The 124,354-nt window shown below is 42.6% G+C and overlaps 3 protein-coding genes across 5 annotated transcripts; all 3 read right to left on the bottom strand.

Moving 5' to 3' along the window:
* Nucleotides 1-29,745: 29,745 nt before the first annotated feature.
* On the bottom strand, nt 29,746-69,562 carry LOC120054589 (afadin- and alpha-actinin-binding protein-like). 2 transcript variants are annotated; one of them, XM_039002046.1, is made up of 14 exons: nt 69,459-69,562; nt 61,079-61,217; nt 48,120-48,292; nt 47,759-47,962; nt 47,426-47,536; nt 47,168-47,303; nt 46,951-47,026; nt 42,452-42,632; nt 36,248-36,392; nt 35,616-35,746; nt 31,331-31,504; nt 31,084-31,201; nt 30,715-30,865; nt 29,746-30,438 (listed from the first exon to the last, which is right to left on the bottom strand). In XM_039002046.1, exons 2-14 carry the CDS (start codon nt 61,095-61,097, stop codon nt 30,303-30,305), a joined length of 1,755 nt encoding a protein of 584 aa, XP_038857974.1. In that variant the 5' UTR covers nt 61,098-61,217; nt 69,459-69,562; the 3' UTR covers nt 29,746-30,302. The 2 variants fall into 2 exon arrangements, with proteins under 2 accessions (XP_038857974.1, XP_038857975.1); XM_039002047.1 differs by having other exon boundaries at nt 31,331-31,501.
* A 942-nt stretch (nt 69,563-70,504) lies between these two features.
* LOC120054588 (atrial natriuretic peptide receptor 2-like) lies at nt 70,505-98,725 on the bottom strand. Its single transcript, XM_039002045.1, has 23 exons — nt 98,568-98,725; nt 97,704-97,794; nt 97,103-97,235; nt 96,496-96,619; nt 95,161-95,265; nt 94,795-94,897; nt 94,172-94,317; nt 93,946-94,018; nt 92,067-92,211; nt 91,601-91,687; nt 82,196-82,339; nt 81,856-81,977; nt 79,406-79,550; nt 78,912-78,960; nt 78,715-78,822; nt 78,325-78,444; nt 75,752-75,845; nt 74,323-74,410; nt 73,930-74,069; nt 73,604-73,756; nt 72,766-72,864; nt 72,109-72,200; nt 70,505-71,236 (listed from the first exon to the last, which is right to left on the bottom strand). The coding sequence occupies exons 1-23, from the start codon at nt 98,604-98,606 to the stop codon at nt 71,126-71,128; spliced, it is 2,511 nt and encodes an 836-aa protein (XP_038857973.1). The 5' UTR covers nt 98,607-98,725; the 3' UTR covers nt 70,505-71,125.
* Nucleotides 98,726-102,778: 4,053 nt separating this feature from the next.
* On the bottom strand, nt 102,779-121,488 carry lpar3 (lysophosphatidic acid receptor 3). Of its 2 annotated transcripts, none has more exons than XM_039002043.1 (3): nt 121,129-121,488; nt 119,501-120,258; nt 102,779-104,361 (listed from the first exon to the last, which is right to left on the bottom strand). In XM_039002043.1, exons 2-3 carry the CDS (start codon nt 120,240-120,242, stop codon nt 104,021-104,023), a joined length of 1,083 nt encoding a protein of 360 aa, XP_038857971.1. In that variant the 5' UTR covers nt 120,243-120,258; nt 121,129-121,488; the 3' UTR covers nt 102,779-104,020. The 2 variants fall into 2 exon arrangements, with proteins under 2 accessions (XP_038857971.1, XP_038857970.1); XM_039002042.1 differs by having other exon boundaries at nt 119,501-120,255; nt 121,129-121,486.
* Between the last annotated feature and the right edge of the window lie 2,866 nt (nt 121,489-124,354).

The raw sequence follows: 124,354 nt of genomic DNA, 5'->3' as shown, positions 1-124,354 counted from the left end.
GGATTGTGCGTTCCTGGTGTAACTCGGGCAGTTGTTGTTGCCATCCTGTACCTGTCCTGCAGGTGTAATGTTCGGATGTACCGATCCTGTGCAGGTGTTGTTACACGTGGTCTGCCACTGCGAGGACGATCAGCTGTCCGTCCTGTCTCCCTGTAACTCTCTCTTAGGCGTCACAGTACGGACATGGCAATTTATTGCCCTGGCCACGTCTGCAGTCCTCATGCCTTCTTGTAGCATGCCTAAGGCACGTTCACGCAGATGACCAGGGACCCTGGGCATCTTTCTTTTGGTGCTTTTCAAAGTCAGTAGAAAGGCCTCTTTAGTGTCCTAAGTTTTCATAACTGTGACCTTAATTGCCTACCGTCTTTAAGCTGTTAGTGTCTTAATGACCGTTCCACAGGTGCATGTTCATTAATTGTTTATGGTTCATTGAACAAGCATGGGAAACAGTGTTTAAACCCTTTACAATGAAGATCTGTGAAGTTATTTGGATTTTTACGAATTATCTTTGAAAGACAGGGTCCTGAAAATGGGATCAGTTTACAACTGATGAACCTCTTCATGGGGTCCAGTAGAATTAAGGCAGTTATACATTTAAAAAAAACATTACAATACATTCTGTAACGGCAGCCTTCCTTCTCTTCAAGAGAAGAGAGGGTGTAACAGGGATCGGACCAACACGCAGCGTAGCCAGTGCTCAACATGTTTAATATAACGATAAACAGTGAACACTTACAACGAATACAAAATAACAAATGTGGCAAACCGATACAGCCCTATCTGGTGCAGAGAAAACACAAAGACAGGAAACAGCCACCCACAAATCCCCAACACAAAACAAGCCACCTATATATGATTCCCAATCAGGGACAACGAATGACAGCTGCCTCTGATTGAGAACCATATTAGGCCGAACACAGAAACAGACAAACTAGACACACAACATAGAATGCCCACCCAGCTCACGTCCTGACCAACACTAAAACAAGCAAAACACACAAGAACATTGGTCAGAACGTGACAGTACCCCCCTCCTGAGGTGCGGACTCCGAACGCACCCCCTAAAACTCAAGGGGAGGGTCTGGGTGGGCATCTGTCCGCGGTGGCGGCTCCGGCGCAGGACGAGGCCACCACTCCACCATTGTCTTTGTCCCCCTCCTTAGCGTCCTTTGAGTGGCGACCCTCGCCCTCGCCCCCGACCTTGGCCTAGGAATCTTCACCAAGGTCCCCACTAGATTGAGGAGACAGCTCAGGACAGAGAGGTAGCTCAGGACAGAGAGGTAGCTCAGGACAGAGAGGTAGCTCTGGACAGAGGGGCAGCTCAGGACAGAGGGGCAGCTCAGGACAGAGGGGCAGCTCCGGACTGAGGGGCAGCTCTGGACTGAGGGGCAGCTCTAGCGGCTCCTGACTGACGGACGGCTCTAATGGCTCGGGACAGACGGGCGGCTCTAATGGCTCGGGACAGACGGGCGGCTCAGACGGCGCTGGGCAGACGGGCGGCTCAGACGGCGCTGGGCAGACGGATGGCTCAGATGGCGCTGGGCAGACGGATGGCGCTGGGCAGACGGATGGCTCAGATGGCGCTGGGCAGACGGATGGCTCAGACGGCGCTGGGCAGGCAGGCAGCTCAGACGGCGCTGGGCAGGCAGGCAGCTCAGACGGCGCTGGGCAGGCAGGCAGCTCAGACGGCGCTGGGCAGGCAGGCAGCTCAGACGGCGCTGGGCAGGCGGGCAGCTCAGACGGCGCTGGGCAGGCGGGCAGTGCAGACGGCGCTGGGCAGGCGGGCAGTGCAGGCGGCGTTGGACAGACGGCCGACTCTGACCTGCTGAAGCGCACAGTAGGCCTGGTGCGTGGTACCGGAACTGGTGGTACCGGACTGGAGACACGCACCTCAAGGCTAGTGCGGGGAGCAGGAACAGGGCACACTGGACTCTCGAGGCGCACTATAGGCCTGGTACGTGGTACCGGAACTAGAGGTACTGGGCTGGAGACACGCACCACAGGGAGAGTGCGTGGAGGAGGAACAGGGCTCTGGAGACGCACTGGAAGCCTGGTGCGTGGTGTAGGCACTGGTGGTACTGGGCTGGGGCGGGGAGGTGGCGCCGGATAGACCGGACCGTGCAGGCGTACTGGCTACCTTGAGCACCGAGCCTGCCCAACCTTACCTGGTTGAATGCTCCCCGTAGCCCGACCAGTGCGGGGAGGTGGAATAACCCGCACTGGGCTGTGTTGGCGAACCGGGGACACCATGCGTAAGGCTGGTGCCATGTACACCGGCCCGAGGAGACGTACTGGAGGCCAGATATGTAGAGCCGGCTTCATGGCACTTGGCTCAATGCTCACTCTAGCCCGCCCAGTGCGGGGAGGTGGAATAACCCGCACTGGGCTATGCACCCGTACAGGAGACACCGTGCGCTCTTCCGCATAACACGGTGTCTGCCCGTACTCCCGCTCTCCACGGTAAGCATGGGAAGTGGGCGCAGGTTTCCTACCTGACCTCGCCACATTACCCTTTAGCCCCCCCCCCCCCCCAAGAAATTTTTGGGTGAGCCTCTCGGGCTTCCGTGCTAGACGTGTCCCCTCATAACGCCGGTTCCTCTCTCCGGTTTCCTCCGCTCTCCGAGCTGCCTCCAGCTGTTCCCATGGGAGGCGATCCTTTCCAGCCAGGATCTCCTCCCATGTGTAGCAACCCTTGCCGTCCAAAACATCCTCCCATGTCCATTCCTCCTTCGTGCGCTGTCTCTCTCTCCCGTTACACCGCTGCTTGATCCTTTGTTGGTGGGTGATTCTGTAACGTTAGTCTTGTGGTGCATGAACGGACCAAGGCGCAGCGGGTGATGAATACATACTGAATTTATTTACAACAAGACGAAAACACTAACGAACACTAGAACAAACTACAAAACAATAAACGAAGTCAACAGACTTGAAACAAATGAACTTACATATAGACGAAGAACGCACGAACAGGAACAGACTACCTAAAACGAACGAACAAACGAAACAGTCCCATGTGGTATACACTGACACAGGAACAATCACCCACAAACAAACAGTGAGAACAACCTACCTTAATATGGCTCTCAATCAGAGGAAACGTAAAACACCTGACCTCTAATTGAGAACCATACCAGGCAAACCATTAACCCAACATAGAAAACACATAACATAGACTACCCACCCCAACTCACGCCCTGACCAACTAAACACATACCAAACAACAGAAAACAGGTCAGGAACGTGACAGAGTGGGAATCCCTAATAAATACAAATACAAATGATGATGTATATACTGTACACTGAGAATACAAAACTTTAAGAACATCTGCACTTTACATGACATAGTCTGACCATGTGAAGTCTATGATCCCTTACTGAGGTCACTTGTTAAATCCACTTCAATCAGTGTAGATGAAGGGGAGGAGACAGGTTAAAAAAATATTTGTAAGCTTTCAGACAATTGAGACATGGATTGTGTATGTGTGCCATTCAATGTGAAATGTACTTATTCAGGTCACAGATGGAGTGCTAAGGTCTAGAGGGTCTACACCAGAAGTTAAGGGTTATAGGAGGAAGGTATGTAGTCTGTGCAACTAAGCTTGGAATGTGTTGAGTGTAGGAAAGCGATTACATGTGGCAGACATTGATAACGGGAGACGGGGTGGAGATCTTAGAACCTAACAATGTCACTGAGGGAGAGGGGGGAATGTATAACGTTTACATGATGTCAGCATATGTTATTGTTAGCCATCAGGGATCCTCTGAGAGGAGAAGAGACACCGTCTGGTATCAATAACCATGACAGCCTTGAGTTGGGGAGGAGTGAGCACTTTGGGGTAGAGGTCAGGTTAGCTGAAGTGAGGAAGAACAGATATAACTACGGTTCTGTCTAGCAACAGGGATGCATTGGCTGTTCAAATGTGGAGGAGGAGACTCGGCCTAGGAGAAAGGGTTAAATATCAGTGCTTGTGTGACATGTCGTTTCTCTGAATCACAGCTGTATCAACCCTTTGGGAAGAATTAAACTTGGTTAAGCTTCTCTAGTGTCCGTTAGTTATTTACTACGAAAATTAGAACCTAACACTTTGAACAGGGTATGGTAGTAGGTGCCAGGCGCACTGGTTGGTGTCAAGAACTGCAACGCTGCTGGGTTTTTCATGCTCAACAGCCCTGTGTATCAAGAATAGTCCACCACCCAAAGGACATCCAGCCAACTTGACAACTGTTTGAAGCATTGGAGTCAACATGGGCCAGCATCCCTGTCGAACGCTTTCGACACCTTGTAGAGTCCATGCCCCGGTGAATTGAGGCTGTTCTGAGGGCAACTCAATATTAGGAATGTGTTCCTAATGTTTGGTATACTCAGTGTATAAGTTGACCCTCAATAATCAAATGGATAGGTGTAAGCAATTATGTCCAGCTTCCCTTAGCTAGGTGTCTTAGCTAGACAGGGAGAGAGAGAGACAGAGAGAGACAGATAGAGACATAGAGAGAGAGGGAGAAAGTGAGAGAGGTAGAAAGTGAAAGAAAGAGGAATAAAGTGAGAGAGAGGGGGTGGAAGAGAGTGAATTAGAGAGATAGTTGGAGAGAGAGAGAAAGGCAGATGTGAAAAGAGAGAGAAAGATAGCGGTGTAGATTTACTGTATTAAGAAAATGTAAACTGTCTGTTTGAAAACCAACCAGCTAATTGTGAGTTTGAGCAACTGAGGAAGACGTGAACCATGGAACACTGACTGACACTTGCTTGCTATTGTTTTTTAAAATATTTGTATTTATTTAACCTTTATTTAACCAGGTAGGCCAGTTGAGAACAAGTTGTCATTTACAACTGCGACCTGGCCAAGATAAAGCAAAGCAGTTCGACACATATAACAACACAGAGTTACACATGGAGTAAAACAAACATACAGTCAATAATACAGTAGAAAAATAAGTCTATATACAAGGTGAGCAAATGAGGTGAGATAAGGCAATAAAAAGGCCATGGTGGCGAAGTAAATACAATATAGCAATTAAAACACTGGAATGGTAGATTTGACAGTAGATGAGTGTGCAAAGTAGAAATACTGGGGTGCAAAGGAGCCAAATAAAAAAAATATTTAAAAAATACAGTAGGGGAAGAGGTAGTTGTTTGGGCTATTTATAGATGGGCTATGTACAGGTGCAGTGATCTGTGAGCTGCTCTGACAGCTGGTGCTTAAAGCTAGTGAGGGAGATAAGTGTTTCCAGTTTCAGAGATTTTTGTAGTTCGTTCCAGTCATTGGCAGCAGAGACCTGGAAGTAGAGGCGGCCAAAGGAGGAATTGGCTTTGGGAGTGACAAGTGAGATATACCTGCTGGAACGCGTGCTACGGGTGGGTGCAGCTATGGTGACCAGCGAGCAGAGATAAGGCGGTACTTTACCTAGCAGGGTCTTGTAGATGACCTGGAGCCAATGGGTTTGGCGACGAGTATGAAGTGAGGACCAGCCAACGAGAGTGTACAGGTCGCAGGGGTGGGTAGTATATGGGGCTTTGGTGACAAAACGGATGGCACTGTGATAGACTGCATCCAATTTGTTGAGTAGGGTGTTGGAGGCTATTTTGTAAATGACATCGCCAAAGTCGAGGATCGGTAAGATGATCAGTTTTACGAGGGTATGTTTGGCAGCATGAGTGAAGTATGCTTTGTTGCGAAATAGGAAGCTAATTCTAGATTTAACTTTGGATTGCAGATGTTTTATGTGAGTCTGGAAGGAGAGTTTACAGTTTAACCAGACACCTAGGTATTTGTAGTTGTCCACATATTTTAAGTCAGATCCGTCCAGAGTAGTGATGCCGGACGGGCGGGCAGGTGCAGGCAGTGATCAGTTGAAGAGCATGCATTTAGTTTTACTTGTATTTAAGAGCAGTTGGAGGCCACGGAAGGAGAGTTGTACACATTGAAGCTCGTCTGGAGGGTTGTTAACACAGTGTCCAAAGAAGGGCCAGAAGTATACAGAATGGTGTTGTCTGCGTAGAGGTGGATCAGAGACTCACCAGCAGCAAGAGCGACATTATTGATATATACAGAGAAGAGTCGGCCCAAGAATTGAACCCTGTGGCACCCCCATAGAGACGGCCAGGGGCCCGGACAACAGGCCCTCCGATTTGACACACTGAACTCTGTCGGAGAAGTACTTGGTGAACCAGGCGAGGCAATCATTTGAGAATCCAAGGCTGTTGAGTCTGCCGATAAGTATGTGGTGATTGACAGAGTCGAAAGCATTGGCCAGGTCAATGAATACGGCTGCACAGTATTGTTTCTTATCGATGGCGGTTAAGATATCGTTTAGAACCTTGAGCGTGGCTGAGGTGCACTCATTACCAGCTCTGAAACTAGATTGCATAGCGGAGAAGGTACGGTGGGATTCGAAATGGTCGGTGATCTGTTTGTTAACTTGGCTTTCGAAGTCCTTAGAAAGGCAGGGTAGGATAGATATACTGTAGGTCTGTAACAGTTTGGGTCTAGAGTGTCTCCCCCTTTGAAGAGGGGGATGACCGCAGCTGCTTTCCAATCTTGAAAAAGCCTTGGCTTTTCTAACTGCCTGTGTATATTGGTTTCTAACTTCCCTAAGAAGTTGCATTTCGCAGGGCTGTTCGATGCTAATGCAGAACGCCACAGGATGTTTTTGTGTTGGTTAAGGGCAGTCAGGTCTGGAGAGAACCAAGGGCTATATCTGTTCCTGGTTCTACATTTCTTGAATGGGGCATGCTTATTTAAGATGGTGAGGAAGGCATTTAAAAAAAATAACCAGGCATCCTCTACTGACGGGATGAGGTCGATATCCTTCCAGGATACCCGGGCATGGTCGATTAGAAAGGCCTGCTCGCTGAAGTGTTTCAGGGGGCGTTTGATAGTGATGAGTGGAGGTCGTTTGACCACTGACCCATTACGGATGCAGGCCATGAGGCAGTGATCGCTGAGATCTTGGTTGAAAACAGCAGAGGTGTATTTAGAGGGCAAGTTGGTTAGGATGATATCTATGAGGGTGCCCGTGTTTACGGCTTTGGGGTTGTACCTGGTAGGTTCATTGATAATTTGTGTGAGATTGAGGGCATCAAGCTTAGATTGAGGATGGTCGGGGTGTTAAACATGTCACAGTTTAGGTCACCTAGCAGCACGAGCTCTGAAGATAGATGGGGGGCAATCAGTTCACATATGGTATCCAGAGCACAGCTGGGGGCAGAGGGTGGTCTATAGCAGGCGGCAACGGTGAGAGACTTGTTTTTAGAGAGGTGGATTTTTAAAAGTAGAAGTTCAAATTGTTTGGTTACAGACGTGGATAGTAGGACAGAACTCTGCAGGCTATCTCTGCAGTAGATTGCAACACCGCCCCCTTTGTCCGTTCTATCTTGTCTGATGTTATGCTCAACAGGAAGAAGGTAACCAGATACTAAACCCTGATTACTCCCTTAAGGGGAACTGACCTCACCTCCTGACCTCAACCGTTACTTCCCCTAGTCCACAGATGTCCGTCTGTCTCCCCTATCTCAACCGTTGCTCTACTCCCTTCCCCCAAGACATTGTCTGAATTTATAGTAAGTACAGCGTCATATGATACATTGCATTTATGTATGTGCTATACATGACAAAAGTGGTCTGACTTTAACTTTTAGGGAGTTGCAGCAATGAGACAAGATCGTAATCACGAAATTGGGGAGAAAAAGGGGGTGAAATGTACTTTAAAACAATAACAACAACAATAATACATGGGTTGATGGATGTGCAAAGTTTGCATTTGTGTGTGTCAGAACCAAGATTATTTGGAGTAGTCCAACCTGTGACATCCGCACCAGCTATTCCTCTTCTGTCCCCATGATGGGGACAAAGACCTGACTGGGCCAAGCACCGTGCTTGTTTTTGTTGTGTGCATGTTTGCGTACTGAGGAACATGTAACTTGGTTCCAGAAGAAATACACTTTCAATGTCTTTAGGTTGGGGGCTTTCATCAAGGTAAGTGTTTCTGTAGGTTGGGGGCTTTCATCAAGGTTAGTGTTTCTTTAGGTTGGGGGCTTTCATCAAGGTAAGTGTTTCTGTAGGTTGGGGGCTTTCATCAAGGTTAGTGTTTCTGTAGGTTGGGGGCTTTCATCAAGGTTAGTGTTTCTACAGGTTGCGGGCTTTCATCAAGGTTAGTGTTTCTGTAGGTTGGGGGGCTTTCATCAAGGTTAGTGTTTCTGTAGGTTGGGGCTTTCATCAAGGTTAGTGTTTCTGTAGGTTGGGGGCTTTCATCAAGGTTAGTGTTTCTACAGGTTGGGGGCTTTCATCAAGGTTAGTGTTTCTGTAGGTTGGGGGGCTTTCATCAAGGTTAGTGTTTCTGTAGGTTGGGGCTTTCATCAAGGTTAGTGTTTCTGTAGGTTGGGGGCTTTCATCAAGGTTAGTGTTTCTGTAGGTTGGGGGCTTTCATCAAGGTAAGTGTTTCTGTAGGTTGGGGGCTTTCATCAAGGTTAGTGTTTCTTTAGGTTGGGGGCTTTCATCAAGGTAAGTGTTTCTGTAGGTTGGGGGCTTTCATCAAGGTTAGTGTTTCTTTAGGTTGGGGGCTTTCATCAATGTAAGTGTTTCTTTAGGTTGGGGGCTTTCATCAAGGTTAGTGTTTCTGTAGGTTGGGGGCTTTCATCAAGGTAAGTGTTTCTTTAGGTTGGGGGCTTTCATCAAGGTTAGTGTTTCTGTAGGTTGGGGGCTTTCATCAAGGTTAGTGTTTCTGTAGGTTGGGGGCTTTCATCAAGGTTAGTGTTTCTGTAGGTTGGGGGCTTTACAGCATATTCCAATCCTTCAACCCAACTAGCACCCGTTATAAAACCCATGTTTAGATCATATTAGACTGTGCTTTATGTCACATTTGACATTGGTGATTGTCACACAGTTATGCCACATTTAAAAACCCTTTATAAAACCTGACATACGGTTATAGATGCTTTGTAAAACATTTATGTTGTGCTTATGAAGGCATTATGAAGGCTTTATGAAGCCTTTTGTTTATTAATGTGTTATCACTGTGCTTCTTCTAATAGCTGAACCAAATGACCTGGATTGAAGTTGAGATTACATAATAATTACATGGTGCAAATGCTCAATGCCATTCAAGATTCTGTGTAGATTATTACAGTAATTGTGAAAATATGCACAGACCTACGACGACCTACGCATCCTATCTTGAACATCTTGCACGCGTTATATGATTACATAAGAAGAAATGTATAGTTACAATTACCTGAAAATGTGGCCATGGATGTGTTACTCATTTTAAGGTTGAATGTTATCTTCTTATGGCTGCAATCCCGTTAACGGGATCGATATGACAACAGCCAGTGAAAGTGCAGGGCGCCAAATTCAAACAACAGAAATCTCATAATTAGAATTCCTCAAACATACATGTATTTTATACCATTTTAAAGGTAATCTTGTTGTTAATCCCACCAGCGTCCGATTTCAAATAGGCTGTACAGCGAACGCACCACAAACGATTATGTTAGGTCACCACCAACTCACAGAAAAATTCTGCCATTTTTCCAGCCAAAGACAGGAGTCACAAAAAGCACAAATAGAGATAAAATTAATCACTAACCTTTGATGATCTTCATCAGATGACACTCATAGGACTTCATGTTACACAATACATATATGTCTTGTTCGATTAAGTTCATATTTATATCCAAAAACCTCAGTTTACATTAGCGCCATGTTCAGAAATGCCTCCAAAATATCAGGAGAAATTGCAGAGAGCCACGTCAAATAACATAAATACTCATCATAAACTTTGATGAAAGATACACGTTTTACTTAGAATTAAAGATACACTTGTTCTTAATGCAACCGCTGTGTCAGAATTCAAAAAGCTTTACGGCAAAACACAATATTCAATCATCTGAAAACAGCGTTCAGCCACAAAAGCAAGCCAACAAAACTCATAAAAAGCATTATAAATCTTCACTTACCTTTGCTGATCTTCGTCGGAATGCACTCCCAGGACTCCCACTTCCACAAGAAATGTTCGTTTGGTTCGGTAATGTCCATCATTTATGTACAAATAGCTATTTTCATTAGCGTGTTTGGTAAACAAATCCAACGTCAGGAAGCAGTTGGTACAGTCAGTAGTTGTTATTTCCCAAGAGTGGTGGAACATTGCGTACCATCCTGGACTTGTGTGTTTTAAACAAACACCTCAATGTTGAAAATTGAAAATGCTCCCACTTCTTTTGCAGTTGGTGCATCCCAGCGATTGGTTCACCTCCATAGATCTGAAGGATGCATGTGCTATTACACACAACAATTGTCTGGAGGCAATATGAATTGCTTCTATCAAATCCCATTTAAACATCCTCCCCATCTTCCTATCGCCCTGCAACTTTTCTATGGTGGTGGAGGTGGCTTTGGCACCGGTGCGGTGCCAGGGGATCAGAGATTGGCCTATCTGGACGATTGGCTGGTCGTAGCGGAGTTGAGGGAACATGTAGAGCTCCACGCAACTATGCTGGTTTACTATATTCAGTCGCTGGGATTCACAATGAATCACAAAAAAAGTTATTTGACTCTGGCTCGGTGTATTCAGTTTCTGGGTCTCGTTCTGGACTCGGTTTTGAATCATGCGTTTTCTGGCTCTGTCTGGCACGGTTTCAGCTGGGGCACTCAGTGCCTTTTCACTTGTGCCTGCGGTTATTGGGTCTTATGGCCTCTATGATAGCTGTGGTAACTCTGGGACTTCTGTTGATGTCTGTTTCAGCACTGGGTGATTGCTACGTGTCTGGACGAACTGAGCCACTGCCATTGGTTGCTCAAGTTATCCCCGTCGTGCCCAAGGGCATTGACTCCTTCAAGAGAACCGCGACTGCTGTTGCAAGGGGTTGTCATGGGCCGGGTTGTGTCTTGCAGGGTGATCATGGCAGACACATCCTTACTGGGATAGGGAGCGCTATGTGTGGGCTACTCAGAAAGAAAAAGGGGGAGGATTTGGTCAACAGAGCAAAGGCTGCTGCATGTGTTGGTAAGGTGTGGTGGAATTATTGTAATCAAAAGGAGAGACTTTTAGTACAGCAATCAAACTTTATTATTTATTAGTGCAGTAATGGAGCTGGTCCGTAATCACCCCTGGAGGTGATCACTGAGAACTCAACCAGCTGGTTTGAGACACAGCATTTTATAGCAAAGTCCATCCTCTTGGATGTTCATGACAACCAACTGCCATTGGGTCACAAGGTTAAGATTTGTATGAAAGATACTTATAATTCACATCAGACAGTATCTCATGGTGCAGAGACCAGGGTCTCTCCCTGTTGCTCAAGGTGACATATATTTTTAGATCTCTCAAAGTGGGTGCGGATCTATCAATCAATCAATCAAATGCATTTATAAAGCAATTTTTACATCAGCCAATGTCACAAAGTGCTATGCAAAAACCCAGCCTACAACACCAAACAGCAAGCAATGTTGTTTACATGCTGCTGTGCATTTTGTTGCTCACCTTACTTTGCTACCTGACAACTTTATCGTTTTTACTTATTAATTACCGTTTATATTTTTTGTTTTTCCCTCACTGAACTTTTTTTCATTCAACTTTTTCACTCCGGACGCTTTATCTGGATGTGGTTCGTCAGGACCTCCAACAGCCGAAGCTAAGTAGTAACATTAACATGATGCATTCTAATTGCCGTCGCTGTACTCATAATATACAGGAGAACGATCGCCTTACGGCGAGGATAGCTGTGCTGCAAGCCCAGCTTCAGACGCAATCGTTAGGCAAGGGTAATTTCAGTGTAGGAAAGGATAAAACAGTGTCTGTGCCACCAGTAAGTACAGATAGTAGTATAACTCCCCTCGCACAGTCCCCGCAGCCAGACAACTTTCTCATGGATTCTGGAGGGAAATGCTGTAGGAATACTCAACCGGTGTCGCTCATTCAGCCGACAGAAACTTTCAACCGGTTCTCCCCATTAAGCAGAGAGGAGTCAGAGGCCGAGCCTTCTCTGGTCTCCACTCCTCCCGTTACGGGGTCTGAGACGCCGAAACCTCCCACCATTAGCTCTGACAAATTGAAAACCCTAGTCATTGGTGACTCCATTACCCGCAGTATTAGACTTGAAATGAATCATCCAGCGATCATACACTGTTTACCAGGGGGCAGGGCTACCGACGTTAAGGCTAATCTGAAGATGGTGCTGCCTTAAGCTAAAACTGGTGAGTGTAGGGATATTGTTATCCACGTCGGCACCGATGATGTTAGAATGAAACAGTCAGAGGTCACCAAGCGCAACATAGCTTCAGCGTGTAAATTAGCTAGAAAGATGTGTCGGCATCGAGTAATTGTCTCTGGCCCCCTCCCAATTCGGGGGAGTGATGCGCTCTACAGCAGAGTCTCACAACTCAATCTCTGGTTGAAAACTGTTTTCTGCCCCTCCCAAAATATAGAATTTGTAGATAATTGGCCCTCTTTCTGGGACTCACCCACAAACAGGACCAAGCCTGGTCTGTTGAGGAGTGATGGACCATCCTAGCTGGAGGGGTGCTCTCATCTTATCTATGAACATAGACAGGGCTCTAACTCCCCTAGCTCCACAATGAAATAAAGTGCAGGCCAGGCAGCAGGCTGTTAGCCAGCCTGCCAGCTTAGTGGAGTCTGCCACTAGCACAGTCAGTGTAGTCAGCTCAGCTATCCCCATTGAGACCATGTCTGTACCTCGACCTAGGTGTGGCAAAACTAAACATGGCGGTGTTCACCTGAGCATTCTCACTAGAATAAAGACCTCCTCCATTCCTGCCATTATTGAAAGAGATTGTGATACCTCACATCTCAAAATATGGCTACTTAATGTTAGATCCCTCACTTCCAAGGCAGTTATAGTCAATGAACTAATCACTGATCATAATCTTGATGTGATTGGCCTGACTGAAACATGGCTTAAGCCTGATGAATTTACTGTGTTAAATGAGGCCTCACCTCCTGGTTACACTAGTGACCATATCCCCCGCGCATCCCGCAAAGGCGGAGGTGTTGCTAACATTTACGATAGCAGATTTCAATTTACAAAAAACCCCAGACGTTTTCGTCTTTTGAGCTTCTAGCCATGAAATCTATGCAGCCTACTCAATCACTTTATATAGCTACGTCCTTGGGTAGGCAGAGGGAGTCTGGAAGGGCATCAAGGAATCTTTGGCTTGTCTGAGAATTTATAGCACGACTTTTGATGATCCTTGGTTGGGGTCTGAGCAGATTATTTGTTGCGATTGCAAACGTAATAAAATGGTGGTCCGATAGTCCAGGATTATGAGGAAAAACATTAAGATCCAGGCCTCCTGGGCCATATACAGCGTTCCTCACCGAGTTCCCTGAATTCCTATCGGACCTTGTAGTCACAGCAGACAATATTACATTTTTTGGTGACTTTAATATTCACATGGAAAAGTCCACAGACCCACTCCAAAAGGCTTTCGGAGCCATCATAGACTCAGTGGGTTTTGTCCAACATGTCTCCGGACCTACTCACTGCCAGTCATACTCTGGATCTAGTTTTGTCCCATGGAATAAATGTTGTGGATCCTAATGTTTTTCCTCATAATCCTGGACTATCGGACCACCATTTTATTACGTTTGAAGATATCCCTCTAGTGGTGTGGGGGCTGTGCTTTGGCAAAGTGGGTGGGGTTATATCCTGCCTGTTTGGCCCTGTCCGGGGGATCATCGGATGGGGCCAAGTGTCTCCTGACCCCTCCTGTCTCAGCCTCCAGTATTTATGCTGCAGTAGTTTATGTATCAGGGGGCTAGGGTCAGTCTGTTATATCTGGAGTATTTCTCCTGTCTTATCCGGTGTCCTAATTCTCTTTCTTTCTCTCTCTCGGAGGACCTGAGCCCTAGGACCATGCCTCAGGACTACCTGGCATGATGACTCCTTGCTGTCCCCAGTCCACCTGGCCGTACTGCTGCTCCAGTTTCAACTGTTCTGCCTGCGGCTATGGAACCCTGACCTGTTCACCGGACGTGCTACCTGTCCCAGACCTGCTGTTTTCAACTCACTAGAAACAGCAGGAGCGGTAGAGATACTCTCAATGATCGGCTATGAAAAGCCAACTGACATTTACTCCTGAGGTGCTGACCTGTTGCACCCTGGACAACTACTGTGAATATTATTACTTGACCATGCTGGTCATTTATGAACATTTGAACATCTTGCCCATGTTCTGTTATAATTCCAATACCATTGACTTTGCTGTCCCTTAATACCCATCCCGGATTCGGGAGCATCCTCATCAAAAAAGCTGACTAGCATAGCCTAGCCTAACGGGACAGGGATATCATATAACATAATTTTCATGAAATCACAAGTCCAATACAGCAAATGAAAGATAAACATCTTGTGAATCCAGCCATCATTTCCGATTTTTAAAATGTTTTACAGCGAAAACACAATATGTATTTATATTAGCTAACCACAATAGCCAAACACACAACGGCATATTTTCACCATGTTTCCACAGCATAGGTAGCTTTCACAAAACCCACAAATAGAGATATAATTAATCACTAACCTTGAACAACTTCATCAGATGACAGTCTTATAACATCATGTTATACAATACATTTATGTTTTGTTCGAAAATGTGCATATTTAGAGCTGCAAATCGTGGTATTTTGGACAGTCACCTAATCTAATCAAAGAACTCATCATAAACTTTACTAAAAAATACATGTTGTACAGCAAATGAAAGATACACTGGTTCTTAATGCAACCGCTGTGTTAGATTTTTAAAAATAACTTTACTACAACATACAAAATGCATTATTGTGAGACAGCGCTCACCTATTCTCCGCCGAGTTGGAGTCAACATATTACACAGAAATACGAAATAACATCATAAATTGTGTCTTACTTTTGCTGAGCTTCCATCAGAATGTTGTGCAAGGAGTCCTATTTCCAGAATAAATCGTTGTTTGGTTTTAGAATGTCCATTTCTTCTGTCGAATTAGCAACCTTGGCTAGCCATGTGGCGCGAACATGCCCATCATCTCTTGGCGCAAAGAACGGAAAATTCCAAAAGTCCCAATAAACGTTGAATAAACTGATCAAACTCGGTTGAAAAATCCTACTTTGATGTTTTTCTCATATGTATCAAATAAAATCAGAGCCGGAGCAATTCGCCGTGTATACCGAACGCTTTTCAGAAGACAATGTCGAGGTCCCCGGCGCGCCGTCGAAAACAAACAAAATACCGGACCTGTCACTCCAAAAGCTTTTATTCGGCCTCAGATCAAGCTAGACACCCCATTCAACCTTCTACTGCCTGTTGACATCTAGTGGAAGGCGTATGAAGTGCATACATATCGATAAATAAAAGCCAGTTGAATAGGCAGGCCCTGAAACAGAGCCTCGTTTTCAGATTTTTCACTTCCTGTATGGAAGTTTGCTGCCAAATGAGTTCTGTTTTACTCACAGATATAATTCAAACAGTTTTAGAAACTTCTGAGTGGTTTCTATCCAATAGTAATAATACTATGCATATTGTATGATCTAGAACAGAGTACGAGATCATTTAATTTGGGCACGATTTCTTCCAAAGTGAAAACAGCGCCCCCCTATTCACAAGAAGTTTTAAGCCATTTTGCCACAACTTTGGAAGTATGCTTGGGGTCATTGTCCATTTGGAAGACCCATTTGCGGCCAAGCTTTAACTTCCTGACTTATGTCTTGAGATGTTGCTTCAATATATTCACATACTTTCCCTTCCTCATGATGCCATCTATTTTGTGAAGTGCACCAGTCCCTCCTGCAGCAAAGCACGCCCACAACATGATGCTGCCACCCCCATGCTTCATGGTTGGGATGGTGTTCTTCGGCTTGCAAGCCTCCCCCCTTTTTCCTCCAAACATAACGATGGTCATTATGGCCAAACAGTTCTATTTTTGTTTCATCAGACCAGAGGACATTTCTCCAAAAAGTACGATCTTTGTCCCCATGTGCAGTTGCACACTGTAGTCTGGCTTTTTTATGGCGGTTTTTGAGCAGTGGCTTCTCCCTTGCTGAGCGGCCTCTCAGGTTACGTCGATATAGGACTCGTTTTACTGTGGATATAGATACTTTTGTACCTATTTCCTCCAGCATCTTCACAAGGTCCATTGCTGTTGTTCTGGGATTGATTTGCACTTTTCGCACCAAAGTACGTTAATCTCTAGGAGACAGAACGCGTCTCCTTCCTGAGCGGTATGACGGCTGTGTAGTCCCATGGTGTTTATACTTGCGTACTATTGTTTGTACAGATGGACGTGGTACCATCAGGTGTTTGGAAATTGCTCCCAAGGATGAACCAGACTTGTGGAGGTCTACACTTGTTTTTCTGAGGTCTTGGCTGATTTCTTTTGATTTCTGATATCTTTTTTTCCATGATGTCAAGCAAAGAGGCACTGAGTTTGAAGGTAGGCCTTGAAATACATCCACAGGTACACCTTCAATTACCTCAATTTTGTCAATTAGCCTATCAGAAGCTTCTAAAGCCATGACATAATTTTCTGGAATGTTCCAAGCTGTTTAAAGGCAGTCAACTCAGTGTATGTAAACTTCTAATTATAAGTGAAATAATCTGTCTGTAAACAATTGTTGGAAAAATGACTTGTGTCATGGACAAAGTAGATGTCCTAACCAACTTGCCAAAACTATAGTTTAACTAGAAATTTGTGGTGGTTGAAAAACGAGTTTTAATGACTCTAACCTTTAGTGTATGTAAACTTCCGACTTCAACTGTAGCAAAGTTATCGTTATTCCCTGTGTTATTATTTTTCTATACTTTGACCTCTCCATTGTTGGAAAGTAAGAAAGCATTTCACTGTAAGGCTACACCTTACAAGCATGTGACAAATACAATGTGGACTGAATTGATTTGTCAGTACATATTTCATCCGACGTACTTTACTCCTATAAAAAGGCTGGATGGAAACCTGGTTACAGAGTCACTAAATTAGCCCAGTTAAAATGTTTTTAAATTGTTAAGTTAGTCTATCCAGCTATCAAAGTTTGTAGTAATCATAGCCGAATGAACGACCGGGCACGTGCCAAGGGGCCCTGACTTCCAGGGGGCCCCCATTGATTTTGTTAGTCACTCTCACTCAGATATCATTTACATGGCATAAATCATGGATACATTTTTAGAATTGCAGGGATTTAGATGTAAAACTAAAACATCTCCGCCCCACGGCAAAATGGGTTAGAATTGCAGGAAATTCACTTTAAAACTAGGTGAAGTGCCCCCCAACCAAATGTCACCAAAAGGCTAGGGCTTTTAAAGGGTACTAAAACATAAGCTAGAGAAGTTTTAAATCACATGATTTTGGCACTCAGTTTCAAGTCGTGGACTTGATGAAGGGACATCATGTACCTCTCAATCCCAGAATGTCACATGAATCCTGAGTCTGAAGCTGGAGAAGCAGGTGATTGTTGATGGCAAGGAGTCCAAATGCTTCTGTTAAGCCTGTCCTGCACTGTCTGCCTCCCAGTGAGGACCACCTACACAATTCCACTGCCTGCCAGTCAGTGAATCTAGAATGGACAACTGTTTTACTGAAGACACCATACTGTAAGTCATGTATTCAATAAATACTGATTTCTTACTTTCTTTCCTTCCTATTACAGATTCCAACCTGAACCGCTCTGAGCAGCATCTATGATGAGTGTGGACCTGAGGGAGAAGGCAGAAGCCCATGTGGCCTGTTGCTCCTCTGAGCAGTGTGCTTAGAGCTCTGGTGGAGCAGATACTATGTAACCTTTCGAACAGAAAATACATAATTTCACATCACTGAGATCTTGACCATTCAAATTGTAATAAATCCAACTGTGCATCCAAAGATGGTCTCTGATACATTATAGCCCTCTAACAACAGCAATTTAATGGCAATCACTTTTCATGGTGAATTGTAAAATAAGAAATCAATGCAGAAAACACTTTCACTTGACACTTGATATTTGCAGTTATAAAGTGCATCCGCCTCGCTGTGACTGTTCCGTGCGCTGCATCTACAACAATAAACACAATAGCCTTGAGCAATATTGTTTTGTCATCGTCACAATCACTTCAAGGGGAAAGACACAGTTTAAATGTATTTATGAAATTGACAGAACTAATATATCTTATTGCCTTTGGTGTATCAGCAGCATCGAAATAAAAGTACATTCTAAGATGCTATCAAATATTTAAGGGGGAAACAATGTTGACCATGATAAATACATTACTCTGTCTGACAGAGTGCCTACGTATAAACATTCAACTTTATAAAACTACAAGACCTTAACAAAATGCTAATGCAGAACGCCACAGGATGTTTTTGTGTTGGTTAAGGGCAGTCAGGTCTGGAGAGAACCAAGGGCTATATCTGTTCCTGGTTCTACATTTCTTGAATGGGGCATGCTTATTTAAGATGGTGAGGAAGGCATTTAAAAAAAATAACCAGGCATCCTCTACTGACGGGATGAGGTCGATATCCTTCCAGGATACCCGGGCATGGTCGATTAGAAAGGCCTGCTCGCTGAAGTGTTTCAGGGGGCGTTTGATAGTGATGAGTGGAGGTCGTTTGACCACTGACCCATTACGGATGCAGGCCATGAGGCAGTGATCGCTGAGATCTTGGTTGAAAACAGCAGAGGTGTATTTAGAGGGCAAGTTGGTTAGGATGATATCTATGAGGGTGCCCGTGTTTACGGCTTTGGGGTTGTACCTGGTAGGTTCATTGATAATTTGTGTGAGATTGAGGGCATCAAGCTTAGATTGAGGATGGTCGGGGTGTTAAACATGTCACAGTTTAGGTCACCTAGCAGCACGAGCTCTGAAGATAGATGGGGGGCAATCAGTTCACATATGGTATCCAGAGCACAGCTGGGGGCAGAGGGTGGTCTATAGCAGGCGGCAACGGTGAGAGACTTGTTTTTAGAGAGGTGGATTTTTAAAAGTAGAAGTTCAAATTGTTTGGTTACAGACGTGGATAGTAGGACAGAACTCTGCAGGCTATCTCTGCAGTAGATTGCAACACCGCCCCCTTTGTCCGTTCTATCTTGTCTGATGTTATGCTCAACAGGAAGAAGGTAACCAGATACTAAACCCTGATTACTCCCTTAAGGGGAACTGACCTCACCTCCTGACCTCAACCGTTACTTCCCCTAGTCCACAGATGTCCGTCTGTCTCCCCTATCTCAACCGTTGCTCTACTCCCTTCCCCCAAGACATTGTCTGAATTTATAGTAAGTACAGCGTCATATGATACATTGCATTTATGTATGTGCTATACATGACAAAAGTGGTCTGACTTTAACTTTTAGGGAGTTGCAGCAATGAGACAAGATCGTAATCACGAAATTGGGGAGAAAAAGGGGGTGAAATGTACTTTAAAACAATAACAACAACAATAATACATGGGTTGATGGATGTGCAAAGTTTGCATTTGTGTGTGTCAGAACCAAGATTATTTGGAGTAGTCCAACCTGTGACATCCGCACCAGCTATTCCTCTTCTGTCCCCATGATGGGGACAAAGACCTGACTGGGCCAAGCACCGTGCTTGTTTTTGTTGTGTGCATGTTTGCGTACTGAGGAACATGTAACTTGGTTCCAGAAGAAATACACTTTCAATGTCTTTAGGTTGGGGGCTTTCATCAAGGTAAGTGTTTCTGTAGGTTGGGGGCTTTCATCAAGGTTAGTGTTTCTTTAGGTTGGGGGCTTTCATCAAGGTAAGTGTTTCTGTAGGTTGGGGGCTTTCATCAAGGTTAGTGTTTCTGTAGGTTGGGGGCTTTCATCAAGGTTAGTGTTTCTACAGGTTGCGGGCTTTCATCAAGGTTAGTGTTTCTGTAGGTTGGGGGGCTTTCATCAAGGTTAGTGTTTCTGTAGGTTGGGGCTTTCATCAAGGTTAGTGTTTCTGTAGGTTGGGGGCTTTCATCAAGGTTAGTGTTTCTACAGGTTGGGGGCTTTCATCAAGGTTAGTGTTTCTGTAGGTTGGGGGGCTTTCATCAAGGTTAGTGTTTCTGTAGGTTGGGGCTTTCATCAAGGTTAGTGTTTCTGTAGGTTGGGGGCTTTCATCAAGGTTAGTGTTTCTGTAGGTTGGGGGCTTTCATCAAGGTAAGTGTTTCTGTAGGTTGGGGGCTTTCATCAAGGTTAGTGTTTCTTTAGGTTGGGGGCTTTCATCAAGGTAAGTGTTTCTGTAGGTTGGGGGCTTTCATCAAGGTTAGTGTTTCTTTAGGTTGGGGGCTTTCATCAATGTAAGTGTTTCTTTAGGTTGGGGGCTTTCATCAAGGTTAGTGTTTCTGTAGGTTGGGGGCTTTCATCAAGGTAAGTGTTTCTTTAGGTTGGGGGCTTTCATCAAGGTTAGTGTTTCTGTAGGTTGGGGGCTTTCATCAAGGTTAGTGTTTCTGTAGGTTGGGGGCTTTCATCAAGGTTAGTGTTTCTGTAGGTTGGGGGCTTTACAGCATATTCCAATCCTTCAACCCAACTAGCACCCGTTATAAAACCCATGTTTAGATCATATTAGACTGTGCTTTATGTCACATTTGACATTGGTGATTGTCACACAGTTATGCCACATTTAAAAACCCTTTATAAAACCTGACATACGGTTATAGATGCTTTGTAAAACATTTATGTTGTGCTTATGAAGGCATTATGAAGGCTTTATGAAGCCTTTTGTTTATTAATGTGTTATCACTGTGCTTCTTCTAATAGCTGAACCAAATGACCTGGATTGAAGTTGAGATTACATAATAATTACATGGTGCAAATGCTCAATGCCATTCAAGATTCTGTGTAGATTATTACAGTAATTGTGAAAATATGCACAGACCTACGACGACCTACGCATCCTATCTTGAACATCTTGCACGCGTTATATGATTACATAAGAAGAAATGTATAGTTACAATTACCTGAAAATGTGGCCATGGATGTGTTACTCATTTTAAGGTTGAATGTTATCTTCTTATGGCTGCAATCCCGTTAACGGGATCGATATGACAACAGCCAGTGAAAGTGCAGGGCGCCAAATTCAAACAACAGAAATCTCATAATTAGAATTCCTCAAACATACATGTATTTTATACCATTTTAAAGGTAATCTTGTTGTTAATCCCACCAGCGTCCGATTTCAAATAGGCTGTACAGCGAACGCACCACAAACGATTATGTTAGGTCACCACCAACTCACAGAAAAATTCTGCCATTTTTCCAGCCAAAGACAGGAGTCACAAAAAGCACAAATAGAGATAAAATTAATCACTAACCTTTGATGATCTTCATCAGATGACACTCATAGGACTTCATGTTACACAATACATATATGTCTTGTTCGATTAAGTTCATATTTATATCCAAAAACCTCAGTTTACATTAGCGCCATGTTCAGAAATGCCTCCAAAATATCAGGAGAAATTGCAGAGAGCCACGTCAAATAACATAAATACTCATCATAAACTTTGATGAAAGATACACGTTTTACTTAGAATTAAAGATACACTTGTTCTTAATGCAACCGCTGTGTCAGAATTCAAAAAGCTTTACGGCAAAACACAATATTCAATCATCTGAAAACAGCGTTCAGCCACAAAAGCAAGCCAACAAAACTCATAAAAAGCATTATAAATCTTCACTTACCTTTGCTGATCTTCGTCGGAATGCACTCCCAGGACTCCCACTTCCACAAGAAATGTTCGTTTGGTTCGGTAATGTCCATCATTTATGTACAAATAGCTATTTTCATTAGCGTGTTTGGTAAACAAATCCAACGTCAGGAAGCAGTTGGTACAGTCAGTAGTTGTTATTTCCCAAGAGTGGTGGAACATTGCGTACCATCCTGGACTTGTGTGTTTTAAACAAACACCTCAATGTTGAAAATTGAAAATGCTCCCACTTCTTTTGCAGTTGGTGCATCCCAGCGATTGGTTCACCTCCATAGATCTGAAGGATGCATGTGCTATTACACACAACAATTGTCTGGAGGCAATATGAATTGCTTCTATCAAATCCCATTTAAACATCCTCCCCATCTTCCTATCGCCCTGCAACTTTTCTATGGTGGTGGAGGTGGCTTTGGCACCGGTGCGGTGCCAGGGGATCAGAGATTGGCCTATCTGGACGATTGGCTGGTCGTAGCGGAGTTGAGGGAACATGTAGAGCTCCACGCAACTATGCTGGTTTACTATATTCAGTCGCTGGGATTCACAATGAATCACAAAAAAAGTTATTTGACTCTGGCTCGGTGTATTCAGTTTCTGGGTCTCGTTCTGGACTCGGTTTTGAATCATGCGTTTTCTGGCTCTGTCTGGCACGGTTTCAGCTGGGGCACTCAGTGCCTTTTCACTTGTGCCTGCGGTTATTGGGTCTTATGGCCTCTATGATAGCTGTGGTAACTCTGGGACTTCTGTTGATGTCTGTTTCAGCACTGGGTGATTGCTACGTGTCTGGACGAACTGAGCCACTGCCATTGGTTGCTCAAGTTATCCCCGTCGTGCCCAAGGGCATTGACTCCTTCAAGAGAACCGCGACTGCTGTTGCAAGGGGTTGTCATGGGCCGGGTTGTGTCTTGCAGGGTGATCATGGCAGACACATCCTTACTGGGATAGGGAGCGCTATGTGTGGGCTACTCAGAAAGAAAAAGGGGGAGGATTTGGTCAACAGAGCAAAGGCTGCTGCATGTGTTGGTAAGGTGTGGTGGAATTATTGTAATCAAAAGGAGAGACTTTTAGTACAGCAATCAAACTTTATTATTTATTAGTGCAGTAATGGAGCTGGTCCGTAATCACCCCTGGAGGTGATCACTGAGAACTCAACCAGCTGGTTTGAGACACAGCATTTTATAGCAAAGTCCATCCTCTTGGATGTTCATGACAACCAACTGCCATTGGGTCACAAGGTTAAGATTTGTATGAAAGATACTTATAATTCACATCAGACAGTATCTCATGGTGCAGAGACCAGGGTCTCTCCCTGTTGCTCAAGGTGACATATATTTTTAGATCTCTCAAAGTGGGTGCGGATCTATCAATCAATCAATCAAATGCATTTATAAAGCAATTTTTACATCAGCCAATGTCACAAAGTGCTATGCAAAAACCCAGCCTACAACACCAAACAGCAAGCAATGTTGTTTACATGCTGCTGTGCATTTTGTTGCTCACCTTACTTTGCTACCTGACAACTTTATCGTTTTTACTTATTAATTACCGTTTATATTTTTTGTTTTTCCCTCACTGAACTTTTTTTCATTCAACTTTTTCACTCCGGACGCTTTATCTGGATGTGGTTCGTCAGGACCTCCAACAGCCGAAGCTAAGTAGTAACATTAACATGATGCATTCTAATTGCCGTCGCTGTACTCATAATATACAGGAGAACGATCGCCTTACGGCGAGGATAGCTGTGCTGCAAGCCCAGCTTCAGACGCAATCGTTAGGCAAGGGTAATTTCAGTGTAGGAAAGGATAAAACAGTGTCTGTGCCACCAGTAAGTACAGATAGTAGTATAACTCCCCTCGCACAGTCCCCGCAGCCAGACAACTTTCTCATGGATTCTGGAGGGAAATGCTGTAGGAATACTCAACCGGTGTCGCTCATTCAGCCGACAGAAACTTTCAACCGGTTCTCCCCATTAAGCAGAGAGGAGTCAGAGGCCGAGCCTTCTCTGGTCTCCACTCCTCCCGTTACGGGGTCTGAGACGCCGAAACCTCCCACCATTAGCTCTGACAAATTGAAAACCCTAGTCATTGGTGACTCCATTACCCGCAGTATTAGACTTGAAATGAATCATCCAGCGATCATACACTGTTTACCAGGGGGCAGGGCTACCGACGTTAAGGCTAATCTGAAGATGGTGCTGCCTTAAGCTAAAACTGGTGAGTGTAGGGATATTGTTATCCACGTCGGCACCGATGATGTTAGAATGAAACAGTCAGAGGTCACCAAGCGCAACATAGCTTCAGCGTGTAAATTAGCTAGAAAGATGTGTCGGCATCGAGTAATTGTCTCTGGCCCCCTCCCAATTCGGGGGAGTGATGCGCTCTACAGCAGAGTCTCACAACTCAATCTCTGGTTGAAAACTGTTTTCTGCCCCTCCCAAAATATAGAATTTGTAGATAATTGGCCCTCTTTCTGGGACTCACCCACAAACAGGACCAAGCCTGGTCTGTTGAGGAGTGATGGACCATCCTAGCTGGAGGGGTGCTCTCATCTTATCTATGAACATAGACAGGGCTCTAACTCCCCTAGCTCCACAATGAAATAAAGTGCAGGCCAGGCAGCAGGCTGTTAGCCAGCCTGCCAGCTTAGTGGAGTCTGCCACTAGCACAGTCAGTGTAGTCAGCTCAGCTATCCCCATTGAGACCATGTCTGTACCTCGACCTAGGTGTGGCAAAACTAAACATGGCGGTGTTCACCTGAGCATTCTCACTAGAATAAAGACCTCCTCCATTCCTGCCATTATTGAAAGAGATTGTGATACCTCACATCTCAAAATATGGCTACTTAATGTTAGATCCCTCACTTCCAAGGCAGTTATAGTCAATGAACTAATCACTGATCATAATCTTGATGTGATTGGCCTGACTGAAACATGGCTTAAGCCTGATGAATTTACTGTGTTAAATGAGGCCTCACCTCCTGGTTACACTAGTGACCATATCCCCCGCGCATCCCGCAAAGGCGGAGGTGTTGCTAACATTTACGATAGCAGATTTCAATTTACAAAAAACCCCAGACGTTTTCGTCTTTTGAGCTTCTAGCCATGAAATCTATGCAGCCTACTCAATCACTTTATATAGCTACGTCCTTGGGTAGGCAGAGGGAGTCTGGAAGGGCATCAAGGAATCTTTGGCTTGTCTGAGAATTTATAGCACGACTTTTGATGATCCTTGGTTGGGGTCTGAGCAGATTATTTGTTGCGATTGCAAACGTAATAAAATGGTGGTCCGATAGTCCAGGATTATGAGGAAAAACATTAAGATCCAGGCCTCCTGGGCCATATACAGCGTTCCTCACCGAGTTCCCTGAATTCCTATCGGACCTTGTAGTCACAGCAGACAATATTACATTTTTTGGTGACTTTAATATTCACATGGAAAAGTCCACAGACCCACTCCAAAAGGCTTTCGGAGCCATCATAGACTCAGTGGGTTTTGTCCAACATGTCTCCGGACCTACTCACTGCCAGTCATACTCTGGATCTAGTTTTGTCCCATGGAATAAATGTTGTGGATCCTAATGTTTTTCCTCATAATCCTGGACTATCGGACCACCATTTTATTACGTTTGAAGATATCCCTCTAGTGGTGTGGGGGCTGTGCTTTGGCAAAGTGGGTGGGGTTATATCCTGCCTGTTTGGCCCTGTCCGGGGGATCATCGGATGGGGCCAAGTGTCTCCTGACCCCTCCTGTCTCAGCCTCCAGTATTTATGCTGCAGTAGTTTATGTATCAGGGGGCTAGGGTCAGTCTGTTATATCTGGAGTATTTCTCCTGTCTTATCCGGTGTCCTAATTCTCTTTCTTTCTCTCTCTCGGAGGACCTGAGCCCTAGGACCATGCCTCAGGACTACCTGGCATGATGACTCCTTGCTGTCCCCAGTCCACCTGGCCGTACTGCTGCTCCAGTTTCAACTGTTCTGCCTGCGGCTATGGAACCCTGACCTGTTCACCGGACGTGCTACCTGTCCCAGACCTGCTGTTTTCAACTCACTAGAAACAGCAGGAGCGGTAGAGATACTCTCAATGATCGGCTATGAAAAGCCAACTGACATTTACTCCTGAGGTGCTGACCTGTTGCACCCTGGACAACTACTGTGAATATTATTACTTGACCATGCTGGTCATTTATGAACATTTGAACATCTTGCCCATGTTCTGTTATAATTCCAATACCATTGACTTTGCTGTCCCTTAATACCCATCCCGGATTCGGGAGCATCCTCATCAAAAAAGCTGACTAGCATAGCCTAGCCTAACGGGACAGGGATATCATATAACATAATTTTCATGAAATCACAAGTCCAATACAGCAAATGAAAGATAAACATCTTGTGAATCCAGCCATCATTTCCGATTTTTAAAATGTTTTACAGCGAAAACACAATATGTATTTATATTAGCTAACCACAATAGCCAAACACACAACGGCATATTTTCACCATGTTTCCACAGCATAGGTAGCTTTCACAAAACCCACAAATAGAGATATAATTAATCACTAACCTTGAACAACTTCATCAGATGACAGTCTTATAACATCATGTTATACAATACATTTATGTTTTGTTCGAAAATGTGCATATTTAGAGCTGCAAATCGTGGTATTTTGGACAGTCACCTAATCTAATCAAAGAACTCATCATAAACTTTACTAAAAAATACATGTTGTACAGCAAATGAAAGATACACTGGTTCTTAATGCAACCGCTGTGTTAGATTTTTAAAAATAACTTTACTACAACATACAAAATGCATTATTGTGAGACAGCGCTCACCTATTCTCCGCCGAGTTGGAGTCAACATATTACACAGAAATACGAAATAACATCATAAATTGTGTCTTACTTTTGCTGAGCTTCCATCAGAATGTTGTGCAAGGAGTCCTATTTCCAGAATAAATCGTTGTTTGGTTTTAGAATGTCCATTTCTTCTGTCGAATTAGCAACCTTGGCTAGCCATGTGGCGCGAACATGCCCATCATCTCTTGGCGCAAAGAACGGAAAATTCCAAAAGTCCCAATAAACGTTGAATAAACTGATCAAACTCGGTTGAAAAATCCTACTTTGATGTTTTTCTCATATGTATCAAATAAAATCAGAGCCGGAGCAATTCGCCGTGTATACCGAACGCTTTTCAGAAGACAATGTCGAGGTCCCCGGCGCGCCGTCGAAAACAAACAAAATACCGGACCTGTCACTCCAAAAGCTTTTATTCGGCCTCAGATCAAGCTAGACACCCCATTCAACCTTCTACTGCCTGTTGACATCTAGTGGAAGGCGTATGAAGTGCATACATATCGATAAATAAAAGCCAGTTGAATAGGCAGGCCCTGAAACAGAGCCTCGTTTTCAGATTTTTCACTTCCTGTATGGAAGTTTGCTGCCAAATGAGTTCTGTTTTACTCACAGATATAATTCAAACAGTTTTAGAAACTTCTGAGTGGTTTCTATCCAATAGTAATAATACTATGCATATTGTATGATCTAGAACAGAGTACGAGATCATTTAATTTGGGCACGATTTCTTCCAAAGTGAAAACAGCGCCCCCCTATTCACAAGAAGTTTTAAGCCATTTTGCCACAACTTTGGAAGTATGCTTGGGGTCATTGTCCATTTGGAAGACCCATTTGCGGCCAAGCTTTAACTTCCTGACTTATGTCTTGAGATGTTGCTTCAATATATTCACATACTTTCCCTTCCTCATGATGCCATCTATTTTGTGAAGTGCACCAGTCCCTCCTGCAGCAAAGCACGCCCACAACATGATGCTGCCACCCCCATGCTTCATGGTTGGGATGGTGTTCTTCGGCTTGCAAGCCTCCCCCCTTTTTCCTCCAAACATAACGATGGTCATTATGGCCAAACAGTTCTATTTTTGTTTCATCAGACCAGAGGACATTTCTCCAAAAAGTACGATCTTTGTCCCCATGTGCAGTTGCACACTGTAGTCTGGCTTTTTTATGGCGGTTTTTGAGCAGTGGCTTCTCCCTTGCTGAGCGGCCTCTCAGGTTACGTCGATATAGGACTCGTTTTACTGTGGATATAGATACTTTTGTACCTATTTCCTCCAGCATCTTCACAAGGTCCATTGCTGTTGTTCTGGGATTGATTTGCACTTTTCGCACCAAAGTACGTTAATCTCTAGGAGACAGAACGCGTCTCCTTCCTGAGCGGTATGACGGCTGTGTAGTCCCATGGTGTTTATACTTGCGTACTATTGTTTGTACAGATGGACGTGGTACCATCAGGTGTTTGGAAATTGCTCCCAAGGATGAACCAGACTTGTGGAGGTCTACACTTGTTTTTCTGAGGTCTTGGCTGATTTCTTTTGATTTCTGATATCTTTTTTTCCATGATGTCAAGCAAAGAGGCACTGAGTTTGAAGGTAGGCCTTGAAATACATCCACAGGTACACCTTCAATTACCTCAATTTTGTCAATTAGCCTATCAGAAGCTTCTAAAGCCATGACATAATTTTCTGGAATGTTCCAAGCTGTTTAAAGGCAGTCAACTCAGTGTATGTAAACTTCTAATTATAAGTGAAATAATCTGTCTGTAAACAATTGTTGGAAAAATGACTTGTGTCATGGACAAAGTAGATGTCCTAACCAACTTGCCAAAACTATAGTTTAACTAGAAATTTGTGGTGGTTGAAAAACGAGTTTTAATGACTCTAACCTTTAGTGTATGTAAACTTCCGACTTCAACTGTAGCAAAGTTATCGTTATTCCCTGTGTTATTATTTTTCTATACTTTGACCTCTCCATTGTTGGAAAGTAAGAAAGCATTTCACTGTAAGGCTACACCTTACAAGCATGTGACAAATACAATGTGGACTGAATTGATTTGTCAGTACATATTTCATCCGACGTACTTTACTCCTATAAAAAGGCTGGATGGAAACCTGGTTACAGAGTCACTAAATTAGCCCAGTTAAAATGTTTTTAAATTGTTAAGTTAGTCTATCCAGCTATCAAAGTTTGTAGTAATCATAGCCGAATGAACGACCGGGCACGTGCCAAGGGGCCCTGACTTCCAGGGGGCCCCCATTGATTTTGTTAGTCACTCTCACTCAGATATCATTTACATGGCATAAATCATGGATACATTTTTAGAATTGCAGGGATTTAGATGTAAAACTAAAACATCTCCGCCCCACGGCAAAATGGGTTAGAATTGCAGGAAATTCACTTTAAAACTAGGTGAAGTGCCCCCCAACCAAATGTCACCAAAAGGCTAGGGCTTTTAAAGGGTACTAAAACATAAGCTAGAGAAGTTTTAAATCACATGATTTTGGCACTCAGTTTCAAGTCGTGGACTTGATGAAGGGACATCATGTACCTCTCAATCCCAGAATGTCACATGAATCCTGAGTCTGAAGCTGGAGAAGCAGGTGATTGTTGATGGCAAGGAGTCCAAATGCTTCTGTTAAGCCTGTCCTGCACTGTCTGCCTCCCAGTGAGGACCACCTACACAATTCCACTGCCTGCCAGTCAGTGAATCTAGAATGGACAACTGTTTTACTGAAGACACCATACTGTAAGTCATGTATTCAATAAATACTGATTTCTTACTTTCTTTCCTTCCTATTACAGATTCCAACCTGAACCGCTCTGAGCAGCATCTATGATGAGTGTGGACCTGAGGGAGAAGGCAGAAGCCCATGTGGCCTGTTGCTCCTCTGAGCAGTGTGCTTAGAGCTCTGGTGGAGCAGATACTATGTAACCTTTCGAACAGAAAATACATAATTTCACATCACTGAGATCTTGACCATTCAAATTGTAATAAATCCAACTGTGCATCCAAAGATGGTCTCTGATACATTATAGCCCTCTAACAACAGCAATTTAATGGCAATCACTTTTCATGGTGAATTGTAAAATAAGAAATCAATGCAGAAAACACTTTCACTTGACACTTGATATTTGCAGTTATAAAGTGCATCCGCCTCGCTGTGACTGTTCCGTGCGCTGCATCTACAACAATAAACACAATAGCCTTGAGCAATATTGTTTTGTCATCGTCACAATCACTTCAAGGGGAAAGACACAGTTTAAATGTATTTATGAAATTGACAGAACTAATATATCTTATTGCCTTTGGTGTATCAGCAGCATCGAAATAAAAGTACATTCTAAGATGCTATCAAATATTTAAGGGGGAAACAATGTTGACCATGATAAATACATTACTCTGTCTGACAGAGTGCCTACGTATAAACATTCAACTTTATAAAACTACAAGACCTTAACAAAAAGGTAATACAACAAAGACATTTGACATGAAATATATACAAAACGACATCTACAAACACCAACATTACATTAAAAACCAGACTAATTTGTCCCTGTCATTTACAATGAGCCACTCAGCAGCAAAAATATTACGGCTCTATCAAAACACAGACAGGGGCCTCGTCTGTCCGGGTCCTTTTTGTCTGGTTAAATTATATATTTTTATTTTATTAAGTTCTACAAACAAGAACTAAATATGTTTGGCGTTTCCATTTAAGTGTGTCTGACTACCTTTGATACTACACTTGATATTGAATGGTTTAAGAGCATGGATTGTCATGGGAAAAGACCAAGGTGTCTATCCCTGTGTTTAAATGGAGCCGTTTCTATCTCCCGTGAATGTGTATGCTCTGCGATTTGCTCCTCCATTCGCGTGTCGGAGCTGGGCAGGAACGTCACCATTGCGAAGGATGCTGGAGTCCTGCTTTGGGTGGATTGTGCTCGGGCTGGAAAGAACATTTTACACAGCATTACAGCTTCATCCCCATCGAGAGCAAAGTCTTGAATTCTTGACATTATAGTTGTGTAGCTAGCAGTTTCTCTAAACAAGAGCAACAAACAGTCAAGTGCATACAGAGGACATCTATCTACATACGTACGAGACGGTTCCTTCAATTGATTTAAGCTCTGCTTTGTTAGTTTTCCTTTTGGTTTTACAATTGTGTTGAGTGCTGCACTGTATTGTGTACCTGTTGTGAATATCTATATCATGTGTAGGGTACCTTTTTTCTGGGATAAGGCGGTGTGTGCGATACAGATCTGCCGTGGGTGGCGTCTTCGCTGGGGAGGCTCTGGATGTGGAGAAAGCCGTGTGGGATAGTGATTTATTTAACTTGGCTGGAGTCGACACAGGCCTAACCTCTGACTCAGCCCCTGGCAAAAGATATTAAATGAGTCATGATGTGTCAACAACCATACACAACACAGTTTTCACCAATTCCACCAACGTGCCCTACGGTAGACTTTCTCTTTTGGTAGGTCGCTTTATGAAGTGTTCAGAGACAAATGCTTTCTATTTGATTTGACTGATATGAAGGAAGAGCCATGTCCTCCAGCTTAGTGCTGGTATTCAGGAGGAGCAAATTACTTACATACTGATAAGGCACTTTGAGACTTTGACATCTGTGGTTTCATTTGGTCTCCAAATGGAGTCAAGTTTAAAAACTGATGTTTGAGCCATGTGGCGCGGTCCTCCTCAAATGCTTTTCTCTGCAGGACAAAGGTTTGAATATTAGCCTGAATAATTCACTTTGAAATTAAATAATTAATGAAATTGCAAGTCATCAAATTTCCAAGTTATCTGCCCTCTTGTACACTCTCTGAACAGACTCTCTGTACCTCGTGGCTCAGTCTTATGGCTGCCTCTGTGAAGTTCCTCCTTTCCGCCTCAAAGTTCTTCCGTTTTTCTTCGAAGGACTTCCAATCCTCCTTGAGGCGCTCCTTCTCCTTCTGCATGTAGCAGTCGTTGAGCAGCGAGGCTGTCTCATCGTCACATGGGAAGTTCAGCTGCTGCTGTGAGAACAGAACACACAGAGCAGTGGAGACTGAGGATTAGGAGGGAGAATTACTGACAACTGATTATTACTGACAACTGAGGTAGCAGTTCGTGACCTTGGGACTATAATGTTCTATCGGTGCAAAGCATAGTTCTGAGATATTAAAGCATCAATGTTTTCACATCCCAGATCTGTTTTGTAGTGGATTCTTCTTTCATAACCCATAAAGGTCCTAAAGTTGCAGAGTATAAAAATCCTGAGATATTTGTAAATTCCAGACTCACATTAAGCATCTCCAATCCAAAATTAAATCTAGAATCAGCTTCCTATTTCGCAACACGCCTCCTTCACTTACGCTGATAAACATACCCTCGTAAAACTGACTATCCGACCGATCCTTGACTTCGGCGATGCCATTTACAAAACAGCCTCCAACACTACTCAGAAAATTGGATGTAGTCTATCACAGTGCCATCCGTTTTGTCACCAAAGTCCCATATACTACCCACCACTGCGACCTGTATGCTCTCGTTGGCTGGCCCTTGCTTCATATTTGTCGCCAAACACACTGGCTCCAGGTCATCTATAAGTCTTTGCTAGGTAAAGCCCCGCCTTATCTCAGCTCACTGGTCACCATAGCAACACCCACCCGTAGCACGCGCACCAGCAGGTACATTTCACTGGTCATCCCCAAAGCCAACTCCTCTTTGGCCGCCTTTCCTTCCAGTTCTCTGCTGCCAATGACTGGAACGAATTACAAAAATCACTGAAGCTAGAGACTTATATCTCCCTCACTAACTTGAAGCATCAGCTGTCAGAGCAGCTTACCGATCATTGCACCCGTACACAGCCCATCTGTAAATAGCCCACCCAACTACCTCATCCCCATATTGTTATTTATTTTTGCTCTTTTGCACCCCAGTATCTCTACTTAACCTCTCTTGGGTAGGGGGCAGTATTTTCACGTCCGTATCAAAAGTGTGCCCAAAGTAAACTGCCTGTTACTCAGGCCCAGAAGCTAGGATATGCATATAATTAGTAGATTTGGATAGAAAACACACTAAAGTTTCTAAAACTGTTAAAATAATGTCTGTGAGTATAACATAACTGATATGGCAGGCGAAACCCCGAGGACAAACCATCCACCCCCCACAAAAATTCAGCCTACCACTATTTTCAATGGCTGTCACTTTTATTATAAGGCGAAGTCCTCCCAGATTACAGTTCCTAGGGCTTCCACTAGATGTCAACAGTCTTTAGAAAGAGTTTCAGGCTGGTTTTTGGAAAAATGAGCCAGAAATTGTAGTTTTTCTAGGTGGCTCCCATTTTGGCTGTAGTGTTTCCAAGCGTGTAAATGAGAGCGCGTTCTTTGGCATTTTCCTCCGGTAAAGACAATAATGTTTCTCCGCCTTAAAGTTGATTGACGTATTAGGGTACCTGAGGTTTGATTATAAACATTGTTTGACTTCTTTGGAAAAGTTTCAGTAACGTTTGTGATTCCTTTTGTATGCATTTTGATGGAGGAAAACTAAGTGAATAACTGACTGAGTTTTTATAGATATAATGGACATTATCGGATAAAAGGACCATTTGTGATGTAACTGGGACCTTTTGGAGTGCCAACAGAAGAAGATCATCAAAAGGTGAGGCATTTATTATATCGCTGTTTCTGACTTTCGTTTTGCACCTGCCTGGTTGAAATATGTTTTTCATGGTTTTGTATGCGGGGCGCTGTCCTCAGATGATCGCATGGTGTGCTTTCGCCGTAAAGCCTTATTGAAATCTGACACAGCGGCTGGATTAACAAGAAGTTAAGCTTTATTTTGATGTATTACACTTGTGATTTTATGAAAGTTAAATATGTATATTTCTGTACCGTCCCACCTGCCCATAAGAAGTTAAACATCATCATCTGCACATCTATCACTCCAGTGTTAATGCTAATTGTAATTATTTCGCCACTATGGCCTATTTATTGCCTTACCTCCCTAATCTTATTACATTTGCACACACTGTATATAGATTTTTTCTATTGTGTTATTGACTGTACGTTTGTTTATCCAATGTGTAACTTTGTGTTGTTTTTGTCGCACTGCTTTGCTTTATCTTGGCCAGGTCGCAGTTGTAAATGAGAACTTGTTCTCAACTGGCCTACCTGGTTATGGATAGGGGGCAGCATTTTCACGTTTGGATGAAAAGCGTGCCCAGAGTAAACGGCCTGCTACTCAGTCCCAGTTGCTAATATATGCATATTATAGTAGATTTGGATAGAAAACACTCTGACGTTCCTAAAACTGTTTGAATAATGTCTGTGAGTATAACAGAACTCATATCGCAGGCAAAAACCTGAGACAAAATCCAGGTTTGTAGTTTTTCAACTCAGCCCCTATTGAATATACAGTGGGATATGGATCATTTTGCACTTCCTAAGGCTTCCACTAGATGTCAACAGTCTTTACAACCTTGTCTGATGCCTCTACTGTGAGGTGGGGCCGAACGAGAGGGGTATGAGTCAGAGGTCTGCCAGCAGCCACGAGCTGACCATGCGCGTTCCCATGAGAGGTAGCTCCCGTTCCATTTGCTTTTCTGAAGACAAAGGAATTCTCCGGTTGGAACATTATTGAAGATTTATGATAAAAACATCCTAAAGATTGATTCTATACATCGTTTGATTTGATTCTACGACCAGTAATATAACTTTTTGGAATTTTCATCCGACATTTCCGCTGGACTTGCCCGCGCCTCGTGAGTTTCGATTTGTTTACTAAACGCCCTAACGAAAGGAGGAATTTGGACATAAATTATGGACTTTATGGAACAAATCAAACATTTATTGTGGAACTGGGATTCCTGGGAGTGCATTCTGATGAAGATCATCAAAGGTAAGTGAATATTTATAATGCTATTTCTGACTTATGTTGACTCCAACATGGCGGATATATTCTTGGGTTGTGAATGTCTCTGAGCGCCATACTCAGATTATTGCATGGTTTGCTTTTTCCATAATAAAAAAAAAAAATCTGACACAGCGGTTGCATTAAGGAGAAGTATATCTTTAAATCTGTGAATAACACTTGTTTCTTTTATTAATGTTTATTATGAGTATTTCTGTGATTTGACGTGGCTCTGTGCAAATTCACGGGATGTTTTGGAGGCAAAGCCAAATGTAAACTGAGGTTTTTGGATATAAATATGAACTTGATCGAACAAAACATACATGTATTGTGTGACATGTTGTCCCGGGAGTGTCATCTGATGAAGAATATCAAAGGTTAGTGATTCATTTTATCAATATTTCTGCTTTTTGTGACTCCTCTCTTTGCTTGGAAAATCGCTGTATGCTTTCTGTGACTAGTTGCTGACCTAACATAATGATATGTTCTGCTTTCGCCGAAAAGCTTTTTTGAAATCGGACAATGTGGTTGGATTAACGAGAATTGTATCTTTAAAATGGTGCCTAATACTTGTATGTTTGAGAAAATTAAATTATGAGATTTCTGTTGATTGAATTTGGCGCCCTGCAATTTCATTGGCTGTTGGCGAGGGGTTCCGCTAGAGGGAACGGGGTTCCGAACAACATCATTTACTTTAAGATTTCTGACAAGTGTTTTTTTGTTTGTTTTCCGTGCCATTATTACTGACTAGACACGACCATAATAGAAGGAGATTGCAAAGACGTGTTCTGATTGGTCCGTTTGTATTTGTTCAGGCTTGTGATTGGATTGCAGACAGAACCTCATAGCGCTAAGTTCAAATGGGTTTATGCAGATAGAACTTTCTAGTTTATAATTTTTTTCCACTTAAAATGCACTCTTTCTAAAATCTAACTTCACAGACATATGAACACATCTAAAAGATCAATTATATGTGAACTCATTTTTGACAAAAATGTCAAATAGAACCTTATAGTCCCAAGATCTCGAGTTGTTAATAAGTATTTTCCATTTACTTTAATGTCTATGCTGATAGATCAATCTATTGAGGCAATAGGTAGACAGATTTACAGGTCTGCTAGAAAGAGGTAGATAAGACACTGTAGGTGTAATAACCAGATGAATTCAAAACAAACAAGGCTGAATAAGTATTGAACTGAAGCAGCATCATAGAGAAGAGAGTTCGGCGTATACCTGCAGGAGCTGCTGCTGCGTGTGGATGAAGTCTTTATACTGCTGGATCTCCAGTTTCAGCCTGTCCATCTCCTCTTCATGGACCTCTTTGGGGATGGCGCTCATGTTGGCTCTCTCCCCCACCAAGGACGCTGGACAGGAATCACGTCACAACATCACCAGTGATTCTGAGATGGTTTATTGTTTATGATTATGGTAATAATAGGTTTAACTAATGGATTTAAAAAAAATGAAGGTCTGGGTTTGAAAAATATAGAAATAAAAAACAGCTTCTCCCCAAAGAACCAGTAGAGGTGTCTGTTGGTTCGTGTTTCACAGACAGTGGCTACCACTTTTATTTGACTCTTTTCCATTTGATTTGGCTGATAACAGAGTAAAGTGACCACCCATCAACTGACATTACTTATAGCAAGTGATTTGTTTCACTGTTCAGTTGAGCTTTAAGTGGACATTTAATCAACTCAAAGTCCGGTAGTCGTTCATGTTATTTATAACAAAACTATAATACCACAGACAATAAAACTGAGCATCCTGAGTGACCTCTTTCTCCGGTGGTAAGCAAACGAGGCTAACAAAACCTCACAAGTGGCTGCCCTTTAGAGATGATGCGAGTAGTATGTGACAAAGAATACCTTGGCTGTCCAGTCTCTCCACGTGGCTCTTTAGTCTCCTCCACTGCTGGCGAATGCTATTGGTGAGCTGTTCCCTTGCATGCTCACAGGACAGCTCCAGGCTCTCTCTACTTGAGTCACACACCTCATCCTCCTCTGAACTGGCCTGTTGCAGAGAGATGTCGTGACAACAGGCATAGACCATTAATTGGTTAATTTAATTAATTAAGCAGTCACCTTTATATAGTATGCTATTTTTGTGTGCAGATGGTTTTAAAACTATGCCGGAGTAATTTCAGTTGTAAACTAAGCAATATTGTTTTATTCCCAGCATTACAAATAGAGGCAACATAGCGCTTATTCATTTGACCTCAGTCAAAGGAAGACTAGTTCTGATGGATACATAGATTGACAAACCACATACAGGGCATTCGGAAAGTATTCAGACCCCTTTTTTATGTTACAGCATGATTCTAAAATTGAAAAAATAGTTTTCCTCATCATTTACATAAGTATTCAGACCCTTTGCTATGATACTCGAAATTGAGCTCAGTTGCATCTAGGGTTGCAAAGGGTAAGAAACTTTCCGGTAAATTTCCAGAATTTTTCGGGAAATTTTCCATGGGAAGTTAAGCCCCGGAATTTGGGGAATTTTGCTTAAATTCATCAAAAAGTTAGCTTATAACAGTGAACCTTTTTTGTGGGATACACATAACACGGAACCTAAACCGGCTGCGCGCGCGTGCGCTATCGTGCATAAATGTATTTTGGTCCCCCACACCAAACGTGATCACGACACGCAGGTTAAAATATCAAAACGAACTCTGAACCAATTACATTAATTTGGGGACAGGTCGAAAAGCATTAAACATGTATGGCAATTTAGCTAGTTAGTTGCACTTGCTAGCTAACGTAATTTGTCCTATTTAGCTAGCTTGCTGTAGCTAACTAATTTGTCCTGGTATATAAACATTGAGTTGTTATTTTACCTGAAATGCACAAGGACCTCTACTCCGACAATTAATCCACACATAAAACAGCCAACCGAAATGTTTCTTGTCATCTCTCCTCCTTCCAGGCTTTTTCATCTTTGAACTTATATGGTGATCGCATCTAAACTTTCATTGTATTACCACAACAACCGGCAACAAAGTTCGTCTTTCAATCACCCACATGGGTATAACCAATGAGGAGATGGCACGTGGGTACCTGCTTCTATAAACCAATGAGGAGATGGGAGAGGCAGGACTTTCAGCGCGATCTGCGTCAGAAATAGGAATTACTTCTATTTTAGCCCTTGGCGTCGCAGATGCTCGTTGGCGTGCGTGAGCAGTGTGGGTGCAATAATTGAAGAACATGGATTTCTAAATTTATTTTGCGACGCTCACGCACGCGACGTGTCCGGTCTGGTCAGCATGTAAGGCAATTCTAGGTCTTGTGGCATATTTTGGTTAAACTATCCCCAATTCAATGGAATTGCAACCCTCTCCATGCACAGTGCATTCTTCCATCACATGTGCAGTGTACTCTTCCATCACATGTACAGCTGATTACTATACTGGGTGGTGTGAATATATTTTATATGACATACATTATTTTTTGTTAACTGGTAAATAGTAGCCTACAGCAAAGTGTGTTTAAATCATTTCTAATTTCCGATAGTTCATTTTTGCTACCATGTGGGTTTTAGCTTGCTTGAGCCTATTAACTGAGGAGTGTTAATTCACCTGTTTCCATACATGTTTCATTTGAAAACATTTCTCTTACAAAGGAGTTGTTTAATCTAACTGCTTAACTATTTATCTGTGCATGGAATTGTATTTGATGAAATGAAATACATTTCATTGCAGCTAATGTATAAGGAAAAGCTGTATACAATAGCAAATACTGTGCCGAATCATATGTGAAGAATGCAACAAAGATGCAGAATCATCTGGCCAAGTGCATAAAGTTCCCTCAGCGCTCACAACAAGCAATCTAGAATAGAAGTAGAGGGACTATTGTCAGAGGTGAAAATTATGAATCAGACACCTTATCGATAGCAACAGCTCATGGTCCTCCTGGAATCAGAAGTTTTTTTGACTCAATGGAGGAACGTATTCAGAGAAATGCTGATGAATGTCTTGCTTGAGCTATTCACCTGGTTCACCTCTGATGCTCACAGGCAATGTGTATTGGAAGAGATTTCTGAATGTTCTTCCCCCAGCACACACCACTCCAACCAGACATGCTTTATCTACTCATATGCTGGATGCAGAGCTCAACAGATTTCAAGTGAAGGTCAAGCAAATCAAACCATCTCTGATGGGTGGTAAACTGTTCGTGGGCAAGGATTAATTAACTACATCTCCACCCCTCAACCAGTATTCTACAAGAGCACAGACACAAGGGACAACAGACACACCGGTCTCTACATTGCAGACCACAGAAGGTATTTGCACTGGTGACAGACAATGCGGCGAACATGAAGGCTGATTGGTCTAAAGTGGAGGAGTCCTACCCTCACATCACACCCATTGGCTGTGCTGCTCATACATTGAATCTGCTCCTCAAGGACATCATGGCACTGAAAACAGTGGATACTCTCTACAAAAGAGACAAGGAAATGGTTAGGTAGGTGAAGGGTCATCAAGTTATAGCAGCAATCTACCTAACCAAGCAAAGTGAGAAGAATAAGAGCACCACATTGAAGCTGCCCAGCAACACCCATGGGGGGGGGGGGGGGGGGGGGGGGGGGGGGGGTTGTCATCATGTTTGACAGTCTCCTGTAGGGGAAGGAGTCTCTCCAAGAAATGGCCATATCACAGTCTGCCGATATGGACAGCCCCACCAAGAGGATCCTCCTGGATGATGTATGTTGGGAGAGAGTGGTAAGCAGCCTGAAACTCCTGAAACCTAGAGCAGTAGCCATTGCACGGATTGAGGGAGACAATGCCATCCTGTCTGATGTTCAGACTCTGCTTGCAGATGTAAGAGAATAAATCTGTACTGTACTTCCCTGCCACTTCCCTGTTGCTCACTGCTGAGGCTGCAGGGTAGCCTCGTGGATAGAGCGTTGGACTAATAACCGAAAGTTGCAAGATCGAATCCCCGAGCTGACAAGGTAAAAATCTGTCGTTCTGACCCTGAACAAGGCAGTTAACCCACTGTTCCTAGGCCGTCATTGAAAATAAGAATTTGTTCTTATCTGACTTGCCTAGTTAAATAAAATTAAAAATTTAAAAAGCAGAGGAAACTGCAGTTCTAAAATACATCAAAAAGCATGAAGATTTCTGCCTGAAGCCCATACACGCCACAGAGTACATGTTGGACCCCAAGTATGCTGGCAAGAGCATCCTGTCTGGTGCAGAGATCAATGGTGTCATCACTACTGTGTCTTGCCAACTTGGCCTGGATGAGGCCAAGGTTCTTGGCAGTCTGGTGAGGGCTTTGGGATGGAAATGCAATATGGCAGTCGTGCCAACATATCTCATCAGCCACCTGGTGGAAGGGACTTTGTGGATCTGAGGCTCTGTTGCCTCAATCATCCTCCAAATCCCGGCAACATCAGCCACCTCAGAGTGCAACTCGTCCTTGTTTGGGAACACACACAAAAGCACGCAACAGGTTGACCAATACAAGGGTTGAAAAATTGGTGGCCATCTGGGCAAATTTTAGCCTTTTTGAACCTGACAACGAGCCATCCTCAACAAGGTTGGAAAGTGACAGTGAAGATGAGGCCTCAGAGTCTGATGTTCAAGAGGTGGACATTGAGGAGGTCCAAGGAGAAGACATGGAGGCCTGAGAGGAAGACAACCAAAGCTTAAGTTTCTAGACTATCATTTTACAGATGTATGTTGAAAATGTTTTTGGGAGATGCGATGGATCATTGGGGATCAATTAATATTCCCTTTCTTTTGTTGTTCAGTGAAATCATCCCTTGCAAAGAGTCAACTCATTTAATTCAATTTCAAGTTCAATTCGTAACAATTATTATTTATTTTTTTCTATTGGAAGGATTTAATAATTTGCAATTATGTCTACTTATGATACGGTAAAAGGTTTATGTTTCTGTCTCCATATGATATGGTAAAAATATCCAATGCAAAAAAATCTACATTTAAATGGTATTAATATAAATTTGCATATATTCCTGTTAATTCCCATATATTCCCGTTAATTCCCACGTAAAGTTTCCACCCCTGAATATTCCCCAAAATGTGCATTGGTCATCCTTGAGATGTTTCTACAATTTGATTGTAGTCCATCTGTGGTAATTTCAATTCATTGGACATGATTTGGAAAGGCACACACCTGTCTATATAAGGTCCCACAGTATGACAGTGCATGTTAGATAAAAAACCAAGCCATGAGGTCGAAGGAATTGTCCGTAAAGCTCTAAGACAGGATTGTGTCGAGGCACAGTTCTGGGGAAGGGTACCAAAGTATTTCTGCAGCATTGAAGGTCCCCAAGAACACAGTGGCCTCCATCATTCTTAAATGGATGAATTTTGGAACCACCAAGACTCTTCCTAGCGCGGACCACCCATCCAAACCCGAGCAATCAGGGGAGAAGGGCCTTGGTCAGGGAGGTGACCAAGAACCCGATGGTCACTCTGACAGAGCGCCAGAGTTCCTCTGTGGAGATGGGAGAACCTTCCAAATCTCTGCAGCACTCCACCAATCAGGCCTTTACGATAATGGCCAGATGGAAGCCACTCCTCTGTAAAAGGCACATGACAGCCCGCTTGGAGTTTGCCAAAAGGCACCTAAAGGACTCTCAGACCATGAGAAACAAGATTCTCTGGTCTGATGAAACCAAGATTGAACACTTTGGCCTGAATGCCAAACGTGGAGTCTGGAGGAAACCAGGTACCGCTCATCACGTGGCCAATACCATCCCTACGGGGAAGCATGGTGGTGGCAGCATCATGCTGTGGGGATGTTTTTCAGAGGCAGGGACTGGGAGACTAGTCAGGGAAAGATGAACGGAGCAAAGTACAGAGAGATCCTTGATGAAAACCTCCTCCAGAGCGCTCAGGACCTCAGACTGGGGTGAAGGTTCACCTTCCAACAGGACAACAACCCTAAGCCCACAGCCAAGACAATGCAGGAGTGGTTTCAGAACAAGTCTCTGAATGTCCTTAAGTGGCCAAGCCAGAGTCCAGACTTGAACATCTCTGGAGAAACCTGAAAATAGCTGTGCAGCGACACTCCCATCCAATCTGACGAAGCTTGAGAGCATCTGCAGAGAGGAATGGGAGAAACTCCCCAAATACAGGTGTGAAAAGCTTATAGCGTCATACCCAAGAAGACTCAAGGTTGTAATCGCTGCCAAAGGTGCTTCAACAAAGTACTGAGTAAAGGGTCTGAATACTTACGTAAATGTGATATTTCAATCTTGTATTTGTAATAAATTTGCAAAAATGTCTAAAAAACTATTTTTGCTTTGTCATTATGGGATATTGTGTGTAGATTGATGAGGGGAAAACACATTTAATCAATTTTAGAATAAAGCTGTAATGTAACAAAATGTGGAAAAAGTCAAGGGGTCTGAATACTTTCCGAATGCACTGTATACCCAACACAAATGCCTTGCTTTGGCAGAGCTCAACAAGCAACACAAATCAAACACATCAAACCAATCAAATGCCTTGCTTGGGCGGCCATGAACACACAGCACTCCTACAATGGGCATGTGGGGGCAGGGTTTTTGGTTACAAATATTTTGGGGGTTGAAATGATGTGGAAACAACATTGATTCAATCCGTTCTTGCCACGTGGGTATTGGGCAAAACATAATCCAAAACATAACAAAAACAAACTGCAAATGCATCCAACGAGTTTGTTGAGTCATAAGCTCGTCATTGCATGCAAGGAAAATGGGACCAAATACTAAACTTTTGACTACTTTAATACCCTATAAGTGAATTTGCCCAAATACTTATGACTTCACATAGCGGGGACTAGATACCTAAAGTGCTTCATTTCGAAATGGTAAATCAGATGTGTGAAAATACCCTCAAATAAATAGGTGACATTCTGTACTGTTGCCTCAAATGAAACATTTGATTTCAAATCCAAAATGCGCGAGTATAGAGCCAAATGAAAAATGTTAGATTCGAGACAATTTAAAAATGTTATCCTCACTGTCCACATACATATGGAGGGGACTGTAGATACCAAATACACCATCCGGTACAGCATATTGGGTACCAATGACAAAGACAATACTACTAGACAAACCTGTTCTAGACTGTCATCATGCTTCTTGCCACTTTGGCTAGGTTTCCTGGGGCTCAAAATGGTGACCATATCCATTTTCATCTGCTGTAATACTTTCTTTAACTCTGCATTCTCCATCAATAGGTGCTTGTGGCGACTGTCGTAGTCGTTCAGTAGAGTCGTATACATCTCTCCCTCATGTCTGAAAAATAAAGAAATTCACCCGTGTTTAGTCTTTTCTCAGTGCATGTGATGATGGGGGCTTCTGAGTGGCGCAGGGGTCTAAGGCACTGCATCTCAGTGGCCCAGAGTCGTCTGGGTTTGGCCGGTGTCAACCGTCACTGCAAATAAGAATTTGCTCTTAACTGACTTGCCTAGTTAAATAAAGGTTAAATAAATGATATATATATATACACATACAGTTGAAGTCGGAAGTTTACATACACTTAGGTTGGAGTCATTAAAACTCGTTTTTCAACCACCATAAATTTCTTGTTAACAAACAATAGTTTTGGCAAGTCGGTTAAGACATCTACTTTGTGCATGACACGTAATTTTTCCAACAATTGTTTACAGACAGATTATTTCACTTATAATACACCGTATCACAATTCCAGTGGGTCAGAAGTTTACATACATTAAGTTGACTGTGCCTTTAAAACAGCTTGGAAAATTCCAGAAAATTACGCTTTAGAAGCTTCTGATAGGCTAATTGACATCATTTGGGTCAACTGGAGGTGTACTTGAGGATGTATTTCAAGGCCTACCTTTAAACTCAAACTTTGCTTGACATCATGGGAAAATCAAAAGAAATCAGCCAAGACCTCAGAAAAAAGTCTGGTTCATCCTTGGGAGCAATTTCCAAACACCTGAAGGTACCATGTTCATCTGTCTAAACAATAGTCTGCAAGTAAAAACATCATGGGACCACGCAGCCGTCATACCGCTCAGGAAGGAGACGAGTTCCCTCTCCTAGAGATGAACGTACTTTGGTGCAAAAAGTGCAAATCCATCCCAAAACAGCAGCAAAGGACGTTGTGAAGATGCTGGAGGACCCAGGTACAAAAGTATCTACATCCACAGTAAAACGAGTCCTATATCGAGTCCTATTCCCTAAAACGAGTCCTATTCCCCGCTCAGCGAGGAAGAAGCCGCTGCTCCAAAACCGCCATAAAAAAGCCAGACTACGGTTTGCAACTGCACATGGGGACAAAGATCGTACTTTTTGGAGAAATGTCCTCTGGTCTGATGAAACAAAAATAGAACTGTTTGGCCATAATGACCATCGTTATGTTTGGAGGAAAAAGGGGGGGCTTGCAAGCCGAAGAACACCATCCCAACCGTGAAGCATGGGGGTGGCAGCATTATGTTGTGGGGTTGCTTTGCTGCAGGAGGGACTGGTGCACTTCACAAAATAGAAGGCATTATGAGGAAGGAAAACTATGTGGATATATTGAAGCAACATCTCAAGACATCAGTCAGGGAGTTAAAGCTTGGTCGCAAATGGGTCTTCCAAATGGACAATGACCCCAAGCATACTTCCAAAATTGTGGCAAAACGGCTTAAGGACAACAAAGTCAAGGTATTGTAGTGGCCATCACAAAGCCCTGACCTAAATCCTATAGAACATTTGTGGGCAGAACTGAAAAAGTGTGTGCGAGCAAGGAGGCCTGCAAACCTGCCTCAGTTACACCAGCTCTGTCAGGAGGAATGTGCCAAAATTCACCCAAATTATTGCGGGAAGCTTGTGGAAGGCTACCCAAAACGTTTAACCCAAGTTAAACAATTTAAAGGCAATGCTACCAAATACTAATTGAGTGTATGTAAACTGTTGACCCTATTATTCTGACATTTCACATTCTTAAAATAAAGTGGTGATCCTAACTGACCTAAAACAGGGAATTTTTACTCGGATTAAATGTCAGGAATTGTGAAAAACTGAGTTTAAATGTATTTGGCTAAGGTGTATGTAAACTTCCGACTTCAACTGTATCTATATATATATACAGTGGGGCAAAAAAGTATTTAGTCAGCCACCAATTGTGCAAGTTCTCCCACTTAAAAAGATGAGAGGCCTGTAATTTTCATCATAGGTACACTTCAACTATGACAGTGGCTTCGTAAGAAGCATTTCAAGGTCCTGGAGTGGCCTAGCCAGTCTCCAGATCTCAACTCCATAGTAAATCTTTGGTGGGAGTTGAAAGTCCGTGTTGCCCAGCAACAGCCCCAAAACATCACTGCTCTAGAGGAGATCTGCATGGAGGAATGGGCCAAAATACCAGCAACAGTGTGTGAAAACCTTGTGAAGACTTACAGAAAACGTTTGACCTCTGTCATTGCAAACAAAGGGTATATAACAAAGTATTGAGAAACTTTTGTTATTGACCAAATACTTATTTTCCACCATAATTTGCAAATAAATTCATTAAAGATCCTACAATGTGATTTTCTGGATTTTTTCCCCTCATTTTGTCTGTCATAGTTGAAGTGTACCTATGATGAAAATTACAGGCCTCTCTCATCTTTTTAAGTGGGAAAACTTGCACAATTGGTGGCTGATTAAATACTTTTTTGCCCCACTGTATCTATATATGTCAGTTTCAATAAGATTTACATCTTGAAGCATATTGAAGGTTTCTACACACTATCCCAGATCCTATGCTTAAAATGCTACACAAGATAAGATAACAATCACAAACCAAGCAATAGCTTCTTGTGTATTGGGACAGCGACAGATTTTTTTGTTGTTTTGGCACTGTAGTCCAGCACTTTGGATTTGAAATGTTACAATGACTGAGGTTAAAGTGCAGACTATCAGCTTTAATTTGAGGTTATTTTCATCCAAATCGGGTGAACCGTTTAGAAATTACAGCACTTTTTGTACATAGTCCCCCCATTTTAGGGGACCAAAAGTATTGTGACAAATTCACTTATGTGTTTTAAAAAGTAGTAAAAAGTGAAGTATTTGGTCCCATATTCATAGCACGCAATGACTACTTCAAGCTTGTGCCCAATAGAAATGAATGGTAAATAATGGAGTGTGTGATTTTGCAGTCACTTTTATTGTAAATAAGAATAGAATATATTTCTAAACACGTCTACATTAATGATTATAGATAGTCCTGAATGAGTCGTGAATAATGATGAGTGAGAAAGTTAGACACACAAATATTATACCCCCAAGACATGCTAACCTCTCACCATTACAATAACAGTGGTTAGCATTTTTGGGAGGGTATGATGTGTATGTCTAACTTTCTTACTCATCATTATTCACGATTCATTCAGGATTATCCGTAATCATGGCAGCATCCACATTAATGTAGATGTGTTTAGAAACATAATCTACTCTTATTTACAATATAAAGGTGACTCCAAAATGACAATACATTATTTACCATTCATTTCCATTGGGCACAAAATAATCTGGAACACAACCAAAAAAGACTGCAAACCAATCAAACAAATGTGTTGAGTCACAAGCTTGATGCACTTTAACACACATAAGTGAATTTGTCACAATACTTTTGGTCCCCTAAAATGGGGGGACTATGTACAGAAAGCGCTAATTTGGTAGAAAATAACCTCAAATTAAAGCCGACAGTCTGCACTTTAACCTCATTGTCAAATCCAAAGTGCTGGAGTACAGAGCAAAAACAACAAACACTGTCCCTGTCCCAATACTTTTGGAGCTCACTGTAGATGGAAGTAATTGGTAATGTCATGAGTGCCAGTATGAGACAAAAAAACACAACATGTAAAGTGTTTTCCCATGTTTCATGAGCTGAAATAAAAGATCACAGAAATGTTCCATATGTACAAAAAGCTTTATTTTATTTCTCTCATATTTCCTGCACAAATTTGTTTATATCCCTGTTAGTGAGCATTTCTCCTTTGCCAAGATAATCCATCCACCTGACAGGTGTGGCATATCAAGAAGAAGATTAAACAGCATGATCATTACACAGGTGCACCTTATGCTGGGGACAATAAAATGCCACTCTAAAATGTGCCATTTTGTCACATAACACAATGCCACAAATGTCTCAGGTTGAGGGAGTGTGCAATTGGCATGCTGACTGCAGGAATGTCCCCAGAGTTGTTGCCAGGGAATTTTACGTTAATTTCTCTACCATAAGCCGCCTCCAACATTGTTTTAGAGAACTAGGCAGTACGTCCAACCTTGCTCACAACCGCAGACCACGTGTAACTATGCCAACCCAGGACCTCCACATCCGGCTTCTTCACTTGCGGGATCGTCTGAAACCAGTCACCCGGACAACTGATGAAACTGACATGTATTTCTGTCTGTAATAAAGCCCTTTTGTTGGAAAAAACTTGTTTTGATTGGGTTGGGCCTGGCTCCCAAGTGGGTGGGCCTATATCCTCCCAGGCTCACCCGTGGCTGCGCCCTTGCCCAGTCACGTAAAATTCATAGATGAGGGTCTAATGAATTTATTTAAATTGACTGATTTGAAATGATTACATAATTTATATTTTGGTTCAGTATACATAGTTACCTGGCCTCAGTCTTCCCAGTTTTCCAAAGGCTTCTCTTCCCATCCGATCTTCCCACGTAGTTCAAAACTTCAAGTGCTAGAATAGAGAAATTACACATAGGTCAACTTCCATCACAGTATCAACTGTATGATACATAGCATTTGGTGAAAAGGGCAATATTAACGTATTAAATAAAAAAATGGTGATCAGAGGATGACGCATAACTTGAATGATTACTTTGTTTCTTATCCTTTTTGTCGATCAGAAGCTGATTCAGGCGCTCCTTTAGTTTGCCGAACTCCCTTTCTTTCCTCTTCATGTCATGATTGTACTGAGTGGCACGGCTCGCTATGACGCTCTGAAGTTTCTGTACCTGGCAAGAAAACAATACAAGTAGGCTATTGCATGATAATCCTTTTTAGGAATAAATAGACTGGACTGGTACTAGATATTCTAATCTTATCTCAAGTTTCCATATAAATCAACCAAGCGTACCTCTTCTTTTTCATTTTTCAGGCAGTTATGTAAGCTCTTCACTTTCAGCTGTAGCTGACGTTCTCTCTCAAGAAGTCCAGTGTTTTCCCTCTTGGAGAGTTCAAGTTGATCCTATAAGGATTCATATAAAAAACAAATACATAAAAAAACAGTGGGTTTAATTACAAAGCTAGAATTCATAATAAAACTACATGACCACGCTTTATGAGTTAGATGTTTGCGTAAGGGTAAATCACGTTTGAACAGCAAATGATGTGCACAGACAGTGACTAAGAGAATAAATAAAGGACAATAAACTAAGAGGGTTAGCGAGTGAGTAAGTCAAGGCCAAACCTTCAGTCTAGTGTTGCTGAGCTGCAGATAGTCCATGTTGCTGTTAGACTTGACCTGCTCCACTTCAATGTCCTCCACTGTCTGCAGGCACCGGCGGTGCAGCTGGAGCAGGTTGTACACGTTGTTCAGCACGGTCACCAGATTCAGTTCAGGACCATTGTTAGACTCTGTGCAAAGCAATGGAAAGCCCAGAGAGGATACCTCCTGCAGAGGCAAATCAGGGATGGGATCAGACATGCAGCTTAGCGGTTAGCTACTGGCCTCTAACACATGAAAGCAAGCATGAACCCAGCAGGCAACACTGGTTGCAATGACATCATTGTGACATCGTTTATGAATTAAAACATTTGAGGTCTCTTACCCGATTGATGTATGCGATACATTCTGACACATTGTCCTCTGTACAGAAGGCACTTATTGTAGGCATGTTGTAGGGGTTTCTGGTCATTGGCAGAGCGAGCACTGATGATTGGCTGTACTGCCTCAGAGAAGACATTCTGTATCTTGAAGAGCTGCAGGAAGTGTCCTTGATTTCTGTGCAGGAATAATAGGACAAAAGGATTGTCATTACTAGTGTTAGGTCAAAATCAATTAATTGCAAACTGCCTTTCAAAGTGGACAGAGAATAGAATCCTCATGTATGTGATTCAAAGAAGCGCAGCCATCTTGCTTTAGTGTTGAAATGAAAATGTCCAATGAAAATGATTGCAGGAGGTCAAGCCATCCAACCACAAAACTGTTAAGATACATTATGTTGGAGTGAATGGAGAATTTCACTATTTAGGACCCTAATCTGTATTTTTTATGTAAATGGCATGTTAGAGAAGCATGCAGAAATTTTGGGGGGAATTTCACTTGGTTTTGAAAAAACCCCACCAGCAATTGACATCCTCAGCCTCATTCTGGAGTTCCAGAGCATCCAAAAACATGAACAAAGGCTCTATTGCTCCAGTATAGTCTTTAGATGTTGTACACATGGAATTGTGTCATACCGAACATTATAATCCATTTAGTTGAACTCGAGCGATAATTTACAGCTCAAGCATATTGGCTACCATGCATGTACTTCCTCGTTCCAATTCCCCTCGCTACTGCGAGTGTGTAAATAGGGGGCGCGCTACTGGCACAGACACAGTACTAGGTACCTAGCTAGCTACGTTGACAGTCACTCATGAGATCAGCCAGGCGATGAAAACGGGATAGAAGTAGTTTTTGTTAGGTTAATTGCTGAATATTGTTGAAAATGGTTTGCAGATGTGAAATCCCAACATGTGACAACGCAATGAGAAAACACAGTCCGATAACTTCTCACGGACTTCCTTTGGACCCAGATTTATTGAGGCTTTGGTTAGTTGTCCTGCAAAGATGCATAAACACTCCCATCTAAAGACTGGATCTACGGTTTTGTAGTGAGCATTTCTCTGGTGACGACCTCTGAAAACCACAACCAACAAGAAAAATCATTGGTAAAAAAAATATATATATTTGAAGAAAACAACTATACTGTTAGGTTCTAATTTTCAGAGTAAATAACTCATGGACACTAGAGAAGCTTAACCAAGTTTAATTCTCCCCAAAGGGTCGATACAGCTGTAATTCAGACACATACATGGCTTCCCCCGTGGTGGTATTCATACCCCACTTTGTGTGGAGTCTCCTCCTTATCGCTAAACATTGCATCATTCTTGCTAAGCAAGAAATTAGTTATAAATGAACAAACAATGATAACGAAAATGAATAAATAAAAAATAAATAAAACATGATTATAAATGAACGAACAATGATAAAAAAATTCACCACCGTGAGGTTTACAAACTCAGAGACTTATGGCCCGTTCTATGATCACACCATACACAATCATATTTCCATCTCTAATCACACAACAAAATGACATTTCAGCTGAATCTGCTGTCTTGTTCCATGTCAGTTGGAGCAGCTTTTTGTTTCTCCACTCTCTCCTTCTGGTTCCTAAGAGAGTGATAGCACAAGACTTGGAAAGCAACAAAAACACACACAAAACATAACAGTATTAACAATGTGATAAGCTATGCATTATTATATATGCATGAAAACCAAAGACCGAGACCATGACAATTCCCACTCTCTCTTCACCTGACTCTATGCCTCCAGGATACTTTTCTGCTGGATTTCACAAAAATGAAATCCCTAAAAAGCCTCCTCAAGCTTTCACCCAGTCTTCCCTTTTCGGCCCCAGGTTCCGAGAGGTGTTCCCAAGCCATGTCATTTTCACTTTGTTCCCCATCTCCTCCATTGCAACAATCCTACATCCTCTTATTAAGGTAACTCAGCACTGTATATGCTTTCACATCAATGCCTTCAACATGTTGTTTAGAGTACAATTACCCCAACATCTATCCTCTTTCATATGATGCATAACCCAATAAAGCAGCTAACCCAACCCAAACTATGATGTTTAAAGTAGCTCCCAGACCCAACCCATCTGCATGTCTTACAGTGGAATCTAGTCTCACTCTCTCTCTTTCGCTCCATTTCCTTTGTCATGGTGTCTTCAAGCTCACCCATTATGCAGCTGGACCTCACTTCACGTGAGAACAATGCTCCCACCGAGGAGAGACATGACAATCTTTACCACTGCAGATGCTGTAAGGAGTACTGTGTGTGGACCAAACCAATGCTGTACCAACACCCCCGTCTGGTGTATCTTGATGTACACTCAATCTCCAGAATTCAGCCGTGCCCTTGGTTATCTCTGCTTTCACCTGAGGATATACACACTGCAATACATGGGTCATTTCCTGACAACATAGACTCTCCTCTTATGGCACGATCCCTAATTTGTGACATTTGAATAACAGCCTCCACTGTACTCCCATCGGTCTCCCAGTTACCAAGCAATGTGGCATAAGTCCTCATAAACTGATATCCCAACAATGCTACTAAAGTAACCCCTGCTGCTACTAACATGGCCCATGCCTATAACCTCCTTCAATTTTACACTACTGCTGCTCTCTGTTCATCATATGTGCATAGTCACTTTAACCATATCTACATGTAAATACTACCTCAATCAGCCTGACTAACCGGTGTCTGTATGTAGCCTCGCTACTTTTATAGCCTCACTACTGTATATAGCCTGTCTTTTTTACTGTTATTTTATTTCTTTACTTACCTATTGTTCCCCTAACACCTTTTTTGCACTATTGGTTACAGCCTGTAAGTAAGCATTTCACATTTCACCTGTTGTATTCGGCGCACGTGACAAATAAACTTTGATTTGATTTGGAATTCATCTTTCAAGTGTTCGCCGACTGTTAGAAATTGGGAAAAAATATTAATTCGTCGGGAAGAATATCCAACCTAACAAAACTCTTGAGTCACAGGTTTCTTGAACGTTTACCATAGTGTGTGAAATGCTACCACTATCTCTTCTACTCTCACCATGATCTGGGTATGTGTAATGTTCAATTAAATCCCCATATTGTGTACAGTTAGCTGTCCTCCCTCTCCTATGAGCTATCTCCTGTAACAATATACAGTCTCTGGGGATGATACTCCTCTATCATTCCATCTAACCCATAACACACTAGTTACTACTCCTAATGCAAAAACAAAACTTTCACGGTTGACACCTATAGATAAGGTTTATGGAGCCTCCCTCGGTCAAATACATTTTAGCAGTGCCCCCACCCTTCACCGTTCTGTAGCAACTCTCTCTCGCTGTGTCCAAATCATAACTAAAACATTCTATAAAATGATTTAAACCAAATTTAGAATGACATTCCTTAGTGCTTACTTTAAGAATAGGACTCGAATCCCAGGCTCTCAACTTAGCACACATCATCCCTGTTAGAATGTACATTTATAAAACAAAACCTTTTTATTGCCGGTAATAACTGTTCTCATTAGATACCCCCTTTGTCCCTGTTTTCCTGTCACGTTGGCCTGGTAATGAAAGATCAGTATCTCAAATCATCCTTAGTCTAAATTGTTCGCAGTGTGTAGATCGCCCCCCTTCTCCCGGCACTTATCATTCTAGCGTGTCTTTTTCAGATATCGTTTACAGTTCATCTTCCCAACGGCACATGTAACTCTTGCCTGTCCCTTTTGATGGCCCTTGATAATGCCCCGATTTCAATATCCAAGTAGATACATCCGTTTCTCCCACGTACACGAGTCTCTCACCTGAGCTGTTCTCTCTCTCTCCACGCTCACTCCACACGCACTCTCAGCACTCCTCCCCGCACCCCGGTTTATGTCTCGGACTCAGATAGAAGTGTTAAAAGTCAGTGTCGCATTGCACGCCTTTGTCTTCTTTCTTCAGCCGGTTAGGGAGGGTTTTGAGGTTCACATACACACACTGTTTGTGGTTAAATTATTCCTACCATCCATTAAGACACGATCTGACGTCACCTTCCATGATAACTCCCTTATTCTACTGACGACCTCTCGCAAGAGTTACCAGATCACGAAGTTAGCACCCTAACCCCTCGAAGAATCCCACACTCCAGTATCCCAATCTGGTGAAATTTGTATTGAAACAAAAACACAAAATTAAATCAGCAATACACATATCACAATCCATTTGAAGTAACTGTCATCCCTTATTAACCTATATTTTCCCTTCAATATGCATCTTTACTCAAAGACCAGGACCTCAGGGAACTGGTCATTTTCCCATCCGAACATGTGACTCAAAAACAACATGTTAAATCAAAAGTAAACTAATTCAAATAACTAATCAACTTAGAATTACAACTCTTTATAACTCCCTACGGAAATAATAATAGTCTCATAAAGTAATGGCACAATTTGAAAAGAGACTGGTGTTCCTCATTCATTTTATAATTAAATCCCCCTTGTTCTGATCATTTCTAGTGGAGATGATCAGGCCTCACCAGGAAGTCTGGATACAAGGCATTTGACCCCATTAAAATATTTCCTCTCCCTTTCTTTCCCTGTCCTTCAGAACCCATTTAAATACCTTTCAAAACATTCCCATCCTTCAACATACCCAATTTAAAACTTAATTGAAAAGACCCCATCCAAAATTAATCCCACAGTATACTTAAAACTGACGAATATCACTAACTGCCCCCCCACAGTCTCTGGGGACCTTCCAACGAAAAGTCATGAAACCCCCTCTTTTGGAAAAGAGAGTGTGCATTTCGTTAGCATTCACTATGCTACATTTTAATCAGCAATCCAAAAGTATTAATTACTCCTATCATTAAATGTTTGTTTCAATCCACCACAATGTTCATGAACTAAAAAAAAAAAAAAATCTGTTAATTGTAGGTTTAGTACCTCCTTTGCTAATTCCTTGTTACCAACCCTATATATATTCTAGAAATCTATTTCAGAATAAGACGACATAAAAAAAAGAGAAAAAAAAAGAAAAAGATTTACGTTTTAAAACACATAAAATGTCTCATGATATCAAACCCCCCCCCAAGGCTTTCTGAGTTTACAAGGAGTGTTTGGCCATATCATTTAAATGTGTTACCTTTAAAATCCATTCCCCTGGCATTTCGCCTAGACTCTTCAACCCAAAACACTTTTTCCTGTGGCAAATTTAGCGAATTTCTCATTGTAAGGAATCCGCAATATTTGATCCCTGGCCCCTACTAAAAAGGTAGGTAAAACGTGATCTCATACGTCTTCCTTCACATAGAAACTGTAATCTCTATGAACCACTATCGATCGAACCGAGGCTATACACCAATATGGGACAATTCCTCTCCTGCTAATCTCAAGACGATTTGTTGTTGCTCTTTTGAAAAAGATGCAAATGCTTGTATAGCGGCATTTCCTTCGAATGCAGCAGGTTCCAGTATCACGTTACACTCATTCTTCCAATGTCCGACAGTCCCACATCTAAAACAGGGAGATATCTCCTTACGTGTTGATGTTTTTTCACTACATTTCTGTGTCTTACCTTGGCCATTGAAACTATAGTTAGTGATTTTCTCTAAGGCCCTATTAACCCCTCCCATGTCTGCGAAGTGAGCCGAGCTATATTCCACTCTCAAAACATCCTCTTGAATTGAATCCACTACCCCCGCAATTACCGTTTTTATCACAGGGTTCAAGCCTGCCATCAAAGCAGAAGTGCAAATTCTATCAATGCACTCCCATACCCAGTCTTTCTGTGGCAGTGTACTGGTACTCATTCCGGGTTTATCGTGATGTATTTTTTGTTGATAGAATGCTGACATCAAAACGCTGGTATATTGAGCTTTTGATTCTGGTTTTATGTCTTTGTGCCAAGTCATAATTGCCTCCCTGAATTCTTTATTTGATTTGAATTGATCAGGGACATGTTGTCCAATTTTATCCAGTTTGCAAAATGTTTCCCACATTCGAGCCGAATTGTTAGAGTGCTCATGCTCTTCTTTCAGTACCTCCATGGCTTTACTAAAATCCTCTAGCTCCATATGACATGGAGAATCGGGGCCGTTTGTCGCCATATCAATAGTTATTATTCCCTAACCTCTCCTGACGGTGTTAAGTGTGTTTTGTATTTCTTCACTCCCGTCTATAATACACAGCTATTATTAACTATTTTCCAAGGTTGCGCTACACACTTCCCCGGACAATAATGAATTGTTCGCGGCACTTAGTACCTTGTATTAGAACCGATACCATAGCGTCTGCAAATTTATTATCCGGAGAACACAGATGACTTAATGGCTTTTTCCCGTATTCACTATTATTGAGCACTTCACAACACCAAAATTATTCACACTTGCCTTCCTATTTCCACATAATCTGCCATGGTTCACCACCCCAACAGGGCATAAAATGAATTTCTCTTTCACACACACACTCACACCCTGCGCTCTCACGGCCACTGCGACTCCCTTCTTACGGGTCTGGCCAATATACCGTTACACTAGGGTTTTACCCTCCACAGGACTACCCTGTTCAGGACTTCCCCTCTCTCTTTGAGATTTTACCCTCCACAGGCTTTCTGCACGGGACTTTATTTATGAAATGTTACCCTCCACAGGAACTATCCCGCTCGGGATTTACTCTCTTTAAAGCTATGAGACTTACCCTCCACAGGATCTATCCTGCTCAGGACTTACTCTCTTTAACTTCTTATGGCTGCAGGGGCAGTATTGAGTAGCTTGGATGAAAGGTGCCCAGAGGTGCCCATAGTAAACTGCCTGCTCCTCAGTCCCAGTTGGTAATATATGCATATTATTATTCATAGTGGATAGAAAACACTCTGAAGTTTCTAAAACTGTTTGAATGATGTCTGTGAGTATAACAGAACTCATATGGCAGGCAAAAACCTGAGAAAAAATCCAAACAGGAAGTGGGAATTCTGAGGTTGGTCGATTTTCAACCAAGACACTATTGAATACACAGTGAGATATGGATGAGTTTGCACTTCCTACGGTTTCCACTAGATGTCAACAGTCTGTAGAACCTTGTCTGATGCCTCTACTGTGAAGGGGGGCCGAAGGAGACAGGAATTAATCAGGTCTATCATGACCTGACCATGCTCTGACCACACGCGTTCACATGAGAGGGAGCTCTGTTCCATCGCACATCTGAAGTCAATGTAATTCTCCGGTTGGAACGTTATTCAATATTTATGTTAAAAACATTCTAAAGATTGTTTCAATACATCGTTTGACATGTTTCTACTGACTGTTAAGGAACTTTTTGACATTTCGTCTGCTTTTAGTGAACGCGCTTCCTGACGTTAGATTTGTTTACTAAACACGCTAACAAAAATAGCTATTTGGACATAAATGATGGACATTACCGAACAAAACAAACATTTCTTGTGGAAGTGGGAGTCCTGGGAGTGCATTCCGACGAAGATCAGCAAAGGTAAGTGAAGATTTATAATGCTTTTTATGAGTTTTGTTGACTGCACAATTTGGCGGGTAACTGTATGGCTTGCTTTTGTGGCTGAACGCTGTTCTCAGATTATTGAATATTGTGCTTTTGCCGTAAAGCTTTTTGAAATCTGACACAGCGGTTGCATTAAGAACAAGTTTATCTTTAATTCTATGTAAAACATGTATCTTTTATCAAAGTTTATGATGAGTATTTCTGTTATTTGACGTGGCTCTCTGCAATTTCTCCGGATATTTTGGAGGCATTTCTGAACATGGCGCCAATGTAAACGGAGGTTTTTGGATATAAATATGAACTTAATCGAACAAGACATATATGTATTGTGTAATATGAAGTCCTATGAGTGTCATCTGACGAAGATCATCAAAGGTTAGTGATTAATTTTATCTCTATTTGTGCTTTTTGTGACTCCTCTCTTTGGCTGGAAAAATGACTGTGTTTGTCTGTGATTTTGCGGTGACCTAACAATAATCGTTTGTGGTGCTTTCACTGAAAAGCCTATTTGAAATCGGACACTTTGGTGGGATTAACAACAAGATTACCTTTAAAATGGTAAGATACATGTATGTTTGAGGAATTTTAATTATGAGATTTCGGTTTGAATTTGGCGCCCTGCACTTTCACTGGCTGTTGTCATATCATCCCGTTAACGAGATTGCAGCCACAAGAAGTTAAAGCTACGAGACTAACCCTCCACAGGATCTATCCTGCTCAGGACTTACTCTCTTGAAAGCTATGAGACTTACCCTCCACAGGATCTATCCTGCTCAGGACATACTCTAAAATTTACGGTACTAGCATATACCACAAAGCTACGACCGGTCGTTACACAATGGGCCTACCGAATTAAACTCAGGCTCTCCAGGTCCTCATCCCATAATTTGTTCATCCTATGATTCTCATCTCCCCAAGATGTCAAAATGAGTGGAAACAGGTAGAGGAACTTGCCTACCTTGTTTGTTGCCAGCTCTGCTCCACTGATCTGGACTCTTTGGTTTGACTATAAATCGTGGTGAATCCGGCCGACAACGCCAACTGTTATGTTATAATTTTCAGAGAAAATAACTCACGGACAATAGAGAAGCTTAACCAAGTTTAGCTATCCCCAAAGGGTCGATACAGCTGTAATTCAGACACAGACATGGCTTCCCAGTGGTGGTATTCATACACCACTTTGAGTGGAGTCTCCTCCTTATCGCTAAACATTGCATCATTCATGCTAAGCAGGGAACTAAGTGTCATGAGCCTTCAACGGTTTCTCCCCTTATCAGGACTGTCACATGTGATTGTTTTCCCTGCACTCAGCGCCTCCCAAGCTTAATTATGGCACCCCTCATGTCTCTTTTGTAACTAATGTTCCTATACTTCTGAATATAACAATGTTCCAAGTTTAACCCCGAATCAAACAATACCAACTGTTGAAAGACGTTGCCGCGCCTGTCTAGGACCAGCAGAAATGTAAATCGAGGTAAGAGATATGTTATAAAAGTTAGCTAGCTACCTACTTAATAAAGTAACATCGCTGATGAAAGGTGAAACACGGAGTCTGCTCTTATTTACAGTGCATTTGGAAAGCATTCAGACTCCTTGACTTTTTCCACATTTTGTTACGTTACAGCCTTGTTCTAAAATTTATTAAATCATTTTTTGCCCTCAATCCACACACAATACACCATAATGACAAAGCGAAAACAGGTTTTTAGATATTTTTGCAAATATATTAAAAATAAAAACGTAAATAACTTATTTACTTAAGTATTCAGACCATTTGCTTTGAGACGTGAAATTGTGCTCAGGTGCATCCTGTTTCCATAATCATCCTTGAGATGTTTCTACAACTTGATTGGAGTCCGGCTCTGGTAAATTCTATTGATTGGAAAGGCACACCTGTCTATATAAGGTCCAGTGGTGTAAAGTGCTTAAGTAAAAGTACTTTTAAGTAGATTTTTGTGGCATCTCTACCTTAAGATTTATATTTTTACTTTTACTCCGCTACATTCCCTAAGAAAATAACGTACATTTACTCCATACATTTTCCCTGACACCCAAAGGTACTCGTTACATTTCGAATGCTTAGCAGGACAGGAAAATAGTTAAATTCACACACTTATCAAGAGAGCACCCCTGTTCATCCCTACTGCCTCAGAGCTGACGGACTCACTAAACACAAATTATTTGTTTGTAAATTATGTCTGAGTGTTGCAGTGTGTCCCTGGCTCTGTAAATTTAAAAAACAAGAAAAGCGTTCCGTCTGGATTGCATAATATTTACATTTAAGTCATTTAGCAGACGCTCTTATCCAGAGCGACTTACAAATTGGAAAGTTCATACATATTCATCCTGGTCCCCCCGTGGGGAATGAACCCACAACCCTGGCGTTGCAAGCGCCATGCTCTACCAACTGAGCCACACGGGACCGTGTGTAATGCTAATATAATATAAGAAATGTGAAATGATTTGTATTTGTACTTTTAATACTTAAGTATAATTAAAATCATATACTTTTAGACTTTTACTCAAGTAGTATTTTACTGGGTGACATTCACTTTTACTTGAGTCATTCTCTATTAAAAAGGTATCTTTAATTTTACTCAAGTATGACAATTGGGTACTTTTTCAACCACTGATAAGGAATCCAAGCCATGAGGCTGAAGAAAAGGTCTGTAGAGCTCCAAGACAGGATTGTGTCAAGGCACTGATCTGAGGAAGCATTGAAGGTCCCCAAGAACACAGTGGCCTCCATCATTCTTACATGGAAGAAGTTTGAAACCTCCTAGAGCTGGCCGCCCGGCCAAACTGAGCAATCAGGGGAGAAGGGCCTTGGTCAGGGAGGTGACCAAGAACCCGATGGTCACTCTGACAGAGCTCCAGAGTTCCTCTGTGGAGATGGGAGAAACTTCCAGATGGACAACCATCTCTGCAGCACTCCACCAATCAGGCCTTTATTTGGCCAGACGGAAGCCACTCCTCAGTAAAAAAGGCACATGACAGCCCGTTTGGAGTTTGCCAAATGGCACCTAAAGGACTCTCAGACCATGAGAAACAAGATTCTCTGGTCTGATGAAACCAAGATTGAACACGTTGGCCTGAATGCCAAGCGTCACGTCTGGAGGAAACCTGGCACCATCCCTACGGTGAAGCATGGTGGTGGCAGCACCATGCTTTGGAGATGTTTTTCCATCGGCAGGGATTGGGAGACTAGTCAGGATCGAGGGAAATATGAATTTACCACAGGTGGAATACAATAAAGTTGTAGAAACATCTCAAGGATGGTCAATGGAACCAGAATGCACCTAAGCTCACTTTCGAGTCTCATAGCAAATGGTATGAATACTTATGTAAATAGGTATCTGTTTTTTATTTTCAAAAAAGTCTAAAAACCTGTTTTCGCTTTGTCATTATGGTGTAGATTGATGAGGGAAAACAATTATTTAATCAATTTTAGAATAAGGCTGTAATGTAGCAAAAAATGTGGAAAAAGTCAAGGGGTCTGAATACTTTCCGAATACACTTTATAGAAAGGGAAAGTATATGAGCCATCGGTGGAAGATTGTGCAAAGGATTCTGAAGGCTTCATCTGCCTCCTTGAATCCAACGTAGACACCGGTGAGTGAGGGGTACTTGTTGCAGATGATTCTGACGATGCAACTGAGTAACACTCGTCTCTGGCCAACGCCAAGTCATTTGCCTTTCAATCCCCATTCCAAGACCACAAGTCTATATTGCCTATAAAATGAATAAATATAAATATCTGTGCGAAAGCAGAATAACACTAGGTAGGCCTACTGATGAGCATTTGGTTGAGGGATGACATTTGACGCAGCCTATGAATACTGTAATGCTAGGAAGTCTATTTATCACTTAAAAACTACCGGTACTTACTTTATTGACAGGTGGCCATTTGGTCCCTCTGGCTGAGGTCTCTTCTTCCAGCTTATTTTTCGCACATGGAAAAAAGTTTCTACAACTGCCGGGTTAATGAGGGCTGGAAAGTTATTGTCACTGGTTACACAGAGTAGGGTGGGCTCGCGGGTCAACGTTGTCTCCTCGCCAGACACATAGATTTTCCAAGGGTGGCATAAGTAGGTCCCAATCTAGGCAGCAAAGACACTAGTTCTCAGTGGGCATCGCTTGGCATTGCCCTCAGGTACACCACCAGTCCCCAGATGTCCTGAGTCGGGCCTCGGATGCTTGATGAATACCAGCCTGAGCCTCTGCCTGCTCTGTCTCTCTCCTTTCTCGGTCATCCTCCATCTGTTGAAGCTCCTTGTCTGTGTATTCCGGTTCAAAGAAATAAGGTTCACCTGCAAATTCGATTTCATCCTCGTATTCATAGTCAGAAATGTTCGTGAGAGCTTTGCCGTTTGTAAAATTACGTATTCTGGTGTTTTTGAAGCCTTTGTTAATGTTTTTGGATGCCCTGGAACTCCAGAATGAGTTTGAGGAAGTCAATTGCTGATAGGGTAAGTTTCAGGACCATTCTTTAACATACATTAAAAAATACAGATTAAAGCCCTAAATAGTAAAATTCTCCTTCAAAATGGTTAAAACACCCAATAGGCTACAGTATAAAAACTGAGTTAAAATCCAGGTCTATTAGAAACACTTGAATTCCAACCTTATTGTCAGTCTAATTTTGAATCATTAGCATGAAATACATAGAAAATTCTGGGAACAGAAAACGACATTGAGTACTACAGTATGAGTCATAAAACCCGGAAATTGTTCCAATAGTTTTATCACTATTACATTTTTCCATCTGGGATTTTAGAACTACTTCATGTAGGCTTACCCTGGAGCGACATTTTGATAACCGCAAAAATCTCTCTCGGACAAGGTAACTTATCAATGATTAGCATTGCACATTTTTTGGAGTAAATTGAGGTGAATATATTGATAAAACTCACATTGTCCGAGAGAGAATTACACAAATTACAAAACGCTGCGCCAAGGTAAGCCTGCACCAAACACACAATTAAAAAATTCAGTTTTATTGCAATGTGAAAAATGTAATGCAAAAACATAAACACTAGAACCATTTCGGTGGTTTTATGGGTATTATGGACGCGTCTACTGTGGTGGACTATTGGGAAGCAAAATAGTATGCATAAGTAGTATAATATCTTCGCGATAACAGATAGGCAATGAGGCATTCCTTTTACGAGTGAGTTTTGGAATTGAGGTTACTATGGGCACACAACCTTAAAATAGCATTAATCTGCTATTTCTGTCAATTTAATCTTCTCCTTTACACATGAGGCTTTACTTTATGTAGAGCACCAGAAAAATGAGACAGTAGCAGCCTAGCTACTCATCACTGCATCTTTAACTAAGTAGGCTAGCTCTATACTACTAGTGGAGTGACGAATGGAGAATCATAATCAAACTAAACAAAAGCTGAAAAACTGCATCACACTTTCAATGAAAACCACAAGCGGTACATAAGGTCAATGCAATACTCACCAAGTGAAGATTCTGGCATCGCTGCAGTCCTCCAGACTCCCTCAGGGCAGCACTGCTTCAGAACACACCGAATGTGTCTGGGTCATCCGCTACCTCCCAGGATACATGCAGCTCACGGAGTGGCCTACGCAGACGGCTCCTGAAATAGAGGGGCAGATAATAGATTAGCAGTGCACATTCAACAAGTGGACACGGGATTACTAGGGACGACGGACGTCTACAAGGAGGGATGGAAACATGCAATAGCCTAAAGAACAGGAGAGTGTGGGGAGCTTATTAGGAAGGGACAAAGCCAAATCCTTTATCTAAGCAGGCACCAGTTCTACAGCAACACAGGCCGGGATTCATATCGTCATTGTAAGAATCCAAAGGTCGAATTGCAGTTTAAGGCACTGACGGTGTTAGCACATCAAATAGACCTACATATTAGTATTCTATATTAGCATGTTATAGCATACGATTTGTACAACTACAAATGTGGTCGAGGAAAGAAGGAACCACCAAGTCAGAGCAAAGAAACTGGGCAATACACAATTTTACCAATGAAGTTAAGCTATTAACAAATGGAATAGCTACATACCATCTCCTCATACTCTTATCACCAGCCTAATCCAAGAGACATAATATGGTATTTTATCTGCAGAAACAGACAGTCCCTGGTGCAATTCAAACAACCCATGGCTTGTAGGCTACCCTTTCAAAAACAGCTGACCAGACAAGCACTGAGGAAAATTAATAATTGTCGGGTTAGCCTAGGGCTATAAAATGTAGGCTTTGTTAAATCTGAAAAGGGTCAACACAATGAAATTGAAGTAAACAAAATCACAATAACAAAACAAAAAATACAATTTTAAGAAGTGGGGAAACAATTTATGCATGTTGGGTTTGTTTCGATAATTTATATTGCTTTACCACCCAAACCATTCAGGACCTTCTGGTGACACTTAATCTAATTGAATCTACTGGACAGATGGTGAACCTACCAAGCTTATTTAGGCTAGTCAGACACTTAATAAACTAATCCTGCCCACTGGGCACAGACGTCAGTTCAATGTCTAGTTTTGATGTACAATTGGTTGAGTTGGCAACTAACGTGGATTCAACGTGAAATCAACAAAAAAAATGTAACGTCATTGGATTTAGGCCTAGGTTAAAAGTTGGGTGAAAAAAAAGTCTAAATGTCCTTATGTTGATGACTTCTTGCAAATCCAATTCATTTTTCAACGTTGATTCAACGTCGTCAAAGATTTTGGGGTTTGAAATGACGTGGAAACACAGTTGAATCAATCCGTTTTTGCCCTGTGGGTTAGGTATAACTGCACAGCCTGATTCAAAGATCGGGCTTTTTGGAGAAATGTCCTCTGGTCTGATGAAACAAAGGTATAATGACCATTGTTATGCTTGGAGGAAAAAGGGGGAGGCTTGCAAGCCAAAGAACACCATCCCAACCGTGAAGCACGGTGGGTGGCAGCATCATGTTGTGGGGGTGCTTTGCTGCAGGAGGGACTGGTGCACTTCACAAAATAGATGGCATCATGAGAGAGGAAAATTATGTGGATATATTAAAGCAACATCTCAAGACATCAGTCAGGGAGTTAAAGCTTGGTCGCAAATGGGTCTTCCAAATGGACAATGACCCCAAGCATACTTCCAAAATTGTGGCAAAACGGCTTAAGGACAACAAAGTCAAGGTATTGGAGTGGCCATCACAAAGCCCTGACCTAAATCCTATAGAAAATTTGTGGGCAGAACTGAAAAAGTGTGTGCGAGCAAGGAGGCCTGCAAACCTGACTCAGTTACACCAGTTACACAGTCAGGAGGAATGGGCCAAAATTCACCCAACTTATTGTGGGAAGCTTGTTGAAGGCTACCCGAAATGTTTGACCCAAGTTAAACAATTTAAAGGCAATGCTAACCCTAATGCTGCCTCTAACCCTATTACAGGGGCTGAGTCACTGGCTTACTGGTGCTCTTTCATGCCGTCCCTAGGAGGGGTGCGTCACTTGAGTGGGTTGAGTCACTGACGTGATCTTCCTGTCTGGGTTGGCGCCCCCCCTTGGGTTGTGCCGTGGCGGAGATCTTTGTGGGCTATACTCGGCCTTGTCTCAGGATGGTAAGTTGGTGGTTGAAGATATCCCTCTAGTGGTGTGGGGGCTGTGCTTTGGCAAAGTGGGTGGGGTTATATCCTGCCTGTTTGGCCTGTCCGGGGGTATCATCGGATGGGGCCACAGTGTCTCCTGACCCCTCCTGTCTCAGCCTCCAGTATTTATGCTGCAGTAGTTTGTGTGTCGGGGGCTAGGGTCAGTTTGTTATATCTGGAGTACTTCTCCTGTCTTATCCGGTGTCCTGTGGGAATTTAAGAATGCTCTCTCTAATTCTCTCTTTCTTTCTCTCTCTCGGAGGACCTGAGCCCTAGGACCATGCCTCAGGACTACATGGCATGATGACTCCTTGCTGTCCCCAGTCCACCTGGCCGTGCTGCTGCTCCAGTTTCAACTGTTCTGCCTGCGGCTATGGAACCCTGACCTGTTCACCGGACGTGCTACCTGTCCCAGACCTGCTGTTTTCAACTCTCTAGAGACAGCAGGAGCGGTAGAGATACTCTTAATGATCGGCTATGAAAAGCCAACTGACATTTACTCCTGAGGTGCTGACTTGCTGCACCCTCGACAACTACTGTGATTATTATTATTTGACCATGCTGGTCATTTATGAACATTTGAACATCTTGGCCATGTTCTGTTATAATCTCCACCCGGCACAGCCAGAAGAGAACTGGCCACCCCTCATAGCCTGGTTCCTCACTATGTTTATTCCTAGGTTTTGGCCTTTCTAGGGAGTTTTTCCTAGCCACCGTGCTTCTACACCTGCATCACTTGCTGTTTGGGGTTTTAGGATGGGTTTCTGTACAGCACTTTGAGATATCAGCTGATGTAAGAAGGGCTATATAAATACATTTGATTTGATAACACAATCATCCAAACCGGAAAATTTAGGCTGCATTTGTCCTAGTGCTAACTGAGGAAAGATTGACGTAACACAAGCGGTCATATTTTTATAACTCTCAGCTGACAGAAACTACAATATGAATTAGCTAACAGCAATTACTATTCATAATTAATCACATCATGGGTGAGCTCAACATTGATCTAAATAATTGAGTAACATTTTTTCTAGAAATTAAAAGTAATCCGATGATGGGTAGTTTGTGCGCGCCAGCATGTTTTTTTTTTTTTGCATCAACCAAAGATAATAAGAGGAGACAAGATGAGTTTGGTCTGTTTATAGTATGCATGTTGAAGGGGGTGTGTCGTCTAAGATCATTTACTTCCTTTCATTCACTTCCAGAAGATTACCCGAAAGATGAGTGAACCATTCCTTCACCTCATTATAACCTCTTTGGTCTGACAGATTACGTGACACCCAGAATGCATTGTATAATGTCAACAAACATGGCGCCACACACGGCTGGCAAATAGCTTAGCATTAGCTAATTATAATCAGTACAAACTTCAAAAAAGTATTTTACACACATCATAGGTGTCCATTACAATCTATGCAATAATCGGAATGCATTATTTGTCACCAGTACTGTAAACATGTGAATAAAACTGTAAATACATTATGCGCCTACAGTAGAAACGACAACACGATATACAGAAAATAAGGAACTTACTTTGATAGGAATGCACACGTCAAAAATTATTATTTCTAAGGAAAACAACAAGGAAGGCAAAGCGAGACCCAGCAAGAAAATGTTCAAATTCTTCCAAGACCGCGCAAATATCTGCATATTTGATCTGCGAAAACATTAGCGAAGTACGTGGGCTCTTCTCAAAGAGAGACCTTTGTCCGGCTCAGTAAAGCCTTAAACATAAATTGTCCGCAATGCAGAAATTGGCTACTTCTATATGAATTAATGAGGGGGAACACACCTCAATTCAAACTGTTGTTAGAAAATACAACTTGTTAGAAATTAATTTGAAATTGACAAGTTGAAACATAGCCTATATATAATTAGCAGGCAGCACGTGTTAACTGTCCTGTTGCGCAATAATCACATTTTGGAACAGTGGAACAGTGAGTGCATTCTGACATCACGTGCATAAAACAACTCACGCTGGGGCGACTGTTAGAGATATTTAACTCACGTATGAAAAGGTTAAATCTACCTGCCACAGTGGCTGGTGAACCAGAAAGTACATTTTAGGCCCTGGCGGTTAGCAAGTTGTGGCGCTCAAAAAGGTCAAGACGACCATTCTTCAGTGACTGAAGAGGGAGGGTGAAGCAGAGAAAGTGAAGGCTGGGGAACACACGTTCTTTATTGTATATTGTTGTGCTATATTGTTTAACCGGGCAGCTGGTGGTGGAATGTAATGTCTCTAACTTTAAAAAAATTCAGTAACCAACAATATTGTTCTCTCTTAGATATATTGTACACGTGGTTAGCATGTTCAATTAATAAATAATAATTCATAATGTAATGGATGTTTGTTTTCATTAAGATGCGTCACTACAGTCCCTGGTTCGAATCCATGCTGTATCACATCCGGCCGTGATTGGGAGTCCCATAGGGCGGCGCACAATTGGCCCAGCGTCGTCCGGGTTTGGTCGGGGTAGGCCGCCATTGTAAATAAGAATTTGTTCTTAACTGACTTGCATCGTCAAATAAAAGGTTACACACACACACCACAAAGTTATTTTGTTGGCATTTACATATGTCCCCATTACCAGTAAAAAATTATCAAAACCTATTTCTTTCACTTACTTGCTGTGCAGTCTCGTTGTTCATTTGTTCAGTCGTTTCATTCTCAACCAGGATTTCTATGGAACACTGTTTGGGTCTTTGCATGTCAAAAAAGATATACGTCGTGCCTAATAAGCTTGTTGACCAATCATTGAAGAGATCATGCTAAACGAGGTTGGAATCACCAAAAGACAAAGACAAAAATCTGATGAAATCACACTGGATATATTATACTTTAGAATTGCATTGGGAGCATACTTATTTCATAGCACAGCCTTAGCTATGGATTGTGGATCAATGACATGGGGTATCAGTCTACTCAGTGACACCCAGAGAACATTAGCATCGTAGCTCTTATTGCTGGAATCTGAGACAACTGAATTGAGCCACATTTATTGTCAACCTATGTGTATTGAACACTATTCCTGAGAAAAAACAATACTGTGTGGATGTTTTGGAGTCTGATAATTGATTGGGTATTGTCTGATGAGTCTGATAACATATTGGGTATTGAGTAGACTGTTACCCCATTTCATTTATCCCCAATCCTTAAGTAAAGCCTTACAGTGCAATATGAATGTCAATACACACAATAGGCTGACTGAGGAGGTGATTTCACACAGTCCCAGTCCCGCGATTAGTGCTACAACGCTAACATTTCAAATCAAAGTTTATTTGTCACGTATGCCAAATACAACAGGTGAACCTTACAGTGAAATGCTTACTTACAGGCTCTAACCAACAGTGCAAAAAAGGTATTCGGTGACCAATTGGTAGGTAAAGAAATAAAACAGTAAAAAGACAGGCTATATACAGTAGCGAGGCTACATACAGACACCGGTTAGTCTGGCTGATTGAGGTAGTACGTACATGTAGATATGGTTAAAGTGACTATGCATATATGATGAACAGAGAGTAGCAGTAGCGTAAGAGGGGTTGGCGTGTGGTGGGTGGGACACAATGCAGATAGCCTGGTTAGCCAATGTGCGGGAGCACTCGACCAGTCGCGAGCACAGTTTGCGTAAACTCTTCACAGTTGTGTTCAGTGGGTGTCTCCTAGTAGACTGATACCCCATTTAATTGCTTCACATTCCAACCTTGTTTAACATTATCTAGTCTAAATATGGCATGATTCCACCAATTGTAACCTTCTGCATCACTTTCAAATAGGTACTTTTATTTTGAAGGCAAACCACAAATTCCACTATTGTGACTAATCCTTATTGTGGCTAGCTTCACAACATAACCCGGTCAGGTCGAGCCTCACTAGCCAGATGAAGCTAGCTGGCTGCTTATAACATTATCTTTGGGCAACAGGGTTAAGTAGTTTGCTAGCTATTTATTTTCAAAAACTGAAGTTCAATTTCAATAGGTGAACAACAAGTGGCTACCTAGCTAATAATTACTCACAAGGATTCCTAAATCATTGCTAAGAATAGTGAAAATGACTGCAGTTCTACTGGTCATTGTTTTCAGGCTGGTTGTACTGGTGCCAGCTAGGTACCAAGCTAAAGCTAGTTAGCTACCCCAGAAGTTGCAGTTGAACAAATAATGCTTTATTACCAACGCGGTATTGTAAACACATCGTTCGTGGCTGGTGCTTGCAGACTTTTTTTGTACAGCTTTGACAGTGCTACTGATTGTAGTGGAGACACTTGGCTTGCATGTGCAAATTCAGAACACACACCATTCTATAATAGAACTGTGCTATTTGACGTGTCAAATAGTGTTGACAAGCAAAGACCCAAACGGCGTTCCATAGTATATTGTGAAGCTAATAGCAGTGGCGCTATTACTGTGTAACTCCTGTAGGGCAACATCTGAACAATAGCGCACTTGGTAACGATAGTTTGTACCGGTGCTCGACCAGTCGCTAAAGCCAACATCATCCACGACAGAGAATGGTTGATTGTCAAGGGCAATGAATTCCATTGTCTTGGCGTTAATGGAGTTCGCCTTTGAGTTGTCTCGCTGAAATGTTCTTACTCTTTCAAATGACTGCGCGACTTGTTGACTGCTCGATCCACACAGCAGACATTGTGGGCTGGGTTAGGAATGCTGTGTTGAATATGTAGCGCACAATTTTACGTGGCGTCATTACTTCGTGTACCTACGTTATATAGGTATGCACGTCAGCTTTGACATCGGCTTTAAACTAGACATCGGGCAGATACCGGCGTTGGCATTTTTAGCTAATATCGTCTGATTCCAATATGTTCACCGATATATCGTGCATCCCTAGCTATTAGGCCTAGATTAAGTACAGTGCTAAAACATTAAATTGTTGTATAAATACAACATAACTGACATTGTATTCCCATTTGAACTTTGTTGTATCTTTAAAAAAAAATGGTTGAAAGTGCAGTGATAACACATTTAGATGACAACTAAATCAACAATCTGACATTGTTTTTCCATTGGAATTTGATTGTGCTTTTAGATTGTTTAAAGTATAGTGATAACACACTGGGAATTCAACAAACGTTATGCAGTCTTTATGAGTGTGAATAAAGGTTGAAATCAATATTACACAAATGTCCACGTTGAAATGACGTGGTGTGCCAGGTTGAATGTGTGATTAGAAATCCCCTTCCAATACCAGATTAAGTTCGTGATACAGTCTCACTACATCATCGAGTTTGAAACAGACTGGATAATGTTCGAGCCAGACTAAAAAAAAGTGGGACCAGTTGGTGAATGGTGGAAGGCTCGAGCTCCCCGAGAACTTGTTATTGATAGACTGTTTAGGGATAACTTAGCCCATTATTGGACTAAAGGGGCCTAAAGTTACTCCTTAGTCCATGGACCTTACATGTTCTGTTCAAAGAGCGAATTGGCCCTGGAAGCCAAATACTCTATCTAAACGTGAATCGAGTCTCAATTGCCGTACGGTCCTAGAAACAAATCCCTTTACTTTCCTATCACATCAAAATCATTTTAAAAAAAAGAAGCTAAATACACACGTACGATACACTGTTTTAACACAGTTGCAGCCAGCAGAATTTTTCAGTGACAACACGTTTGTGTCATTAACACAAGTAGTCCACTTTCTTCCGTCTGTTCTCCTAAAGAAGCGCTGAAATATGGCCACGTGGGAACCTTAACTCTATAAAGTTGTGTATTAATTTAACATTTTGTTGTAGGAAAATACAATTTCGCCAGTATGAAAGGTCCTTTCTCTTCCAAAACCGTACCGCAAGCGATGCGTGTATATTTAGACAGAGCGTCGCGGCTCTTAACAAAACTCCCCACCACAAGACACCTGTGCTAAACATATGGTTTAGAACGCGTCTTAACCAATCACAGATGCTTGTTTTCACCAGCCCGTTGTAGAATAATGGGCAAGGGGTAGCTAGCAAGACAACAAGCTGGAGCACTCATATATAGCTAGTCTAACAGCGCAGTTAATATCGTTTGCCGGACAGATTTTTACGCTACAGTAGCTAGCTCGCTAACGTTTACTTGTTTGGACCAATACGAGAACGGTAAAATGCAGGCAAGCTGCTGTCAAACCAAGCACAGCGGAATTAGCATGCTAGCTACTAACACAACGCCAATATCTAGACAAAGGGATATGCGAGTGTCTCCTACATAGAACATTCTACAGATGACGTGTAATAAAACTTAACTTACCTTTTTATGTCATCATGAAGGTACCCTTGGAAAAAACGCATAACCCGCCTGACGAGCTTGCTTGGCTTGCAGACTCCGGAGCTGACTAACCAAACACTTCAGCGATTGGCTACTGCGTTGTCAGGCAACCAACACCTCCTTACTCGATTGGCTGCAAACCTATAATATTTTTGACAAGTTCCCAAACGACACTTTTAGCGAGCAGGATATTTGAAACATAATTTCAAAAGGTTGCAATGATGTGGCCTGCTTTTGTTCTTTCACCCAATCCTTGTGTACAATCAATGAACCATATCACAACCCTGTTCATGGAGAGCTACTTTCCTGTAGGTTTTTGGAGTGAAAACCTATAGGACAGTAGCTCTCCAGGAACAGGGCTGGTGTAGAAACATATTTTCCATGAATTTACTAATACAAAATATATCTGTCAACACTGCATGTGAATGGCAGGCTGCTTAAGCTAGATAAGTGCAATGCTTTTCACTGAGAGTGAGGGTGCATAATGGTGCATCACCACTACTGTCTCTGCAATGTCGCAACAGTTCATCACACAGGCAATGTCTGTTTTTTTTGTTCTGGGTCAAGCAGACATGTAGCTGCCATCAGGATAGAAACCTTAAATGTAATGTGTCAAGTTTCAGTTGTAGTAGCATTGTATATAACACATACTTTTGCCATATATTTTGAATGGTTTATTTAAGCAATAAGTCATGAGGGGTTGTGGTATATGGCTAATATACCACGGCTAAGGGCTGTTCTTATGCACTACGCAACGCAGAGTGCCAGGATACAGCCCTTAGCCCTGGTATATTGTCCATATACCCCAACCCCCGAGGTGCCTTATTGCTATTATAAACTGGTTACCAACGTAACTAGAGCAGCAAAAATAAATGTTTTGTCATACCTGTGGTATACGATCTGATGTACCACGGCTGTCAGCCAATCAGCCTTCAGGGCTCGAACCACCCAGTTTATAATGCCAAATTATGTATTATTTGTGTTGCACCAGACGAGAAACATGTTACAAAGAAGTGAAGAAATTCAGAAGGATCACAGTTTAATTCTTATTTTGGTGTGTGGGAAATGCAACAGAAAACACTAAACCTCCCTACCAACAAAAGGCACTACATCGCAATACAGAACAATAACGTGCTTAGAATATTTTACACATGGAATCAATTCAGGTAAAGATAATATCATAATATATTAAATGATACAACACTGTGCATTTCAATTCATCATATTGGAATATGTGGACAGTTGGACTACCTCTCTGTAATGGATTATTTTCCAGATATCCTATGGCATTTGGGGTGTGATTCTGGTGGTCATTAGACTTGTTGGTGGCAATGTTAGAGACGCAAGAAACAATCATGTGACTTGTGGTTTGAAATCCACACTGGCTAATCTAATTTTGTGCTTATTCCCTCTCCCCCATCCATCTCAATTACAATATGAGTGCACATATCAAGTATATGTCCACCGTATGGATATGAATAAATACAATAACTGCCAGAACATAAAATCACTGTACAAACTCACAATACAGCTCCAAGACTCTCAGGCAGTATAGAAATATATTTGATATCAATTGCACAATACAGCTGTTAAACACAAACTGTGGTCCATATATTATGCAGACAGAGACTATGAAGGCTAGTAGTTGGCTAGTTGCTAACTGGCACAGGGACTCCTCTGAACTCGGTGGATCTGAGGAGTGGGTCCGAGGATTCTTCTCTCTTTGCTTCCAGCCACCACGTCGTCATTTCACCTTTTCCCTTTACAAACAAAGAGCAGTATCGCTGATGCAAAAGAAATGGAAGCTAAACTTGTAGGTCATACACCATTCAAAAAGCAGTATACTGTATGTCAGACAGCCTATCAAGACCAATGGATGTTGTTTTGCTTTTTCTCTCTCCTGAGAAAGGGGCTGTATTTGGGGAGCATGTGTGTGTGTCCTTGTAAATACTAAATGAGGGCCATTAGGGTTGGTAAGGGACAAGCACAAAGCAGCTGAGGCCGCTCACTAATGGAGACATGCAGTCTTTCAATGAGTATGAACGTTGGGCCCCATCCCATGGGATCCACTTGCCCCCCCCCCCCCCCCCCCCCCTCTCTCTGTCCACCCTCTACTAACTCCCTCCCACCCTTCAAATCAAAGGTCTTCGTGACTGCATGAATACAAGCCCATGAGACAGAGGGGGTGAATATAATACACTTTTGTTGCTGGCAAGATTTCTACAGCAACCGCCATGGCCAAGTCAAAAAATGTCCTTTACATAGCACACTCTTAGCACACCCCTTTTTTTAACAGACAATTGCAGTTCACAGAACAGACAGATAATACTATATTGTAAATTTGCTAACTAGGAGCATTCTTAAATGAGGTCAAACTAGTAGTGTGAGAAGGTGATATGACAACACTATTGTTGGATACAGTTTGTATTTCATAGGCCGTCTTGCATATGGCCACTGTCTTTCCCAAACTACGACCATAGGAGTTGTCAAAACCATATTTTTTTGGCAAAGACAATGACCAGGAGTTGACAAGACAGCACAAACAGATCTGGGACCAGGCTAGATTTTCTCCTCATTAACCCTTTGCAACCCTTTGCGATACTAATGAGTGGGAAATGGCTGATTATCTTACCTTGACGTTTAGTGATCCTCGGCAGATCAGAGTGTAACCTCCCAGTGTGTTTAGCAGGTCAGCAGTGGCTCCACTGACCTGGATCTTCAGAGCTATGGACATAATCACACGTTGTTTTATACTAGCTGGATTATAAATGACAATCTACAAAAGGCAAATACAGTGTTAGAAAAGTAACATTGTACAACAAGTAATTCAGTACTACAAAAGTAATGTTCTGCATCCTGCCCTATCACATGAGAAATAACATATTTTCATGTAGTAGCCCAAAAGCCACTGTTTCACGTTTTAAAACCCTCTTTGTCTTTTTTGCTTGGTTCCGAGGATTATAAGAGCTCAGTGAGGAGAACGGCTCTCTCTCGTGATGTAACCCCTCTGCAGGGTGCTGAAGAGCACAGACAGAGAAAATACAGCTTGGCATAAAGGCAGAGGGGCTAAATCGGTGCCCCACCAATGGCAACCTCAGCTGCCACCCCAGCCCATGAACAATATGCTCAACCTTAGCCAGGCTGAGTGGTCTGTAGAGTCAGTTGGCCTGTTAAAGACCCTGAATCAGATAAAGAATCAGAATATTTCACTGTTACTTAGGCCTACAAACTGCACTCTCACCGAGTTTAAATTTCTATACTCAAGGGTTGTAATTTGATCTTTGAGTACCTTCGCTTGTTGATTCCATCCGCGATGCTGTGTTCACTGTATCACCGAATAAGCAATACCGTGGCATTTTGGTTCCCACGACACCAGCAACTACAGGTCCTGTGGGGATGTATTTGTATTTGATTTATTATGGATCCCCATTAGCTGCTGCCAAGGCAAAAACATTACAATACATTCATAACAGATTTCACATCATATTAACTGTGTGCCCTCAGGCCCCTACTCTACTACCACATATCTATAACACAAAATGAATGTGCACATGTGTGTACAGTGCGTATGTTATCGTGTGTTTATATTCATGTGTCTATGTTTGTGTTGCTTAAGGTGTATTTTTATCTGTTTTTTTTATATAGTTTTACTGCATGCATGAGTTACTTGATGTGGAATAGAGTTCCATGTAGTCATGGCTCTATGTAGTACTGTGCGCCTCCCATAGTCTGTTCTGGACTTGGGGACTGTGAAGAGACCTCTAGTGGCATGTCTTGTGGGGTATGCATGGGTGTCCGAGCTTTGTGCCAATAGTTCAAACAGACAGCTCGGTGCATTCAACATGAAAATACAAGTAGGATTTAAACGTGGGAAAACACACATTTTGTAATGTAATCTGTTTTTACATTTCAGATAGAATACATAGCACAAAATACATGTACATTCCATTAGCAAAACTGCCTAACATTTCAACAAGGGCAGACCAGATGCAATTGAGTTAGATATTTTGACCATTATTACCAATTATTACAATTATTCCACTCAAACAGTGAGACGTCACAAGGGTTGTATTCAGTAGGCACAACAGTGGGGCCCTAATGAACATAGCCCAGTTGGACTTGTTTACCTGAGTGTATGCCAGCTCGTATCCTCAACTGCGTGGTGGGTTTGTGTGGGATTTTAAAGGCATGGCAAACATTGACCAGACCCAGAGCCATGCTGGCGATCTCCCCCGCATGGTTTATGCCATTCTCATTGGGGACACCAGAGACCACCATGTCTGGAGGGGCAGACACATTTAGATCAATCTTGATAACAATGCCCAAACACACACACATGGATGGGTGGACAGACTAACTAACAGACAGAAGGATGGACAGATTGATGGAGACAGACAGGCAGTCACAAACAGATGGATGGAAGCAGAGACAGACTCTTTGCCATCATACTTACAAGCGTCTCCTATAGTCTCCACCTTGTAGACATCATAATTATCAATGATGTCATCAAACGTGGTGTAGAGCTGATTTAGAAAGTCCACCACCTGGTGAGGGGTGCTTGAGCCAGAGAGCTCTGTGAAACCCACAATGTCACTGCCAACAAGGAGAAAGAAATGTTACTCATCTCTAAATCTTTAACTTGAAAAGGTAGACAGTGGCAGCTGGGAGGGAATCTGGATAGAACTCTCTTAACGCATAAATAACAACTGAATTCAACACCTCCATAGGACACAACACATGAACTAATGTGGATGCACCACAATGTCTTAATGACTAGAGCCAAGAGTTTTTCCAGGTCACGTGACCTGATTAGGAAAAAACTCTTGGCCCTACAAATGACACCTGCCTGAAGTAGACTGTGGCGTTGGAGTAGCTCTGAGCCTCTGCTGTGCGACCCTGACGAAGGTCGTCGGCCACCGGCTTTGGTAACATACCTGGTGACAAGAAGTAACTTTAGATTCAAAACATTGTACTGCCTTTCAAACGGTTTCATTCAGGAATTTTGTTGAATGTAGATATGCTGGTCACTGGTGTAACCAATGGCTTTGTATTCAAACAACTCTTTCTCTTCAAAACAGAAAAACAGTATATAGCAATGTATTTTGGGAGCATTTATGTTGTCATTGTGGTACATTCTACTTCTTTACCACTAGATGACAGTGGAGGCAACACCACACATAATACACTACATGACCAAAAGTATGTGGACGCCTGCTCGTCAAACATCTCATTGCAAAATCAGAGGCATTAGTATGGAGTTGGTTTGCTTTTGCGCTATAAAAGCCTCCACTCTTCTGGGAAGGCTTTCCACTAGATGTTGTGACATTGCTGCAGGGGCTTGCTTCCATTCAGCCCAGAGCATTAGTGAGGTCAGGCACTGATGTTGGGCGATTAGGTCTGTCTCGCAGTCGGTGTCCCAATTCATCCCAAAGGTGTTCGATGGGGTTGAAGTCAGGACTGTGCAGAGCACACAATTTCTTCCACACCGATCTTGACAAACCATTTCTGTATGGACCTCGCTTTGTGTATTGTCATGCTAGCCCGAACCATGAAAAACAGCCCCAGACCAATATTCCTCATCCACCAAACTTTACAGTTGGCACTATGCATTGGGGCAGGTAGCATTCTCCTGCCATCCGCCAATCCCAGATTTGTTTGTCAGACTGCCAGATGGTGAAGCGTGATTCATCACTTCAGAGAGCGGGTTTCCTCTGCTCGAGAGTCCAATGGCGGTGAACTTTACACCACTCCAGCTGATGCTTGGCATTGCGCATGGTGATCTTAAGCTTGTGTGTGGTGCTGTAGTTGCATCCAGAGGCAATTTGGTACTCGGTGGTGAGAGTTGCAACCGAGGACAGACGATTTTTACGCGCTACGCACTTCAGCACTCAGCGGTCCCGTTCTGTGAGATTGTGTGGCCTACCACTTTGAGTCTGAGCTGTTGTTTGTCCTAGAAGTTTCTACTTCACAATACCAGCACTTACAGTTGACCGGGGCAGCTCTAGCAGGGCAGAAATTGGATCAACCGACTTGTTGGAAAGGTAGCATCCTATGACGGTGCCACTTTGAAAATCACTGAGCTCTTCAGTAAGGCCATTCTACTGTCAATGTTTGTCTATGGAGATTGCATGGCTGTATGCTCAATTCTATACACCCTTTAGCAACAGGTGTGTCTAAAATAGCCAAATCCACTAATTCGAAGGGGTGTCCACATACGTTTGTGTATATAGTGTGAGTAGCCATATCGTGGACCATTTTTGGTTTCATGTACTTACTGTATAGCAAACAGTCTGTCTTTTGTTTCTCTTGGAGAAGATCCTGTGTTCTCTCCGCTACAATGGCCTCTAAATGCTTACTGTACTTTTCCATCTAGAATTGTAACAGACATCATGTTATGCAGTAAGAAAATATAAGAACATATACTGTATGTTGACAATTATGAAAGCAGTTCCAGAGATCCATGCACAACAGATATCTCAATTTTGATCTAAAGTCCAAATTATTTTATATTACAGATTTGTGATATTCATGACATTTATTGTGATAAACATAATAATCAGTCTGCTGATTTTCTTTCTCCAAATATATAACATTTTGATTTAAGGGCTCTATTCAATCTGTATGGCGGAAGTTCAGCATTACAGCGTGATAGAAATGTAAAGGAAATGTTTCCACGTTAACGGAGACTGCATTCACGGTAAATGCTGCATAAGTCGGCTCAATCGGAAATGACCTTTACATTTCTATCACACAATCTGTAACGCTTCAGCAATGCAGATTGACTAGAGTCATAAATTAGAATTTTGTCCACAAATGTACCAAAGTTTCTGTTATATGTTTATACAACAGGTGGGTCTAATCCTGAATGCTGGTGAAAAGCGCATTCCAGACAGTGTCTATTCCACAAGTTACCACCGGCTAAATCTATGACGTTAAAATGCCTATTTACTCTGTTCCATCTGACTGCGCAATCCACTCTCATCATCCCAGCTAGGCCATTTATAAACTTGATCTCCACTATAAAAAGCATATAGACATTATCTCACATTTCTTTTAGACTAACATTTAGTTTTCAACAGTGGAGATTTGTATACACCTTGCAGTCTGTCTCTCCAACATTTGCAACATTACTTCAATATTCAAATTCGATCTCCAGCTGTCCCATTGTAATGAACGAGTCGGGACGAGACAGACAGATAGGCAGCGTTTCTCAGTAAGTCGAAATCATGAATCATCTGGCATCATTTTTATGGATATATACAAAGAAATGTAATTTGAAAAAAGGTCAAGCGAAATTAAGTGCAGCTACTGTAGTTTGCAGTCTTTCCAGCGTCAATTTGAAGTGATTGTGTTAGTTGTGGTGTTGGCTAACTCCTCTGAACAAGTGTCCTGACGAGTGAGCACATTCTCTATGCCAGGCGAAATCGCACCTCATTAGCTCATTGTTATGGATGTATCCAAATAAATGTCACTAGAAAACAGTTAAACAAATGCAAATGATGCTACTTTTCTGTTATTCTGGCTGCACTTTTTAGGCATAATTGGCTAGCTAGCAAGCAAGGGATAAGAACATTGCTAGCCAGTATGGCAATGGAACATTTAGAACGAACGACTGGGTCCATAGATACAGAACAACACCAGCCGGCTTGGTTAGCAACCCTAGAATTGTGTCTGGACTATATCTTGTGGAAGGATGAAATAATATGAATAAATTAATCAAAAGAATGTTTTTAATGAAAATATGTCAATCATTATTTGAATATGTTGGTAACCCGTTGTATAAAAGTGATAATGACCTCCCGGGTGGCGCAGTGGTCTAGGGCACTGCATCGCAGTGCTAGCTGCGCCACCAGAGTCTCTGGGTTCGAGCCCAGGCTCTGTCGCAGCCGGCCGCAACCGGGAGGTCCGTGGGGCGACGCACAATTGGCATAGCGTCGTCCGGGTTAGGGAGGGTTTGGCCGGTAGGGATATCCTTGTCTCAGTATGTAAAATGTAATAAAATGTATGCACTCTACTGTAAGTCGCTCTGGATAAGAGCGTCTGCTAAATGACTAAAATGTAAAATAATGCCCTCGAAGCCAGTGTTTGGAGGATATACTGGCATGGTTTGACCTCGACTTCATCTCGGGCCTAACATTGCCCATGCCAATATATCCTCCAAACACCGGCTTCGAGGACATTATCACTTAAAATGATTTATGATTAGTGAACGCCTAATGTAGTTATTTTGTTAGATAGGCCTACTTCTCCCGATTAGCTGAAATCGTATTTTTCAAAGCCATTTTAGCTGTTACGCTAAACCAGGGGAGAACCAGGGGAGAATGACTGCCCCCCTCATTCAATCCACGAAGTTCAAGGCCGACCGGGGTACTTCAAGCCTTGTTTGCAGAAAACAGGATCCCCCATTATAGTGAAGGGGAAAAGGGCAATCTAGAAATAAAAGGAGTTCACATGTACAGATGTGGTAGGGATTAACCATGGCCAGGAAATGAAAAGAAGGAAAGGAAGTTAGGAAAGGAAGCTCACTCAGAAAGGAGGATAGGAAAGGGAGCGCAAGCTGCTTCGGGGCTGCACCTGGATGCATCTCCAGGCAGGCCCCGGCTAAAGCCAGTGTGAGAAACTAGCTAGCAAGTGTTTGTGCTATGAAACTAAATACATACTGCACTCTGTCCCACAAAACTTGTTTGCTAGATTAAGGATTGTGTTGTAAGAAAAAGTAAGGAAAGTGAACTTCAAAACAATATGTCGTTTTATTGAGATTTGCAGCTGTTGGTAAGTAATGAATTTGCTAGCTTCTGAAATAACTTACTCATCCTTTAAGTGGCCAAATGTTATATCAGAGCATTACCAGATTCATCATCATGTCCACAGGGCTGACTTTGTGTGGGTTCATTTTATCCAGCATCTTCTTCACCTGCTCAAAAGTCGGCCTCAATGTGACATTTTGAGACCAGCACTTCTTGATCAGCTGTTGAAGTATTAGAGTAGAGATACAAAAAAAAGAAATTAGCCTCTTTGGCACACTTACCGTACACCTAAAAGATTTTACCCCAAAACTTGAATGGTGACATGCACAATGTCTGAGGGACAGTGTCAAACATGAACAAAAAAATACAAGGTAAAAAAATATTTGGCGGTAAAATGCTCCTTAATGTGCTTAAATGAATAGATCTGAATCATTGGACAAAGTATATTAAATAATAAGCCACAGCAAATGTCAGTGGATTTTGTCACAGACCTCACAGTAATCTCCCCGGTCAGGACAATCAGTATCCGCTTTCCCAGCTTTCAGTTCCGGCAGGGAAGGGCGCCACGTGATATCCAACTTCACGCCCTCCTTTTGGTCCTGTCGGAGAGGTGTTCGTGTTAAACAATAACCTAAGCATGCATGGTCAAAGGTCATTATCATTAGTATTATCTTTGTACCATACGTACTGAAAGGAGGTCAGAGCGAGTGGCAATCTCAACTAAGATGATAGAGTAGCTGGGGAGGAGAAGACACAGAAACCATTGAGATACATCTAAAACCACCAGATCATACAGATGGTATCACCGTATCCCAGATTTTTCACGCATGCTCTTTTATAGCCTGCATGTCTGAGACTCAATTTAGCATAGCATAAAACTACTGACATATAGTAAACCACTTTGGATGAAAAACGTGCAGGTACTGTTGTGTTGATTTAAACAACATGTCGATGGTCTAGCATTTAAGTCATTACCATACCACCATAATAATATTACATAAAGTAAGTACAATTGTTATCACCAGGGTTGGGCTTAATTCCATTTCAATTGTAAATTCACAAAGTCAAATTTGAATTTCCCTGAGTACTTTTCAACTGACTGAATTGAAATGGAATTAGCCCCAAACATGGTTATCACCATGGTGCAACTATATAATAGCCGTCGCAGTTGGGCTACAGTACCTGTAAATGTCAGCCGCCGGAGTGACATTAGAGCTGCTTCCCAGGATGACCTCAGGGGCATAGTATATACGGTAGGTATCCTCACAGTGGAACCCATTACTGACTACCTCAAAGTCCTCCTTTCTGTAGGCTGTCAGGCCATAGTCTGGAACAACACAGGATAAATTCAATTTTCAAATGTTTTCCTAGGCTTTTTTACTGGTCCTGTGTACTCACTAATGTAAACCAAACATAATATGCTACGATACAATACCATTTTAATTGTCTTTTGTGAAATAAATGTTGCCTTTTCTTTCTTTCTCTTTCTTTCCTTTTCTTGTTCCAAATCTCTGAAGTATATATACACCTTAGCCAAATAAATTTAAACTCAGTTTTTCACAATTCCTGACATTTAATCCTAGTAAAATTCACTGTCTTAGGTCAGTTAGGATCACCACTTTATTTTAAGAATGTGAAATGTCAGAATAATAGTAGAGAATGATTTATTTCAGCATTTATTTCTTTCATCACATTCCCAGTGGGTCAGAAGTTTACATACACTCAATTAGTATTTGGTAGCATTGCCTTTACATTGTTTAACTTGGGTCAAACATTTTGGGTAGCCTTTCACAAGCTTCTCACGATAATTTGGGTGAATTTTGCCCAATTCCTCCTGACAGACCTGGTGTAACTGAGTCAGGTTTGCAGGCCTCCTTGCTCGCACACACTTTTACAGTTCTGCCCACACATTTTCTATGGGATTGAGGTCAGGGCTTTGTGATGGCCACTCCAATACCTTTACTTTGTTGTCCTTAAGCCATTTTTCCACAACTTTGGAAGTATGCTTGGGGTCATTGTCCATTTGGGAGACCCATTTGCAACCAAGCTTTAACTTCCTGACTGATGTTTTGAGATGTTGCTTCAATATATCCACATAATTTTGCTCTCATGATGCCATCTATTTTGTGAAGTGCACCAGTCCCTCCTGCAGCAAAGCATCCCCAAAACATGATGCTGCCACCCCCGTGCTTCTTCGGCTTGCAAGCCTCCCCCTTTTTCCTCAAAACATAGCGATGGTCATTATGGCCAAACAGTTCTATTTTTGTTTCATCAGACCAGAGACCAGACATTTCTCCAAAAAGTATGATCTTTGTCCCCATGTGCAGTTGCAAACCGTAGACTGGCTTTTTTATGGCGGTTTTGGAGAAGTGCCTTCTTCCTTGCTGAGCGGCCTTTCAGGTTATGTCGATATAGGACTCATTTTACTGTGGATATAGATACTTTTGTACCCGTTTCCTCCAGCATCTTCACAAGGTCCTTTGCTGTTGTTCTGGGATTGATTTGCAGTTTTCACACCAAAGTACGTTCATCTCTAAGAGACAGAATGCGTCTCCTTCCTGAGTGGTATGATGGCTGCGTGGTCCCATGGTGTTTATACTTGCGTACTATTGTTTGTACAGATGAACGTGGTACCTTCAGGTGTTTGGAAATTGCTCCCAATGATAAACCAGACTTGTGGAGGTCTAGAATTTTTTTCTGAGTTCTTGGCTGATTTCTTTTGATTTCCCCATGATGTCAAGCAAAGAGGCACTGCGTTTGAAATACATTGTCACGCCCTGACCGTAGATTGCTTTGTATGTTTCTATTTTTAGTTTGGTCAGGGTGTGATGTGGGTGGGTATTCTATGTCTGGGTATTCTATGTTGTAGGTCTAGGTTTCCTGTTTCTGTGTGTTTGGCCTGGTGTGGTTCCCAATCAGAGGCAGCTGTCTATCGTTGTCTCTGATTGGGAGCCATATTTAGGTAGCCTGTTTTCCCACTTTTGTTTGTGGGTGGTTGTTTAGTGTTTTGTTTCACCTTTCAGGACTGTTCGTTTGTCGTTTTTGTTGTTTGTCAAGTGTTACCACGCTGCACCTTGGTCCTCCTCTCCTTCTCCAGACGACAATCGTTACATACATCCACAGGTACACCTCCAGTTGACTCAAATTATGTCAATTAGCCTATCAGAAGCTTCTAAAGCCATGACATAATTTTCTGGAATTTTCCAAGCTGTTTTAAAGGCACAGTCAACTTAGTGTATGTAAACTTCTGACCCACTGGAATTGTGATACAGTGAATAATAAGTGAAATAATCTGTCTGTAAACAATTGTTGGGAAAATTACTTGTGTCATGCACAAAGTAGATGTCCTAACCGACTTGCCAAAACTATAGTTTGTTAACAAGAAATTTGTGGAGTGGTTGAAAAACGAGTTTTAATGACTCCAACCTAAGTGTATGTAAACTTCCGACTTCAACTGTATATACTCACACGAGAGGCTTGAAACAACACAGTGTCAGCTGCAGAGGAGTGCCTCTGGAGCAGGTTAGGGGTTAAGTGCCTTGCTCAAGGACACGCCAGTAGTAGATAAAGGCATGTTGAAAATATACTGCCTGCCTACACACTCCTACAGAGGGAAGTCTTAATTGCATCACCTGAGATTTTGCAAACCCAGCGGTCGTCAATGACGCAATTCCTTGAGTGAAGTCTGCCATGAAACATCTTGTGTTGGTGGAGATAAGCCATTCCACGGGCTATGTCAGTAGCAAAGGACAACCTGTGTGCCAGCATAAATGAAGAACACAAAAAAAAAATAATTAGGTTCGATTACATCATGGTCCCAGACACATATTGAGCCTAGTTCTAGACTAAGAAGCATGTTTAATGGAAATGCTTTTAGTGCAGGACTAGGTTAATGTCCAGGAAACCGCCCTATATAGTGCAGTATTCTTTCTTCCGACAGATGGTAGAAAAAGCTGATGTCTTGACATTCACCTGAAGCCCCAGTTGATTGGCACATCCTCATTCAGGAGGACATCAGCCAGGCTTCCTTTGGGGCAGTACTCGGTGATGATACTGACGTAGGGGACCTCAATGGAACCACCGATAAACTTGGAGAGATTCGGGTGATCCAGTTCCCTAAGGAAAAGCAATGCCATATCTAGAAATGAACTAGTGGTGCAAATGTGTCACATCCAATCACACCGGACGTCAACGACAAATCAACATCCAATTTTAGTTTGACGTCGAGTCGTCAACGATGGTGAATTCATTTGAAATGAACCAAACCTTGAAATCACCTTGCCGTTGATATTAGGTTGAAATCTAGGTTGAAATTAGACAAAAAACTGTATGTTCAACATTGAATTGAAAAGTCTACTTCCGGCGCCGATAGAGATGGCCGCCTCGCTTCGCGTTCCTAGGAAACTATGCAGTATTTTGTTTTTTTTAACGTGTTATTTCTTACATTGGTACCCCAGGTAATCTTAGGTTTCATTACATACAGTTGGGAGGAACTACTGAATATAAGAGCAACGTCAACTCACTATCATTATGACCAGGAATATGACTCTCCCAAAGCGGATCCTGTGTTTTGCCTTCCACCCAGTACATTGGATCGGATCCCACCCGGCGACCCTAGACAACGACGCCGTAAAAGGGGCAAACGAAGCGGTCTTCTGGTCAGGCTCCGGAGAAGGGCACACCGCGCTCCACTCCCTAGCATACTACTCGCCAATGTCCAGTCTCTTGACAACAAGGTTGATGAAATCCGAGCAAGGGTAGCATTCCAGAGAGACATCAGAGACTGTAACGTTCTTTGCTTCACGGAAACATGGCTCACTCGAGAGACGCTAACGGAGTCGATGCAGCCAGCTGGTTTCTTCACGCATCGCGCCGACAGAAACAAACATCTTTCTAGTAAGAAGAGGGGCGGGGGGGGGGGGGGGGGGGGGTATGCCTTATGATTAACGAGACGTGGTGTGATCATAACAACATACAGGAACTCAAGTCATTCTGTTCACCTGACTTAGAATTCCTCACAATCAAATGTCGACCGCATTATCTACCAAGGGAATTCTCTTCGATTATAATCACAGCCGTATATATTCTCCCCCAAGCAGACACATCGATGGCCCTGAACGAACTTTATCTGACTCTATGTAAACTAAAAACCACACACCCTGAGGCTACATTCATCGTAGCTGGGGATTTTAACAAGGCTAATCTGAAAACAAAACTCCCTAAATTCTATCAGCATATCGATTGTGCTACCAGGGCTGGTAAAACCCTAGATCATTGTTATTCTAACTTCCGCAACGCATATAAGGCCCTTGTCATGTTTTGTCTTTGATCATCATGTCTTGTCCCTGTGCTTCCCTCTGCTGGTCTTATTAGGTTCTTTCCCTCTTTCTATCCCTCTCTCTCCCCCTCCCTCTCTCCCTCTCTCGCTCTCTCTCTCTATCGTTCCGTTCCTGCTCCCAGCTGTTTCTCATTCTCCTAACGACCTCATTTACTCTTTCACACCTGTCCCCTATTTTGCCCTCTGATTAGAGTCCCTATTTCTTCCTCTGTTTTCCGCTTCTGTCCTTGTCGGATTCTTGTTTGATGTTTGCTGTTCTGTGTCCTTGTTCCGCCCTGTCGTGTTTTTGCATTCTTCAGATGCTGCGTGTGAGCAGGTGTCTATGTCAGCTACGGCCTGTGCCTTCCTGAAGCGACCTGCAGTCTGTGGTCGCGTCTCCAGTCGTTCCTCTCTACTGACGAGAGGATTTCAGTTTCCTGTTTTGGATTTACCTTTGATAATATCCAGGAGAATCATTGTTTGTTTAATACTGGAATAAAGACTCTGTTTCTATTACGTCGCTTTTGGGTCCTCATTCACCAGCATAACAGAAGAATCCGACCAAGATGGACCCAGCGACTATGGATTCTCTCAACACTGCCGTCGAGTTCCAGGGAGCAATGCTCGGCAGACACGAGCAGGAATTGTTTGCTGCTCGTCATGCCGTTGAGACCCTGGCCACTCAGGTCTCCGATCTCTCTGGACAGTTTCAGAGTCTTCGTCTCGTGCCACCAGCTACTTCCTGGTCTTCCGAGTCTCCGGAACCTAGGGTTAATAACCCACCATGTTACTCTGGGCAGCCCACTGAGTGTCGCTCCTTTCTCACCCAGTGTGATATTGTGTTCTCTCTCCAGCCCAACACGTACTCAAGAGAGAGAGCTCGGATCGCTTACGTCATATCACTCCTTACTGGTCGGGCTCGGGAGTGGGGCACAGCTATCTGGGAGGCAAGGGCTGAGTGTTCTAACGATTATCAGAACTTTAAAGAGGAGATGATACGGGTTTTTGATCGTTCAGTTTTTGGGAAGGAGGCTTCCAGGGCACTGGCTTCCCTATGTCAAGGTGATCGATCCATAACGGATTACTCTATAGAGTTTCGCACTCTTGCTGCCTCCAGTGACTGGAACGAGCCGGCGTTGCTCGCTCGTTTTCTGGAGGGACTTCACGCTGAGGTTAAGGATGAGATTCTCTCCCGGGAGGTTCCTTCCAGCGTGGACTCTTTGATTGCACTCGCCATCCGCATAGAACGACGGATAGATCTTCGTCACCGAGCTCGTGGAAGAGAGCTCGCGTTAACGGTGCTTCCCCTCTCCGCATCTCAACCATCTCCTCCCACCGGCTCAGAGACTGAGCCCATGCAGCTGGGAGGTATTCGCATCTCGACTAAGGAGAGGGAACGGAGAATCACCAACCGCCTTTGCCTCTATTGCGGTTCTGCTGGACATTTTGTCATGTCATGTCCAGTAAAAGCCAGAGCTCATCAGTAAGCGGAGGGCTACTGGTGAGCGCTACTACTCAAGTCTCTCCATCAAGATCCTGTACTACCTTGTCGGTCCATCTACGCTGGACCGTTTCGGCTGCTTCCTGCAGTGCTTTGATAGACTCTGGGGCTGAGGGTTGTTTTATGGACGAAGCATGGGCTCGGAAACATGACATTCCTCTCAGACAGTTAGGGAAGCCCACGCCCATGTTCGCCTTAGATGGTAGTCTTCTCCCCAGTATCAGATGTGAGACACTACCTTTAACCCTCACAGTATCTGGTAACCACAGTGAGACCATTTCCTTTTTGATTTTTCGTTCACCTTTTACACCTGTTGTTTTGGGTCATCCCTGGCTAGTATGTCATAATCCTTCTATTAATTGGTCTAGTAATTCTATCCTATCCTGGAACGTTTCTTGTCATGTGAAGTGTTTAATGTCTGCTATCCCTCCTGTTTCTTCTGTCCCCTCTACTCAGGAGGAACCTGGTGATTTGACAGGAGTGCCGGAGGAATATCATGATCTACGCACGGTCTTCAGTCGGTCCAGAGCCAACTCTCTTCCTCCTCACCGGTCGTATGATTGTTGTATTGATCTCCTTCCGGGGACCACTCCCCCTCGGGGTAGACTATACTCTCTGTCGGCTCCCGAACGTAAGGCTCTCGAGGATTATCTGTCTGTTTCTCTCGACGCCGGTACCGTGGTGCCTTCTTCCTCTCCCGCCGGAGCGGGGTTTTTCTTTGTTAAGAAGAAGGACGGTACTCTGCGCCCCTGCGTGGATTATCGAGGGCTGAATGACATAACGGTTAAGAATCGTTATCCGCTTCCCCTTATGTCGTCAGCCTTCGAGATTCTGCAGGGAGCCAGGTGCTTTACTAAGTTGGACCTTCGTAACGCTTACCATCTCGTACGCATCAGAGAGGGGGACGAGTGGAAAACGGCGTTTAACACTCCGTTAGGGCATTTTGAATACCGGGTTCTGCCGTTCGGTCTCGCTAATGCTCCAGCTGTCTTTCAGGCATTAGTTAATGATGTACTGAGAGACATGCTGAACATCTTTGTTTTCGTTTACCTTGACGATATCCTGATTTTTTCACCGTCACTCGAGATTCATGTTCAGCACGTTCGACGTGTACTCCAGCGCCTTTTAGAGAATTGTCTCTACGTGAAGGCTGAGAAGTGCGCCTTTCATGTCTCCTCTGTCACATTTCTCGGTTCTGTTATTTCCGCTGAAGGCATTCAGATGGATCCCGCTAAGGTCCAGGCTGTCAGCGATTGGCCCGTTCCTAAGTCACGTGTCGAGTTGCAGCGCTTTCTCGGTTTCGCTAATTTCTATCGGCGTTTCATTCGTAATTTCGGTCAAGTGGCTGCCCCTCTCACAGCTCTGACTTCTGTCAAGACTTGCTTTAAGTGGTCCGGTTCCGCCCAGGGAGCTTTTGATCTCCTCAAGAAGCGTTTTACATCCGCCCCTATCCTTGTTACTCCTGACGTCACTAAACAATTCATTGTAGAGGTTGACGCTTCAGAGGTGGGCGTGGGAGCCATTCTGTCCCAGCGCTTCCATTCTGACGATAAGGTCCATCCTTGCGCTTACTTTTCTCATCGCCTGTCGCCATCGGAACGCAACTATGATGTGGGTAACCGCGAACTGCTCGCCATCCGCTTAGCCATAGGCGAATGGCGACAGTGGTTGGAGGGGGCGACCGTCCCTTTTGTCGTTTGGACTGACCATAAGAACCTTGAGTACATCCGTTCTGCCAAACGACTTAATGCACGTCAAGCTCGTTGGGCGTTGTTTTTCGCTCGTTTCGAGTTCGTGATTTCCTATCGCCCGGGAAATAAGAACACCAAGCCTGATGCCTTATCTCGTCTCTTTAGTTCTTCTGTGGCTTCTACCGACCCCGAGGGGATTCTCCCTGAAGGGCGTGTTGTCGGGTTGACTGTCTGGGGAATTGAGAGACAGGTAAAGCAAGCACTCACTCACACTGCGTCGCCGCGCGCTTGTCCTAGTAACCTTCTGTTCGTTCCTGTCTCTACTCGTCTGGCTGTTCTTCAGTGGGCTCATTCTGCCAAGTTAGCTGGCCACCCCGGCGTTCGGGGTACGCTTGCTTCTATTCGCCAGCGGTTTTGGTGGCCTACTCAGGAGCGGGACACGCGCCGTTTCGTGGCTGCTTGTTCGGACTGCGCGCAGACTAAGTCAGGTAACTCTCCTCCTGCCGGTCGTCTCAGACCGCTTCCCATTCCTTCTCGACCATGGTCTCACATCGCCTTAGACTTTATTACCGGTCTGCCTTCGTCTGCGGGGAAGACAGTGATTCTTACGGTTATCGATAGGTTCTCTAAGGCGGCACATTTCATTCCCCTCGCTAAGCTTCCTTCCGCTAAGGAGACGGCACAAATCATCATTGAGAATGTGTTCAGAATTCATGGCCTCCCGTTAGACGCCGTTTCAGACAGAGGCCCGCAATTCACGTCACAGTTTTGGAGGGAGTTCTGTCGTTTGATTGGTGCTTCCGTCAGTCTCTCTTCCGGGTTTCATCCCCAGTCTAACGGTCAAGCAGAAAGGGCCAATCAGTCGATTGGTCGCATATTACGCAGCCTTTCGTTTCGAAACCCTGCGTCTTGGGCAGAACAGCTCCCCTGGGCTGAGTACGCTCACAACTCGCTTCCTTCGTCTGCTACCGGGCTATCTCCGTTTCAGAGTAGTCTTGGGTACCAGCCTCCTCTGTTCTCGTCCCAGCTCGCCGAGTCCAGCGTTCCCTCCGCTCAGGCTTTTGTCCAACGTTGTGAGCGCACCTGGAGGAGGGTCAGGTCTGCACTTTGCCGTTACAGGGCGCAGACTGTGAGAGCCGCCAATAAACGTAGGATTAAGAGTCCTAGGTATTGTCGCGGTCAGAGAGTGTGGCTTTCCACTCGTAACCTTCCCCTTACGACAGCTTCTCGCAAGTTGACTCCGCGGTTCATTGGTCCGTTCCGTGTCTCTCAGGTCGTCAATCCTGTCGCTGTGCGACTGCTTCTTCCGCGACATCTTCGTCGCGTCCACCCTGTCTTCCATGTCTCCTGTGTCAAGCCTTTTCTTCGCGCCCCCGTTCGTCTTCCCTCCCCCCCCCCCGTCCTTGTCGAGGGCGCACCTATTTACAAGGTACGGAGGATCATGGACATGCGTTCTCGGGGACGTGGTCACCAGTACTTAGTGGATTGGGAGGGTTACGGTCCTGAGGAGAGGAGTTGGGTTCCATCTCGGGACGTGCTGGACCGTTCGTTGATTGATGATTTCCTTCGTTGCCGCCAGGGTTCCTCCTCGAGTGCGCCAGGAGGCGCTCGGTGAGTGGGGGGGTACTGTCATGTTTTGTCTTTGATCATCATGTCTTGTCCCTGTGCTTCCCTCTGCTGGTCTTATTAGGTTCTTTCCCTCTTTCTATCCCTCTCTCTCCCCCTCCCTCTCTCCCTCTCTCGCTCTCTCTCTCTATCGTTCCGTTCCTGCTCCCAGCTGTTTCTCATTCTCCTAACGACCTCATTTACTCTTTCACACCTGTCCCCTATTTTGCCCTCTGATTAGAGTCCCTATTTCTTCCTCTGTTTTCCGCTTCTGTCCTTGTCGGATTCTTGTTTGATGTTTGCTGTTCTGTGTCCTTGTTCCGCCCTGTCGTGTTTTTGCCTTCTTCAGATGCTGCGTGTGAGCAGGTGTCTATGTCAGCTACGGCCTGTGCCTTCCTGAAGCGACCTGCAGTCTGTGGTCGCGTCTCCAGTCGTTCCTCTCTACTGACGAGAGGATTTCAGTTTCCTGTTTTGGATTTACCTTTGATAATATCCAGGAGAATCATTGTTTGTTTAATACTGGAATAAAGACTCTGTTTCTATTACGTCGCTTTTGGGTCCTCATTCACCAGCATAACAGCCCTCCCCCGCCCTCCTTTCGGAAAAGCTGACCACGACTAAAACAAGAAGTTCCCGCGCTCAGGTTTGTTCAACGCTGGTCCGACCAATCTGATTCCACGCTTCAAGACTGCTTCGATCACGTGGATTGGGATATGTTCCGCATTGCGTCCAACAACAACATTGACGAATACGCTGATTCGGTGAGCGAGTTCATTAGAAAGTGCATCAGTGACGTAATACCCACAGCAAAGATTAAAACATTCCCAAACCAGAAACCGTGGATTGATGGCAGCATTCACGCAAAACTGAAAGCGCGAACCACTGCTTTTAACCAGGGCAAGGTGACCGGAAACATGACCGAATACAAACAGTGTAGCTATTCCCTCCGCAAGGCAATCAAACAAGCTAAGTGCCAGTATAGAGACAAAGTAGAGTCGCAATTCAACAGTTCAGACACAAGAGGTATGTGGCAGGGTCTACAGTCAATCACGGATTACAAAAAGAAAACCAGCCCCGTCGCGGACCAGGATGTCTTGCTCCCAGACAGACTAAATAACTTTTTTGCTCGCTTTGAGGACAATACAGTGCCACTGACACGGCCCGCTACCAAAACCTGCGGGCTCTCCTTCACTGCAGCCGAGGTGAGTAAAACATTTAAACGTGTTAACCCTCGCAAGGCTGCAGGCCCAGACGGCATTCCCAGCCGCATCCTCAGAGCATGCGCAGACCAGCTGGCTGGTGTTTTTATGGACATATTCAATCAATCCTTATCCCAGTCTGCTGTTCCCACATGCTTCAAGAGGGCCACCATTGTTCCTGTTCCCAAGAAAGCTAATGTAACTGAGCTAAACGACTACCGCCCCGTAGCACTCACTTCCGTCATCATGAAGTGCTTTGAGAGACTAGTCAAGGACTATATCACCTCCACCCTTCCTGACACCCTAGACCCACTCCAATTTGCTTACCGACCCAATAGGTCCACAGACAACGCAATTGCAACCACACTTCACACTGCCCTAACCCATCTGGACAAGAGGAATACCTATGTGAGAATGCCCCCAAACCCCCCAAACTCGTCATCAAGCTCGAGACCCTGGGTCTCGACCCCGCACTGTGCAACTGGGTACTGGACTTCCTGACGGGCCGCCCCCAGGTGGTGAGGGTAGGTAACAACATCTCCACCCCGCTGATCCTCAACACTGGGGCCCCACAAGGGTGTGTTCTGAGCCCTCTCCTGTACTCCCTGTTCACCCACGACTGCGTGGCCATGCACGCCTCCAACTCAATCATCAAGTTTGCGGACGACACTACAGTGGCAGGCTTGATTACCAACAACGACGAGACGGCCTACAGGGAGGAGGTGAGGGCCCTCGGAGTGTGGTGTCAGGAAAATAACCTCACACTCAACGTCAACAAAACAAAGGAGATGATTGTGGACTTCAGGAAACAGCAGAGGGAGCACCCCTCTATCCACATCGACGGAACAGTAGTGGAGAGGGTAGTAAGTTTTAAGTTCCTCGGCATACACATCATGGACAAACTGAATTGGTCCACCCACACAGACAGCGTTGTGAAGAAGGTGCAGCAGCGCCTCTTCAACCTCAGGAGGCTGAAGAAATTCGGCTTGTCACCAAAAGCACTCACAAACTTCTACAGATGCACAATCGAGAGCATCCTGTCGGGCTGTATCACCGCCTGGTACGGCAACTGCTCCGCCCACAACCGTAAGGCTCTCCAGAGGGTAGTGAGGTCTGCACAACCTATCACCGGGTGCAAACTACCTGCCCTCCAGGACACCTACACCACCCGATGTCACAGGAGGGCCATAAAGATCATCAAGGACAACAACCACCCGAGCCACTGCCTGTTCACCCCGCTATCATCCAGAAGGCGAGGTCAGTACAGGTACATCAAAGCAGGGACCGAGAGACTGAAAAACAGCTTCTATCTCAAGGCCATCAGACTGTTAAACAGCCACCACTAACATTTAGTGGCAGCTGCCAACATACTGACTCAACTCCAGCCACTTAAATAATGGGAATTGATGGAAATTTATGTAAAAATATATCACTAGCCACTTTAAACAATGCCACTTAAAATAATGTTTACATACCCTACATTACTCATCTCATATGTATATGTATATACTGTACTCTATATCATATACTGCATCTTGCCATCTTTATGTAATACATGTATCACTAGCCACTTAACTATCCCACTTTATGTTTATATACTCTACATTACTCATCTCATATGTATATACTGTACTCTATACCATCTACTGCATCTTGCCCATGCCGTTCTGTACCATCACTCATTCATATATCTTTATGTACATATTCTTTATCCCTTTACACTTGTGTGTATAAGGTAGTAGTTTTGGAATTGTTAGGTTAGATTACTCGTTGGTTATTACTGCATTGTCGGAACTAGAAACACAAGCATTTCGCTACACTCGCATTAACATCTGCTAACCATGTGTATGTGACCAATACAATTTTATTTTATTTTATTTTATTTGAATTGTGATGTTGAGAAAATGTTGATTCCACATGTTTTTGCCTGATGGGATACTACTATGTGACTTTTATCAGAACTTCAGTAAGTGAAGAAAATGTTGCATGAGATCAATCAAAAATATATACTCTGGGTAATTGTGTCTGTGTGTGAGGTTTTAGGAGTACACACGTTGTACTCACCTCACTTCTTTCACCTCCCTCCTGATAGTTTTGGAGAGGGTGAAGTGTTTGTTCTGGATGTGTTTCACTGCTACAGTCCTTCCATCACTAACCAATAGAAAATAATGACATTTATTTAGTTATCAAGAAAAACAGCAAACTTACTACACGTTGACAGATGCAAAGCAACAGGCGTTAAAACAAATATTAGTTACACAAATAAAACTAGGTTCCTCATACAATAATTGTCTGAGAATATAGTTGACGACTGATAAGTGCACATTGGATAAGTGCATGTACTCCGTTTAAGTGCATTGCAGTGCACTAGTTCTGAATCAAATACATGATTATCAATAGCCGTGAATATCTCTGCATGCTCCACTTTACAGCAGTCCCAGGCCACAGTACTTTCCCCCTTCAACTGTGTAATAAATACCATGCCTTAGACATGCGTTATGAGGTACAGTGTTTAAGTAAGACGTCTTACTAAATGGCAGGTTGGATGAAGCTCTGTTTGAAGGTGGTGTTGACCACAGTGCAGACAGTCACGTCTGTAGTTCGGCTCACACTGGAGTTACTCTTCACCTGCTGGAGACTGGTCGTACTGCAGAAGCCTGTGTAACACACTTTACCTGCATACGCCAAAAAAGGAAACTTTTAGGTATAGAAATGTATGTAAAAGACATTCCCCGGATGGCAATTTGTGTGCAGCATTGAAGAAAACATGTTTGGATGCGTGACATGCTCTTTTACATTCATTTATTTGCTATATTGTGTGAGACATGTCAAAGAAACGAGAAAATAATCCTGCAAATTACAATTGTGAATGCTGCAAATTACCATCCCTGGACAATAAAACCAGTGGCAAGAAAAAGTATGTAAACTCTTTGGAATTACCTGGATTTCTGCATAAATTGGTCATAAAATTAGATCTGATCTTCATCTAAGTCACAACAACAGACAAACACAGTGTTCTTAAACTAACAACACACAAATTATTGTATTTTTCTTGTCTATATTGAATACATAATTTAAACATTCACAGTGCAGTTTGGAAAAAGTATGTGAACCCCTAGGCTAATGACTTCTCCAAAAGCTAATTGGAGTCAGGAGTCAGCTAACCTGGAGTACAATCATTGAGACGAGATTGGAGATGTTGGTTAGAGCTGCCCTGCCCTATAAAAAACACTCACAACATTAGAGTTTGCTATTCACAAGAAGCATTGCCTGATGTGAACCATGCCTCGAACAAAAGAGATCTCAGAAGACCCAAGATTAAGAATTGTTGACTTGCATAAAGCTGGAAAGGGTTACAAAAGTATCTCTAAAAGCCTTGATGTTCACCAGTCCACGGTAAGATAAATTGTCTATAAATTGAGAAAGTTCATCACTGTTGCTACTCTCCCTAGGAGTGGCCGTCCTGCAAAGATGACTGCAAGAGCACAGCGCAGAATACTCAATGAGGTTAAGAAGAATCCTAGAGTGTCAGCTAAAGACATACAGAAATCTCTGGAACATGTTAACATCTCTGTTGACGAGTCTACGACACGTAAAACACTAAACAAAATATTCTGTGGACAGATTAAACTAAAATTGAGTTGTTTGGAAGGAACATAAAACACTATGTGTGGAGAAAAAAGGCGCAAAAATCAAAAATGAATTCCCAAGTTTATCAATATATTTTGCAGGAGAATGTAAGGCTGTCTGTCTGACAATTGAAGCTCAACAGGAGTTGGGTGATGCAACAGGACAACAACCCAAAACACAAAACACAGTAAATCAACAACAGAACTGCTTCAACAGAAGAAAATACGCCTTCTGGAGTGGCCCAGTCATAGTCCTTACCTCAACCCGATTGAGATGCTGTGGCATGACCTCAAGAAAGCAGTTCATAACAGACATCCCAAGAATATTGCTGAACTGAAACAGTTTTGTAAAGAGGAATGGTCCAAAATTCCTCCGGACCGTTGTGCAGGTCTGATCCGCAACAACAGAACACGTTTGGTTGAGTTTATTGCTGCCAAAGGAGGGTCAACCAGTTATTAAATCCAAGGGTTCACATACTTCTCCTCCCTGCTCTGTGAATGTTTTCATGGCGTGTTCAATAAAGACATGAAAACATATAATTGTTTGTTATTAGTTTAAGCAGATTGTGTTTGTCTATTGTTGTGACTTAGATGAAGATCAGATCAAATTTTATGACCAATTTCTGCAGAAGTCCAGGTAATTCCAAAGGGTTCACATACTTTTTCTTGCCACTGTATGTTTTTGACCTGCATTGCATAAGCAAGCAAGCAAAAGAGTTCACCTGTTTGCTCTTTTCACTTATTTTCTCATTTATGAATTCATCTCAGATGACATCTCACCAAACATTATATTTTTATAGTTGATAATCCAGCTTTCGTCCCAAAACATCTTCTGTTTCTGGTACTGGAACCACTATCGAGAAAGAGAGAAGACATCTATCACAAACATCTGCATTGGATGAGAATGACTTGCCTGGTTCATGACCAAACTCTGAAGTGAGTTTGTTTTGTGCCTGGTCTGGATGCAAGAGAATATAAAAAAAAGTAGTATTGTTTGGTGCCTCACCACCATGGTTAAGATGAAGCCACCGAAGAAGAGTGTGACGGGCAGTCCGATGGCCACCTTGATGGTGATGGACATGGGGCAGGCCCCACAGTCCGCCGGGCACGTGAGACAGTTCTCCTCCAGCTCGCAGACATCATCCCCACACACTGAGATACACACACACACACACACACACACACACACACACACACACACACACACACACACACACACACACACACACACACACACACACACACACACACACACACACACACACACACACACAACAATCCCATGTAACTATTATGACACAGGAGTACCTTTTGTCTTTGCCTTGAAAAAACTACTAAGAACCTGGGAAACCAGCTGGCTTATTAGTAACATTAGCGTGTCAATCTAAGCACCAAGAAGAAAAGATGACCACTACGACCCAGCCTAGAGTTGAACACTTCTGTGCAGCAACAACATCCTAATGTCTGGATTTTTCCGCAACAAATAAAGAACAAAGCCTAAAAAAACAATGTACAACAGTTATTATAATCCAAAGTTTGGGTGCTCACCACATGGGGTGAGCCTTGAGTAGCAATAGCAGTTTTGCGTCATGACAAATGGATACATGCTGGCGTTAGCAGCACACTGACCTTGAGCACTGACGACCAGCACCTTGGACTCCAGAGCTGCATGCATATGTCCAATTTTGATATGGGCAATGACTGAGGTCACTCCTACATGAATCAGAACCACCTGGATGGGACCGTGATTAAAAACTCAATTGTCAGATAGTTACCAAAGCACATAAAGACAACATGAGCACTACTGTTTACTAGTACCCTTAACACAGTATCGTGCCGATACTGGCTTGAATATTTCTTTTCACATTGTCCTTTTCGGCCCAGTTCCAATGGTGGATGCTTAACCAGGCCAGAGCAGTACAGCTTGGTTTGGTTCAGCTCGGTTCGGCTCAGTTGTGTGAATATCCCTTACATTTACTTTGCAGTGGTAGGTACCTTTGATGTCCAGAACTTCTTGCTCATCTTTCCTGCTTTGGACATGGTGTGTGTCACAATCTTCCCGTCATCAGGGATCCACGGGCCACAAATACCGCCGTGCCTCTGTGGGGGCGACATGATTGATTTAGCATCATAATCAAAACCAATCTAAATCCTTCAATCTTCAGCAATGTTATACCATTCTACTCAACAAACAGTGATTGGTGGGTGGGGGAGAGAGAATGAGTGCTAACAAGCAGAGATGGACAGTTTTTTCTGTTACACCTATTTGAAATATGTATTTCAATGACAATTTTGAAATTTGTTTTACTCTGGGCTGAACTACACTCCAATGGATTTTGTAACAAGGTACTTTTGAGAGCTGTAATTTGTATTTTCAAAATACTTGTGTATACCATTTTTTATTTTGGATCACAATTTTGTGGCTCTCTTTCACACTACATTGGTATCAGAAGTCTTATGACACTATTGTGTGAAAGAGTGTCGGTTAAATGAACTAAATGTACATGTCAATGTAAATGTACATTAGAGTATTACTCTAATGAGCTCCTCCCCGAAATAAGGCCAATAGTAACAGCCAGTGTGATTTGCGATTTTGGTATGTTTATTTTCACACATACTGTACATTTACATTTTGGTCATTTAGCAGACATTCTTATCCAGAGTGACTTACAGTCATGGCACAGTCAAAGCAAGTAAAAGGTTTCTGTAACTGTTACTGAGAATGTTGTTGCTGAATGCTGTTGTTTATTGTATGCCTCTTGCCCCAAAAAGTCGCCTAAAGTCAACCCATATAGCCCCTACCCTGGCCGCTTGAGTAGACCTGAAAGTATTGAATAAAATAATAGAATAGCATTATTGTCCATTTGGTTAGACCAGAAATTTATCTTCTGTCTATTTCCCGACAACTCCATACATACACATGTTGAGAGCTGTGCCCCTGGATAGGTGTTATAATATGACACATACCATTCAATCAGAAGGCAAAGTGGAGGCACAATATTACTATTGCTTACTCTTATCTAATCCTCTCACATCTATCAAGTAGCCTAGGCTGGGGTGGGGGCTAAGAGTCAACTAGGGATTTTGAATCTGTCTTCCCCCTCAGTGTACTTTCATCAGACTGGCGGCGACCCAATACACACAGGGAAGCCCCGGATCATGTTCATTAGGCCATGAAACAGAAAACATTTTTAAAACGTTCTGAAATTGAAAACAAAAATGAACATTTCTTATTAGGCAAGTCCAGGTAGTCTCTCCCTGTTTCAGTCCGTTTTCTTACGTTTAGTGCCCAATGAACACAACCCAGATTTTTAGGGTGACAGTACTGACCATGAGAGCCAGAGGGCAGGAGTGAATGTTGGCATGGTAAATGCAACAGTTGATCTCGTTGGCGCTGTTCCAATTCGCGGGACAGTCGTGCTTGTCACAGAACCTTTTGGCTTCGGAGGCGTTGCTGGAGAGTGATGGGTAGATAGACAGATAGATCTTTACAGTCTGTTTAAACAGCAATTATGTACAGTATCTAAAGGCATCCAGATATGAGGCTACAGTAAAACACAGGAGATCCACGGGTAATATATTTAAAAGGCCCTATAGGATGTACTTGGTTACCTCAACCCAAACAACTTTTTACACAAATGTTGACTGAGTAATGTAAATGATATCTTTACATTGGATTGCAAAGATATGCCTCAAACATTTACATTATAGATTGGACTTTTCAGTGTACACAGTAGATGGCAATCTACTAGATTGGATACACAGTAGATCTACTGTGTACACTGTATGGTTCAATCTATAAAGTAAATGTTTGAGTATCTTTCTCGGCATTCCCATTCCCAGTACATTTTTAATCTTCCTCATGTTGTGGTCATCAAATGTACGGACGGATAGGCAGATAGGTTTGGCAGGGAGTGAATTACAGACATTGGCTCACCTGAACTGGAATATCTTGTTTTTGACTGCATACTCGTAGAAGTCGTCTGATGCTGTGACGGTGTAGGTGACATTGAACTCCTCCCCGTCCGTCACTTTCTCCGGTGGCCGCAGCACCCACGACATCTCCAGCCCTGGACACACACACAGACACACACACAGACACACACACACACACACACACAGACAGACAGACAGACAGACAGACAGACAGACAGACAGACAGACAGACAGACAGACAGACAGACAGACAGACAGACAGACAGACAGACAGACAGACAGACAGACAGACAGACAGACAGACAGACAGACAGACAGACAGACAGACAGACAGACAGACAGACAGACAGACAGACAGACAGACAGACAGACAGACAGACAGACAGACAGACAGACAGACAGACAGACAGACAGACAGACAGACACACACTGTTGAGGAAGGACTTTTTGTGTGTATTCTCCAAGATAAGGCATCCAGTGACACCAGAAATCATCAAAGCAATATTTCTGCACTTTCTGACCATCAAATTATTAGCACTACAACAACAGCCCGCCTTCCCTCCTTTAAGTCAATTCCACACAATGAATGGGGTTGGACTTACCTCCACAGTTGATCATGTTGTAATCATTAGGGCTATCTAATGGCCAACAGTCATACTCGGTGTTATCCAGATCATGCCAGCAATCGACAACCTAGGTGCAACAGATTAATCCATCAAAAAGCTTAAACAAAGTATAGTATATAAAGTAAATAAATAAAACAATAAAATAAAAAGTAACATTTTTGGCCCACCATCGGATTTAATGTGACCTCACATGTGTGCTCAGACTCAACACTAGCCTGTTTGGTAATCTGTTGGCAAAATCAAAATTCAAAGAAAAGCAGTGAATTCATAATAAAATGCTATTTAGGTAAGTGAGGCAGCACCCACTGAGAAAATCACCGTCTGGTGTAATTACCCCATATAACAAACAGTCACCACAGATAGAGAACATCAGAGCAGGTGACAAATGTACTGACTAAGGATATTAAAGAAAATGTACCTTACAAATCTTAACCAGACTCAGACATATGCTGAGCAGCCCTGTTTGCAGACAGACACTTCTAGCCAGAGTGCAATCTACATTTGCCCGGTGAAATGACGCAGGTCATGTCTGCAGCCACAAGTGTTTCTGACACGACAACAAAAGCAAGGGTGGTTCCCTCAACAATAATGAGCATGTTATTTTTGTGAACAAAATCAAAATGACGTTCGCCATGGTGTGGACGTCTGTGTGCACTAAGATGCTCAGACTATGGAACAGCTACATTGAGATAAATTCAATCACACCAAACTTACCTCCAACACTCCTCTGGTCGTAGATATGGTGGCACTGCCACCTAGTCACAGGCACCATCACAACAGCTTGGTTACCTGCACATACAACTCTACAGACAACATCCACAGTTCGTGTTGGGTACTTACCAAGAAGAGGGATAGGTATAGGGCTATCCATAGAGCCATGAGGTCTGTTTCTGTGAATGGCAAGCTCCAGAATGACTGACTAACTGACCGACCAACTATGTGTGTGAGCGAGTGAGTGTGTGTGTGTATGAGTGTGTGTGTGTGTGTGAGAGAGAGAGTGTGGGAGCATGTGTGTGTGTGTGCCCAGATTACCCTCTACTCTCAACGGAGGTACTGAAGCCCCCTTAATTGTTCAATCAGTAAAAATAGCCTCTCCAATCAGAGATTGGGGATTGGCTCTCTGGAGCTGTGGCTCACCTTTACCTAACCTTCACCAACACCAACAGGAAACAACCAACAGAACCAAGTATTTGGGCACGAAGTTGCCCCTCTCTTTTTAAAGCCTCCATTGAGTTTAAAAAAACAAATCGATTGTTATTGTTGTGTATGTAGTCTGTGAAAAGAGTATGTAGTGGTGTTACATTTAACAGTCTCTGAGTTAAATGTACACACGTGAATTTGCTGTGTACCTTTCACACACATCTGTTTCCTGGAATATCATATCAAGTGTAAGTATCTACTGTACATGGACAATGGACCGTTTCCGAGAAGTAATAGCAAAAACGGTGAAACTGGCCCATTGCATGCACTCACAGTATACAACACCCACAATTGCGATGAGATTAACAACCCAGGGATCACCTCTCAAGACTTGCGTTCAATGAGAATGAAAGAGCTATAACTCAGATTTGTATGGTCCCGTGTGGCTCAGTTGGTAGCGCATGGCGATAGCAATGCCAGGGTTGTGGATTCAATTCCCACAAGGTACCAGAATAGAAAGAATATGAAAATGTATGCACTACCTATTGTAAGTCGCTTTGGATAAGAGCTTCTGTTAAAATGTACAGTGGGGGTTGCCCAAAAAGTTACATATTGCAGCTTTAATTTGCATTACAAGAACACGGTAATTACAGTAAAGCAGTAGAAATGAGACCACTGCACAAAGTTTATAGTCCATGTCTGAGAGAATATAAAAGCAAAACAGTGAGCAACAGTAATGTTAGGTTTAGGGTGGGCTAGCCTTGAGATTAATTCAGGGTACATTTTTGAGTAAGTCAAAGGTGTACGCTCTTTTGAAAGAGGCAGTCTGAGATGTCCTATTTGAAGCCCAAATATATCATACTTTGACTAAAATTAAGACTTAATTTGCTCAATGATAATGTACCTTACACAACATGAAATGTCACCAACAGACTGTGAAATAACTGTTTGATGATGCAATCTTGCCATCAGTAGGCTTACGTTGAGTTTCAACCAATAAAGGGTGTTAGGTTCCCAGCAGTTCTCAGTCAGTCAAGCAAATCAGAGTTAAGGAACTAAAATTTGTCTGAAATAGTCAACTGTTGAGAGCAGTTTATTTTGAAAAGGTCAAATGTACCTCCTTTCTAACTGGCCAAAGATTTTCTGTAGCACTTTAACAAATTAAAAACTCCATAGCAACCAAGGGCCATCCATTAGTCCAGCAAAACAGAGTAAATCACCCTGAAGCACCTCTACTTGAGCACAAGCAATCTAGGGCAGTGTTTCTCCACCCATGCTACTCAATCTGGGTTGTGTTCAGTGAAACAGGAAGGTGCTACCTGATATTGTCAAATAAGAGCACAGATTTTCTTGCTCTTACTGGACACGTTCAGTTAGATAGCACTTCCCCGTTTCAATCCATATCAAAATGTTTTTCTCCTTAATGAACACAGCCAAGGTCCACTGTGAGTAAGCTGACATCACTATTCATCAAAGTTTGAGAAACACTGACTAAAAGGGACTTTTTGACCTAGCCATGTGGGTTTGGAGAAAAACCGAGATAATGTTTATTAGGCACCAAACAGAAGAAAAAGATCTAGGTGCAGTGAAACAGGGAGGAACTATCTGTATTTGTCCTATAAGAAATGCACATTTCTTTGCTACGGTGTGTCCTAAAGAACACTACCCTGTTGAGGCCACAGCATGCATACCTTTCCTGTTTATAGCACCGCTCAACAACCACCCCCCCCCCCCCCCCCCCCGACTCTGTAACCAAGAGAACTCCTGTTTTTTTTTGCGTTTATATCATTGGACTACAGAGTTATCACAATGCTTTCATCATCCTGTTTACATGTACATATACCACATTCCAACACGTCCCACTGAATCAATCAAAGTCAGAGGAAAAATGTGTTTTAATGAGGTTTTTCCTTTTACACAAAGAGTGGTTTAACCACATAAATAGTGTACAGCAGGTAAAGAGTTTCAATGACCCAGTAAATGATTAATCATTGGTCTCCTGTGGAAGGAAGGGTTGCTCCAGTTATATCCTTGTCAGTTCCCTGCAGGCATATCTACTGCAGGAATCCAGTGTGTCGCAATGTTTGCAAGCCTGGGCCTTGCTCTCAGGTGAGCGAGCAGCTGTTTCGTCAGCATGAGGCGGCGATGGCCATTACGAGTTGCATGAAAGGATGTGCAAAAATTCCACTGCGAAAGTAAAAAACGTTTTTTTGATGTTGACAGTGCTGCAGGCTTTTCTTTTTCTTCTCAGCTTGGACATTGACTGTGTGTTGATATACAGTGCCTTCATACGTATTCACACTTATTCATACGTATTCACACCCCTTGACCTTTCACACCTTTTGTTGTGTGACAGCCTGAATTTGAAATGTATTCAATTTAGATTTTTTTTTAATACTGGCCTACACACAATACCCCATGATGTCAAAGTGGAATTATGTTTTTCGAAATGTTGACGAATGTATTAAAAATGAAAAGCTGAAAATGTTTTGATTCAAGAAGTATTCAACCCCTTTGTTATGGCAAGCCTAAATAAGTTACGGAGTAAACATTTACTTAACAAGTCACATAATAAGTTAAATGACTACCTCATCTCTGTACCCCATACATATAATTATCTGTAAGGTCCCTCAGTCGAGCAGTGAATATCAAACACAGATTCAACCACAAAGACCAGGGAGGTTTTCCAATGCCTCACAAAGAAGGGCACCTATTTGTAGATGGGTAACAAAGAAAAAAACAGACATTGAATATCCCTTTGAGCATGATGAAGTAATTAATTAAACTTTGGATGGTGTATCAATACACCCAGTTACTACAAAGATACAGACGTCCTTCACTCAGTTGCCGGAGAGGAAGGAAACCGCTCAGGGATTTCACCGTGAGGCCAATTGTGAACTTGAAACATTTACAGAGTCTAATGGCTGTGATAGAAGAAAACTGAGGATGGATCAACAACATTGTAGTTACTCCACAAATAATTGACAGAGTGAAAAGAAGGAAGCCTGTACAGAATAAAAATATTCCAAAACATGCATCCTGTTTGCAACAAGGCACTAAACTCATCACACTCATCTCTGGACCTCGATGCCAGTTGCACTGAATTTTTCATTATTGCCCTCTAATCAGGGACTGATTTAGACCTGGGACACCAGGTAGGTGCAATTAATTATCAGGTAGAACAGAAAAACAGCACATCGTAGGGTAATAGTTGAATACCACTGCACTAAAGCAAAACTGCAAAACATGGTGAAGCAATACATTTTCTTTCCGAATACAAAGTGTTATGTTTGGGGCTAATCCAATAGAACACATTACTGAGCACCACTCCCCATATGTTCAAGCATAGTGGTGGCTGCATCATGTTATGGGTATGCTTGTAATCGGACTAGGGAGTGGAGCTAAGCACAGGCAAAATCCTAGAGGAAAACCTAGTTCAGTCTGCTTTCCACCAGACATTGGGAGATTAATTCTTCTTTCAGCAGGACAATAACCTTAAACACCAGGCCAAATCCACAAGTGAGTTGCTTACCAAGAAAACAGAGAATGTTCCTGAGTGGCTGAGTTACAGTTTTGACTTAAATCTGCTTGAAAATCTATGGCAAGACCTGAAAATGGTTGTCTAGCAATGATCAATAACCAATTTGACAAAGCTTGAAGAATTATTTTAAGAATAATGGGCAAATGTTGCACAATCCAGGTGTGAGACTTACCCAGAAAGACTCACAGCTGTAATCGCAGCCAACTGTGATTCTAACATGTATTGGCTTAGGGGGTTGACTACTTATCTAATCAAGATATATTAGTGTTTTATTTTTCATTCACTTTTTACAAATGTTAGAATTTTTCTTCCACTTTGACATTAGAGTATTTTGTGTATATTGACAAAAAAATGACAATTAAATCCATTTTATTCCCAGTTTGTAACAAAACAAACAAAACAAAACGTGGAAAACTCAAGGGGTGTGAATACTTTCTGAAAGCACTGAAATCGTGTTTAATTTTCCATTAATAAAAAAAATGGATTTTTTTGTTGTTGTGTAGATCATTGAAAAAGAAAGTTAATGCCACTTTGTAACAACAAAATTAGAAAAATGTCAAGGCACTGTACATAGAGTAATGTTAAAGGGAGTGACTACTGTACTGATGATGCATCTGGCAAAATAAATTACTTCCTTTTGGGGTACTGCATGGACCACTGACTGTCAAAGCAAGGTGGATTTAACGGTCTTCCTTTAAAATGACAGTTGTGCCAATAGCCATCTACTGTGTATCTCGGGCAGTTTGACATTAGAAAAGTGTGACATGTTTCCAAATAATCGTCCCTCGTTAACCCATTGGCCCTAATCCTTCGATGTTAGCAGATTGTAAGGCACACAATATGGCAGACGCTCCACCACTACACTGACACTTCAGATCTGCAAACATTTTAAGGTAAGGGACAAGAGCAAGGGGAAAGGAGCAAATTGGGACTAGTGCTTATCTATTCTAGTTGAGAGACACACATTTTCCTTCCATTAGAAAGGAATTTGTCAATTCATTAACACAACATTCAGGGATGTTAGCAGCCAAATACAGTAGATTGTGATTCCCTGTGTGTGTCAAAAATAGGAACAATGAGACTTGAAAACCATCTTTAACTCCTAATAAGCCTAGTACTATATATAGTACAATGATGTATTAAGAACAATGCTATTTCGTCAAGTACAGTACTTTGTTTTCAAAAGGAAATAAGGGCAAGATTAATAACCTGATGAAAGAAATCCATGAGACGTAAAGGTTATACGGTGGAAAAAAGCATCAGTTACTCTTTTCTAGATCTTAAAAAAAACTATTGAGGTAAAAACAGGAAATGTACCATTATACCACTGTCTACTTCATATCACAACATCTTTCGTCAGCCATTTGGATATACTGTAGTCGCCCCCTTAGTTTGCAGGCTAATATCCCATATTGGGCAGAGTAAGGATGGCCCTTCATCCTCGAGGAATCCTCCACTAAGGCCCAGACCCAGTTCGAGCTGCCCTTTAAACATGTCAGCTACACTGAAGACAACATTGGACCATGGAAGACCCATCTGTGTTTTTATATGTCTCTCTACATCCACTTGTAGAGACACTCCCACAACGGCCTTGCTTGCCTCAGGTCTTGGTTCAGGCCTTGAGCATCCCCTGGGCGTCCGAGCCCTTGGTGGTCTCCTTCTCCTCAGAGGTCTGCGGCGTGGTTCCCGTCTCCTGGGCTGAGCTGAGAGGCCGGGCGTTGGCCCTGGACGAGCGCTGGCGCCGGGTGCCATTGCCCACGCAGCGAAGCAGGTTCTTTAAGGTGGTCCACATCTCGTCATCCTTGTAGGAGTAGATGACAGGGTTCATGACCGAGTTGAGTACTGCCAGCAGGAGGAGCCAGCGCTTAAAGAGCATCACCTCGCACTGTTGGCAATGGAGGCCGTCTAGCAGCAGCACCACCAGGCCCGGCGTCCAGCAGATCACAAACGCCCCTGTAATGAAAGACAATATTAGAGATTATAAAATATATTATATTATTTCAAAACATTTGAGATATATCCAAAAGCATTAGAGATTAGATCAATAGATTAGAGATTATTAGAAATATAATATATACTATTTGCCAGAGTCACACTGGACATATTACACAACTCTCCTTCCCTGGCAATAGATAACAGTAAAACTCCAGCCAACATGTTTATTAAGGTCAAAAGTTGGAGATATCTTTATCATCATTAGAGATGAGATTATTAGAAATATTAGAGACATCTCCAAATATTAGAGACATCTCCAATGTTTTATCAAACCTAATATAATGGTAAATCTGAGCGCTGGCGGTAGCGCTACAGGTCCCTGGGTGTGTCAGAAATATTAGTGCTATTTTCACAGCAGTTATTAGCGCAAAAGCTGGTGGTGGCACAAACGGGTTGGGTTTTGATGCATAAACAAGTTGTAGGTGTGACCAGGGCTTGGACAGTCACTGGCCAATCAAGGCATTGCATGGCTTAATATTGCATGTGTTAGTCTTTTTGTTGTCATCAACTCCAATTCGGCTGGGGGTATGGAATATTCTCATCCTAGTCCATTGTGGATTGATAATACAGTTTAGGAAATAAGGAAAAAAAAAAATCCAGTGTTTGCTCAATATGTTTTGAGTGTTGACAGTCAGCATTGTTGTAATTGGATTCAAAGAGTATTGGCCTTTAAGCACTGCGCTAAATTGTATTGTATGTTCTCAATAAGCAAGATATAGCCTAGAGACCTACCGTTGATATGGTGTTATAGGACTGAAAATGTGAATAGCCTGTGTTTGGAGGAGCGCACCTTTGGTAACCAGACAAGAGGCACTGGGGATAGATCCAAGCAGAATGGAGTATGCCCTGCAGGTAGGCCTATATGAATTGTGAATAATGCAAAAGCATGAAAGCCTCATGAGTAGACCATTTAGAAACCTTTTATGGATAGGCTACTTGGCTAATGCATGGCCAAGATAAGAAAGACACCAAACGCATTGCTGTTGAACCAGCTTTTGTTTGAGTAGGGTAATGGGAACCTACTAAGGGCTTGTTTTTTAATCAAACGAAATTGAAAACAAGCAACTGTTACAGGAAAATAACTTACATTTTTCTAAATTCAAGTGTCACCGGATTATCTCAGCTCTCGTTCCACGATGGGCATACAGCCTACATGGAGTTTTTTTTAATGCATATCCAAAATAATAACAGGAGCTGGCTAAAATGATGTAATAGCCTACATAGCTGTCCGCTCACTGTTTTGCTGCTGCGAAAATGATATTTGAATAAAGCTTTGGCGATTAACTCCAGATGAAAACAGAGCCCTAGATGTATGAGAGATATCTCTTTTTGGAGATCTGTTTACTTTATTTTCAACAGGTCAGGTGACTGAAAAATCATTCTCCTTTAGTGTTAGCTAGGACTGAAACATAATCGTTCTGTGAGAAATGGTCACTGTAAACAGGAGCCATACCAATTTTACCAAGAGATAATCAATGCTTGATTCAAGTTAGAAAAGAGGCAATGAGGGACAGGATGCTACACCATCTCAGCCTCTATGTGTGTCCCAATAATATCTCCTTTCTCCTGAGGTGTGCACTCATTCACTACTTCTCACAAATCTAAAAGCATTAGAGTGGCGGAGGCACAGGCTCGTGGATGTTTCCACCATATTTCTTATACCAGTCATTCCCTATTCAAATCACTGAAGGGAAGTGAACAAGTGCACACTTTGGGAGGAAGGAGAGACAATTGGGACGTCGCTTCTGTCACTACACTGGAGACAAAAGCGAGAGCTACCTAAGTTATGATGGCTTGCCAATGAATACCGTCTGAGGAAAGCAGGTACAAGTTAGAGAAAAACCGACAGACCCAAAGGCTGTCTTAGAAGGAAGAAAATTATATTTTTCCATTCTTTGTGTCTCAGACACTACACTCAATGTTTGTCTGAATTTTCATTCGACGTGAAATGCCAACCAGTATCTAGGCTAGTCACCGACCGCAGAGCGTGTTGCGGCAAGATTAAGGGATTTCAGGGAGCTTTTCTCGGACATGTAGCAGCTTGTCCATTCTGCCAATACCTCTCCGGAACCCGGCTTCAGCTCAGTAGAACAAAAACAACAATTGTGTTCTCCACAAGGGAGAAGAGAGGGAGGGAATATGAACCACGCCTTCTCTCTCAAAAATACAAGGTCACCAACTAAAATACAAGGAGCAGGCAGAAAGAAATGGTGGGGGTTCCATGGGTGTTTCATATGAAATATAAAAAAAAACATCTGGGTTGGGAAGCAGGCATGTTTCTAGCACATGTGAGCTTTTGGTTGAGCGGCATTCATTAACCTCTGAAATATATGGCAGGGTATACATCAAGGGAAGCAGAATGAGTCAAGATTTTTCTCTGCAGTTCTGTTTGCTTCAGTCTAAATCCATAAATGGTCCCACATATTACAGTGAAATGGCTACCATGAATGTTTGCCTTCTTCCTTTCCACAGAATCACAAGGACGATGAATCAAAGCATAGGGGTTGAGTTTATGCACGTGTGTGCCTAAATAGCTACCATCAAGCACAATCAGGTCCCAATCTCGGTGGGAATTTTTGAGATTATTTTACAGCTACCTGTATGGGGGGGGCTTCTTCTAACCTAATGCTCCTCAAAATCACTGTAACCAAATATTGTGTATGCCACCTGGCTAACTGTTTATATCTGTCATGAGAGATGACTGTAACCATAACAGTGTAGAAAACACTTTTAGCGTCCAATGCAGCCATTTTGATCTCAATATCAAATCATTTCTGGTTAACAATTAAGTACCTCACTGTGATTGTTCTCAATTAAAATGGTCAAAAAGAAATGACAGTAAAACTCCAGCCAACATGTTTAACAAGGTCAAAGGTGATGCCAAATCTCCCTGCATTCTCCTTCCACCATTTCCTAAATGATAGATGTTAGTGATATTGGAGATGTACGGTGCCTTCAAAAAGTATTCACACCTCTTGACTTTTTTGTTGTTGTGTTACAGCCTGAATTTACAATTGCTTACATTTAGATTTGTTGTCACTGGCATACACACAATATCCCGTAATGTTAACGGGAATTATGTTTTTCATGTTTTTATTTTTTATTTTTTTACAAATTAATAAAAAAATGTTGAGTCAATAAGTATTCAACTCCTTTGTTATGGCATGCCTAAATACATTCAGGAGTAAAAATGTGCTTAACAAGTCACATAATACGTTACATGGACTATGTGCAATAATAGCGTTTAACATTATTTTTTAATGACTACCTCGTCTCTGTACATCACACATATTATCTGTAAGGTTCCTCAGTTCAGCAGTGAATTTCAAACACAGATTCAACCCCAAAGACCAGGGAGGTTTTGCAATGCGTCGCAAAGAAGAGCACATATGGTGCATATAGAAAGTATTGACTCAGGGGTGTGAATACTAATGTAAATGAGAGATTTCTGTATTTCATATTCAATACATTTGCACAAAAAAAGAAATACAAAAACATGCTTTCACTTTGTCATTACAAGGTATTGTGTGTAGATTGGTGAGAATAAAAAAAAATAATACATTTTGAATTCAAGCTGTAACACAACAAATGTGGAATAAGTCAAGGGGTATGAATATCTTATGAAGGCACTGTATCTCTTCGAGATTCATTTACTTTATTTCAAAAGGTCCGTTTTTACACACTTCATATGTATTTACTGTATGGTAGTCAAGGCTCATCCTATATAATTACTGCTATACACACCTTTCCTATTCATATACCGTCCATATTTTATATTTAAGATTTGTCAAAGTAGCCACCCTTTGCCTTGACAGCTTTGCACACTCTTGGCATTCTCTCAACCAGCTTCATGAGGTAGTCACATGGAATGCATTTCAATGAACAAGTGTGCCTTGTTAAAAGTTCATCTGTGGAATTTCTTTCCTTCTTAATGTGTTTGAGCCAATCAGTTGTGTTGTGACAAGGTAGGGATGGTATACAGAAGACAGCCCAAATTGGGAAAAGATCAAGTCCATATTACAGCAAGAACAACTCAAATAACAACTCAAATAAGCATCATTACTTTAAGACATGAAGGTCAGTAAATCCGGAAAATGTCAATAACTTCTAAAGTTTAATCAGGTGCAGTCGCAAAAACCATTAAGTGCTATGATGAAACTGGCTCTCATGAGGACTGCCACAGGAAAGAAAGACCCAGAGTTACCTCTGCTGCAGAGGAAAAGTTAATTGGAGTTACCAGCCTCAGAAATTGCAGCCCAAATAAATGCTTCAAAGAGTACTTCAAGTAACAGATACATCTCAACATCAACTTTTCAGAGGAGACTGTGTGAATCAGGCCTTCATGTTCGAATTGCTGCAAAGAAACCACTACTAAAGGACACCAATAAAAATAAGATACTTGCTTGGGCCAAGAAACACAAGCAATAGACATTAGATCAGCGGAAATCTGTCCAAAGCTGAGATTTTTGGATCCAACCGCCGTGTCTTTGTAAAATGCACAGTAGGTGAACGGATGATCTCTGCATGTGTGGTTCACACCGTGAAGCATGGAGGAGGAGGTGTGGGGGTGCTTTTCTGGTGACACTGTCAGTGATTTATTTAGAATTCAAGGCACACTTAACCAGAACGGCTACCACAGCATTCTGCAGCGATATGCCATCCCATCTGGTTTGCGCTTAGTATGACTATCATTTGTTTTTCAACAGGACACTGACCCAAAACATACCTCCAGGCTGTGTAAGGGCTATTTTACCAAGAAGGAGAGTGATGGAGTGCTGCATCAGATGACCTGGCCTCCACAATCACCTGACCTCAACCCAATTGAGATGGTTTGGGATGAGTTGTACCGCAGAGTGAAGGAAAAGCAGCCAACAAGTGCTCAGCATATGTGGGAACTCTTTCAAGACTGTTGGAAAAGCATTCCTCATGAAGCTGGTTGACAGAATGCCAAGAGTGCGCAAAGCTGTCATCAAGGCAAATGGTGGCTACTTTGAAGAATCTCAAATATTAAATTTATTTTGATCTGTTAAACACTTTTTTTGGTTACTACATGATTCCATGTGTTATTTCATAGTTTTGATGTCTTCACAATTATTCTACAATGTAGAACATAGTAAACAAATTAAGAAAAACCCTGGAATTAGTACATGTGTTCAAACTTTTGACTGGTACTGTGTATAATACAGTTGAAGTCGGAAGTTTACATACATTTAGGTTGGAGTCATTAAAACTCGTTTTTCAACCACTCCACAAATTTCTTGTTAACAAACTATAGTTTTGGCAAGTCAGTTAGGACATCTACTTTGAACATGACCCAAGTCATTTTTCCAACAATTGTTTACAGACAGATTATTTCACTTATAATTCACTGTATCACTATTCCAGTGGGTCAGAAGTTTACATATACTAAGTTGACTGTGCCTTTAAACAGCTTGGAAAATTCCAGAAAATGATGTCATGGCTTTAGAAGCTTCTGATAGGCTAATTGACATAATTTGAGTCAATTGGAGGTGTACCTGTGGATGTATTTCAAGGCCTACCTTCAAACTCAGTGCCTCTTTGCTTGACATCATTGGAAAATCAAAAGAAATCAGCCAATACCTCAGAAAGAAATTGGAAACCTCCACAAGTCTGGTTCATCCTTGGGAGCAATTTCCAAACACCTGAAGGTATCACGTTCATCTGTACAAACAATAGTACGCAAGTATAAACACCACAGGACTACGCAGCCGTCATGACGCTCAGGAAGGAGACGCGTTCTGTCTCCTAGAGATGAACTACTTTGGTGCGAAAAGTGCAAATCAATCCCAGAACAACATCAAAGGACCTTGTGAAGATGCTGGAGGAAACAGTTACAAAATAATCTATATCCACAGTAAAACGAGTCCTATATCCACATAACCTGAAAGGCCGCTCAGCAAGGAAGAAGCCACTTCTCCAAAACCGCCATAAAAAAAGCCAGACTACGGTTTGCAACTGCACATGGGGACAAAGATCGTACTTCGTGGAGAAATGTCCTCTGGTCTGATGAAACAAAAACAGAACTGTATGGACATAATGCCCATCGTTATGTTTGGTGGAAAAAGGGGGAGCCTTGCAAGCTAAAGAACACCATCCCTACCGTGAAGCACGGGGGTGGCAGCATCATGTTATGGGGCTGCTTTACTGCAGGAGGGACTGGTGCACTTCACAAAATAGATGGCATCACGAGAGAGGGAAATTAGTGGATATATTGAAGCAACATCTCAAGACATCAGTCAGGAAGTTAAAGCTTGGTCGCAAATGGGTCTTCCAAATGGACAATGACCCCAAGCATACTTCCAAAGGTGTGGCAAACTGGCTTAAGGACAACAAAGTCAAGGTATTGGAGTGGCCATCACAAAGCCCTGACCTCAATCCTATAGAAAATTTGTGGTTAGAACTGAAAAAGCATGTGCGAGCAAGGAGGCCTACAAACCTGACTCAGTTACACCAGCTCTGTCAGGAGGAATGGGCCAAAATTCTCCCAACTTATTGTGGGAAGGTTGTGGAAGGCTACCCTAAACATTTGACCCAAATTAATCATTTTAAAAGCAATGCTACCAAATTCTAACTGATTGTATTTAAACAAGGATTAAATGTCAGGAATTGTGAAAAACTGAGTTTAAATGTATTTGACTAAGGTGTATGTAAACTTCCGACTTCAACTCTGTATATATAGTGCATTTGAAAGTATTCAGACCACTTGATTTTTTCACATTTTGTTACGTCAGTCTTTTTCTAAAATTGATTAAATAGTTTTTTCCCTCATCAATTTACACACAGGTATTCTAGTGGATAGAGGGTATGGCAATTAACCGAAATGTTGCTGAATCGAATCTCCGAGCTGACAAGGTAAGAATCTTTCGTTCTGCCCCTGAACAAGGCAGTTAACCCACTGTTCTTTTTGACTTAAAATTTTCTTGAAGACAAATGGCAAAACCTAAATTGTTCTCTAGCAATGATCAAGATCCAATCAGACAGAACTTGCAGAATTTTGAAAAGAATAATGGGCAAATGTTGCACAATCCAGGTGTGGAAAGCTCTTACAGAGTTAACCAGAAAGACTCACAGCTGTAATTACTGCCAAAGGTGATTCTAACATGCATTGACTCAGGGGGTTGAATACTTATCTAATCAAGATATATTAGTACATTTTTCCCCAAAATGTTTTACCACTTTGACATTACAGAGTATTTTGTGTAGATCGTTGACAAAAAATGACAATTTAATTGCACTTTGTAACAACAAAATGTGGAAAACGTAAAGGGTTGTGAATACTTTATGAAGGCACTGTATGTATGAATTGATATCTAGATGGTTATCAATATAAGTTATTTATTGTATAGGCTGCTATCCTACTTGAAATAAAATCATGTGGGTGAATTTATTTATTTTTGTCAAGTTAGCTACTGCCGGCGACAACTGTGGTACATCTGCCCAGTAGGAAGCACCTGGCACAGCGGTCTAAGGCACTGCATCTCAGTGCTAGCGGCGTCACTACAGATCCTGGTTCAATCCCAGGCTGTATCACAACCGGCCGTGATCGTGAGTCCCATAGGGCAGCGCACAATTGGCCCAGCGTTGTCCTGGTTAGGGGAGGGTTTGGCCGGGGTAGGCCGTCATTGTAAAATAAGATTGTGTTCTTAACTGACTTGCCTAGTGTAACGGCTTTCCTCTTCCTCTTCATCCGAAGAGGAGGAGCAGGGATTGAACCAAAATGCAGCGTTTTGATACGACATGATTTTTAATTAACAAAACAGAAAACACGACGAACACTTGAATAGTTACAAAACAATAAACGACGTAGACAGACCTGAACGACGAACTCACATGAAACACGAAGAACGCATGAACAGGAAAACTGACTACATAAAACGAACGAACAAACAAAACCGAAAACAGTCCCGTGTGGCGTAACATACACAGACACTGACACAGGAGACAACCACCCACAAACAAACAGTGTGAAAACACCTACCTTAATATGGCTCTCAATCAGAGGAAATGAAAACCACCTGCCTCTAATTGAGAGCCATATCAGGTCACCCTTAACAAACATAGAAACACACAACATAGACTACCCACCCAAACTCACGCCCTGACCGTCAAACACATACAAAATAACAGAAAACCGGTCAGGAACGTGACATAACCCCCCCCTCAAGGTGCGTACTCCGAACGCACCACCAAAAGTCTAGGGCAGGGTCTGGGTGGGCGTCTGACCACGGTGGTGGCTCAGGCTCAGGGCGAGGTCCCCACCCCACCATAGTCAATCCCAGCTTACGTCTCCCCCTCAGAATGACCACCCTCTTACTCCACCCACCTAATTTAAGGGGCAACACCAAGATAAAGGACAGCTCCGGGACAAGGTAGCTCAGGACAGAGAGGTAGCTCAGGACAGAGGGATAGCTCAGGATAGAGAGGTAGCTCAGGATAGAGAGGTAGCTCAGGATAGAGGGGCAGCTCCGGACAGAGAGACAGCTCTGGACTGAGGGGCAGTTCTGGATAAATAACAGCTCCGGCCTGAGGAGCTGCTCATGGCTGACCGACGACTCTGGACGCTCATGGCTGGCTGACGGCTCTGGACGCTCATGGCTGGCTGACGGCTCTGGACGCTCATGGCTGGCTGACGGCTCTGGACGCTCATGGCTGGCTGACGGCTCTGGACGCTCATGGCTGGCTGACGGTTCTGGACGCTCATGGCTGGCTGACGGCTCTGGACGCTCATGGCTCGCTGGCGGCTCTGGCAGATCCTGTCTGGTTGGCGGCTCTGGCAGATCCTGTCTGGTTGGCGGCTCTGGCAGATCCTGTCTGGTTGGCGGCTCTGGCAGATCCTGACTGACAAATGGCTCTAGCGGCTCCTGACTGACTAACGGCTCTGACGGCTCGGGACAGACGGGCGGCTCTAATGGCTCGGGACAGACGGATGGCTCAGACGGCACTGGGCAGACGGATGGCTCAGATGGCGCTGGGGAGACGGATGGCTCAGATGGCGCTGGGGAGACGGATGGCTCAGATGGCGCTGGGGAGACGGATGGCTCTGGCCGGATGAGGCGCACTGTAGGCCTGGTGCGTGGTGCCGGAACTGGAGGCACCGGGCTAAGGACACGCACCTTCAGGCTAGTGCGGGGAGCAGGGACAGGGCACACTGACCTCTCGAAGCGCACTATAGGCCTGGTGCGTGGTACCGGCACTGGTGGTACCGGGCTAAGGGCACGCACCTCAGGGCGAGTGCGGGGAGAAGGAACAGTGCGTACAGGGCTCTGGAGACGCACAGGTGGCTTAGTGCGTGGTGCCGGAACTGGAGGCACTGGGCTGGAGACACGCACCATAGGGAGAGTGCGTGGAGGAGGAACAGGGCTCTGGGGACGCACTGGAAGCCTGGTGCGTGGAGTAGGCACTGGTGGTACTGGGCTGGGGCGGGGAGGTGGCACCGGAAATACCGGACCGTGCAGGCGTACTGGCTCCCGTGAGCACTGAGCCTGCCCAACCTTACCTGGTTGTATGCTCCCCGTCGCCTGACCAGTGCGGGGAGGTGGAATAACCCGCACCGGGCTATGTAGGCGAACCGGGGACACCATGCGTAAGGCTGGTGCCATGTAAGCCGGCCCGAGGAGACGTACTGGTGGCCAGATATGTAGAGCCGGCTTCATGGCACTTGGCTCAATGCTCAATCTAGCCCTACCAGTGCAAGGAGGTGGAATAACCCGCACCGGGCTATGCACACGTACAGGAGACACCGTGCGCTCTACTGCGTAACACGGTGTCTGCCCGTACTCCCGCTCTCCACGGTTAGCCTGGGAAGTGGGCGCAGGTCTCCTACCTGCCCTAGACCCACTACCTCTTAGCCCCCCCCCAAGAAATTTTTGGGGTTTCTTCTCGGGCTTCCTTGCTAGCCGCGTACCTTCATATCTGCGGTTTTGAGCTTGATTCTCCGGCTTCCAGCCACGTCTCTTTGCTGCCTCCTCATACCACCGCTCCTGGGCTCTCGCTGCTTCCATCTCCTCACGAGCGCGGAGATATTCCCCAATATGAGCCCAGTGTCCTTTTCCCTCCAATATTTCATCCCATGTCCAGGATTCCTGTGTAGCAGGCCACTGCTCGAATTCACGCCGCTTGGTTCTGGTGTGGTGGGTGGTTCTGTAACGGCTTTCCTCTTCCTCTTCATCCGAAGAGGAGGAGCAGGGATTGAACCAAAATGCAGCGTTTTGATACGACATGATTTTTAATTAACAAAACAGAAAACACGACGAACACTTGAATAGTTACAAAACAATAAACGACGTAGACAGACCTGAACGACGAACTCACATGAAACACGAAGAACGCATGAACAGGAAAACTGACTACATAAAACGAACGAACAAACAAAACCGAAAACAGTCCCGTGTGGCGTAACATACACAGACACTGACACAGGAGACAACCACCCACAAACAAACAGTGTGAAAACACCTACCTTAATATGGCTCTCAATCAGAGGAAATGAAAACCACCTGCCTCTAATTGAGAGCCATATCAGGTCACCCTTAACAAACATAGAAACACACAACATAGACTACCCACCCAAACTCACGCCCTGACCGTCAAACACATACAAAATAACAGAAAACCGGTCAGGAACGTGACACCTAGTTAAATAACAGAACAAATAAAGGTCAGCAGCCACGTCAATACAACACTAGTCGCCGGCTTATCGACTCGTCGTCCAAGCCCAATCAGGCATGCAAAACGGCCTTGAGTGGCAACAAATAATATGCCCAATAAGCGGATTCGTTTTCATACACCCACTCTTTCGACACACCCACCCGCCCCCGGGGCCTCGTTTATAAACGTTGAGTACAAAAATATACTCCAAAACATGCATGCATCAGTTTTCAGGCAAAAGTTGGCATTTATAACCGAACTTGACGTGAGAATTTGTTTAGCTACCTGCAAACTTTAGATCCCGCAAAACTTCAGACCATGCATGAACAGTTTCTAGTGGTTGAAGTATTGCAATACAAGCAGGCAAGTAGCCTAGTATTTGGTGCAAATGAGGGATATGATGACACACTTATTTATAACAAAAGGTAAATATAATAACAAGATGCAATCATTTGCCGTTAGTGAGAAGAGAAAATATAGTTTTTTGTATCTTTGCGTCTTTGAAATAGTTAGAAATAGGCATACATTTCCTATTTCATTTCCATGACAGAATACATTCATCACCTTTACTGACTGTGATGGCTTCATATTTTCAAAGTAGCCTTAGGCCTACAATGTCCCATCTCTCATTTCATTAGACCCACTTTACAGTTGTAAATATTTGAACAATTTCAAGTATTTTTCTCTATGCGAACAGACGGTTCACCTTTTCCATGTAGTTTTTTTAGGCTACTGTACTTCTGAATAGCCTACTGTAATTTCAAATGTCTCAAGTAAACACTATTTCATTTATAAACATAATAGGCCTACATAATACATCTTTCTTTTATAACAGAACAAATTCCTCACCACCTTTTCTGACATTGATGGGTTCATTTTCCTGAAGAAGCTTTAGCCTACAACAAATTGCCATGTGCATCTCTCATTGAATTGTGCCTATTAGATAGAGAACAATACTTGAAGTAATAGCCTCTCTATCCGAATGGTTGCGTGGTTTATAATATACAGTATACATTTTACAGATGAACAGACAGTTGATCTTTTGCTTTGAAGTGTGTAGGCTACCACTGCAAGTAGGCCTACTGTTTTTTAAATCATTTTTTATACAGTAGACATACTAACAAGACAATGTTTCAGAATTCGCAGGCAGAGCAGCATATTTAGGTTCGGGGAAAAAGTAAAAGTAAAACATTATTGAATTCAAACCATCTGTTTTCAGGTCCACAACAATTTGCAATAGTTTTTTTCTTTCAGAAACTGTCAGATATAGCATATGTCACTGTAAAAGTTTTAAACATTCTGCCAACACCTCCAGATGTTTTATCAAGTTCGCCATTGCAGTTCCTTTAGATACAGTCTTGGCCTAATTCCAATACTTCCAAACTATACAGTAAATAAGGGCGTTATTGTCACCATAAAAGGTGAATGATGGGTGTTTTTCAGGTGCAGTTTTCACCACGGATCTGATTGATTACAGGAATCATGCTTATTTATCATTTAAGTTTATAGATATCAATATTTTTGTACGTGCGCACGCACTATTTAGTGTGAAATGTATGCAACGGTTATAAATGAGGCCCCAGAAAAAGTCTGGACAGGTTTATCCAGTCACTAATGCAGCGTTAGTCAACACAAAAGAACAGATTTCTATTCACCTGAAACATGAGCTAACAAGAGCTGTTTTCTTCCCCGTACAGCCCCAGTAATATGCTTGAGTACTTGTTTCTTAACCTCCCAAATGACGAATATAGGGATTCCTTTCCTCGCTCTCTCTCATACTTCTCCCCTGTTCTTATCATTGTCACATAGGATAATGCTTTCACCTGAACATTTTAGGCATATTTAGAAGTTTGTTACGTTTTTTTCCTACCGGTTTGCTGTCTACCGTATTCCCAACTGAGATACTGACAATAGAGTTTTTATTTTTCAATCTTGAGTTGACTTTCTGCATCACAATGTTATCGAACAACTCCTCACAGATGGAATGTGGAGAATTGCATCAATTCTTCCAAATTGCTCTAGGATAGAGACAATTGTATCATGACAAAAGTGATTGGGTAACACACAACGTCAAAGGACCCATGGCTATAATGTGGGAAAATTCCAGCAGGCTCAAAAAAATACAATGAGACACCCTCCCTAGCGTCTCGAGTCTTTCACCCCAGAATAACGTAACGGTAGGCTTGACTTGAAACTTGAGGACATAAGAGCACAACAGCTAGTTTAATGGGGACAATTGCATCTGAAAGCAATTGCACACTGCCTGAAAAACCCCTGAAAGTATAGGTTCTTTTTGGGGGTTCTTCTGAGAAAGCCGCAGACCGTGCAGTCTTGGGCGGTTTCGGCTGAGATGCCTGGCAGCCTAACCAGTGTGTGACTGTGTGTGTCCTTGTGCCAGAGATAATTACATAGCGCAGTCTTGAAGACACTCTGTACAGAGAGCGAGGCAGCTTCCTCCACGCCTATCTGGGGGGCGACCAGAGCGCAGAGATAGTCTGCTTTCACTTTTATTAATCTGGCAGGAGGACAGCATATAAGAAAACACTCCTTCTAGCACAACATAGAACTGTAAATATGCTATCTGGCATGTACAAAAAGTTGATGTTTAGGAAATTCAGCAGCACCTACTGGCCGAGTTGATAACAATCAAACTCGTCTGACCTGTACTGAGGAGCCATGCTAAGGAGAGGGTGGGTGTGCTCAACTATTGTTTTAAGTGCAACATATCCTGTTCCGACACACCTACCAGCAGAAGCCCGCCTTATCTTATCTGGCATGTGCATGCTCATGTGCAAATGTGTATGTTAAGGACCGCACACTTGTGGTATGTTTGCTATTCACACACATGTTGAAAACAAGCCCTTGTAGACTGATCTGCACATTTTTTATTTATTTTTTAACCTTCATTTAATGCAGGAATTTGAGGTCATTCAGGTCAGAATATATTTTTTACAGGGGAGACCTGGGCCCTGATTCCCAAAAGCATCTTAAGGCTAAGTTCATTGTTGGAACCTTCGTAGGAGCTTTGTTAACAGCTAAGTGCATCGTCAGATGCTTTTTACCCTCCCGCGTCACTTTATAGAGAAGATCTCCGCTATATATGTATATCGTTGTATATCATTGTATTTTACATTTGTGTGACTGGTCTTGTGTATCGGTGTTTTGGTACTTGTCGTGTTTTATGTTTTTGTGTGGACCCCTGGAAGAATATATGCTGCTTCGGAAAAAGCTATTGGGGATCCGAATAAACTAAACTAAACTTAGAATCAAGATGTTTATCTATCTGTCTGTGACCACCGATAACTACAAATACAAAGTTGCGAATGTCTTTGCAATTGTTACAAACAAGCTAAAGGATAAAAATATGCTTGAAATTAAAACTGAGATTACTGCATTAAAAGATAAATACAGTATAGGCTACATACACCTATATATTTAAATCCTATTGAAATACATTATGTTCAATCAATTGAGTTATATTTCGCTAATAGGCTACTGTAATATTTCATTATGTGGGTAAGCATTAGAATAAGCCGACTCGATATTTGCAGCCACATAGGTGGTAATATCACTCTAGGAGCTGATCCGTCGTCAGTATTTTGAAAAATTATAATGTTAAGGTAAGATTTGACTAGAGAAAGTTGATCCGAGAGCAGCGCTGCCTTTCTTTCGACCCTATCAGTATCGACACATGCTCCAACGATGTTAGTTGAAATGACTTTTCTTTGTTAGTGATTTAGACACGTGCACAGATGAGTGATCCTAAGTGGAGAACCATGTTATTAAGTGGAGACAGATCAGAGCAAATAATATGCGTCTGTGCTGAATAAAGTGCTACGTAACTGCAGCCCAAGTTTAAGACGCACAACTGCACAGCAAACTTTGAGGTTCATAGTACAACCGTCCACTTTTTAAACCAACACCCAGGTCAAACAAAGATTACTCAAAAATTATGTCAATATCAGGCAAATTATTTCACTATGTGGGATATATTGAACTGTTTTTTTAAAGGCCTTGACCATAACATTTTGCTCAAACCTCAAACCTTTAATCAGGATTTCCCCCACTATCTTGGAAATGTAGATTACAATCCACTGTTGTCAGCAACAATGCTTTCCCTACCTTTCTCCACACTCAACCAGCTAAATAACCTTTGAGACAAGCTTGTGAGTGTGTCTAATTGCTTATGAGGAAAGTCCTTTAAGGACCAATGAAATGATCAAATGTTCTGCTACTTAAGAGCACAGAGTACTAGTGCTACTCAGACTTTAGGAAGGACTACATTTCCCAACAGTGAAATTCTGATGGGTCCAATCAATGACTTAAAAAAAAATGTAGTCCTTCATAAAGGGCTCAGTACTACTCAGAAACACATTTGAAGTTCCTACATTGAAACAATGTGAGAGGAATCCGATGGCCTCAAGCCTACCTAACACAGTCATGACTGTCTTGATGAGCTTGATGGGTGTCCTCTTGCGGTTGATGGAGCCGCTGGTGTGCGGGCTGAGCACCGCCGTTTTCCTCTTGACGTAGGTGTAAATCCTCAGGTAGATGGACACCATGACCAGGAACAAAACCAGGTTGGACACGGACCAGAAAATCAGGTAGCTCCGGCTGAAGATGGGCGCCAGCTGGGAGCAGTCCTGAAGGTTGCAGATGCAGTTCCACCCCAGGCTGGGCACGGCGCCCATGAAGATAGAGATGGCCCACACCAGCACGATGAGCAGGGTCACCCGCCGCTTGGTCAGGTTACTGTGGACCTTCCAGTCCATCACAGAGATGTAGCGCTCCAAGGCGATCACTAGCAAGTTCGCCAGAGAGGCTGAGAGACTGGTGTCCAGAAGCCCTTGACGAATGAAATAGCCCCTCACAGTTAGTTTCCTGGACACCGTCCCGGTGTTGAACATGAGGTATACGTAGGCTATACCAGCGAGGAAGTCTGAAGCGGCCAGGTTGGCAAGGAGATAGTAGAACGGGTAGTGGAACCTCTTGTTGGTGATGATGGCGGCAATGACCATGGCGTTGGACACCAGGATAAAGCAGCAGAAGAGGGAGCCTACAACTTGTACAGGAATGAGCTGTGTGGAGTTCCAGTCGTCTTTGGTCTGGTTGCTGTTGTTGTAGAAGAAGCTCATGGGCTCATCATGGTAGCATTTGTTCTGGCTGGCCATCTTGAGTGAAAGGCTGCTGACGAGAGTTGACAAGAGATATAAAGAGAGAAAGAAATAAGCATTATTTATTGGTTTCTCTTTAACATTCTAACAAATATCAACCTTTTGGAATTCATGGTAGGTCTACACAGTATAACTACATGGGCTAATTTAGTGCAAGGACGGTATTGAGAACTCCAGACCAAAAGTTCTAATAAACCCATTATTTGTGCCGTGCCAATTTTCTAATGGCCAAATAACTCCTGAACTGAGAAAGAATAAATTACCCAACTCTAAAGGGCAATCACCATGTCAAACACCCTTTTTACTGGAAGCAGCTGCATAAATCACTGGTTAATCACACATTTTCTCATTACAGAGGTATAGTGAGATAAGGATAAAGACATGCTGAGCTTCAACTCTGAAGATATTTACCAACAGTATAGCCTATGGACTCTGACAAAACCAATTAGGTATGACTTTTACAGATATCATGGATACAATCTCTTCCATATAACAATTTACAACTAAAAGGAACAGACTTTATTCCCATGATTTTCTAATGACTATGTATCATGCAATTTGTGAAACAACCAATTTTAGTATGACAGAAAGCTTCAGAATAAAATACCAAAGTACAATCAATGGAGAGAAATGTTTTGCCATGTAATTCAACGTTCCTATGGAATGTCTAGTTATTTATAATTTTATAATAATAATAAAAATAGTGTAGCCATAAATGCTTCGTCTTTCAACACTTAAAATGTAGACCTCTATTGTTACGATAAGGAATTTCCAAACGCAAAAAAGTCGTATTATTTGCGGTTGAAAGACAGTAAGTCTTATAGATCATGCCGGAAATGATATGCAAATATACGCGAAACAAAATGTAAGAAAACCGACTTACCAGGTGAAGTTTACCTATGCAAATATTTTCTATCGAATCCTTTGTGTAAACGGAATTTCTCATTCGTTCTACTACTCATTTCAAGAATGTCCTCCTTCATTCTCCCGGGGCAACTTTACAGGAGAAGGTGACAGCCGTGAGTGAACCGAATGAGGGAGAAAAGTTTGAGGCAGGAGTAGTCTGACGTAGAGGGTGTGTGACACAGCTTCTCATATCTCGACTCCACTGGCTGCAGTAAAAATAATTCCTTTGTATGTGCGTGGTTCACCACATGGGGCCATGAGCTAAAACAATTCTCCTACATGCGTACCATTCCACTCTTATGTTAGAAAATGATATTCAATGGTGAAGGTCCGGGTTAAAAAGTATATGTTAAAAAAGACTGGAATAAAAGATCCATAGCTAGACTACCTGTTGGTGGTTGGTTTAGTTAGTGTATTCCCACAACCTCAAAACCATTCATAGGATATCTACATTCCAGCAGGAAAAACACTGAATAGATTACACATCAGTAATATAGTGTTACATATAATCACCACCCCCACCTCAGGGCTCATGCCACTGCCAAATACTAACCAGCCGCTCATGAGGCAATACAACCACTAAAACAACATTCATAAGAATAAGGGAATAAGATAAAGGTAATTGAAGGTTGGTATTTCACTTCAACATCGTGTATTATGTCTATTTCACTACAGACACCTAGGGAAAATGATTCATTTGATCCTTCGGTGACTCTGTAAAGTTGGATTCTCTTTTTACTGACTCTTGCCACATACTCCCCCGATGAGCTTTCCTGAAGTGCCAAAGACGGTTGTGTTCCAGCTTGTTCCTACGACGTCCTGTCAAAGCAGATTGTGTGATGACAAGGCTCATTACCAACATTACATGGCATTCGTCATAATAGTCGGACTCATCTTATTCAGTCATAAAAATCCCCCTATGAATCACACACTTTGTCAGACTTGGTCATCTGACCAATAACTTTGAGATACTCTGGCAACATAAGATCCCATTTTGAGTGAATGTATAGCAGATATAAAATAATGAATACCAAAACGGTAATGATTTACTTTGACTACATATCCATAATGCTTTATTTACACATTCACAAGCATTTCCTGAACGTGTTATACCATGTCCCAAACGCATTATTAAAAGTTAATGAGATATATCCAGAGTATATCTATAGCACATTCATGTCATGCATTTAAAGAGCTCATATTTAGGTATCTTAATAAATGCATTATTTCAATGACAGCGTGGTGTCAATCATTATGGCTGTTCTCAAAAGTGTGCTTCTGCCATACCAGTGTTAGTGAATATGCCAAAAGGCCAAACCATATTTTGAAAATTATGCTGGTACTGTATATAGCTGGCCAGTAACAGCCCCATTTCCCCCATTGGCCAGTATAGACCAGTGCCTTACCTCCTTCTCACTAAGGTCAATGGTGCATGAAGATCCCCACAGGGTTGAATTCTTTGTACATTTTCCAGATCAAAACATGTAGTTGAGGGTCATGTTATAACTCATTAACTTCTTTGGGACTGGGGGGCAGTATTGAGTAGCTTGGATGAATAAGGTGCCCAGAGTAAACTGCCTGCTACTCAGGCCCAAAAGCTAGAATATGCATATAATTAGTAGATTTGGATAGAAAACAAAGCTATTTCTGAGTTTTGTGACACCTCTCCTTCTTTGGAAAATGGCTGTATGTTTTTCTGTGACTTGGCGCTGACCTAACATAATCGCAAGGTGTGCTTTCGCCGTAAAGCCTTTTTGAAATCTGACACAGCGGTTGCATTAAGCAGAAGTTTATCTTTAATTGTGTGTTTAACACTTGTATCTTTTATCAAATGTTTATGATGAGTATTTCTGTAATTTGATCTTGCTCTCTGCACTTTCACCAGATGTTTGTTTGAGAAAATGCATTTCTGAACATAACACACCAATTTCAAATTAGGTTTTTGGACATAAAGATGAACTTTATTGAGCAAAACACACATTTATTGTCTAACATGGAGTCCTTGGAGTGCCCTCCGGTGAAGATCATAAAAGGTTAGTGATTATGTTGAACGCTATTTCTGAGTTTTGTGACACCTCTCCTTCTTTGGAAAATGGCTGTATGTTTTTCTGTGACTTGGCGCTGACCTAACATAATCGCAAGTTGTGCTTTTACCGTAAAGCCTTTTTGAAATCAGACACTGTGGCTGGATTAACGAGAAGTTTATCTTTAAAATGGTGTATAATACTTGTATGTTTGAGGAATTTTAATTATGAGATTTCTGTTGTTTTGAATGTGGCGCCCTGCCATTTCACTGGCTGTTGACGCTAGCGTCCCACATATCCCAGAGAGGTTTCAACAGCCCTCCTCTACATCACAAATAAGTTGGTCATACTGGTCTATAATGTACACATGAAATGTATATGCATAAATTCTATGCAGTCAAAGTAGGGTAATCTATTTTCCCATTCAAAAAGCATTAATAGCTAAGCACTTCATGGCAATTAACTCTGCAGTTTGCAACTATTATCTATAACACCAACATTTAAGGTCAATGTTTTAATTCTATACAGTCAATGTAATGTAATGTATATTTTCCCATTCATAAAACACTCAAAGTATTTATAAACATGCCTCACTTATCAAAAAGAACACAACACAGAGTTTTAAAGGAGAAATGAACATTTTATTTACATTTTCCAGATATAGCTAGCACATAAAACATTTGCTGAGGACATCGCCGAAGAATCTTACTATTGAAATTTTTCAGATGGACTTTTCTTGACTAGATTTAACAAAGATTAATATCTTTGTTATAGAAATAACTAAATAACTACTTACAGAAATAACTATTTGAGTGAGTAAAACATACTAACACAGGGTGGTAAAGCTATTGTCACGCCCTGGCCTTAGTTATCTTTGTTTTCTTTATTATTTTAGTTAGGTCAGGGTGTGACATGGGGGATGTTTGTGTGTTTTTGTCTAGTCTAGGGTGTTTGTATTGTATAGGGGGTGTTTGTAGAGTTCATGGGGTTGTGTTCAGTGTAGGTGTTTATGTAAGTCTATGGTTGCCTGGATGGGTTCTCAATCAGAGACAGCTGTGTATCGTTGTCTCTGGGAGCCATATTTAAGGCAGCCATAGGCATTAGGTAGGTTGTGGGTAATTGTCTATGTGTAGTGTTTAGTGTCAGCACTATTTGTTTATATAGCTTCACGGTCTTTTG

Source organism: Salvelinus namaycush, chromosome 10 (genome assembly GCF_016432855.1).
Source record: "Salvelinus namaycush isolate Seneca chromosome 10, SaNama_1.0, whole genome shotgun sequence".
NCBI lineage: Eukaryota > Metazoa > Chordata > Actinopteri > Salmoniformes > Salmonidae > Salvelinus > Salvelinus namaycush.
Note: the sequence above shows the minus strand (reverse complement) of the source record. Positions and strands in the feature narration are given on the sequence as shown.

Excerpts from the sequence above, each read along its gene's own strand:
- LOC120054589 (XM_039002046.1), bottom strand. Across the intron at positions 47,537-47,758 it reads TCAGCAACACTAGACTGAAG|GATCAACTTGAACTCTCCAA; the intron begins GTTTGGCCTTGA and ends GAATCCTTATAG. Across the intron at positions 35,747-36,247 it reads GGAGAGACTGGACAGCCAAG|CGTCCTTGGTGGGGGAGAGA; the intron begins GTATTCTTTGTC and ends ATTCCTGTCCAG.
- LOC120054588 (XM_039002045.1), bottom strand. The coding sequence starts at position 98,606 with ATGGCTCTATGGATAGCCCTATACCTATCCCTCTTCTTG. Across the intron at positions 97,236-97,703 it reads CAACATGATCAACTGTGGAG|GGCTGGAGATGTCGTGGGTG; the intron begins GTAAGTCCAACC and ends GTGTGTGTCCAG. Across the intron at positions 92,212-93,945 it reads CTATAAAAATATAATGTTTG|GTAAAGTGTGTTACACAGGC; the intron begins GTGAGATGTCAT and ends TGGCGTATGCAG.
- lpar3 (XM_039002043.1), bottom strand. The coding sequence starts at position 120,242 with ATGGCCAGCCAGAACAAATGCTACCATGATGAGCCCATGAGCTTCTTC. Across the intron at positions 104,362-119,500 it reads GACAGTCATGACTGTGTTAG|GGGCGTTTGTGATCTGCTGG; the intron begins GTAGGCTTGAGG and ends CTTTCATTACAG.